General features: G+C 33.7%; 8 protein-coding genes, 1 long non-coding RNA gene, 1 other non-coding gene and 4 pseudogenes across 11 annotated transcripts; 8 read left to right on the top strand and 6 right to left on the bottom strand.

Annotated features, from left to right (window-relative positions):
* Window positions 1-1,125: 1,125 nt before the first annotated feature.
* On the bottom strand, window positions 1,126-5,717 carry LOC120126652 (rhamnogalacturonate lyase-like). Its single transcript, XM_039144784.1, has 15 exons — window positions 5,605-5,717; window positions 4,942-5,002; window positions 4,623-4,744; window positions 4,489-4,527; window positions 4,278-4,400; window positions 4,077-4,196; window positions 3,836-3,977; window positions 2,969-3,139; window positions 2,619-2,890; window positions 2,452-2,542; window positions 2,244-2,385; window positions 2,003-2,159; window positions 1,813-1,929; window positions 1,526-1,652; window positions 1,126-1,438 (listed from the first exon to the last, which is right to left on the bottom strand). Exons 1-15 carry the CDS (start codon window positions 5,715-5,717, stop codon window positions 1,211-1,213), a joined length of 2,025 nt encoding a protein of 674 aa, XP_039000715.1. The 3' UTR covers window positions 1,126-1,210.
* An 18,334-nt stretch (window positions 5,718-24,051) lies between these two features.
* Window positions 24,052-26,001, bottom strand: LOC120126653 (L-type lectin-domain containing receptor kinase IX.1-like). Its single transcript, XM_039144786.1, has one exon. It carries the CDS (start codon window positions 25,984-25,986, stop codon window positions 24,052-24,054), a length of 1,935 nt encoding a protein of 644 aa, XP_039000717.1. The 5' UTR covers window positions 25,987-26,001.
* Window positions 26,002-32,651: 6,650 nt separating this feature from the next.
* LOC120126681 lies at window positions 32,652-34,035 on the top strand. Its single transcript, XM_039144800.1, has 3 exons — window positions 32,652-32,787; window positions 32,926-33,014; window positions 33,647-34,035. Exons 1-3 carry the CDS (start codon window positions 32,761-32,763, stop codon window positions 33,792-33,794), a joined length of 264 nt encoding a protein of 87 aa, XP_039000731.1. The 5' UTR covers window positions 32,652-32,760; the 3' UTR covers window positions 33,795-34,035.
* A 2,164-nt stretch (window positions 34,036-36,199) lies between these two features.
* Window positions 36,200-36,273, top strand: TRNAN-GUU. The gene has a single exon. It is a non-coding gene; the product is annotated as a tRNA-Asn (tRNA).
* A 4,408-nt stretch (window positions 36,274-40,681) lies between these two features.
* LOC120126654 lies at window positions 40,682-46,619 on the top strand (annotated as a pseudogene).
* Window positions 46,620-52,151: 5,532 nt separating this feature from the next.
* Window positions 52,152-76,666, bottom strand: LOC120126711. The gene is made up of 3 exons (XR_005516481.1): window positions 76,656-76,666; window positions 61,169-61,336; window positions 52,152-52,165 (listed from the first exon to the last, which is right to left on the bottom strand). It is a non-coding gene; the product is annotated as an uncharacterized LOC120126711 (long non-coding RNA).
* LOC120126710 lies at window positions 61,379-62,005 on the bottom strand (annotated as a pseudogene).
* Window positions 76,667-78,903: 2,237 nt separating the features above from the next.
* Window positions 78,904-82,523, top strand: LOC120126715 (auxin-responsive protein IAA9-like). Its single transcript, XM_039144822.1, has 6 exons — window positions 78,904-79,081; window positions 80,062-80,730; window positions 80,831-81,054; window positions 81,178-81,319; window positions 81,871-81,932; window positions 82,259-82,523. Exons 2-6 carry the CDS (start codon window positions 80,096-80,098, stop codon window positions 82,294-82,296), a joined length of 1,101 nt encoding a protein of 366 aa, XP_039000753.1. The 5' UTR covers window positions 78,904-79,081; window positions 80,062-80,095; the 3' UTR covers window positions 82,297-82,523.
* Window positions 82,524-83,732: 1,209 nt separating this feature from the next.
* LOC120126716 (tRNA-dihydrouridine(20) synthase [NAD(P)+]-like) lies at window positions 83,733-88,773 on the bottom strand. The gene is made up of 9 exons (XM_039144823.1): window positions 88,642-88,773; window positions 88,425-88,530; window positions 86,716-86,854; window positions 86,269-86,377; window positions 86,049-86,185; window positions 85,273-85,409; window positions 84,892-84,998; window positions 84,378-84,505; window positions 83,733-84,132 (listed from the first exon to the last, which is right to left on the bottom strand). The coding sequence occupies exons 1-9, from the start codon at window positions 88,684-88,686 to the stop codon at window positions 84,018-84,020; spliced, it is 1,023 nt and encodes a 340-aa protein (XP_039000754.1). The 5' UTR covers window positions 88,687-88,773; the 3' UTR covers window positions 83,733-84,017.
* A 3,572-nt stretch (window positions 88,774-92,345) lies between these two features.
* Window positions 92,346-98,876, top strand: LOC120126713 (phosphoenolpyruvate carboxykinase (ATP) 1-like). Of its 2 annotated transcripts, XM_039144820.1 has the most exons (13): window positions 92,346-92,443; window positions 92,525-92,778; window positions 93,203-93,384; window positions 93,479-93,632; window positions 93,714-93,798; window positions 96,435-96,535; window positions 96,769-97,067; window positions 97,244-97,417; window positions 97,510-97,575; window positions 97,770-97,948; window positions 98,038-98,207; window positions 98,299-98,467; window positions 98,580-98,723. In XM_039144820.1, the coding sequence occupies exons 2-13, from the start codon at window positions 92,534-92,536 to the stop codon at window positions 98,721-98,723; spliced, it is 1,968 nt and encodes a 655-aa protein (XP_039000751.1). In that variant the 5' UTR covers window positions 92,346-92,443; window positions 92,525-92,533. The 2 variants fall into 2 exon arrangements, with proteins under 2 accessions (XP_039000751.1, XP_039000752.1); XM_039144821.1 differs by lacking the exon at window positions 92,346-92,443 and having other exon boundaries at window positions 92,534-92,778; window positions 98,580-98,876.
* Window positions 98,877-99,636: 760 nt separating this feature from the next.
* Window positions 99,637-105,130, top strand: LOC120126655 (annotated as a pseudogene).
* Window positions 105,131-107,053: 1,923 nt separating this feature from the next.
* LOC120126717 (transcription factor bHLH19-like) lies at window positions 107,054-108,475 on the top strand. Its single transcript, XM_039144824.1, has 4 exons — window positions 107,054-107,089; window positions 107,172-107,696; window positions 107,778-108,152; window positions 108,356-108,475. Exons 1-4 carry the CDS (start codon window positions 107,054-107,056, stop codon window positions 108,431-108,433), a joined length of 1,014 nt encoding a protein of 337 aa, XP_039000755.1. The 3' UTR covers window positions 108,434-108,475.
* Window positions 108,476-126,520: 18,045 nt separating this feature from the next.
* On the top strand, window positions 126,521-130,090 carry LOC120126712 (leucine-rich repeat receptor-like serine/threonine-protein kinase BAM1). Its single transcript, XM_039144819.1, has 2 exons — window positions 126,521-129,209; window positions 129,478-130,090. Exons 1-2 carry the CDS (start codon window positions 126,614-126,616, stop codon window positions 129,924-129,926), a joined length of 3,045 nt encoding a protein of 1,014 aa, XP_039000750.1. The 5' UTR covers window positions 126,521-126,613; the 3' UTR covers window positions 129,927-130,090.
* A 3,704-nt stretch (window positions 130,091-133,794) lies between these two features.
* LOC120126680 lies at window positions 133,795-137,102 on the bottom strand (annotated as a pseudogene).
* Window positions 137,103-144,179: the final 7,077 nt, after the last annotated feature.

Consider the following 144,179-nt stretch of genomic DNA (forward strand, 5'->3'; position numbering starts at 1 on the left):
TCTAAAGAGATAGACGTCTAGATTAACTGGAAAATAGTTTAAGCACTTGTTTAGAAAAAAAAGATATAATTTAGAAACTTTATTTTTATATTAGGCCTTCTGTTAATAAGGATATAAGTAGTCAACCTTTAAAATGTGTAGAATCAATGACAACATAATTTTATATTAAATGGATGAATTTATGAAATTTTAATTGGAGATGAACTTATAAAATTTTTGGAACAAAAATAGACTTTTAATAGAAAATATATCTAAAATTTATAGAAATATAAAATTTTTAAAGGGCGACTTCCCTCATCTGTCATCCTTTATAAAATATATACAAAAAATTACAGTGTGAAATTCTGAAAAATTTAAAAATCTAAAAATTCATAGAATTAATATATATATATATATAAACTAATGTATATTAAACATACGATCAATTAAGGTTTACATATAACCAACTGTAAGACTATTACAAAGATGTTAAATTAGTAAATAAAAGAAAAGACATCAAATAAATTTTAATCTCTCGTATCTTTTTCATAATTATCTAACTCTCTTACTCATTTTTTTTGAAATTGTTGAATTGTTTTTTTATAGTTAACATTTATTTTTTTAAACATATGTAATCAAACAATCATTCATATATGTCAATCTCTACAGTAGATAATTAAAAGCTCCCGTTGACATCTTCCATCTCTCCTTGATTGCAGGTTTATTATCTATTAGGAATAAAATTCTTATTCCCTCCCTTTTTATTAGGAATTGTTAAAAAAAACTAATAATTCATATATTAATTTTCAATTTGTTATATAAACAAATCAATTTATAGTTTAAAAATATAACTGACTGTATAATAGATTAAGATATAGGTTTAAAAATATAATCGGATTGGATTTGAACGACAAAATAGATTTTATAATATATATATATATATATATATATATATATATATATATAAGTTTATGGTATCAACTCACTATAATATATAATTTTTATATAAAATAAACTTAATAATTTTTAAGTTTATTGCATTGCATGTGAAGTTCCAAATCCATCTTGCAATTGAGAGACGATTGGGGGATTGCAAAATCAAATAATTCAAAGCAAGCCGATGAGCAAATATAATTAATAACTATTTTATTCTCTCGTTTTATCGAAAGCCTATGAATATGAATTACTACTACCAGAGAGAACATGGACCAACTTCCTATTTCTTGATTCATTAAACTGCAGGTCCTTCTAATCTAATATAATCATACATAACAGCTTCGAACGGATTTTGGCTTCTTTTCTGTGTAAGAAAGACGGTGTTTTCCCCTCTCTGAAATCTATTTCCAGGCACGTTTATACTATAAAATCTGTACAATCCATGAATTCCGTGTCTCGGTACCGCATTGTCGCACCCGATTCTCGACGTCGTAAAATAAGGTTTCGGATCGTTGAATCGAACCTATGAGAAGATTCATATTAGAGTGAAAGATGCATTGGTAAATGATGGGTGAGGATGTTAGTTTGAGTTTTTTTTTAATAGTTATACCTGAACTTCAGCGTATGAAGCTGCTGCCAATGCCAATTGGAGAGTGTAATTTCCTGCCTCGTTTACTTCCTGGAGACTGTATCTGATCTGCCATGTGGTTGCCCGCTCGGTATTGTTTCCTACGTTCCTGTGATTGAAATTATTGGCACCAACAAAAAATTTAATATTGGATACAAATGAGTCAATTTGAACGAGTCAATTCAAGTTTAAAGTAATCGAATTGAATTTTTGGATTGAGTTTAGAATTGACATTGATCTTGAGGAATTTCGTGAGTCGAAAATGGTACCTGGGAACGTGAGCAAAGAACCAATCCTTTGAATAATCACTAACACCCACATTATAGACAAGATCACCGTGACGATAAATATCCGAGTAACGATCCCACAATCCGTATTGTCGAAATCTGTTTCGTCACAAAAACATGTTTTGAAGTTAATGAAAATGTCAGGCAGGTTAGTGTGGGCAAAGAGCTTTACCTGTCGACGCTATGGTCGAGGATTGAGTTAACAAACGATGGGTTCGGTTCCGGTACGAAGAATTCAGCAGCTGTTCTGTCGGGAATCCCGATTTCCCACAAAGTCGGGCCATTTCTTGGAGGATCATATATAAGTGTACCCACGTTGATCTTGTTTCCTGCATATGAATATCTCTAAATGATCTTAACTTGTTTGAAACCCAAGGATCAAATAATTGCGTTAATTAGGAGATTGACTTTACCTGGTTGGATAGTAATGTTTTGATCTAATTTGTAGTTTCCAATGAAACCATAGACCCATGCATACAAATTATACACTCCTGGTCGGACATTTTTTATACTGAATCGGCCATTGTTGGTGGTTTCAGTCCAGAACTGATAGCCCTAGAATTAAAAAAGGAAGATGAAGAAATGGAAAGTAAGTAGAATAGAAACCAGCTGGATACCAACCTTTCCTTCCGTCTGCCATGATCCTGCAAATCCAGGCGCAGCCAACCCCAAAAAGGCAGATTTCGCCTGCATCAATTTCTTGTCCATGTATCTGAATCGAGAACAAAAGGCAAAGATAAGCTTATACTAGTAGGATGAAGAGATAAGGAAAAAGAAAAGACACTTACTGGTCTCGTACTAGTAATTGACCATTAACTTCTCCTCGTCGTTCAGCGTGAGGGAAATCTTTAGAAGCAACGAAATCGTAAGGCCAACTTTGGAGTTCTTCACTCAGCTGCCTTTTAGCATCACCCCAGAGTGTCTTACGGTAACCATGTTTAGGATCGGAAGCAGCGGAGTTGAGATAGATGAAAACAGGGCCGAAAACCTTTTTCCAGGGCTCTCCATTCTTATACAACACGTTCATGTCGGTGCCCGTGTAATGAGTACTCGTAAACATCTACATCAACAAAACAACCGAATATCATTGATTCAAAGCTTAAATGAAAGCTATATAAGATTGTGTTGGGTTACTTACGGAGAGAGCAGTGGGGCCGACATGAGAAGTGAGGTCCTGCTTAAGCGGGCCGCCGCTTCGGAACTCATTGCTGGGGCTGATTACCCAGAAACCGACGGCGTCGTCATCTGATATCCAACCATGAAGCTTGTTATCTTTGTTCTCTGCGGAATATTGGTACTTGTCGTCAACCTGCGCCCCACAGTTATCAGATTAGTGTTGTCGGAAAAAGAAAAACAGATACATACGGATAGCAATCGGTGATAAAAATATAACTTTACTATGAAATTATAAAATTTTAGAATAAAAAATAAATTATTAATATAAAAATATTTAAATTAGATGAAAATTTGAAATTTTCACCTCGATCCATCCTTAAAATCCGTCAATGTATTTGATTAGGTGTTAAATGAGTTGATGTGAGTAACAATAGTTATAAGTTTGATCTTGATACTAATTCAGTGATCATGATTTAATATACGATTCATTTTTAATTGGATCTAAGATATAATTAAATTATTCTATTTCGTTTTGATTAAGTTTATTTATTTTATCTATATGCTCCATCTTGAATCAAGTTTTTATATATATATATATATATATAGTTTTTTAATAAAAAAGTAAATATATATAATATTTTAAATGTTGAAAAAAATCATTATATTTGTAAGATCTTTGAATGATGTATTTAAATGCTCACTTGTTCAATAGTTGGAATTCAGTTAGATATTTATTAAATTTGAATTAAAAAGAACGCTTGGTATGTCAGGAAAATTAAATGTTAAATATGAATATTCTATTTGATAACTATAAATGTTGCATTTTGAAAGGAAAAAAAATTATATTTACACGCTTAACCTTAGTTTTATCAAAGAAAGAAGAAAATACCTGTCCTCTAAGTCGTGGATTGGTTGGATTGGTCAAGAGAACAGCTTCTTTAAAAGCAAGAACTTGACAGTGGCCAGGTTCTCGATCTTCTGCTGTAGGCATTATGCTTTGTCTGTTGTCTGATATTGCCATGAAATGGAACCTGAATTACATTGCATCAAACATCAACACTTTCCTCAATGCTTTTTAACCATTAAAAAAAACACAGATCTTCCATTGTTCATTTGTATTTTTTTTTTACTTGTCTTCCTTGAGCTTGAAAGCAATCCTTATTTGATACATGTGAGCATCTGGAAAATCTGCTTCTCGCTCGAATATACTATACATATACAGTCCCGGAACGCCTCTCCGTACTATATACCTGCAAAAGCCTTAAACCATTAAAGCACAAAGACCATGAAAAAAAAGTTGTCCTTTTCAACCTCGGAGAATGTTTGCAAACCTTTTGTCTATGTTCAAAGGAACTGAGTTGCGGTTATCTGTTGTAGATTTCCATGTTTTGGTAAAGGAAATCTCAACTACCTCCTCAGTCTGTGTAATGATCTCCATATCTTGTGCAGGTAATCTGCAGTAGCATACAAATAAATAAAACCAGTGTAAATTAAACAAACAACAGGATATTACCATTAGTGTAAAATTGACTAAGAACTTACTTGTCGTAGGCTTGATTATCCCAGACAATGTCCCAGTACCTAAGGAGTCAATGAAATTTGAGTCGAACCGAATCATAACCAGAAAGGGGAAGGTTGAAGAAAAGGGAAAACGGGATATAAAAAAGTGAATATACCCTTTATTGTCGTGGTGGTTTCTGGTTTCGAGCACATTAGGTATTTTCTTATATCTAATTCCTGACAAATAACCCGAAGGATATTCGATGGTGACTTCAACAAGTCCATTATCAATAAAAACCTGAAAAAAGTTTCATTTGGTATTTAATAATACTACAAGACCTATGCATTAAGGGACGAAAACATAGTTTTATGTTAAGATGAAATTATAAAATTTTAAGAGGCTAACATAAATTATTATTAATAAAATAAAAAAATATCTAGTTCCATGCGTACATTTTTATTGAATTATATACTATGATACGCATGTATTCTTACTCTCTCATCATTTCTATGCAACTTGACTTCACGAACCATCCTAATTCCAGCCTTGCTTTTTCTACAATTCAAACATGGATACGTAAAAGATTAGATGTGTTAATCTGGGAATTAGAACAGACCTAGTATTTTTTGTTTAATGTGTTATAATATATTTGTAAACTTTATCATGCTCTAAGCAAGGAGTAGGCAAAAAGATTATGAACTTGGGAATTAGAACAGACCTAATATCCTGGGAATTTTAACTAAAGACAATAGAAAAAAAAGGTAAAAAAAATCCATGCATTCACATGTTGAAGTAAACAAAAAAATGTTGCTTAAAGAGAAAATTTTTGCCACCCAAAAAGCATTGCCATAGAGAAAGACGAGTAAATATTACCGACTCTTACAAGAAGTTACTGTCGGGTTTCACAATTTGAGGCCTGTGCCATGTGCAGTAGGTTAAGTCTAAAAAAAGCCATGGTGCCAAAGCCAGTAGGCCGGGAGAGATAATTGGAAGAGATGAAGGGAATGGCATACAACAAAGAATAATAAAGTCATAGAGTCGAATCGAACCGATACTAATATAGCAGAGGTTTCTTTCAAGTTTCATCACATAAAACAAAGCAAAACAGGCCAAAAACACGGGACGATTAGTATGAAGAAGAAGAAGAAAGAAATAACCTGGCTGGGATTTCAGCAGAGAAAGCTGAGAAAAAGAGTAATGAGAACTCAGAGACGATTACTAGCCATAAAACAAGGTGAGTGGAGTGAGTCCTGGTTACCACCTTCTCCATTTTTTTCTCACTGGACTGATGCAGTAACATTTTGAGGGTCATATACTCATGGTTTTTAGCTGTTGTTCCTCACAGCATTCAAATGGGAGAAGCCCATCAATAAGGTAAGAGATCAAGGAGAGATTTTTAGGCTCACCATAAATGGAAACAAACCCAAAATGGCAATGTTCAATGGTTTCAAAGCAAAAGGAGAAAAGAAGAAGAAGAAATCAATTTATCTTCTGGTTAGGCAAAGGGTTTTTTCGTTACAGAAAATATGGCAAAAGAGTTATTAATGGCTTTCTAAAACGTGCACCAACTTATATGGGTACTATATATACATAGATAGCAATAAGGTTGTTATATGTAATTTTCATAAAATTTATATAAAATCCGTTTTAAAATTTGAGTTTGTTGATTATCCGTAATATATTTTACTGTTATTCAATTTAGATTCCGAATCACTTATTATATTTTTATATTCGTTTTTGTTAAAAAAATCGTATCTGTCAATTAAGTAAAAAGTTAAAATAACAATTTTAAGAAGAAATAGAGTAGACGTTGAAGTTGCAAATAATTTTTATTAGGGAAATTTATCTTAATAAAGAAACTTGTTCAAACCATTTATGTATTTAACACTGATCCCAAGCCATATCATTGTGTTTTTGTTATTCAAAATCACAATAAATCAAGTCTTAAATATATATTTAGTTGCTTGAATTAGACATCGGTATCTAAAATTTTTTACTCTTTAGTTGATACATCAATTAAACATCTTCTTCTAAATTGATACTTCAAATTTTTTTTTCTTTTGAGTTAGTACGTTAGCTTTGATTTTGTTTAAGAAATATTTATTTTTTGAGTTAAAAAATTGGCAAGTTGTACGGTCCTTGTTAACCAAACTTGGCTAGCTGTCTCGTAGGTTCTACAACGCCTTGCGCCGCACTTGTAACATCTCAAACTACGGGTTAGTGGTCAAATTGTAAAATTTTAGAATTTAGTGATTAAAGTAGAATAATTGAATAGTTCAATGATTTATGTGGAGATATTTCCTTAAAGTTGTTAGTAATTATTAAAAGAATTAAAGGGCAAAATGGTCATTTGACTTGAAAATGATAATAAAATGATATATAGGCTTGTGGGGATAAGGATGAGGATATATTTTCTCCACTTCATCTTCTTCTTCTTCATGTACGAGAGAAAGAGAGAGCCAAGCTTGCAAAGGTAAGTTTTCGAATTTGTTGATCATTTGTTGATTTAAAGATTGGGTTTTCATCATTAGATGATAACTAAGCTTAAGGAAAGCTTAAGTTATCTTAAAATCAAAAGATAAATGAGTTATGACATATTAAAAAAAAATGGGTTTTTAAGTGAAATTTTGAATAAGAAGTTTTAAATGAATTTGGAGGATGAATTTGACTTGTCATCTGTGAGAATAAGAAGTTATAAGTGTTAGAATTAAGTTTGGATAACATGGAAATTTTGGTATGATTCTTAGCCTTAAGAATTTGGATGAAATATGGAAGATTATAAGGTGTTGGAATGATAGGAATTAGTTAAAGTTGTTATAGATGAATTTAGTAGCATAATAAGGATTTTATACATGAATATATGGGTGATGTGTTGATGATTTTCGGATGAAATAGCCTATTCTGGGCAAGTGCATCGATGCACTATGAGTGTGTACCGATGCACTAAGATAAATTTTGAAGGTGCATCGATGCATTAAGGGGTGCATCGATGCATTAAGGGGTGCATCGATGTATGGAAATTTCAAAGCTATTTTGTGTACTGATGCACCCATAATGCATCGATACACCCCTAAAGGAAAAATGGAATTTTGGTTCATTAAACTAGCTTGAGTTATTAACATCAAGTTATAAGGTTAAGGCTTCTAATAATCGTCTTGGAAATTATGTTTATGTAGAGATTGAGCCTAAACAAGTTTCAGAACAAGCAAAGAATTATGATCGAATCAAAGCAAGGCTAAGGTGAGTGCAAATTTTAATTGTACTTATGGTATTGAACGAACATTGGCTTGCGATGAGCCAGTGATGGATTTGCTATGATAAGAAGTGACTCCTAAAATGTTATTTGATTTGTTATTTTTATATGTGCATGAATACATGAAATAAGTATAGGTTATTATATATGTTACATGATCTGCATAAACATAAGAGCATAAAACATAAGATATATGATATATGATATGATATACATGATTATATGCATATGTGATATATGCTATGAGACATGATGTAACACCCCTAACCCGTATCCGACCCGAATATGAGTCCGAGGTGTCACATTGACTTTTCAACCTTTGACACTTAAAGAAAAACAGGGAAATTTTAAACTTTCATTAAAACAAAATACGTTAATTTACATAAAAGAGATTACGAAATACAAAATCGACCAGAGCATTCATAATTAACGACTGATTACATGCCAACGTTCTATACACAACCCAAAATACCTACTTTTCCAATTACTTCTGATCTGATCTTTTAGTAGTGATGCTATTCTTGCCACTTCTAGTATTGTTCTTCTTGTTTCCTGGTACCTACGTGTAAATCACTTACACGCTAAGTCATAGACTTAGTGAGGCAATAAATAAACATGTAGCTATAGATTCATGAATATGCATTCTTACCATGTGATCATAACATTTCAATATGCATATATATATTTCACTGTAACCGATACAATCATGTCATGCACATATGAAACGTATTTTCTTGTATCACTTTCACCTTACTTTATCTTTCAATTGCCCATGTACATTATTGAGAACAGAGGTATTTGAGTACATTGAGGTTGTGCACTAATGCTGTCACCACAGCTCAATAAATTCCCTTATGGGGCACCGAACATTTGTTCAGTATTTGCCCTGAAGGACCACTGGATACGTCCCGAAGGACCACTATGTCCCGAATGACTAATATACCCTCGACTCTTGGCATGACAACTATACCTATAACTCTCGTATCATATAACATGGGCTTTAATATGAATACGTTTCTCATTTCATATCTCTTTCATCACTTTTCATGTAAACACATAATCTTTTCCAGTATTTCACATACTTGGATTATATTTTCTGGCAATGATATTCGTTCATTCAATGTCATATGAACATATAATGAATTATGCATGCAATCACTATTACAATAATATATGTATGCATATACATGGGTATGAAATCATTAATTCAACTATCAGAGATAGACTTATCACAAGTCTTGTCTCTATACACTTTAACTATAAAATACACTCACCTTAGCCTTGCTTGATTCGATTCTAATCCTTCGATTGTTCTGGAACAAGATTACGCTCTAAATCTATATAGTAATACATTGATACTTATCAGCATATGAATTGATATATTTCAAACTATTAATTCTTAGGCTAAAAGAAATCTATTTTCATCTCTTATTGAAGGTATGCATCGATGCACTACATCATGTATCGATGCATCCCTTGACGGGTGCATCGATGCACTACTCATTCATCGGTGCATAAATCCTATTCGATGTTTATATTTTAAGCAGGTGCATTGATGCACTTCTTATGCATCGATGCATTAATGGCATTCGATGTTCATTAATTTAAATGAGTGCATCGATGCACTCCTTATGCATCGATGCACCTTCAACAGATTCTGGGATTTTCTCTTGATGCATCGGTACACTTTGAATGTGCACCGATGCACTCTGCCCAGAATTCATATATTGAACCCGAAAACTCATCCATTTTAGCTTAAATCTTTCATGTTTCATCCCCTTTTATATTCTTAACTTCAGTACACATACTTAAACCAATCTATACTCATTTATTTCATCTTAAACCTCAGAATCCTATCCTCCTTGTGAATTCCAAGAATTATACCAACTTTGCAACATGATTTAATTCAACTTCTAACCCTTAATATATCTTAACTAGATTGATGACAAGTCAAATATAACTTCCAATTCTATATATGAACACTATTCCAAAATTTCATTCAAGAACCTCTAATCTTTAATCTCTTCTAACTCCATCATCCTTTGATTTTAAGATAACCTAAGCTTTCCTTAAGCTTAGTTGTCATCTAATAATCAAAACACAATCTTAAATTTAACAAGAAACTCATTAATCAGAAAACTCACCTTTGTTTTGCTTTACACGTACAAGGAAGAAAGAAGAACAAGAGAACTCTGGAAGCCTTTGGTGTTCTCTCCTTTTCACCCCACGTGGATACATATATAACCCTTCTTTTCTTATTCCATTATAAATGACCTATTTTCCTTTCTATTCCTTCTTCCTTTCAATTCAAATCCATACAATAATTTACAAATAAATCTTTATACTATTCAATCATTCTATTTTAATTACCAAAATCTGAAACTTTCTAATTTAGTCACTAACCCGGTATTGAGGATGTTACAACTCTTCCCCCCTAAAAAAATTCATCCTCGAATTTTCATTATACAAAGAGGTAGGGGTACTTCATCCTCATGTCCTCTTCACGTTCCCATGTTGCTTCTTCTACTTTGTGATTTCTCCATAAGACTTTAACCAATAGAATAGTCTTGTTCCTTAGTTGTTTGACTTCGTGAGCTAATATTTGAACAAGTTCTTCCTCATAAGTCAAATCTGGTCGAACCTCGATCTCTTAGGTAGTCACAATATGGGATGCATCATATCAGTATTTCCTAAGCATTGAGACATGAAATACATTGTGTATCATTTCCATTTCAGATAGCAGGGCTAGTTGATATGCTACTGGTCCTACCCTCTTAGTAATCTCGTAAGGTCCAATGAACCGGGGACTCAACTTTCCTTTACGTCCAAACCTCAATACTTTCTTCCACGGAGACACTTTGAAGAACACTTTATCTCCGACTTAAAATTCAATCTCTTTCCTTTTTAAATCAGCATACGATTTCTGTCTATCAGCTGCAGCTTTCAAATTATTTTGAATTACTTGAACTTTTTCTTCCGTATCCTGAATCAATTCAGGACCTATAACTTTTCGATCCTTAAGTTCATACCAGTTCAAGGGCGTATAACATCTTCTCCCGTAACGAGCTTCATAGGGAGCCATTTTGATGCTTGACTGATAACTATTGTTGTATGCAAATTCAACAAGTGATAAATACTTTTCCCACGATCCTTTGAATTCGATTACGCAAGCTCTAAGTATATCCTCTAGAATTTGGATAGTTCGCTCAGATTGTTCATCGGTCTGAGGATGAAATGTTGTACTAAAGTTCAACCGAGTTCCCAATTCTCCATGTAATGACTTCCAAAACCGCGATGTGAATCTAGGATCCCGATCAGAAACTATGGAAATAGGTACACCATGCAAACGTATAATCTCTCTGATATACATCTCAGCATACTTATCCATGGAGAAATCAGTTTGCACCGGAATAAAATGAGCTGACTTAGTCAATCTATCTACAATCACCCAAATTGAATCCTTTTTGTTCGGAGTTAAAGGTAACCCCGACACAAAATCCATTGTTACGTTCTCCCATTTCCACTGAGGAATCGAAATTGTTTGTAATAGTCCTGAAGGAACCTGATGCTCTGCTTTGACTTGTTGACAAGTCAAACACTTTGATACAAACTCCGTAATGTCTTTCTTCATTCCCGGCCACCAATATCGACTCTTGAGATCCATATACATTTTGTTCCCTCCCGGATGCATTGTCAATGGACTACAATGAGCTTCCATTACCAAATCATTCTTTAATTCATCATCATCTGGAATTACTAATCTCTCTCGATAATACAAGTTCTCATCAGACTTGATCTCAAAATCTGTACACTCTACATTCTTTATTTGTTGTATCTTCTTTGAACATTTTTCATCTTTAGCTTGCAATTCTTTAATTCGATCTAGCCATGATGGTTTGATAGTCAGTTCTGCACATATTGCACCATCTCCACTTAATGATAATCTAGCATCAAGAGCTCGCAAAGTTGCAAACATCTTTCAACTCAAAGCATCCGCTACCACATTTGCCTTTCCGGGATGGAAATCGATCACTACATCATAATCCTTGAGAAATTCCACCCATCTTCTTTGTCTTAAATTCAACTCTTTCTGAGTCATCAAATACTTTAAACTCTTATGATCCATATACAAGTAGCACTTTTCACCATACAAGTAGTGACACCAGATCTTAAGAGCGAACACTACTGCAGCCATCTCCAGATCGTGTGTAGGATAACGGCTTTAATTATCTTGAAGCATAGGCCACCACCTTGCCTTCTTGCATCAACACGCATCCCAAGCCATTATGAGACACATCACTATACACTACAAAGTTCTTGTCAGACTCGGGTTGAACTAATACTGGAGCTTCTGTCAAAATATTCTTTAACTTTTCAAAGCTCTCCTGGCATTCCTGAGTCCAAGCAAAATTTACTTCCTTTCTCAACAGTTTAGTTAGGGGCAATGCTATGATCTAAAAGTTTTTGACGAACCTTCGATAATAACCAACTAACCCCAGAAAACTTCTAACTTCCGATACATTTTTTGGAACCTTCCACTCCAGGATAGCTTTAATCTTTTGGGAATCCACTCGGACTCATTCTGCAGAAATTACATGTCAAAGGAACGTTACTTCACTCAACCAGAATTCACATTTTGAAAATTTTGCATAAAGCTTCTTATCTCGTAAAATTTGCAAGACAATTTTCAAATGCGAACTATGCTCCTCTTCTGACTTTGAATATATTAAAATATCATCAATAAACACCACCACAAACTGATCCAAATAAGGTTGAAATATTCTATTCATTAGATCCATGAAAGCAGCTGGTGCATTCGTAACACCAAACGGCATCACGATAAACTCATAGTGACCATATCTTGTTCTAAATGTCGTTTTTGAAATATCTTTCTCTTGAATCTTTAATTGATGAAAACTCGAACATAGATCAATTTTTAGAACACTGAAGCTTCCTTTAATTGATCAAATAAATCATCGATTCGGGGGAGAGGATACTTGTTCTTGATGGTTATTTTATTGAGCTGTTTGTAGTCGATGAAAAGACGCATTGATCCATCTTTCTTTTTAACAAATAGAACTGGAGCTCCCCATGGTGAGACACTCGGTCTGATAAAACCTGTAACATCCCAAAATACGGGTTAGTGACTAAATTGTAAAAATTTCAGAATATGGTGATTAAAGTAGAATAGTTGAATAGTTTAATGATTTATGTAGAGATATTTCCTGAAAGTTTTTAGTAATTATCCAAAGAATTAAAGGGCAAAATGGTCATTTAACCATTAAATGATTAATTTGTGTTATGTTGAGGATATATACGGGGGAAAGGGATAAGAAGAATATATCTTATTCTCCTCTTTGTTCTTCCATACGTGAGAAAGCCATAGCAAAGGTAAGGGTTTTCTGATTTGTTGGTTATTTGTTAAATTAAAGGTTAGGTTTTGATCATTAGATGATAACTAAGCTTAAGGAAAGCTTAAGTTGTCTTATAATCAAAAGATGAAGAAGTTATAAGAGATTTAAGAAAACGAGTTTTTATATGAAATCTTGAAATAGAGTTGATAAGTTGAATTTGAAGTTAAATTTGACTTGTCATCATGCTAATTAAGGAATATGAAGTGTTAGAATTGTATTTAGAACATATTGAAATTTGAGTATGATTCTTGAATTTCATATGAAGAATAGGATTTGAAGTTATAGATGATTTTCATGGATATAAGTTGGTTTAAGTAATGGTAGTTGAGTTTAATGACATGATAGGGGTTTAAAATAGAAGAATTAAGTGAAAATTGATGATTTTCGGGCTTAAAATACAATTTCTGGGCATAGGGAATCGATACCCTATGAAGGGGAATCGATCGATTCCCCTTCTAGAACGAGAAAATTTCCAGTATGTCCAGGGGGTATCGATTCCCCCATGGGGGGTATCGATTCCCCCTAAAGGAAAATTGAAATTGGGTTCAATAATCTGGCTTAAGTTGTTAACATCAAGTTTAAGGTTTAGGCTTCTGATAGTTGTTTTGAAATGTTATATTTATGTAGATATTGAGCCTAAACAAGTTCTGGAATAATCAAAGGATTATAATCGAATCAAAGCAAGTCTAAGGTGAGTGTAATTTTAATTGTACTTATATTATTAAACGAACATTAGCTTGCGATGAGCCAATGATAGAGTTACTATGGTAAGAAGTGACTCCTAAAATGTTATTTGATATGTGATTCTTATATGTACAAGAATACATGATATGCATAAACATAAGAGCATGAAACATAAGATACATGATATGATATATATGATTATATGCATATGTGATATATGCTATGAAATATGACCAATGTGAAATGAAATAAGCTATGTGAATATATGAAATGACATATGAATATGCAATATGTGATATGATATGAAATATATGGTTACACATACATGTGGTATGTGACAGAAGAGAAAGAACAAGTGATGAGAAATGTATTCATAATAAATGCCCATAGTATATGATACGAGAGTTATAGGTATAGTTGGCATGCCAAGAGTCGAGGGTTACATATGTCCTGTAAGACATATGATAGGTCCTACGGGACACATATTACATCCTTCGGGATGACAGGTCCTTCGGGACACAGATGACATCCTTCGGGATGATAGGTCATTCGGGACATTTATACGAGCTGTGGTGACAGCATATGTGTGCACAACCTCAGTGTACTCGCATACCTCTATTCTCAATAATATACATGGGCAATACAATTGAAAGATAAATTAAAGTGAAAGTGGCACAAGAAGGTAAGTTTTACATGTGCATGATATGCTTATATATGTTATCGTGTAATAGATACATGCATGTTGAAATGTCATGATCAAATGATAAGAATACATATTCATGAATTGGTTGTTAAATGTTTATTTATTGACTCACTAAGTCTATGACTTAGCGTGTAAGTGATTTACACGTAGGTACCAAGAAACGAGAAGAGCAAGAATAGAAGTGGCAAGGACAGTATTATTACTAGAAGATCAGATCAGAAGTAATCGACAAAGTATGTATTTTGGTGTGTATAGAGTGTTGGCATGTAATAAGTCGTTAATTACGAGTACTCTGATGGAGTTTATATTTTGTGGTCATTTTTATGTAAATTAACGTATTTTGCTTTAAACAAAGTTTTAAATTCCTCTGTTTTTCAAAAGAGTCAAAGTTTGAAAAGTCAATGTGACACCTCGGACTTGTATTCGAGACGGGTACGGGTTGGGTGTTACAAAACCTTTATCCAGCAATTCTTGTAATTGAATTTTTTAATTCTTGCAACTCTTTTGGAGCCATTCTGTATGGTTTCATTGTAATAGGTGAAGTTCCAGACATTATTTCAATATGGAATTCCACTTCTCTATTTGGAGGCAAACCCCGGTAACTCTGCAGGAAAAACGTCCGAAAACTCTCTGACTATAGGAATTTCGTCAATCCCTTTCTCATTGGTTCTAACATCCAATACATTAACAATGAACTCTTGACATCCCTGTAACATTAACTTCTTCGCCGACATTACTGAAATTACATTTGCCAATGGATTTCATCCTTCACTAAATACCACCACATCTACCCCTTCTGGACTTCTCAGCGTTAATCTTTTCAATCTACAATCGACATTAGCATAATAACGATATAACCAATCCATTCCCAGTATCACTTCAAATTCGTCGAAAGGTAATTCCATCAGATTAGCAGGGAATTCAATTCCCTGAATCCGTATGGGACACCCTCGGCTCACCAAATTTATCTGAGCACTGTGCCCTAATGGATTCGTCACTATCACCTCATTGCTAGTAGTTTCTAACAGAATGTTCAATTATTTCACTACCTTACTAGTAATGTATGAATATGTAGACCCGGTATCAATTAATACCATAACATGTTTATCAAATAATAGAAAGGTACATATTACAATCTCTGGGTCATCCCAATCCTCTTTGGTCTTTAGATTATACACTCGAATCGTGGAGTGTATCTCTTGTTGAGCAGAGGACTCTGACTGATTTCTTCCTTTGCCTCTACCTCTTCCCCTTTGGCTTGCCGAAAAAGACCTCTCTAGTGGTGCAGAATCATCGGTTACCCTGGGACAATCCCGAACAAAATGTCTAATCTCCCCACATTTAAAACAAGCTCCAGAAATTCTCCTACATATCCCTGAATGATTCTTTCCACAATGTGGGCATTATCTGACTTGACTCTGATTAGCTCTTCTAGCTCTAGATCCCACTGACTGAGTTTGTCTACCTCTCATCCGATTCGATCCTCTAGCGGAGGATGCCACTGACTCTGATCTCCCTTGGGGTCAAGAACCAGCATCTTTGCCCCTTTTTGATGGTGCAGAACTTGAAGAAGCACCCGTTCTTTTGACTGTCTGAGCTCTTGAATTTTCAAATCTCTCATTCTGAGCTCTTTCCAAAGCTTTGGCACGATTGACTACCTCTTGAAACGAGGATAGATTCAATACAATCAGTATTTCCTTCAATCGAGGACGTAACCCCTCTACGAACCATTCACAAGCATCCTTCTCTGTAGGAACAAGCTCGGCAGCAAAGCGGCTCAACTTATTGAATTCACACTCGTACTCATATACAGTGTGATTCCATTGCTTCAAATTCATGAACTCCTGTTTCATCTGTCAAACAAATTTATCTCCGATGTACTTATGCTTTAATTCTTCTAAAAACAATTACCAAGTTACTTGATTACTAGACATCCTCAAGGTAACATTGGTCCACCAAATCCTTGCTAGCCCTCTTAACAAGGAAATTACTCCATCCATTTTCTCAGCATCTAAACAATGAAGTCCCTCAAGCATGACTTTCACGTCATTAAGTCAAAGGTCCGCAGTAACAGGACCTTTCTCAGCTTCCCCTCTAAACTCTGGAGATCCTAAACCCTTCAACTCTTTCGCAACATTCACTTTCGGAGTTGAAGTAGTAGGAGGTTAAAAACACGTCAATACCGCGTCTAACGTTCTAAAGAATACATCTTGTTCATTCACAGGCACTCCAGAGGGTGTCTGTTCTTCACTCTGCCTGGCCAGGGCAGGTGAATTGCTACTTTCAACAGGTCTATCATCTCCCGCTTCATTTCTAGAACTACCATGTCCAGACATCTATTAAGACACAATAATATCATTCTATTAGCAAAACACAATACCTACTATTCTATCAGATCAGAAGTTTTCACTAATTTATTGGCATGTATACATCATAAGACACTCTAGACTACAGTTTATGCCGAGAATCGACTAAACTGTAGCTCTGATACCATTAAATATAACACCCCTAACATGTATCCGACCCAAATATAAGTCTGAGGTGTCACATTGACTTTTCAACCTTTGACACTTAAAGAAAAACAGAGAAATTTTAAACTTTCATTAAAACAAAATACGTTAATTTATATAAAAGAGATTACGAAATACAAAATCGACCAGAGCATTCGTAATTAAAGACTTATTACATGCCAACGTTCTATACACAACCCCAAAATACCTACTTTGTCAATTACTTCTTATCTGATCTTTTAGTTGTGATGCTATTCTTGCCACTTCTAGTACTGCTCTTCTTGTTTCCTGGTACCTACGTGTAAATCACTTACACGCTAAGTCATAGACTTAGTGAGGCAATAAATAAACATGTAGCTATAGATTCATGAATATGCATTCTTACCATGTGATCATAACATTTCAATATGCATATATATATTTCACTGTAACCGATACAATCATGTCATGCACATATGAAACTTATTTTCCTGTATCACTTTCACCTTACTTTATCTTTCAATTGCCCATGTACATTATTGAGAAGAGAGGTATTTGAGTACATTGAGGTTGTGCACTAATGTTGTCACCACAGCTCAATAAATTCCCTCATGGGGCACCGAACATTTGTTCAGTATTTGTCCCAAAGGACCACTATGTCCCGAATGACCACTAGATACGTCCCGAAGAACCACTGGATACGTCTCGAAGGACCACTGGATACGTCCCGAAGGATCACTATGTCCCGAATGACCACTATGTCCTGAAGGACTAATATACCCTCGACTCTTGGTATGCCAACTATACCTATAGCTCTCGTATCATGTAACATGGGATTTAATATGGATACGTTTCTCATTTCATATCTCTTTCATCACTTTTCATGTAAACACATAATCTTTTCCAGTATTTCACATACCTGGATTATATTTTCTGGCAATGATATTCGTTCATTCAATGTCATATGAACATATAATGAATTATGCATGCAATCACTATTACAATAGTATATGTATGCATATACATGGGTATGAAATCATTAATTCAACTATCAGAGATAGACTTATCACAAGTCTTGTCTCTATACACTTTAACTATAAAATGCACTCACCTTAGCCTTGCTTGATTCGATTCTAATCCTTCGATTGTTCTGGAACAAGATTACGCTCTAAAACTACATAGTAATACATTGATACTTATCAACATACGCATTGATATATTTCAAACTATTAATTCTTAGGCTAAAAGAAAACTATTTTCATCTCTTATTGAAGGTATGCATCGATACAATACACCATGTATCGATGCATCCCTTGACGAGTGCATCGATGCACTACCCATGCATCGGTGCATAAATCCTATTCGATGTTTGTATTTTAAGCAGGTGCATCGATACACTCCTTATGCATCGATGCATTAATGACATTCGATGTTCATTAATTTAAATGAGTACATCGATGCACTCCTTATGCATCGATGCACCTTCAACAAATTCTGGGATTTTCTCTTGATGCATCGGTACACTTTGAATGTGCACCGATGCACTCTGCCTAGAATTCATATCTTGAACCCGAAAACTCATCCATTTCAGCTTAAATATTTCATGTTTCATCCCCTTTTATATTCTTAACTCCAGTACACATACCTAAACCAATCTATACTCATTTATTTCATCTTAAACCTCAGAATCTTATCCTCCTTGTGAATTCCAAGAATTATACCAACTTTGCAACATGATTTAATTCAACTTCTAACCCTTAATATGTCTTAACTAGATTGATGACAAGTCAAATATAACTTCCAATTCTATATATGAACTCTATTCCAAAATTTCATTCAATAACCTCTAATATTTAATCTCTTCTAACTCCATCATCCTTTGATTTTAAGATAACCTAAGCTTTCCTTAAGCTTAGTTATCATCTAATAATCAAAACCCAATCTTAAATTTAACAAGAAACTCATTAATCAGAAAACTCACCTTTGTTTTGCTTTACACGTACAAGGAAGAAAGAAGAATAAGAGAACTCTGGAAGCCTTTGGTGTTCTCTCCTTTTCACCCCACGTGGATACATATATAACCCTTCTTTTCTTATTCCCTTAGAAATGAACTTTTTGCCCTTCCATTCCTTCTTCCTTTCAATTCAAATCCATACAATAATTTACAAATAAATCTTGATACTATTCAATCATTCTATTTTAATTACCAAAATCTGAAACTTTCTAATTTAGTCACTAACCCGGTATTGAGGATGTAACCTCCTAGACCCGGTCTATGCCTTTCGACTAAGTCTAGTGAATCACATTCATGATTCTTAAAGATATTGTTCCGAAACCATTATTCAATCATGGTAAAATCACATTAAAAATGACGTTTATGAAATTATAATAATTTATATTATAAAAATACAACTCATAAATATAATGAAAAATAAATAAATAAATTTAAACATGTCTTAAAAAACCAAATTTACGATAAACCAAATATAAATAGCAAAGGAGTAATCATTATAAAATCCAATACTTTAAAATAAGGCCCATGTTACCAAAATAGTGTCAACTTAAAAGATAAAACATTACAATACAATATACTTCAAGAGATATGTTGATCCTCCAAGTGGTCAATCATGTGAATCTAACCAACAGTATCCGAAGGGGAAAAACATTTTCGAAAAGTGAGCTAGGATCAGTGTGTCCCAACATTACTATAAAATCATGATAGGTATACTAAATAAATCATAGTCCAGTAAATCTCATAAAATTATACTGCAGTAAATCTCATAAAAGAGTTATCATAAGGGAACATCTTAGGGCCTGAGAGCCTACCCAAGATAGATTTTGGGGCCATGGGGCCTACCTAAGAACACATCTTAGGGTCGCAGGGCCTACCCCGAGAATGATCTCAGGGCCGCAGAGCCTACCTAAGAGTCACATTTGGTCCGTAAAATTTTCCAGCTTGATCAGAGTTGTACTTTATAACTTCGTATTCCAAAAATTCAATTACACCGTGACATAAATTCTATAAATCCATAAACATGGTAATCATATACCATTTCAAAACAAAAATCAGATAGCAGTCACTATCACATTAAATCGGTGCATCAGTAAAATAGTAACCAAAGAATTCAGTGTACCACATATTAAAACAAATAAATCAGTTCAGTAATAAATAGGGAACACACCTCGATAATAGGTTCAAGTAGTAGATCTACTGATTACTGGTCTCACCACGCTCTGCTACAGTTTTCGAACCTAATTTATAATAACACTATATATTACTAATGGGTAACATAATTAATCTTTAAAATCATAAAATTTACGGGTCTTACGGGTGAATACTAGCACACGTGGTTTAACTGATCTAGAAGAGCTGGGTCGAGCTGTCAAACGATCCGGAGAGTCTCTTGTACCTTTAAACAATAATAATTTATCAACCCCAAGTCTTACTTAATTAATCAAAGCTAAAATTCTTAAGTATATAAGCATTTTTCGGGTTTGACTATAATTTTGGAGGATTTCGAGTCTGAATTTGACCAGACGGATTACGGAATCGAGATCAGGATGTCGAAAAACATAAACTATGACTTTTCGAAAATTCAAATTCTTGGTCAAAACCAAAGTCAACGGGTTTGACTGATGATTTGAAGGCCTTCGGGTTCGAATTTGGAGAAACGGACTTCAGAAACGGATTCGAAACGTCGAAAAATATTAGAATAGGTATACTCGAACAAAATCAAAGGTAGTTTAATGGCCGTTTAAAGCCGGTCAAAGTTATGGTAAGAGGGTTCAATAGTCCACATTCAAAAATTCCCAAAATGTCACCTTTTTCAAAATAATTCTTATAATGTCACCTTTTTCAAAATAATTCCCAAAATGTCACATTTTTCAAAATAATTCCCAAAATGACACATTTTTCAAAATAATTCCCAAAATATCACATGTTTCAAAATAATTTCCAAAATATCACCGGGTCGGGTCGGGTCAACGGGTCGGGTCAGACCGGTCAACCCGGTTCAAACCGATTTGGAACGGTTAAGGCGGTCAACAAATTAACACCCCAGTTCGAATCTTCCCCGCGCGCAGGGGCGGCGCAAGAGATCGCCTTCGGCTTCCAAAAATTCTTTTAAGCGATTTTGAGTCACTTACCAACTTCGGTTCAAATTTTTGAACGGTGGAGAGCTCGATTTCACTTCGATCGGAACTTTGGCCGCTCCACCTCCCTCACACGCCGCTGCCTGCGGAGACAAGGAGGACACCGTCGGACTCGGAACAAAACAAGGAACACGATGGCGCGGGAGGTGTCGAAAACCGATCAACAATCGAAAATGAATTTAAGATTTTCTCGGCGGTGGTGCTAGAAAAACGTCGAGACTTTGACTCAAAATTCACGTCGTTTGACAGTGTTTCGCTAGAATTGGTTTACTGGGTTTTGTTCACGGGTCGAAGATGAACACGACAGTGGTTTTAATTTTACGATCGAAAGTCGGACGGCGTCGAAATCGGGTTTGAAAGTAAGTGCACGGGAGGAGGAAATTTGAGAAATTGCCTATGTTTTCTGATTTCAAAAATCAGAAAACACGTTTATAAAACCCAAGCTGCTGACATTCTTTGGGTAAATTCAGGGTTTGGTCCCTAAATTTCCTTTTCTTCTAAAATGACTTACAAGTTTTGAAAACTTTTAATTTAGTCACCAAATTTCACCAATTTAAATATATATATATATATATATTCGGGTTGTTACAGAGGATGTTACACATGACCAATGTGAGATGAGATAAGCTATGTGACTATATGAAAATATTACATGATCTACATGCTTACATGAATATGCAATATGTATTACATGTTATATGAAATATGTATTACATGTTATATGAAATGATATAGATGTTTACACATACATGTGGTATGTGACAGAAGAAAAGGTATATGTGATCACAAGAGAAATGCCATGAGTACATGAACATATGAAAAACAAGAATAATGCCCATGGTATATGATACGAGAGCTATAGGTATAGTTGGCATGCCAAGAGTCGAAGGTTCTACGTGGTCCTTCGGGATGTATATGTATCATTTGGAACATTTATAGGGTCTTTTGAGACACATTTGATCCATTGGAATATATATATGGTTCTTAAGGAATGGTCCTTCGGGGCAAATACAATATATAAGTCATTCGGGACAAAATTTCATAGCCCCTAGTGGGACCCCATACGAGTTGTAGTGACAGCAATAGTGCACAACCTCAATGTACTCGAATACCTTGAGTTCTCAGTAATGTACATGGGCTTACAAAAATGTATAAAAGTGTTTGCATTATTACATGTTATCATGCTATTATTATTTACATAGAATCATATGTGACATGATTGAATGAGTAGATGATATGTTCATATAGATATGAAATGTATTATTTTTATTATATGATTTATATGTCTCACTAAGTCAACGACTTAGCGTGTGATTGTTTCACGCGTAGGTTCCGAGAAGAGGAAGATTGGTAAAAGTTATGCAAGACATGTCAGCTTCTTCTTTCCAACGATGAGATCAGAAAAAAAAATGTATAATATGTATTTTGTAATAAGGATAGTGGTTGGCATGTAAATAAATATTTGAATTCGATATGTTTTAATCAGTTTTGTAATGTTTTAAATGTGTATATGTACATGGTAATTTTATACAAACGAAAACTTGGATTTTTATGAATTTATACATATTTTGCCGAAGTTACTGTAGCAGTGCATCGATACACAATTTATATTCGAATTTTTTCACTGTTCATGGTACTGTTTATACCATATAGTACTGTTCATAAATACATATTTTTTCAAATTTTATAATAAAGCATATTATAATGGTATATTATTTTATTTTCTTAAAATAAGTCCAAATATTCTGTATTTTGTAAGAATATTGTTTCAAAAAGTTAATGTGACATTTCAGACTCGTATTCAGGTCGGATACGGGTTGGGGTGTTACATCACTCAAGACTCAAAAAATATTAAAGTCTATAAACAATAGTCCCAAGTAATTTGAAATCCGTAAATGTATTTTTTTTGAATTCGTATAAATGAATTTATGTGTACGTGTCCGTAATAGGTAAATATCGAACGCATGTTTTTAGAAGGAATAAAGGCAATATTGTTTGTCATTTTACCCATGACGGTAGTTCCTCTGATAGGACCACTAACCAGCAGGAACAAGTGGAGTGAACATGAAGACATATGTTTATTATTTAACTGAAAAGTAAATTATTGTAAAGTTTTGAGTGATTTATACTAATGAAAATTGAGGATAATGAACCGTGTATATTAGGGTTACAAATTGAGGATGCAATTAGAATCAAATATTTATCTGGATTAGTATAAGATAATATTTATTCAAAGATATTTCTCCACCATTAAATAATAAATGCTCACATTCTTAATGTTTGAACTTAGGACCTCAAAGAACAATAAAAAAAATCACCATCAAGATCACTTGATTTATGCAAGTTTTGATTTGAATAATGAGTATTATACTTATTTAGGGTTAGGCTTTAAAGAGTGGGCTTGAGCTTTAGATAGTATGTTGGGATCGGGGTTGGTGTATTGATATTTTTAACATACACAAATTTAATAGGATAACATGTTTTAAGTGGTGACTTCAACTGGTCCAAGACTAATCCAATTTAACCAAGTTAATTCGACTGACTGGGCTGAATTCATCCAATTTAACCATCTGAACCTGTTTTCATACTATGAAATTCAGGGCTCAGGGATTGCATTGGCGCTCCAATGTGCACACAGGAACTAATCTTTTTTAAAACTTGAATTCTAATATAGTCTCCTTATATAGCAGTAAGTTCGCTTTCAAGACTACAAGAAGAGGACACTGAACTCGTTCATTTTCAAGCATTAGAACCAAATTCTGAGCTAACTATATACGCTTGGCAAGACATCCATTTCTCAAAATTTTCATAAAATACATGGACCAAAACACAAAGTCACATGTTCAAGCTATATTTCATATACCTCTTTACTTATTTGCATGTAATGGAGAGTTGCAGGGGATATATTACTACCTAGGGTTATGAGAACTTAAAGGAGCTTTTCCAGAACCTGCTGCTGCTGTTGAATTTGTTTGAGTGGAGCAGCTACTGCATGAACATTGAGTTTGATATTTCTCTGAATCCGTGACACCTGTTGATGATGATGTGTAGGTGAACTTGCAGAGACTCATCGGAGGCGCGTAGTACATTGGTACTGGCAACTTCGATGGCAAGCTAGGCAATGGAGCTTCAAAGTTCAGGACGTTTATCACTTGTCTTATAGAAGGGCGGTGAGTGTAATCGGGATGGCAACACCATAACCCAGTTATCATCAAACATTCGATTTGCTGCTCATCGAAGACTTTGCCTAGTCTCTTGTCAACAGCTTCGAGTAGTTGGCCTTTTCCATAGAGGTCAAAGACCCATTCTAGCAGCCTTACCTTGCTTGGTTCCGCCCTTGGTTCAACCGGCTTTCTTCCGCATGCGATTTCGAGGGCCACAATGCCGAAGCTATAGACATCGGATTCCTTGCTAGCCTTTCCGGTTGTGACACATTCAGGGGCTAGGTAGCCTATGGTGCCGGCCAAAACAGTTGTCTGCGAACCCATGTCATGGTCTACAAGTCTTGCAAGACCAAAATCTCCAAGCTTTGCGTTGAAGTTTGAATCCAACATTACATTGCTGGACTTTATGTCTCTATGAACCACACATTGTTCCCATTCTTCATGAAGATACAACAAGGCCGAGGCCAAACCCAGTGCGATTTTGTATCTTACGATCCAAGTTAACATGATTTTACCACCGAAAAGGTGAGAATCAAGGCTTCCATTAGGCAGGAACTCGTAGACAAGGAGGAGTTCACCTTTCTCATGGCACCAACCAAGAAGTTGAACCAAATTCCTATGTCTCAAACGGCTAATAATCTTCACCTCTGATATATACTCCTTTTTCCCCTGCTTTGATCCCCTCGAAACCCTCTTTACCGCCACTTCAGTGTTGGAATCACTTAATAACCCTTTGTAGACTCCTCCGAATCCTCCTTCTCCGAGCTTCCCTTCCTCGGCAAAACTATTCGTTGCACGACACAGTTCATTATAGGTGAACCCCTTTGGCCCCGTCCCTTTCTCAAACTCATCATCAATGGTGACATCAAAGGCCTCACTATCCTTCGACTGCGCCCTTACTCTACAAATAATGATCATAAACAAACCTAACACACAAGCCACTATACCAAAACCAACACCCAAGCCAACAATCAATCCCAAGTTCTTCCTTTTCCTACTTGTTCCCAAGGTTGACTCGAAACTCCAAGAAAGAATGTTATGAATTTCAACTTGACGCCCAGTAGATGCTGAGAAACCTATTCTAACCCATTCTGGCAAAACATCCCTCAAATCAACAGTGTATGAAAGACTTGAATTCCCACTGTAGATTGGATCAGCAGCATAGGTTAGAAAAACACTGAGATTTTTTGTGGTGGAGTTGTAACTCACCCATGCATTTGCTACTCTTCCATCCTTGATGCTACTGTTCCATGTCACGGTTTTCACTGAGTCGATGGAGTTGATGTTGATGCCAACATGATTATCATCCGGATCCCATTTGTTTTGGAAACTATCAAACTCTACTGCAACAACATTATTGCCGGAGGAGTTAGAGTTTTCGTTAGGATCGAACAAGGCGAGGTATCCGTCACTGGAGTCGGGAGGGATTTCGGAGTCGAAAGGTGCGATGAAGAAGGATATCCCATCACCATAGAAACTAAGATTGATAGCTTGTAATACGAAGGAGAAACGGGTGGTGAAATCAGTTAGCTTCCCATTACTAGCATCCCAAAGGCGCACCGGTTGATTATACGAGGCACGTCCAACGCTACCGGTGAGATTGTTAATAGCATCATTCTTGGTGAGTTGTAGAACATCTTGCGATGAGAAAGCATCGCCTTCAAAGTGAATGCTTCCCATGTTCGGACTAAAATCGGTGAAGTTAAACGAAAGTGGCTCGACATGAGCGATTAACAAAAGAAAAGAAACTAGGAACTTCATAATAGGAGACTGGTTTTGTTTTGCAGGAAGATGGGATGAAACTGAGATGGAGAAAGCCATTGTAGTTTGTAGATAGGCATGGAAGAGATCAATGAAAGTGACAATGGTTTTCGAGGTCTATATGAGAGTAGTTCAAATATTTTATTACATCAACTTTAATTTGATAGGTTTGATTAATTAATTAACAAGGTCAGCTAAACAAACAATGCCTCTGCTGAACCGCTTCTGGTTCAAACTTTGGCATATATTATTAAATTTTTAAGATGCTTATATCACCAAAAGGGGTCACTTTTGCCTAAACAGGTGCTCGTGTTTACAAACGCACGGTTCACTAAACTGCACCAATTGGCCTGCATCCTGAGCAAGAGATCAAATGCCACCCTATTTCGAAATAAATAAAAAAAACCTTCAATTTTTAAGGGTTCTGGGATTTTTTTAAATTTGAGAGATTTTGGCTGTTCGTTTGAAATTTCGAATGGAGAGAAGCATTATTTCGAGAAGGCAAACTATATACCTCAAAATTAGCCACATTGGAAGAGATTGAAATATTAGTACGTTGAACATTTAAATGGATTATTATCGATTTTGAATGGATTTTCGTGAAAAACAACCACAGGAGAAGAAATACGAGTAAAATATGAATGTTTTGATATCAATTTTGTCGCAAAAAATGAGCGGTGATTGACTGCCGACGACGACCGGAAAAGTACAGTGACAAAAAGTAAACTATTTAAAAGTTTAATGACAAAATTGATACACCCCAACATGTTAAGTGCCTAAAACGATGTCAATTAAGACATTGATAATCACCGTCAAAACGACATTGTTTTGTCCACGTCATCACAGTGATAAAATGATCTATCAACGTCATTATGCCATAAAATTTTGATGATCTAATGGTATAATTGAAGTCAAAACCAAAGTTCAACGTTATGGTTGAATAAATTAAAAATTCAATAATATAAACGATTCACCGCCTAAAGTTCACTAGTATTTTATATAATTTATTCTTAAAACAATTTTCAATTAATAAATAGTAATTTGGACATACTGCTCTAAAGACTAAAGTTAAACGTTTCCTATCCAAACCCGACTCAACCTATCATTTCTAAAGTTTTATCTCATACGTGGTCGTATCTATTCCAACCCGGGAATTGAAAATGTTATTATAATTCTTTTCTGCATGTTTGGTGATGAATTTTGTTCAGACTTAGGTTTGGTTTCTTATGTTTGGACATTGTTACGACGCAGATTGGGATGCAAGCATTAAAGAATACAATGGAAAGCTAATGAAGCTCCAAGGGAAATGACATGGACAAAGAATATAAATAAGGTTTGATGTTATTATTAGTGCCCCACTTCAGGATTAAATAAAGTCTGATATTGCCGTCTTGCTCTGGATCTTCAATTGTTGGACGCTAACATTTTATAAAATGCAGGCCAACTAAATTTCTGACCCTGAAAACCTGACGAATCTTGAGATGCTTATCATTCGGCTTTTTGTCATCTGTGTTGGTTTCGGTGTGGTCGATGTTTATGCACCAAAGGATTAATGCAGCAAGTTAAGATCACTGGTACAGTGCTGCTGTGCTGGTGATATTATATTTATATATTCTGTTAATATATGGAGTTCAGTACATCGGGTAATTTAGTTGAGTCAAAGGTCAGCGTGCTCCCAATATATTTGGAACTTTAATTAAACAATTTTAATTTGGTCTGGAAATTTAATACACTATGCAAGTTTGGCCTGAATCCAACTCAACGTTATCTATTAACACCTCCAATTTTAATGTATTGACACACTTCAAGCTAGTATCACGAACAACAAGTTGGGGCTCGAGACTCATGCGAACATAGTTGTCTTAAAGGTTTTTTTCAACAGATTGAGCTTGATTACTGCTAGTAATAATGTTATAGGTCTATTATATGGACATGCTATTTTAATTATTGAATTATTATTATCATAATTTGCATCCTTTTGTATATTAATATTATTGAATATTATTATTAATTATTCTAGATATCTCTAATCGATTATTATTGTAGGAATAATAATAGAATACGATTAGTATGAAGTTTGATAGAACAAATTTTATGATGGAATATCTTATAGATCTATTATTATTTCCTTATTTAATTCTGAAATAATATTGAATAGAAAATGATATTATATAATTCTTTAATTATGATTTAATTGAATTTAAATTACTTATGAGATAAGGAATATGATTTAAATTATTATTTATTTTAAAAGAGTTTTAAATAAACGATAATTAAGTTCATTCTAATTTAAATTATTATTTATTTTAAAAGAAGTTTTAAATAAATGATATTTACGTTAATTCTAATTAAGTTATATTTGTGGTCATGTTTCGAAAAGGTAGCACCTTTGGAGTTCAAAGATTAATCAGAGTTCAGAGACAACACAAAAGGTTGTTGATTCAACGTAATTAAGGAAATCTTACTATTGTCTTCACCGTTACGAGATCCTAAAAATTATTAAGGATATTTTTAAATTTACTTATGTGTATTGATCCAATAATGATCGAATCTTTATCCCCATTTTTAGTTGTTATATCATTAGATTTAATTCGATTCATGAAGAATATTAAAAGATTCGTCTAAAAGAGTCTTGATCGACTTAGTAAATGACTCAGTAACTTTGTAGTTACCAATATTATTTAGACTACAAGAATAAGAGATAATGTAAAGTTTGAGATTCCTTAAAATTATATCTTGTAAATAATCTTTAATCTAGGTTGTTGATGTAATTCAATATGAACCTTTAGATGTAAGAAATCTCAATTATAGATAGAGTTTTTCTGTCTCGTATGCCTCATCAATTCCTTGATAAATCAATGTTTTTCCTCTAAAAGTTCTCTTGTTATCCTTTCTCTAGTTATCTTTGTCTTTCTCTTGAATTTTTGCTTCCTCTCTTTTTAAGCTTTTTATCTTTTTAATGCCTTTGAGAATATTTCAATTTTCAATCTTGTTTTATAGGTTGAATTAGATGTTTGAGTCGAGCTTCATCGTATAAGATCTTGTCAATCTTGAGGTTAAATTCTAATCTGTAATAGTTGATATATGAACTAAAAGTTATGAGTAAGATGTTGATATGAGATGTCACTCTAAGAAAGAAATATTCCCCATGGAAGGATGGAGACTTGTCTTGAGAAACACAAGAGGGCGAATTTGAGGGACGTCGTGTTTTTATTAGAAAGAAAGATGGTTTGATTTGAGGGATTCATAAAAAAGACCCTTAATGTGGTAGAGATACGCACCGAAGAGTTAGACTGTTTTTATTGGTTTAACTATATTTTAGGACCTTGGTTTTAAAAAGGAAATTTTAACTTCTAATTTTTTGGTTTAATTACTCTTTAAGATCCTTCCATCCTAAAATTAGTGAAATTATATCATATCTCCTTTAATTTTTATGGTTTGTTCAATTTTAGAGTTCCTATTTATTTCAAAGTTAAATAATTTACCCATCACGTAGTTCAATCTTGACTCCATCCCTGAGTGTGCGAACCATTTTACAAATTTAGAGTCTCCTACTCCTTTTACAGGTTGATGTTTGTGGACAATGGGTAGTGAGAATTCAGTTTTTCTTCTTCTTTTGCCTCACCTATGTTACAAAAAGTATATATATTATTAAAAGATCGAATTAAAAACACAAGTAAAATATTGTTAAGAAATACGAAACAAGGACTTAATCATAAAATAATAAAAATCAAAGTAATTTAACGCAAATAAACTCAAGATAAAAGAGGAACGCCGAGTTCCTAAAAACTCGAACCAAATAAATATTTTAAAAGAATTATCGTTTCTGTTTACTGAAATTAAAAAAGTGAATGTTTTAGAAAATAGCCATACGCAGATACGGTGGCCCATATCTACGTCTGAAAAGCCAACAAATAATGACGACAGAAAAGGAGCGGCGAAACTCCCTAGAAATTCAGCACCTATCCCATTACGTCAAAAATCATATAAAACAAGAGAAAAATAATTTTAGTGACCAAAAATATCTTATAATATATGATTTTAATTATTTTTTTTTAGATTTGTCAAAATGACCAACTAAATCGCAATGCGATCGATAATTCGCAACGCGATCTCCGGTATCGCAAATCAGTTTCCAGATTCGCAACGCGAACTTGGACTATCGCAATGCGATTTACATATTCGCATTGCGATTGTCCAAGTTCGCGTTGCGATTTTTCAAATTCGTTGCGATAGTCGAAGTTCGCATTGCGATTTTCTAAATTCGTTGCGATAGTCGAAGTTCGTGTTGCGATTTTCCAAATTCGTTACGATAGTCGAAGTTCGCGTTGCGATTTATTCAAAATTCGTTGCGATAGTCCAAGTTCGCGTTGCGATTTATTCCAAATTCATTGCGATAGTCCAAAATCGCAACGACTGGTGGTATTGCATTTGTTTCTTAAGAATTTTCTCTAAAAAGATAGTATTCGGACGTGTCGAAGACAAGTATTACCACGACCACGACCACGACCACGACCACGAGACGAGACGAGACGGATGGCGGCGGCGGCGGCGCGCGAGAGTCCCCTTTGTTCTCTATCACTCAACAAGGAAGTGAGAAAGCCAAGCCTTAAATACAATTCTCAATAGTGTTTCCAATACTATGTGGGATTGAGCATTACCAACACTTGTTTCCAATATAATGTGATTATTCAGGAAACAATTAACAATCATGCACCTTAAAACAACTGAATCAGTAACCAATTGCATTAGTATTATACGATTAAATATGTCATAATTAAAAGTCAATCTACAATCAATCGCGATTATTGCAATTTTAAGCAAAACATTCAAAAATAATATCACTGTTTAAGGCTCAATCCCATATAGTATTGAGAACAAGTATTGGTAATGCTCAATCTCACATAGTATTGGAAACACTATTGGGAATGGTATTTAAGGTTTGGTTTTCTCACTTCCTTGTTGAGTGATAGAGAACAAGGGGAACTCTCGCGCGTCGCCGCCGCCGTCGTCTCGTCTCGTCTCGGGTCGTGGTCGTCTCGGGTCGTGGTCGTGGTCGTCTCGGGTCATGGTCGTGGTAATACGTGTCTTCGACACGTCCGCGCGAATACTATATTTTTAGAGAAAATTCTTAAGAAACAAATGCAATACCATCAGTCGTTGCGATTTTGGACTATCGCAACGAATTTGGAATAAATCGCAACGCGAACTTCGACTATCGCAACGAATTTGGAATAAATCGCGCAACGCGAACTTGGACTATCGCAACGAATTTAGAATAAATCGCAAAGCGAACTTCGACTATCGTAACGAATTTGGAAAATCGCAACGCGAACTTCGACTATCTCAATGCGAATATGTAAATCGCAATGCGATAGTCGAAGTTCGCGTTGCGAATCTGGAAACTGATTTGCGATATCGGAGATCACGTTGCTAATTATCGATCGCATTGCGATTTAGTTGGTCATTTTGGCAAATCCAAAAAAAGTTGGTTAAAATCGTATATTATAAGACATTTTTTGTCACTGAAGTTATTTTTTCATAAAACAATCCAGTTAAATTATTAAATTATTTTTTATTTCTTATTAAAATAATATTTTAAAATTTATTTTTGAAAATAACATTTACTTTTGTGTTATAAGATGAAGACATGCCTATATGATAACGTCTCCTGAAAGGTTCTTCATTAAGGAAGATATTTTACTTAAATGACGATAGTATTGGAGATACAACCTAGATGACCTATCATGTAAATAAAGATATTTTTAAGAAAAAGAATATTTCAAAAGATGTTGCACGTAGGGACACATTCATCTTATGTGTTGGAAATAGATATCAATTTGAGAATTAATTTTCTATATTATTTTAAATATATTATATTAGTAATATAGTTTAATAACCCAGTGTTTAAGAAACTAATCAAATTTATAAATACATTATTTACAGTTTTATACAGCTAAGAAAACTGTCAATAAACTTTATATAAGTGATTCTTTTAATTAAAAACAATTTCACTCATCACAAATTATTTAAATATCAAATTGTATACAAATATAAAATCCAGTTATAAATTAGTAGTCAGATATTCATCTATCTTCCCAAATTTTTTAGTATAAAAAATTATACAAATACAAAGAATCTTTCAATATACAATTGTAATTAGAAAGAAAGAAAAAAACAGAATGATATTTATTTTATCATCTCCGTCTAGGCTTCAAGAATCAAGAATGTCCCAAGCCTACAATGGTTAGATTTTTTATTTATTTATTTCAATTAGTCATTAAATTTGATAATTTCTTTTAGTTTTTCAGTCTGCGACGTTATGAAATTATATTATATAAATTTGAAATTGAAGAGTTAATATAAATAAAAAAAATTAGAAATGTCAAATTTAATAAATAAATGTTATTTTTTATTTTATCCGAAGAATGTTACTTTATCAAAGAAAACTACTGGGCTATCTCCATTTTTTATGGTTCAGATCAAAAATTTAAAACCTATACTTTATCCAATTGCTTAGATTTCATGGGCCTTATCCAACTGCTCAGGTTTCATGGAGCCTTTCCATAGAATTTTTTTTTTAAAAAAAAGGTCAATTCTTCTCATTTTCCTTCCATTCCATAGCGCTTTCTCTCCCTCAGTCTTCTCTTCGGCTTATCCATCGCTTTGATTTTGCTACCTGCTGTGCGCTCAATGGCGAACCGATGGTTGAGGCCTGAGGTAAGCTCAAATCCATAGCGTTGATATCAGTCGCTATTTTTCTCCTTTTTCTTTTTTTAGATTGTAGTAAATTTCCAGATCTGATGAATTAACGAGAAGAAAAGGCTAAATAAACGGTGGTTTGGGGGTTCTTTGCAGGTGTATCCGCTGTTCGCGGCCGTTGGTGTTGCTGTGGGGATCTGCGGTTTTCAGTTGGTGCGTAATATCTGCATCAACCCTGAAGTCAGGTCTCTCTCCCTCTTTCTCTTCATATTTTGAAATATTTATGATTATATATATATATATATATATATGCTAGCCTTCTCTTTTTAATTTTTATAGGGATTTGCTTTTATTTTTCAGAACTATATATTTGTCATTCTTTTTATATATATGAATATTTGTTAGATACTTATCTAGTCGTGAATTTGAGATTTATGTTTTTATGCCTTCGAATTATATAATTTCATGGAGTCTCAATTAATTTATAAACAATATTATGCATTCCGTTCTGATACTTGTAACATATGAAATCCAAATCTAAATATTCGAATTCGTGTTCTCAAGAATACTAATAAAAATTTTGAAATGCTGGAAAAATATGTAACATTCAACTGGTCAATCTGGTTATCTGGAATTTGCAAGTTAGCAGGCAAATCCGAGCCATAAACTAATATAGTGCACGTCCAGGTCGCCCTTGCTACTGTTCCATGTCTGGGTCAACCCAAATGAGTAGAAAAATAGATGTTGTTTGCCCTTTTATTTTTTTAATAATTGAATAAATAACAGAAAGTTACATAGACAAATCATCAAGTCTTATTTGGTACTTAATGAAGATTGTAAGAATCAATTGAAGAGTTGAAAATATGTTCTTTTTCAGGGTAACCAAGGAGAACAGGGCTGCTGGGGTTTTGGAGAACTTTGCTGAGGGAGAAAAATATACTGAACATTTCTTAAGGAAATACGTCCGCAACAAGGCACCTGAAATCATGCCCGCAATCAACAGCTTCTTCACCGACCCAAAGTGAGGCTTCACTTGGTTCATGCTGAAACTAAAAACAAAGGGTGAAAAATTAAGTAATATTCAACCAATAATAAATGGACCCCTTTTCATGTGCCGACTGTAATGCAAGTTTGTGTTGGTTTTACATTTAGTTAAGGCGTGTTTTTAAAGACAATAAAAGATCTTGTGGATTTGTCAAACTTATACTGTTTTAGCCTATATGAATGACTTTTATTTGCAATAATGTAATTTTTTTATTGGAAATATTCTGATTAGCTATGCTTTGCATTGAGTTATTGTTATATGAACTGTTACTTGGATGGTGTAAGTGGCCAATTGGATATAATGTTAAAACAGTTGGATTTTGAAGAGGTAAAAATGTTTAAATGTTCAGACATGTTCTGATAATCGAATCTGGTTATTGGTTTGTTTTTGTATGTTATTGTAATTGAATTTAAGATTTTTTGTACATTGGTAATTAATTCTTATTGTAAAAATTTCAAAATAATTGAAAATTATTATTTTGATTATGTTCAATATTGCCCAAGCATGTCGTAATCTAGCATTAGTCGAGTAGAACTGAAAAGGAACATCAGATGTGGTTAAATTGATGGTAGTTCGGCCGGTAATGGCGTAGAGTTAGGTTCACTCTTAAACAGTGGTTGTGTATATATTTGTACCTTCTTTGATAGTGGAGGGATGATAGAAGTAACAGAAAGCTGGAAAAGCCAAATAATCATGTCCTTTTAACTGAGTGTGTTGAGATCTCTAACAGTCTCCTAACAATCTCAACTGATTACTAATTCTCTAACTAACTATACCAGTGTAGCACACAGCAGCCTAACTGCACTTGGTGACTACCATACTCATAACACTAACAAACAGGACAAAAGAATGAGGTTTCACGAATTGATTATAGTGAATTACACAACAGTGCAGATGCAGTAATTAACAACGACCGCAACAATGAAACTACCAACTCAGATAACACTGGAGTTTCATATAAGAATGTTGTCTCCTTAAATGAATTTGAACATGTTGTCCACGCTGATGCATCTCTAACTAAATAGGACAAATGAAAATGAAATTTCCAGCTTACCAGATTTAGCCGAAAATGAATCTTCAAACAGGCTATTTGATGTGCCATTTGTTGGAGAAGATAAGCCATATGCAGGTATTTTGGATTAAACATTTATAAACTGTAGCATTTCTTGTTACAACTACATCTTTCTTGTGCGCATTCATACTCTTTTGTTTTTGTATAATTTCAGCTTATGTGTAATCTAGATTGTTGTTTATTGTATTGTTACTTTTCACTATTTTCATCATATGTTTACATAATGCTGGTCGTGTCGGGCTTCACGGATGGACAGAAGATCTTATGATAAAAGGGTAAACTTTTAAAATTTTAAGGAGACAAGTTTTTAAAATTATAAGAGACAAAAACAAATTATCAATAAAATATTTGAAAATTTTAGTCGCAATTATTCTAGTTGTCACCTTGGGCTCATTTTTATCTGGCTCTATCATTTTATTTTATTTTTTGTAGAAAAAAGGACGTATTATTCATTCAAAACAACCATCTCTGTATAAACAAATACAATTAACAGAACCCCAACAACCCGACAGTAAACATCACCCTCCCATTATTAGAAGAAAGCAAGCAAACAATCTATAATAAACCCCACTCTGCAGTAAAAGCAAAGGAGACAGCGACCTTAGGACACCCTCTTAATTTCAGTTTAACATCAATGTGAACTATATAGATAATTTTGAGAGTTTGTATGTGATAGGATTGAAAGTAAAACACATTGATGTTTATACCCTCACTCTATCAAAAGGCTGAACTCAAACTTGTATTGACAATAAGGGAATAAGAGAAAAAAAAAACTAATATTTTCCTTGATTTTATTAGAGCAATTTAAATATAAGATTTGATGAAATTATAATAAGTTTCTTGTCTAATTTGACGATTAAATGCTAGAACTCAGGGGTTTCAAATTTGATTCACCATTCAATTGGTCGAATAAAATTATAAAAAATTAATACTTATTTTACTAACACGAAAAGAGAAAACGATATAGAAATATAAAAAAAAATTATGTTATCGCTAACTTTTTAACGACGGGTAATTAGAATAGAAGAGTGACAATTTTGTTAAACAATGACTGGATGGCCTAAATAAAAAATGATTTGGACATTATTGATGTAGTTTATCTTAAAATAAATTATTAAAAACAAATTTAAAATATTTCATATATGGAAATAATTCGCAATAGTAATGGACAAATTGTATGATTTTTCAGAACTAAAAAAATGATGGTGAGTCATACACAACTTGAGAAAGATGATGGCTTTCCTAAAAAATGGACGACCTTACCAGGTTATTTTTATGAAACTATATATATTTAAATCTTGACTGAAAATATGGCTGGAATAGCTCAGTTGGTTAGAGCGTGTGGCTGTTAACCACAAGGTCGGAGGTTCAAGCCCTCCTTCTAGCGTATTTTTTTTTTCTATTTTATTGTTTTTTCACACAACTCCACAGCCCAACCCAACAATCCAACGGGGTGCCTGATTTCTAGATTGGAGCCTAAACCATCCCTAAAACAAGGAAACCGTATTTTATTATTTACTTTACATTTGAAAATTTTACTATTACATTTCATTATCAATTATTTCTTAATCAAAAAGAATATTTATATTTTTATAAAAAAATATTTTTTATTTTTAAAAAAAAATTATTTTATGTTATATATCATTTACTATTGTTTTATCTATAATATTTGTACTCATATTATAAATTATTTGGTTAAAATTCAATACAAGTCTCTATATTAGATAAAAAGTTTATTTTAATCCCTATACATTTAAAAAAATATAAATTCTTCTGTCCAAAATATTAATGTTATTGTGGATTGACTTAAATATTTTTATTTAAACATATTTTAAGACGTTGTCAGTTTTGAAATTGAACAAATTGGACCCTCTTGAAAAAAATAATTTAATTCATGCAAAATTTTAAATATTATACAAGGACTTGTAATAGACTTCAACCTAAATTATTTAGAAATCTGGAACACCATTCGGCTTAACCCATACGTTGGATATTGGGTTGGGCTGTGGAGTTGTGTGAAGGGAAACAATAAAAACAAATTGAACCAAACGCTAGAACCGACCTTGTGGTTAACAGCCACACGCTCTAACCAACTGAGCTATTCCAGCTCTCTGTGCAAGTTGAAGATAGAGATTTTTAAAATAATTACACAACTAGTGCTTAAACTCCTTAGAATCTACAATATAGATTTCAACTTTTATCATTTGTTCAATATAGTCTCTACCTTCCCCAATATTTAAAATGTAAAAAAATAAATAAAAGGAAAATGACAACCGGGTAAACGAGCTTGTTCATGAAATAAATGGACGAATTGATAAACAAGCTCATAAATGAGTTTGTTCGTGAACATGAATGAATTTAACACACCTTTGTTATACGAATGAACATAAAAAAATTATTCACACTCGTTTATTTAGCTTAAAGAACAAACATAAACGAATGTTATATGAATAGTTCATCGAACGCTTTGTTCATATACACTCCTAATTTTGCATATTTCTAAGAGATAAAGCGAGAAAATTGATATATTTCAAAGAGAAAATTAGAGATCCATTAATTGATCGAGTGATCAAATTATTTTATCTTATATAAATTTAAATATTGACATCTATCTTGAAAATATAATATCTCTCTACTCAATATATATATATCATGTATTAGACCGTAAAAAGAAACTAACATCCCACAAATATTAAAAGAAAGCCAATCCTATTATGAAAGTAAATCTATAAATCAAAGTATTGATTTTCTTTACATCTTTTACCCATAATTCAAAGAATGCATCAATAAATTGTAATTTCGCTATTAACTTTCTATACACACCGACGTTGCCTAATTAACAATTCACCAAAGCAAAACATCATTAATAACATATTACACCCATAAATTTTCTTTGTATTTGGATTCAAATTGACTACATTTGCAAACTCAATAAACCTAATATTTATCTCTACCGATTTGGTATTAATTTAATTATCATAGATTATAATATATTTTTAAAATTTAGATGCATGATGTATTTATACTTCTTAGACAAGTTATAATTGATTAGACATTTTTTTAAAAAGATTTTGATGAAATTTTTATCTTTAATTTTTATTAAAAAATAATTTTAACCTTTAAATTATATTTTTACCTCTTTTATTCTTTTAACGTTTTATTTTTATTAAATCAACTTAATTAAAGAAAACTAATATATTGTATTTATATTTTTTCAAATTTTTTATTTTGATTTATAATTTTCCATTATTAATAATTAAATATTTTTATATTTTATTGTTTTTAATTTTTTTATAAATTGACAAAATAACTAACATTGATATTGAGAAAAAAAAACAAAAATGAGTTTATGTAAACAATACTAATCCATAAACATAAAGGCCCACTAAATTACTGCAAAACCCTTACAAATAGACACAACACCCCCTTCTCTCACCCATACTAATCCATATTTTAAAAAAGTTTATCGTCCCACCTAATTTTAACAATTATCATTGTTTATGCAAAAGGAAATGTAGTTTCATATGCCATGAGAGACTAAGATGATGTTAGAGTTGCATTTAGAACTTGTAGTTCCGATGAGGTTTATTCTTCTAAGGAAATTATTGGGTTGAACCAAATAAGATCCAAAACCAACCTAGTTTAATACATGCATTCGTTCTCATTTTTTATTTATATTTTATCGTATAAAATATGTTTAAGATTCAACAAGTTATTTTGTTATAAAACAAGACTTAAAAATAAAAATAATTCTCAACTCAATAAACTCAAAAATGATAGAGAGAACAAGCGGCATATATATATATATATATATATATATATATATATATATATATATATATATATATAGAATGAAAAAGAAACATGGAATTTATATAAGAATGGGCATGGGACTTGAACCAGACCCGACCCGGTCGAGTCGGGTTTTTAAAAAAATCGAGTTCGGGTTAGGTCTTTTTAAAGGTGGTGTTCGGGTAAGTTTTAGGGTGAAAAATACCCGACATGACCCGAAAAAATATAATTTTACCTTATATATTTATGAATAATTACAATAATACCCCTCTATATAGTATTTTTTTTCAATTAAATCATTGTTTTTATTAAATAAAAATAATTTGTTTATTATTTCGGGTTGGGTTGAGTCGGGTCGGGTTCGGATTTTATTTCAAAAAGTCAGGTCGGTCGAGTTCGGGTCGGGTGGAGGGTATATATTATGTTGGTCGGGCCAGATTTCGAGTGGAGGAGTCATTGTTCTCGGTTTGGGTCGAGTGGACCAAAAATCTGACCCGACCCGACCCGACCCATGCCCATCCCTAAATTTATAAGAGTATGGTTGACTAAAAATAGAAAAAAAATAATTAATAAAATCAAGGTAGATATTATTATTTTCAATTAAATAATTTAAAATATTTTTGAAACTTGAAACAAGTTAAAAGTTAAATTTTAGTCATTACTATATTTTTACCTTAGTTGAATATAAAAATTATGAATTAAACCATTTCATATTCTTAGACTATTAAAAGTTGAATAAAATAAAAGTATTATATAGAGGCTGAGCTCAGTTATTATGTATGCGAGTCTAACACCTTTACTTAGTTCTTACAAGCCAATAAATATTTAATTATTTTGAAATATTTTATTTTTAGTAATTACTTTTTATAAATGATTAGTATTGTATGAACTTCTAAAATTTTAGGGATGAAGATAAAGTATAAATAAAAAATATATAAAAAACAATAATTTTAAATTTTCAGAGATAATTATACTACTCGTTCCTGAGTCCATCCCGGGAGGATGCGCGCTGAATATGGATACCAGTGCAGCTTCGCTTGTCAAAAGGAGGTCAGTAAAAAATGGAAAGGCGCAAATGGAGCCCTGCAAATTTGGTGGCAATCGTCTAGGGGTGAAACCGTGTAAGATCCGTAAATGTTCGTCTATCAGAGAGTAAAGGAAACGATGGTAACATATTGTCATTCCTTTTACAACACTTCAACAGTTTTTATATTAATGTAATTTAAATCCAAAATCTTAAGAAAAAACAACACTTCCTTTAATCATTAAATTCGTTCAAAATCAACGTAATTTGTAAACTTTAGCTGTGAATGGATATGAACTCTTAGTGCAAGTGTATACAAGCGTGTATTCAATACTGATACGCTCCTCTTTCTTTGTTTTTCATAGAACTTTGAGGATGATATTTCTATATACATGTCTGAACTATTTGCCGATATATGCTAAGTTCTTTGGGTTCTGGTTGTCATGCTTTTTTCTGTTGGTTATTCTTACGTCTGAACTAACCCATGCATACTTGACACCTTAAAAAAACATTTTTAAAAAATCATATAAATATATATTAAAAATAATGAAACATATAGTTTGTTATTATCCACATGAAAAAAAATATTTTACATAATTTTAAATTTTAATACTATGCATGTGTCAGCATCTGCATTTATTATTATTTTTTTCGGATTGTGGAGGCGATAAAAGTTTACTTGCTGTGGTTTGGATTTTTCACTAAATGGATTGAGTTCCGAAGCACTGCCTCATCTGAATAGGAAAATCTCTTTAACCTTGATGTTCATCCCAATAACGAATTGTTAGAAAACTGAATGAAAACACAGCTACAATGGAGTCAAAAACAGGAAAGAATCCAAATTTAGAAGTTGCAATAGAAAGGTTTGAACTTTACACCACTTGAGCTCACTCGAATATCGGGTTTGACAAAAAGATGGGAAAAAATTCCGAATTGAAAGAAAATAGTACCAACACTAGTCAACTCAATAACATCATTAATGGCATCATGTTTTACGTTCAAGCACGCGGCAAACAAAACAAAATGTCATCCTACAAGGAAAAAGATATCGATTTCCCTTTATCCAAGCAAAGCAAAAGAAGAAGAAAAAGTTAGAATTATACGCCACCGACCAAAGAGAGACTTGTTCAACACCATCTTTGTAATATTCAAAAATGCAAATGTCCTCAGCATTCCCTTCTCTCACTCCTGCTCACTGCTCGGTTCATCCAATCATAATTGTCCCCGTTTTGCCCCCAAGGTGTTGCTTAAATCCCACCCTTCTCCTCTCTGGTCTTCTTCCTTTTCCTTCTGCCTCCACACGTTTCATCGCTCAACTTCTCCTTACCTCTCTTCCTCTTTGTCTTCTTCTTGTTCTTCTCTCTCCCTTCCTTCAGTGGCTTCTTCAGTTCCCGTTGATGATAATATTGAGTCCAATCCTCTCTTGCAAGATTTTGACTTTCTACCTTTTGATGTTATTGAAGCCAAACATGTTAGGCCCGGCATCGTGCATTGTTGAAGAAGCTCGTATGACGTTTTGAACTTTTGGGGCGTTTTCACTCCTTTAAATTTTAATTTTTACCTTGCTCTAGGGTCCAATATTGTTTTTCTTTTCAGGATCATTCACTGGTTTCAGTCCTGGTTTGAGAATTCAAAATTTTTGTTGACTTGATATATATATATATATATATATATATATATGAGTTTTAAAATTTGAAACTTGTGATGTTCTGGTATCTGGATTTCAGTTTTTTTTTTTGGTATTTTGGTTTTGATATATTTGTGTTGGCTGAATAGGAGAGTGATTTGCATGAATTGGACAAGACAGCAGAGCCCTCATGGCCAAAGCTGGTGGAGCCACTGGAAAAGATTGTTGATCAGCTGTATGTTTTGTGGGGAATGGTTAAGCATCTTAAAGCTGTTAAGGACACAGACAATCAAATATGTAACATAACATGTAGTGTGTATATAAAAATGTTTATGCTTGAAGTGCCATGCCATCTTCAATGCTTCAGTCTTTTAGACATCTAATAACTATTTCGTTTTTATCTTAGATTAAGCCATGAATTTTAGTTATACAATGATCAATTTGATCATAGTATTTTGCAGAGCTCAATCGAATATGCATTGGTGCATTGCTCTAAACTATGTTTAGCTTTTCCTTACAGCCTGAAAAAGTTAAGTTTCAACTAAGATTGGGACAAAGAAAACCCATCTATAATGCCTTCAAGGCCATTAAAGAATCTTCTGATTGGCAATTTCTAAGTGAAGCTCACCAACGTATTGTACATGGTAAGTATATGTAATTATTTTATCTTTATATCTAATAGAGAGTTATTGCTTTCAATTTGGTTCCATAATTCAATGTTAGAACCACTACCTTAATTTGGTTGTTTGATATTGGCCAATTACTAATTGCAAAGTCTAATAGTTAACATGCTCTAATAGATATTAAGATGAACATTCCGAAGGGGAAAAAAGGAAAAGTATTAAAATTCTAGTGATGCTGCATCTAGATATAGCATATTTAAAACTGCTACCGTTACTACGTGCTTCTTCCATTCCTATTAGTTTCTATGAGTGTTTGAACAGATAACTTTTTTATAATGTTTTCAGCCCAGATAACGGAAGCTGTTCTTAATGGCGTTTCACTTGAAGATGATGAAAGAGAACAGTTCAACAAAATTGAACAGGTACAATACTACAAGTTTTGAAGTTTAAGTAACACTATTAACAAATGCATTATACTACTTGACAATTTATCTTTTAAATTCAACTTCTCTAGCAAGTAAAACAAGGAGAAAGTAGAAGTTTCTTTTGAAGTTCTCGACATCTTGTCTTCTACAAAATTCCCTCTTCTAACCATATAAAAATCTATGCTTAATTGTGTCATGTTCATTCTTTTGGCTATTCTTTTCTATTTACTATCAGCTGATTTGTAGGAACTGAAGAGTTGTCTCAGAAATTTAGTGAGAATAGTTTGGGTGCCACAAAGAAGTTTAAAAAGCATATAACTGATAAGAAAGAAATTGATGGTTTGCCTGCTACTACTCTTGGGTTAGCTGCACAACCAGCAGTGTCTCAGGTTATCTTTTCCAAAATTAATCATATGCTCGCATTTATTAGTGGTCTTTCATTGTCAAGTTTCGTGCAGTTTCTGTTTTTCTGTCATATAATATTTTTTATCTTTTGGTTCTCACCTAGGGTCATGAAAATGCAACTGCTGATAATGGGCCATGGATGATCACTTTAGATGCTCTGAGTGCTTTTTCAGTTGTGCAACATGCTTGTAACCGTGCTTATTAGTGGTCTACCATGCTTATACAACACGGGCATCAAGTGGTGATTTGGATGATGATACACCAATCATCAATCAGATATTGAAACTTCGTTTGGAAAAGGCTAAGCTTCTCAATTACAATAATTATGCTGAGGCATGACTCCAGAGTATCTTTAAGACTACATCCTTGTCATAGGCTGACTGAAGCATACTTGATCAGGTAAGCATGGCAACAAAAATGGCTACTGTTGATAAAGCTGTGGAACAATTAGAAAAGCTGAGGAGTGCTTAGTGGAATGCTGCTGTCCTGGGTATTATGCAATGGATATGGTTTCTTTTTGGTTTGAGAAGATTGCCAATGTTTCGATCTTTTGATTTATCGTGTGACTTTTTAATCTATTTTCATCAACAAGACTAATTTATGTCTGACACTTTTTGTTCTTTTTTATTAGTTACATTTTAAAGTTCAAAATTTGCAGATACTGTCACTGATGGTGCAAGCTTTTCTATATACACGATACATGGAAAGAAATTTAAAGCATATGATCCTTTCTGGTCCTTGCAGATGTTGAAGACTTAAAAAGTTACTCCAAAAGTCAAGGTGCTCCGGAAGCTGATAATTTGAGCCATTGGGACATGAACCTCTGGAGTGAAAGGCTTCGTGAGTCAAAATACAACATCAACGAGGTTGACTCTCTCACCCTTCTCTATTTTCTAATTAAACCACACATTCAAGACCTCAGTTATGTGAATAAAACTCGTGTCTTTCCTGGTGAAAAAAAATTATAAAGGAAAAACTTCGGCCATATTTCTCATTATCAAAGGTTATGGATGGCCTTTTCCACCTTGCTAAGATATTTTTCAGGATTTATATTGAGCCAGCTGATGGTCTAGCTCCTGTACGTTTTTCTTGGTTTCCCTATACTTTTCTTCACTGCTTATTACACAGAATATTAATTTTACATCCAACTGACTTTTATTATTATGATTATTATTATTTTTAAAGGTTTGGAACAAAGACGTGCTGTTCTACTGCGCCAAAGATTCTTCAGGTTGTCCAATTGCCTACTTTTATTTTGATCCATACTCTCGTCCATCAGAGAAAAGGGAAGGTTCATGGATGAATGAGGTCGTTTCTCGGAGTCGAGTATTGTCATGTAATGGGACCACCTCAAGGTTACCTATAGCCCACATGGTGTGCAATCAAACACCACCATTTGGGGACAAGCCAAGCCTCATGACATTCCGTGAAGTAAGTTGAAGATATTGGTTTTAAGTATGATTCTAGTGCTGATAAATTCCTGTATTCTTTCTGAATGATTATAAATGGAAACTGAGTTTGAGGTCCAGAAGCCTAGAGCTTTCCCCATATGCAGCCTCCCAATTCCTTTCCTCCTGTAGTAGTGCTTCTGATCTTATCCTAGAAACCAGGATTTTAACCACCTAAGCACTGTGCTTTTATCATTAATATACCAGTTAAAGCAGTCCCACGTAAAGTTTACGTTAAGGTGATAATCCTTGATCAACTATGATAGTAGCTCATGCTTTTTCTACTTCAGAACATTTTAGATTAAAAGGCATTGTTGTAGTACACTCTTATTAATAAATACCAATTATAGACATGCATTTCTGTGCTAGACCATCTGGTTCTAAGCCAACCTAATCTCCAATAATATTATTGTTTAAACTAAGGCTGACACGGACATGGTCTGATAGGATAGCATTTGTATGTTTAGCTGACATCTAATCTTACTTCTAGAGATTTTGGCTTTATTCTATCTTCAGTGCTTGCAGGTGTGGTTTTATGGAATAACAAAGGATATACGTTCATTCTAACATATTTTAATGATTATTGTAGCAATAATGACTTTTGGATCTTCAAAGTGGCTGCTACAATTAGCCCCCGTGGGATGATGGGATTTCTTATTTTCATAGGTACAAACTGTCTTCCATGAATTTGGCCATGCACTTCAGCATATCCTGACTAAGCAAGATGAGGGTCTAGTAGCTGGCCTTCAGGGGATTGAGTGGGATGCTGTTGATTTGCCCTCCAGATTCTTGGAAAATTGGTGTTACCACAGGGTAACATTCCCAACAACCAAAGTCTATATCTCTGGGACTGCTTTAAAGCTCAGACTCCGTTTCCTTTTTGTTGGTAAAGGAAATAGATCTTCTTGCATGTAGAAAATTTGCAAACTAGGGCCTATGCATTAGCTTTCGATCCTATTTATTCTTGGTAAAGCAGCCGTATACTTGTGATGGTTTCTTGTTTGTGGTTTCTGGCTTTATGTAACCCTTCACTGTTTTTACTACACTGTATGTGGTTTATCCTCATTGCATTTGATCATAATATTATGATATGAAGATGCATTCGAAGAAGATATGTCTATTTGACCCTGGGGATGTTAACCTTGAGCATGTTTGATATTTTTATTCCCCATTATGTTCTTGCCAGGGCATGGACTAAAATCTAAATTTTATTCATTCTCTAATTATTTTTCTGAGTACATCTCCCATATCCACATGTTTGGAATTTGATTAATATCATGCGTAGTTCATGTTTCAAATCAATTATGACTTTCATAAGTTGATTTCTATTTAAATATTCTTTTGTTTGCTTCAGAGATACATTGATGAGCATTGCAAAACATTATCAAAACAGGGGAGAGCCATGGTGAAGAGGTATATTTGAAGCTCCTTGCTGCAAAGACTTTCTGTGCTGGTTCTCAAAGTCTTCGTCAGGTCAGTTGAACTTGTTCTGCCCTTATGTCATTTTTGGTGTATATTTTTTGCAGAAACAATGTGTTTCTTGAGGATGTCTTGTGGAACAGAAGCCTGGCCCTTAATAGATGTAGGGTACCTTGTGAGAGTTCATTATCTCCATTTGCCCCCCATCTATCATCCTGTCTCTCTTTTTCTCTGGTGCTTACCTATCTTCCCTCTATGTCCTTGAAAATTAATTAAAAGTGCTACAAAAATGTGTAGTATAAGATGATTTTTCTAAACTCCATGACTCTGTATGTTGTTGTTGTCCTGTTCTAATGAAAGGAGATTGTAATATTTGGTGAAGTGGATCAATGACTATTTTTTTGTCAGATTAAACTTGCTAGCCTGGATTTGGAGCTGTATACAAAATATATATCAGATGGGTCAGAATCTGTTTATGATGTTGATCAGAGAGTTTCTAGAAAAACAGAAGTAATCCCCCCATTGCCGGAAGATAGAGTCCTTTGTGCTTTCAGCCATATATTTGCAGGTTTGCTTCTACTTCTTCCAGCCCCACCCCTCTCCCCCTTATGTACTTTTTATGACTACTATTTCGACCAGATTTCACATTGGAGATTTTTTAATTGATTGACTTTTGTGAACGTCAGCTGGATATGGAGCTGGATACTACAGTTACAAGGTATATTTTTATCATTTTTTAGTCTCTTCTTATAGAACTACTGTGGAAACATGTTTTGAACTTTAGTGGTTGGAACCAATCAGAGAAAGACTATATAACTTATTAATCCTCCTCCCTCTTCTCCTTATCTATCTTTAGCCTGCTTTTGCATTCTAGCATGTATAAAGTATTTGTCTGCTAAAGTCTTCTGAGCATTTTTATGAACTGTGGGCATGATTTCGATCCTTGTTTACATTTTTTTCCTTTTCCTATATCCTTGATATTTTGAAAAACCAAAGTCTGCTACTTCAGCACACATGCTATCGTCCAAAATTATGTTGCTTGATTTTACATCCCTGTGTATAACACTACGCCGGCCATAGTTATGAAGATACATCAAACCTAATTCTCATTAGACACTAAATTGGATCAATGTTCTTATTTTGTTGTAGAGAAATCAGAAATGTCATATAAAGAATCAATAGATGAGCACGTACAGCTTGAGTTTATTACCTCGAGCAGCACTGGGAGCAATGGAAAGCCTGGTTGCCCAGTCCAAAATTTTCCGTTTTGCTGCTTCCCCTGTTAAAAACATCTGATGAACAGAAATTGATGAACAACACAAGAAGTGAGTACAAGGGTTTATGGTGAAAAAGTACCACAGAGTCGGTCTTGCAAAGAGCCATTGGACATGAAAGGATAAACAAGGATTTGTTGATCGTTTTCGCAAGAATAACCAAGAAGAGGAACCAGGTTCTCATGCCGAATAGCTGAAAGAAGGTTTAGCTATGGATATATATATCAAACATAGTTAGCAAGTCAACCATAGATGGAGGATTCTAAGCTGATGATTTATGCATATAGATTGTTTAACTCGTTCTCGAATTCTCGAGTTCCTTGAGTCGAGGTCGATGATGGGGCCAATGTTTTGTACTTTTGGGTGGCGATCTCAATGTATTCTGAAGTATATTCTGTATAGATATTGGCCCCATTATCGTAGTCAACCTCTTTATCCCTTGGGCGCACCTGCAAGATCTCAAAGGTATTGCAAGTGGGGGCAAGTTCAGGTCCATTTGATCCCTCAACCAAGGTCACATTCAGATACCCTTCGGCTGTCGCGTTGTAAACAACCTATCTATAGTATGATCCTGTTGCCGATATTTCAAAAATCTCCTCTTTCTTCTCATCGTTGATGTAAATATCAAACACCCTTTCCAATTCTAACAGTGTCATTTAGCACAAGAAACTAGAGGATCACAGTGTAGTTATAGTCCACATTATCAAGGTCATTTTTTATGTAATTTTTAATATTATCCAGGTTATTTTGAAGGAGCTCCATTCACAAACATAGAATTTAAATATCTGACGTTACTTAAAGGATTTAATGTATCATCCCAACTAGTTGTACTTGTTAGTAATAATTTCTTTATATTATAAAATAATTCTATTATAGTTTTATAGTTTTTAAAATAATTATGTAGTATTTTAGAATTTAATAAAAATATATTTCTACACTTTTAATAATATTTAAACTTTTATATTTTAGCCGATAAAAAATAAATTTTAGAACTTTCGAAAAAAACAATTTAGTATTTTTATAGCTTTTAAAATATTTTTAGATTTTTTTCGTTTTAAAATAATTTTTAAAATAAAATTTAAAAATACTGTATGATAGTACTAAAGTACGCCATATGATAAATAATCTAAAGTGATTAAGATTTAACTGTTAAAATTGATTAAAAATTTAATTTATATGAAAACTGATCATGAGACTTTTAGTATAACAGTTTAAATACTTGATTAAATTCTTTAGTATAACAATTTAATTGAATATAAAAAAATTAAAAGAATAAATTATTTAAATAATAATAATTTAAATTTTTACTAGTTGTGATTGGTAGGGGTTAGTTAAACTTGATTCGACTCGAAAAATAGATTTTTTTATACGACTCGAATTTACTTTGAGTTGTAATTTCATAAACTTGACTCAACTAAAAAAATCAAGTTCAAATCAAGTTGCATTTTGCAACTCGAATAACTTGAAAATTTTAGTAATTAGTTTATTGATTTTCAAGTTTGAATCAGTTTTTTACTATGTATGATATATGAATATCACATATAAAAAAATGAATAAATATATATGTATTATATATAGTTATAAAAAATAATTAAAATTAAAATAAAATAATATCATAATATTATAAATATTTATAATTAAATTTAAACAAAAACCTAAAAAATTGATTCAACTTGAAAAAAAATTCAAATAAACTTTCAGTTATAAAATAAAACTCGCTATTTCGAACCACTTAAAATTTTTAACTCTCCTTCCTAGTGATTGGGTGACCACTTAAAAAGCCCACCCTTGCATCACGGCGTCAGAATAATTAAAATCATGGACCTAATGGTCACTATAATGTATAATTAGTTTATCCTCCTCCAGGCTGACATGGTAAAGCAATTTTCGTACAATTTTAGCTGAACCGAAACCCTTTGTTTTAGCTAATCCACCTGTCTATATCATGATACTTGAAGGAACGTGAAGAATAAGAGGAAACAATAAAAAAAAGATTAATGACCGAAAATATTTTATAATATATAATTTTAATTAATTTTTTTTAATTTACGATAATGACTAATAAATTCACATCGCGAACTTTAATTTCAAAACACAGTTTTTAAATTCGCAACACGAATATATAAATCGTAACGCGAATTTGTAATTCGCAACACAAAAGTCAAATTCACAAAGTGTGTTTATTTTCGCAACGTGAATTTTATTTTCGAATTCGAAACACAATATTAATTTCGCAACACAAATGTAAACAATATAATCGCAACTCATAACCTAAACTCAAAATCACAACTCAGTCTCATCTCCATCTCTCACTCTCTACGGCGATATCCGTCCCCATCTCTAGTGAAATTCGTCCCCATCTCCGGCGAAATTCGTCTATCTCCATCTCTTAGAGCCACACTCACAACCATTCACGGCCACAAATGGGAAATCAACCACTGAAGTTAGTTTTTTTTAATTATTTTTATTTTAAAATTTTTGTATTATTATTAGATTTTTTATATTTAAATTGATGATAAATTTACTGGTAATTTCAATATATAGATTAACCATTTCACTTAGATTGCTTAGTAAATTCATTTGGTTGCTGCCAATACTGCTAAACTGTTTAGTCTTTAACCCTGTGAAGTTAGTATTTGTCTTTGTTTTGTCTTTTGGTTGAAGTAATGCAATTCATTCAAGTTTCAATTTGCAGAAGAATAGTTTTTGAAACTTAAATTCGCAACACGAAAATGAAATTTGCAACACGAAAATCGCAACGCGATTTCATTTTCGCGTTGCGATTTTCAGAAACTACTCTTCTTCTGCAAATTGAAACTTGAATGAATTGCATTATTTTAACCAAAAAACTATGATAGAATAATGACTTGGGTGAATACTGTGCTAGTTTGAAACATATTTGGCTTTGTTTTCACTGTTTAATATCATGTCTGTTTATAGTGTATTATTTATAGTTTTTGGTATATCTAACTTGGTATGTTTATTGTTTTTGTTGTAAATTTTTTTTCGGCTTCATTGATTCTAAGGAATAAATTAAGCCTAGTCACTACAATAGCGTCGATACTTACACCTGTACAAAGAAAATTGTTTGAGGATACTGACTTCGGGCCATGGCTGAAAGTACAACATCCAGGTGGAGATGCTATGTTAACCCATTTGTTTCTTCAGACCATGACTAACGATCTACCCGAGAGGATACAACGTGGTGATGAAGAGATATGATTTCATTTTCCACCGGCGTATATTTGTTTTGGGCGGGAGGAGTTTTGCTTAATCACTGGTCTACGTTTAGGACACGATGAAGTAGGTCGGTACATTAGTTATATCGCCCGCCCATCATGGTTATCTCAGGTTTTTCCTGAGCTGGCAAAGGCGAAGCCCAGTTTACACGTCGACGACTTGAAAAGATTACTTCTTAAAGATGGTTTTACTCGGATGGATGGCCTTGATGTTGTCCGAGTATGCCTTTTATTACTTTTGAATGCCGGCTTTTTAGGCAAAGAGGTCAGACAACCTATTTCTGATGACCTAATATTATTGGTAGAGGACCTAAATGCATGAAACGTGTTTCCCTGGGGTTCATATCTATGGAAAGCTACTTGGAAAAAGTTGTCGTATGCCTTTAAGGACCGTCGTAGTTTGCGTGGCGATGGGTCCAAATACACTTTGGTAAGCTTTATTTGGGCCTTTAAGGTAAGAATTTCTATATAATGTTTCCAAAATTATAATTAATTATTTAACAATTACTAATGTTTGTGTATTATATTGTTTGTAGATTTGGATATTTGAGGCTTTTCCCAGTATGCGGACATATGTAAGAAAAAATTCAAATGATATTCCTAAGGCTATTACTTGGAGGAGGATCCTACTGTTGGATTGGGAAGATTTACTACCATATACGACGATGAATGATGTAAGTTAACACAAATACTACCATATATAAACAAGTTATTACTAGTAGACATTTAACTTTGTTTGAGCTTTTATATTATTAGGAGGCCAACTATTCATTACAGAGGCTGACACCCACAGAGGCTGAGCTTGCCACTGATTGGTGGCAAGCTAGTAAGCATTTTTTTATGGGATGGATGATAAGCACCCCCCACTTCGAGAGCCATCACCTGATCGAGCCGATTCTACAGCTCAACACCCAGAGCCATCACCTGATCGAGCCGATTATACACCTCCACAACGAGAGCCATCACCTATTCCATCACATCATCGAGCCTCTTCTCCACCATCACCTCATGATAGGCGACCGACAAAGATGCCACGACATTTATCTCCCTGTACTCCACCTCCACGGGATGAGTTTGGGGAGTTACATGATGAGGTCAGTGCTTTGCGTGATGGGGTCAGTACTTTACGTGACGACAATGGTGCATGGCTAGGGATGTCAAAAAAACCCGAACCCGATGGGGAAAACCAAAAACTGAATTAAACGGGGATGGGGAAAAACCGTTTATGCTAAACGGGGATGGGGACGGGGACGGGGATGGGTTTAGTAATCCCCGCCCCGATTACCCGATTGCCCGGCCCGATACCCAGCCCAATAAATATTAAAAACAATTATTATTATATATATATATATATATATATATATATATATTAATAAATTTAAATTAAATTAAAATATATATATATATATAATATTTATATATTTAATTTAAATATATATACCCGACCCGATACCCTTTTAAATAACCGTTTATGCTAAACGGGGATACCCGTTTTCCCGCGGTTTTTCCCGATTACCCGATGGGGATCCCCATTTAAATCCCTGTGGTTTTTTAAGCGGGGATGGGTATAGGTTTTTTAAACAGGTATTGGGGGCCCGAACCCGGCCCGTTGCCATCCCTATGCATGGCGTGATGAGGTACGGTCTTTACGTGGTGAGGTAGATGTTTTACGCAATGACAATGGTGCTTTATGCGGTGAGGTATCTACTTTACGTGTTGAGGTAGCCACTCTACGTGAGATTGTTTCATCGTTGCAGAATAAGGTTCATACTCTACGCAATGAGGTAAGTTTGTTTAATACTATACTAAAAATGCAAATAACCTTTTTTTGTTATTTATTTATTTATTTACTGATTTATGTATTAATTTATTTTTAGCGGCCCGATAAGGTAGATGTTTTATGTCAGGTTTTTCTTGTACGATGGGGTTCACGCATCAAACGTCGTACACGTGTCATTATATCTCCTTTCACCCCAATAGTGCCAAGACTCCGTAAGAAGAAGCTTGATTCACCTATTATCATTCAAGAGGCCCCTACCACCGTTCAAGAGGCCCCTGTCATCGTTCAAGAGGTTTCTCCCACCATTCAAGAGCCCGATTCGCATGGCATACTATGTCGACATATTGATAAACCCCCTCACGTGCCCGATATGATGGATGAGAGTTGGCTTTCGTATGAGTTACCGGCCAGTATCATTCCTCAGCAGGAGAGGAGAACACTATCAGACACAATTATGGATAATACCCTTTGGGCTAAGACCACAGTTGATTTTTATCTACATGAGCAGAGCCAAGGGTGTTATGCCGACATATACAAAATCGACGATAGTATGCATTTGTTTCTTGATCGGTCTTGGTAGGGTGTTTTATTAGAGGTTTAAGAGAATGGTTATTTCGAATGAGGGGTAAGTCTTATATTCTTCTTATATTGCATTTTGATTATTTTTTTAAAAATTTATTAAATTCATTAATATATGTATTTTTTTATCCACAACATATTGATGCATATGTGTCACGTCTTCTGATTATAAGGAAATTGAAGAAAATAAAAAAGACGCGATGGACTGTTATGCCTTCGTTTTTTCACGTAGCTCACTTGAATGATCAGAGAGACGCTTCATATGCGTTGGGTAATGGAAAAGCTAAGCTTTATCCTGCATGGTAAGATGTCGATAAGGTTAGTATTTATTTTTGAATATTTTAAAGGTGTTCATAAATTTTATTTGATATGCGTAATTGAATTATTATTTATGATTGCAGGTGTTTATCCCTGTTATAGAACGTCGTCATTGGCTTCTTGTCGAGCTTCAGCTCCCATCCCTGAAGACGATAGTATATGACAGCATGTTGAATTACATATTATTGTCTGATTTGAAAGATATTATTTGCAAGTGATGTAGCGCTCATTTGGCTAAATACTTGGACGCAATTAATTATTGGACTAATTCTGGAAACAAAAAGTCAAAAAAGTTCAAAGTTACAATGATGAGAGACGAGACAATGCCACAACAAATGGCGGGAGCCAGAGGGGATTATGGTCCTCTTGTATGCATGTGCTTGGAACGTTTGACGACAGAAGGTAAATAGTTTCTACCTCCCACAGATAGAGATAGAGGTGCAGTAGGGTTGTGGTTTCATCATTTTATGGCTAGAGCGATATATTCGAGACATTGCCTACCTGTATCCGCGTGCTGAAAGTGTGCATAAACAACCATTTGTTATTGGTAAGTTTAAGCAAGCGTTGTTAACATATATACTCTTTGTTGGTTTGAAAATGTTTGGTTAAGTACCTAGAATTCAATAATTTGTTGTTTGTTGGTTTTAGATGTGTAGAAAGTGTTGTTTAAGCAAATGTTTGGTTTCTGCAGGTTAATCCTGAAGTGAGATGAGTGAATGTATTTGGATGTAAGCTCCCTATTGTTATGAGCATTTGGATGTACTGTTTGGGGTTAATTATATCAATGTGTTGTTGATTTGTTTTTTTAGATGTGTAAATAAGAATTGTTTTTTTCTTGTTTAAAGATTTGTAAAATTTGATTTGTTGTTTAAGAAAGAAGAAAATTTCAATCTGCATTATATTGAAGGCAAAAAAGACATGTTGAATGTACACTTTCGCAACGCGAAAGTAAAATTCGCGTTGGGATTTTCGCGTTGCGAATTTGATTTTTGTGTTGCGAATTTTACATTCATGTTTCAAATTTGACTTTCGCAACGCGAATTTGACTTTCGCAACAAAAAATTGCAACGTGAATTTGACTTTCGCGTTGCGAATTCAAGGAAACCACCTTAAAAAAGATAACAGACAACAATCTGATAAGTGATAACTACTGAACAGATCATAGAAATGTTCAAACCCAAGTTACTAATGTATGTCTAACTGAAAATGTATGCATTCACATATAAAATACACATAATACAACGTTTGCATTTAAAAATCACCTAAGTTAATAAGTCCCAAAAGGTGAAGCCGGTTGTGATTGGGATTTTTTTATTGCGATTTTGATTTCCTTTTGCTTTGCATCATATGAGATTTGGATTTTGATGAGGATCCATATTTTGGTAGAGGAAAAGATGATTTTGATGGCAATGGTGATCCACAGGTCAACCTTGTATGACCACTTTCCTTGCACCGACTACATGTCGATATCCTCTTCTCTTTACCCTAAGACGGTATACGATCGTGATTTTTTGGTCGGCCAGGTAGCCTGTTGTCCATGACTGGTGGCAAAACTGTTTGTAAGTCATCTGGTACGTCCCACTCAGAATGATGTGAAATAGGGTAGACAATCTCCATATAAGTCTGTCGATATACTTCTGTAGTGTAGCAATCCATAGCGTATGCGCTTGAATCATCTTGGTTTAGATGAAGAGCAACTTTTATAACATGGCCACATGGATAACCAGATGTTTGCCATTTCATACAACTACACGTCTTTAAATTTAGATCGTCAAGCCCATTTAAGTTATTATCCAATACTTCAAACAAAGTGTTTGAACATGGTTCAACTCTCCATGACGTTGTCTCTACAACACGTTTCGTTATCTTTTTTCAGTTCATGGTGTAACAAGACGTTCCAATGTTCCTGTAAATTTAAATAAATAATACTTAGTAAAATATATAAATATGATAAGTTACGAATTTAAATAAATAATACATGCATGGTTTCTTTTCTTGTAGTACCACTGTTGAATAGAGGCTCGAAAAAACTCCATTAACATAGTAATGGGTAATTTTCAGGAATGACGTCATGAAACCATATCTTGCTCCGAGTTGATGTACTCTTGACTATCTTTCAAACCCGACATCTTCTAGTGTTTGAGCATATTGAGGCAAAACACATCTTAAACAATTTATATGCTTATTAAAATCCACTTCCCGATATGCTTTTACAGCCTTCCAGTATGTCCATTTGTGATTTTTTATACCAACAGACATTGATTTTAGATTTCTGTACAAATGAACACCACAAAGTCCATGAAAAGCATCTGGGAAACACGTTATAACAACGTTGTCAATTGAGTTTGCCCTATCGGATATGATTGTCAGATTGCTAATAGGACCAATGCAATCCCTAAGATGTCCCATAAACCATGTCCATGAATCAGAGGTTTCAGATTTGCCAACCTCGTAAGCTATTAGCAATATCCCATTGTTAGCATCCATGACTACTGCTAATAAGTTTACTCCAAGGTATCGACCTTTCAAATGTGCTCCATCAACTATAATAACTTGGCGCAGGCAAGTAATAAACGAACGAATCTACAAAATAATATACACAAGAAATATAATCATTTATATGTGAAATGCATGTAACTAACAAAATTGAGTTAACAAAATTATATTGATTTACTAACCGCAGCACCAATGGCGATAAACAACAACTCAAAGTGTCCACCTCTATCTGTTTTGATATGAGTTATTGACCCAAGATTTTTCAGCTTTAAATTGTGACAATAAGCCGGCAGTTGGGCAAACGATGCTTCTGCAGACCCCCTCAACAATTCCAAGGCATAACATTTGGCTCTCTAAGCTTGAGAATATGATATACTAATCTTGAACCGAGCATTCATGTCAGCCATAATTTCATGCCCCCGATATACCCTGTCATTCAAAAACATTAACTCAGCCAGAAAACCACCCAACACCTTTTTGTTTGCCTGTCTATGGTGAGGAAAAACTTGGGTTCTTGAACATGTATGTTTATCAATAAAAGTTCTAACTTGAAACATTTCGCAATCTTTTATCCTCTTTGCAATCATATGCCACGTACAGTTTTTGTCAATCATACACTTTGTTTCTAAACGATCTTTGCTTGATTTGTTAACTTTTAGTTGATAGCCATCTTCCACACATTTCGTATACAAAGCTATCTTCAAGTCTTCCTTTGTATCAAAACAATCATATTTATTGATACGAATAACTTTTGTGTAACAATCAACTGCTATCTTTACCAACTCTTCTTCCGGTATCTGAAGTAATTCTCGCATATTTCAGTTATACTCCCGTGGCATTTTCTTCTTTTTCTTTTCTTCGGGGGCTTCTTCTTTTTTTCCTTTTTCAGGGTTATATGAATTACAGAATGGATGTTAAATGTGTTCATTCACAGTCGTAACTTCCTCCTCATTATTATCAACAACATCTTCCTCGGCAGCGACTGTTTCATCATCAAAATTCGGGTATTGACCAATATCAAAATCATTACACGCAGGGTTTGTTTCTTCTTCTGAAACATCATCAAAATCCGAGTATTGACCAAGATCAAAGTTCGAGTATTGACCAAGATCAAATTTCGAGTATTGACCAAGATCAAATTTCGAATACTGACTAGTACTCACAATTTTTTCTGTTGGCTCATAATCGTCTAACTGATCAATACGAAAACCAAAATTTGGTGTTGAAAGTTGATTGGGATTTGGATTAGAAAAAGGTTGTGGGTTTTGAAATTGTGTTTGGTATTGGAAATGTGGTGAAACAAAATTTTCTTGGTGATGAAATTGTGGTGGAACCATTAAATTTTGAGGTTGATAACAACGTTGTACATTGTGAGCACCATAAACAGGGGTTGAAGAACTTAGTTGATTACTACCCGCTACTGACCCAACTTCACTACTTCTAGGTTCAACAACATACAATGTAACACCATCTTCTTGCGAAACACTAATGTAAGCAATGAATCGTTCAACATCTTCATTGTCGGTTAACAAATAAACTTTACATTTTCTCTGATAAAATAGCCTAAATCCACTTAGAGGCTCTAAATTCAATTTCTTTGCAACACGTAACATTAGAGTTTCATAAGTTATCTTTTTTAATGACAGTTTTAGTTGAAGATTCATGGGTAAATGCATATTTTGTAAAACACCATGAACATTCTCCCATGACCCTCCAAAACACAAATCTATCCAAACATGATCAACATTAGATGATTTCATTATATAAATTGTAAATTAATTTACTAAACAAACGAGTTATAAACTATATATCATCACTAACTTAGAGAAAAACATACCTTTATTAAGTTGATAGTTGATAATTTGAGAGAGAAATCATTGAAAAATTATATAGAAATAAAATTATGTAAAAAAATTAGAGATGGGGAAAGATGTTGTTGGATATAGAAACGGATGTCGTCGGAGAGAGTGAGAGATGGAGATGGAATGAGTTGCGATTTAGGGATTTAGGTTATGAGTTGCTGCTGCTACGTAGTTTATATACCCAAAATATTTGTGTTGCAAAAATAAAACCTATTGCGAAATTAAAATTTGTGTTTGTGAATTCGAAAATCGAGTTGCGAAAACAAAATTAGTGTTGCGAATTCAGAAATCGAGTTGCAAATTTGAAATTCAGTGTTGCGAATTTGGAAAATCGCGTTGTAAAATTAGAGTTCGCGTTGCGCATTTGTTGGTCAATTTTCACAAATCTAAAAAAAATTAATTAAAATCATATATTATAAGACATTTTCTGTCACTGAAATTATTTTCTCTAAAAAAAAAATTTCATACATCTTAGTGATTTTGGATTGGGTGATATATAGCATATATGTGTGTATATGTGTACCTAACTTTTCATGTACTCAGATAGGTGTGGATGATTGATTGATTGATACTGTGGTTTTAGAACCCCACTCTCAACGTCGCCTTCATGTATTTGCAATCAAAATCGTTTCTTGATTTTGGGCATTGCTTGTCCTTTCCCATTTCACACTGTGGATAATATTTATATTATTTTATTTATTTAAGTATTATTATTATAATAATTTTTCTTTTTATTTATGTAAATAGTATATAATTTTTTAAAAATATATTATTATTTAACTTTCATATAAATTGTGCTTTTTTATAAAAAAAAATACCTATGTGAATATGACTTGTCTTTATTGATATGATAAATACAACATCCTGATTTTATATTGACCAATATTAAAATAAAAAGTAAACTATAATTATGAAAAAAACATACAATATCAATTAATATCTTTAATAGTTGATTAAATAATAATTTTAATGAATTTATTAAGTGATTTCGGTGGTTAAAGGGATAATTATTCTCTTTAGAAGCCTTAGGTTTGAGTAGTTGCGTTTGTAAAATGTATATGCGTTGTCAATGACTAACAAAGATTATGAACATATATTATCTTATAATCACCTCGGACTATTTCAAAATATATATATTAGAGACATTTTTTGTCATTCTACTTATAAAAAATAATAATAATATTATTTAAAAAAAATATTAAAAATCAATTAAAAGGATGGTATCAAAATTAATTTATGGAGGATTACGAATAACTATAAGCAAATGATATTAAAAAAAAAATAAAATAATAGTTGATGATAAATTATTAAAACACGAGTAGTGGAGAAATTGTTCATTATAGTTGACGACAAATTATACGAAAAATATATGAAAGTATAACAAACCTTAATGATAAATATATATAGATGTAAGAATATAATAATACTAGTTGAATAAAGTTATATTTATGTTCTCTCTCAATTTATATAATTTATTAAATAAGTTACGTCATAATTTTTTAAATAAAATAAAACAAAATTTAAATTACAAACTCGAGAGATAAATTCATATTTATTAAATATATTATATTGATGTGAAAATAGTTTTTTTAACAAGACTAAGAGACAACTATGGATGCTATCCGTCCTTGTAATATAAACAAAGATACAGAAATAAGAAAAGGTTAAGAACAAATATGGTTTCTTTAGTTTAGTGATTAGTTGAAGACTTTAAGATTTTCCCTTTTATACTTAATCAAAAAGTGCACTTGAATCCTACTTGAAAGGGCATTCTAAAATTCAAATTCCTCCATTATGCCATATGCTTTCACTCACTCCAATTCCATGTTTTTCAATTTTTTTTTTATTTATTAAAAAAATAATCAACCCACTTAATCCATGGACTATAGATATAAGGGGGATGAGGGAAATACAGATTAATCCATTTATTAAACGTATAATTAAAGATTATGAAATTTTATACAAATATTGTTTTTAAAAATTATAAAAAGCAATTTTAATAACTGAATTTTTTTTAATAAAAGAAAAGTTGCATCGTCATCGTCCAAGTGCTGGGATAAGGGCACTTAAAGTCCACTAAGGATTGTCTAAAGACGAAAGGACGTGAAAATGGTCTTGGTGAGGAGGAATGCACGACACAAAAGGGTCTCATTTCATAGGGTTTGCTTTGCTTTTCATCCGTACGTTTTTACAAATCCAAATTTTCACTCATTCTTTCTTTGTACTATTTAAGGAACTCGATGGCCTAAGTTGCTTTCATCACTGCCCCGGCCTTCTACCTTTTTCAATTTTTTTTTAATTCTAAGTAGTTGAAGATGACGAGGAAAGGGAATGAGATTGAACGAAGCCATCGCGCAAACTTGCAATTCGGCAGTTGAGGTTTTATACATCACTTCATTTATTAATGCTTGTAAGTTAATGGAGTTGGTCAAGACTTCTTTTTGTTGATTAAAATACAGTTAATGGTGATCTCAGTTTTATTAAAAATATAGCATGTTTTGAATTTTAATTATTGAAATTATGAATCTTTCAATTTAATAATGCGAGTATAAATGATTACACGTATGAATTAAATAGTAAAATTAGGTCACCGCTAAAACTAAACAGAGATAGAGGTCCCCTCGGACTAAGATATTCAACATTCCCCTATTAAATTTAATAATTATAGTTATTTAAAATTAATAAAAAATATGAATCAAACGATCTAAGTGATTAATGAATTGTTATTATTCCTCGAGCTCCCGGGTTTAAGCACCTCGTATGTAGGGTATGACCGTTCAATGTCAAATAATTGAGAATCTTTTGAACATATAATATCTTATATTCACCTCAGACAAATAAAAAAAAAGTCAATTGAAATTTTAATTAATTAAATTAGACTTAATGCAAAAATAAGTGTCAAATTTAAAATTTTATTATTTGACCTATGTCACTCAACAGTCAAATTTAACGGTGTTAACGGTCTAGACACCTAAAAGTACAACGTTAGAAACATTAAACACCTATTTTTAACGAATTTTTTTTTAAATACAAAAATAAACTTTAGATATAATTTTAACACTTATTTTTATATTAACTCGCTAAATTATTACAACAATATTAAAAGTATTGAGTTAAATGCACAACTTCATTCTATGAAGATTTAAGTACAAACATTAGATTTAATCAAATAATTTCCACATGACTGGACATAGAATGACGAAATTATTAACATGAACTGTAATATGGAATGCAAAGACGTGCAACGATGACGACAAAGCTGAAATTGGGCATATCTTCAACATTCCATGCTTCACATTTGATTTACTTTCTCGTTTTCTGGTTTAAGCTGACACCTGGCATGGTATCCCCATGTCTCTTGTATGTTATATCTTCGTTTCGTAAGCCATGTGAGAAGGACAAAAACAGAAACATGAAGTTGGTTGCGTTAGTTTAAATGCATTTTGTTCGGTTACTGAACTAACTACTAACTTGGCTCATTTGTTCAGCTTACATGTAAAGATACGCAATCTATATGAAATAATGTTTCTCAACAAACATATATGTAAACTAACAAACTGAAAAACATAAGATTTCTTGTAGGCTTAAAATACAGTTTCATGGGTTCTATACTTATTATTTGCTCAAAATTTGGGCATTTCAATCCACTGCTTTTACTTGACTTACAAGTTTTCCTGAAATGAGAGGAAAAATAACCCCAATGTAATGTAATCATTTTGACAGAGACCTCCACTTATTATTCTTCACGAAGAAGCTTACAAACTAAGTCGTCATTTTTTTCTGGGACAAAATAACCCTCTGTTACACCAGAAAAAAAATGTACTTAAATTGTAAACTTAAGTAAAGAGAAAAGAAAAAAGATTGGAATAGTTACAAACAAAATATTACATTACATTGGGGATTAAGGTTGGATCTTTAATATAAATGAATGATCGTACACAGTCTATAAACTTAAGCAGAGAGATCTGAACCAGAGAATTGGAATTTGGATCTTTGCTTTTGTGGATAACAAGCTCATTGAGCCATCTCATTTTCCAACCGGCGCAACAGTTGGAATCTTCTTCCTTGTGGGGAATAATGGCTGAAACTGTTATGAGCATTGAAAAGGCTATACAAATTTACCTATAACTTTTTTTATCCTGGGGAATAATCCAAAGGTGGTAAATTTTCCTAACCATCCCTTTCCTTTTTTCTTTCACTGATGAAAAACTCGGAGGGAAAATTAATCTAAATGGTCCAATATGTACAATCAATCGTCAAGTTGCCAATCCGAAAGGTACAGGGAAATGCGGCGGCTTGGGTGGCTTCTCCACTTTTACTTCGACCTTGTCTTGCCGTGGAGGTTGACATGGACATGGTAATGCTATGAACTTCGGGATCTGGTCTCCCGGCATTAATACAGGCAAGCTTTGGCTTTGGTTTTGCTTCAAATCCTGAAATACAGTAACACAACCTAACCTTAAGGCTGAATTCTCATCTCAGTTTTTTGTTTTTGTTTTTTTGAAATATTGTGAGACACAGAGAGAGATTTAACCGTGAAATCAGGCATTGGTTTGGAGGGAGAAGCTTCAGTGTCGGCGTCGGGATGGGAACCGTCGGCGAAAGGTCGGCGGAGTGATCTGAGCTTGTCCAGTGGTAGCAGCAGGAGAAGATGCCACTCAAGCTGAAAATGATGATCAAGAGGAGAGCTGTGCCAAGAGGGAACCCGAGGGACTGTCGAGATGCATCCACATGGGGCGGTGAAACAACCTGATTCTCCATCGCATAGACTCCTCTTGTCCGATAATGAATTAGCGCCTGTCTGATGCTCCTTCTCTCATAAGTAGGGGGGGTGAAACAGAAAGAAAACGGTGGTAAAGACCCTGCAAAATTGGGGTATATGAGAGTATATTTAGTGTAGATGTTAATAGGCTGAAGGAAATTTGAGGAGGCGAATGGGAAGGGAGGGATTTTATAAAATGAAGGGAAGGTGTTTACAGTGTACATGACCAATAATAGTACAATGTGGAAAGGTGCACCGGCAAATGTCCTTGCTGTCCGGGCCATAGTACGGATTTTAGTGGGTCCAAATGTTTCGTTTTAGCCATGATCCAAGGAGTGGTATTTTTTTTAAGAGAAAATAATTTCAGTGAAAAAAATGTCTTATAATATATGATTTTAATTAATTTTTTTTGGATTCGTCAAAATGACCAACTAAATCGTAATGCGATCGATAATTCGCAACACGATCTCCGGTATCGCAAATCAGTTTCCAGATTCGCAACGCGATTCTGACTATCGCATTGCGATTTCCCAAATTCGCGTTGCGATTTTCCTAATTTGCAATGCGAATACGTAAATCGCAACGCGATTACGTAAATCGCAATACGAATTAGGAAAATCGCAATGCGAATACGTAAATCGCAATGCGAATCTGATTATCGCAATGCGATTTACATAGCGCCATTCGTATTAACGCGTATTTTTTTCAAATTTCAAACACGAATTTCTTAATATATCGGAAACTGAACCGTCCACAGTATATTCCGTAATCGCAACTCATAACCTAAAACCTAAAATCACAACTCAGTCCCATCTCCATCTCTCACTCTCTACGGCGAAATCCGTCCCCATCGCCGGCGAAATCCCTCACAACCATTCACGGTCAGAAATCCCTCACAATCATTCAGAAATGGAAAATCAACCTCCGATGGTTAGTTTTTTTAATTATTTTTATTTTGAAATTTTTGCATTATTTTAGGTTTTTCATATTGAAATTGATGATAAGTTTACTGGTAATTTCAATAATAGATTAACCATTTCACTTAGATTTCTTATTAAATTCATTCGATTACTGCCAATACTGCTAAACTGTTTAGTCTTTAACCCTGTGAAGTTAGTATTTGTCTTTGTTTTGTCTTTTGGTTGAAGTAATGCAGAAGAAGAATAGTTTCTAAACTTAAAATCGTAACATGAAAATGAAAATCGCAACGAGAGAAATGAAAATCTCAACGAGAGAATCGCAACGCGAAATGAAAATCGCAACGCGAAACCAAAATCGTATTGCGATTTTCATTTCGCGTTGTGATTTTAATTTCGTGTTGCGATTCTCTCGTTGCGATTTTCATTTCGCGTTGCGATAGTCATTTCCGCGTTGCGATTTTCATTCTCTCGTTGCGATTTTCATTTCAACCAAAAGACAAAACAGTATTACAAATCTTAGTTTCAAGAATAAACTACTATTTATGTTTATTGTTTTTGGTATATCTTCACAGTGTAGTTTTTGGTATATCTAACTTGGTATGTTTATTGTTTTTGTAGAAATTTTTTTCGCCTTCATTGACATTAAGGAATAAAGTTAGCCTAGCCACTACAATTGCTTCGAAGCTTTCACCTGCACAAAGAAAATTGTTTGAGGAAACCTGCTTCGGGCCATAGCTGAGAGTACAGCATCCGGGTGGAGATGCTAATTTGACCCATTTGTGGCTTCAGACCATGACTAGCGATCTACCCGACAGTATACAACGTGGTGAGGAAGAGATATGGTTTCATTTTCCACCGGCGTATACTTGTTTTGGGCGGAAGGAGTTCTGCTTAATCACTGGTCTACGATTCGGACACGATGATGTAGGCCGGTACACTCGTCATATCACCCGCCCATCATGGTTATCCAGGGTTTTTCCTAATGAGTCAATAGAGAAGCCGAACTTACACGTCGACGACCTGAAGAAATTGTTTAATAAGAAAGATGGTTTTACTCAGATGAATGACGTCGATGTTGTCCGAGTATGCCTTCTACTACTTTTGTATGCTGGCTTTATAGGCAGAGAGGCCATACAACCTATTCCTCATGAGCTAATATTATTGGTAGAGGACCTAAATGCATGAAATCTGTTTCCGTGGGGTTCGTATATATGGAAAGCTACCTGGACTAAGTTGTCGTCTGCCTTTGATGACCGCAAAAGTTTGCATGGCGATGGGTCGAAATACACTTTGTCAGGCTTTGTTTGGGCCTTTAAGGTAAGAATTTCTATATAATGTTTTCAAAATTATAATTAATTATTTAACAATTACTAATGTTTGTTATTATATTGTTTGTAGATTTGGATATTCGAGGCTTTCCCCAGCATGCGGACATATGCATTAAAAACTTCAAATGATATTCCTAGGGCTATTTCCTGGAAGAGGAAACGTCTGTTGGATTGGGAAGACTTAATACCATATGCGACAATAAATAATGTAAGTTAACACAAATACTATCATATATAAACAAGTTATTAATAGTAGACGTTTAACTTTGTTTGAGTTTTTATATTTTTAGGAGGCTAACACTCCATTAATGAGACTGACACCCACGGAGGCTGAGCTTGCCACTGATTGGTGGCAAGCTAGTCAGCGTTTTCTTGATGGCACGAATGATGAGCAACCTCCACTTCCTCCACTTCGAGAGCCATCACCTCACCCAGAGCCATCACCTGATCGACCCGACTATACACCTCTATAACGAGAGCCATCACCTATCCCGTCACATCATCGAGCCTCTTCTCCACTATCACCTCATGATAGGCGACCGACAAAGATGCCACGACTTCTATCTCCCTGTTCTCCACCTCCACCTCCATGGGATGAGTCAAGGGAGTTACGTGATGAGGTCAATGCCTTGCGTGAGGAGATTGGTACTCTACGCGATAACGATGGTGCATGGCGTGTGGAGGTGTCTACTTTACGTGGTGAGGTTGCCACTCTACGTGAGATGGTAGTATCGTTGCAGAATGAGGTTCATACTCTACGCAACGAGGTAAGTGTTTTAGGTTTTAGTGTTTAGGGTTAAGTACCTAGAATTCAATAATTTGATGTTTGTAGGTTTTAGATGTGTAGAAAGTGTTGTTTGAGCAAATGTTTGGTTTCTGCAGGTTAATCTCAGAAGTGAGCTGCGTGAAAATGATGTATGGCTGCAAAAGTTGATTCAATAGTATATGAGGAAATAAGAATTATTGCTTATTTTTTAATTGTTTAATTGATTTGTAAAATATGATTTGTAAAAGTTGATTTGTTTAATTGATGTGAACATAATTCTTATGTGTGCTTGTTTAATTGATTGAAATGTAATGGTTGATTTTGTTGATTTCAATCTGCATTATGTTGAAGGCAAAAATGACTATCGCAATGCGAAATGAAAATCGCAACGAGAGAATCGCAACGACAAAATCGCAACGCGAAACTAAATTCACGTTGCGATTTTCATTTCGCTTTGCGATTCCCTCGTTGCGATTTTCATTTCGCATTGCGATTCTCTCGTTGCGATTTTCATTTCGCATTACGATAGTCATTTCCGCGTTGCGATAGACATTAAGATGATTGCGAACGTCATTTCCGTGTTGCGATAGTCAAATGAATGCCTAATAAGTGATAACAACTGAAAAGATCATAGCAATTTTCAAACTCAAGTTACTAATACATGCCTAACTGAAAATGTCAAAAGTTCACACATAAAATCCACATAATACAACGTTTGCATTTAAAAATCACCTAAGTTAACAGTCCCAAAAGGTGAAGCCGGTTGTGATTGGGATTTTAAAGATGATTGCGATTTTGATTGCCTTTTTCTTGACACCATATGAGCTTTGGATTTTGATGAGGATCCATATTTTGGTAGAGGAAAAGATGATTGTGATGGCACTGGTGATCCATATGTCAACCTTGTATGACCACTTTCCTTGCATCGACTACATGTCGATCTCTTCTTCTCTTCACCCTTAGACGGTATACGATCGTGACTTTTTGGTCGGCCAGGTAGCCTTCTGTCCATGGCTGGTGGCAAAACTGTTATTAAGTCATCTGGTATGTCCCACTCAGAAGGATGTGGAATAAGGTAGACAATCTCGCCATAAGTCTGTCGATATACTTCTGTAGTGTAGCAATCCATAGCGTATGCGCTTGAATCATCTTGGTTTAGATGAAGAGAAACTTTTATAACATGGCCACACGGATAACCAGATGTTTGCCATTTCATACAACTACACGTCTTTGCATTTAGATCGACAAGCCCATTTAAGTTATTATCCAGTACTTCAAACAAAGTGTTTGAACATGGTTCAACTCTCCATGACGTTGACTTCACAACACGTTTCGTTATCTTTTTTTCTGTCCATGGTGTAACACGATGTTCCAATGTTCCTGTAAATTTAAATAAATAATACTTAGTAAAATATATGATAAGTTACGAATTTAAAGAATAATACCTGCATGGTTTCTTTTCTTGTAGTACCACTGTTGAATAGAGGCTCGAAAAAACTCCATTAACATAGTAATGGGTAATTTCCGGGAATGACGACTTAGAGCGTTGATTGATTCTGCACTATTAGACGTCATGAAACTATATCTTGCTCCAAGTTGATGTATTCTTGACCATCTTTCAAACCCGACATCTTCTAGTGTTTGAGCACACTGAGGCAAAACACGTCTTAAACAGTTTATATGCTTATTAAAATCCACTTCCCGATAAGCTTTTACAGCCTTCTAGTATGTCCATTTGTGATTTTTTATACCAGCAGACATTGATTTTAGATTTCTATACAAATGAACACCATAAAGTCCATGAAAAGCATCTAGGAAACACGTTCTAACAGCGTTGTCAATTGAGTTTTCCCTATCGGATATGATTGTCAGATTCCTAATAGGACCTATGCAATCCCTAAGATGCCCCATAAACCATGTCCATGAATCAGAGGTTTCAGATTTGTCAACCCCGTAAGCTATTGACAGTATCCCATTGTTAGCATCCATGGCTACTGCTAATAAGTTTACTCCAAGGTATCGACCTTTTAAATGTGCTCTATCAACTATAATAACTAGGCGCATGCAATTAATAAACGAACGAATCTACAAAATCATATACACAAGAAATATAATCATTTAAATGTGAAATGCATGTAACTAACAAAAACGAGTCAACAAAATTATATTGATTTACTAACCGCAGCACCAATGGAGATAAACAGCAACTCAAAGCGTCCATCTCTATCTGTTTTGATATGAGTTACCGACCCAGGATTTTTCAGCTTTAAATTGTGACAATAAGCCGACAGTTGGGCAAACGATGCTTCTGAACAATTCCAAGGCATAACATTTGGCTCTCCAAGCTTGAGAATATGAGATACTAATCTTGAACCGAGCATTCATGTTAGTCATAATTTCATGTCCCCGATATACCCTACCATTCAAAAACATTAACTCAGCCAGAAAACCACCCAACACCTTTTTGTTTGCCTGTCTATGGTGAGGAAAAACTTGGGTTCTTGAACATGTATGTTTATCAATAAAAGTCCTAACTTGAAACATTTCACAATCTTTTATCCTCTTTGCAATCATACGCCACATACAGTTTTTGTCAATCATACACCTTGTTTCGAAACGATCTTTGCTTTATTTGTTAACTTTTAGTTGATAGCCATCTTCCACACATTTCGTATACAAAGCTATCTTCAAGTCTTCCTTTGTATCAAAACAATCATCTTTCTTGATACGAATAATTTTTGTGTGATAATCAACTGCTATCTTTACCAACTCTTCTTCCGGTATCTGAAGTAATTATGGCATATTCCAGTTATACTCCCGTGGCATTTTCTTCGGGGACTTTTCTTTGGGGATTTCTTCTTCTTCTTTTTCTTCTTCAGTGTTATATGAATTACAGAATGGATGTTCAACATGTTCATTTACAGTCGTAACTTCCTCCTCATTACCATCAACAACATCTTCCTCGGCAACGGTTGTTTCATCATCAAAATTCGGGTATTGACCAATATCAAAATCATTACATGCAGGGTCTGTTTCTTCTTCTGAAAAATCATCAAAATCCGAGTATTGACCAAGATTAAAGTCCGGGTATTGACCAAGATCAAATTTCGAATACTGACTAGTACTCATTTTTTTTTGTTGGCTCATCATCGTCTAACTGGTCAATACGAAAACTGTAATTTGGTGCTGAAAGTTGATTGGGATTTGGATTAGGGAAAGGTTGTGGGTTTTGAGATTGTGTTTGGTATTGGAAATGTGGTGAAATAATATTTTCTTGGTGATGAAATTGTAGTGGAACCATTAAATTTTGAGCACCATAAACTGGGGTTGAAAAACTTAGTTGATTACTACCCGCTACTGACCCAACTTCACTACTTCTAGGTTCAACAACATACAATGTAACATCATCACTTGAAACACTAATGTAAGCAATGAATCGTTCAACATCTTCATTGTCGGTTAACAAATAAACTTTACCATTTCTCTGATAAGATAGCCTAAATCCACTTAGGGGCTCTAAATTCAATTTATTTGCAACACGTAACATTAGAGTTTCATAAGTTAACTTTTTAATGACAGTTTTAGTTGAAGATTCATGGTTAAAGGCATATATTGTAAAACACCATGAACATTCTCCCATGACCCTCCAAAACACAAATCTATCCAAACATGATCAACATTAGATGATTTCATTATTGTAAATTAATTTACTAAACAAACGAGCTGCGAAACTAAAACCTGTTGCCGGATGGGGAAGGATGTCGTTGGATATAGGAACGGATGTCGCCGGAGAGAGTGATAGATGGAGATGGAATGAGTTGCGATTTAGGGATTTAGGTTATGAGTTGATGCTGCTGCGTAGTTATATACCCAAAACATTTGTGTTGCGAAATTAAAACCTGTTGCGAATTCAGAAATCGAGTTGCGAATTTGAAATTCAATATTGCGATTTACGTATTCGCATTGCGAATTAGGAAAATCGCAACGCGAATTTGGGAAATCGCAATGTGATAGTCAGAATCGCGTTGCGAATCTGGAAACTGATTTGAGATACCGGAGATCGCGTTGCGAATTATCGATCGCATTGCGATTTAGTTGGTCATTTTGGCAAATCCAAAAAAAATGGTTAAAATCGTATATTATAAGGCATTTTTGGTCACTGAGGTTATTTTCTCTTTTTTTAAACATTGATATAATATCGGTTAAAAATCTTTTAATAATATATTTATATTTTATACAAGTAATTGCTTAAATTAAAAAAATTTAACAAAAATAATATCCATTTTAATTGTTAAGATCGTTGAACGAATTCTGACAATTTTAATTTATTGTAGTGCTCGGGTCAGGTCTTGGTTTCCCTCTTTTAGTACTTTCGCGTTTTTGGCAAGGGAAACCGCTTACAACTGACCATATTCTACGGACGACAGCCACCCACTTGTGTCTCAAGCATATGTCGCAAGAATTGGTTCCAACCTTTGCAACTGCTATCATGACTTAACTCTCAGCTAATTCCCTATACCTTCACAAAAAATGTGAAATATGCTTACACGAAGAATTGTACTTTATCGCTATACCCTCGTGTAAATCAAAGGTCGAAAAGGGAACTGGGGTCCTACAACAACAACCTGTGGGTATTTGATATTTGGCCTTTTGAAGTTGTTAAAGGGCAAAATCATAAACAAACCAAAAAAAGCAAGGATAATCAGGCAGAACAATTAATTGGGGTCATATCACACAAAACAAATCCCCATTCTTTTTGTGATTTTACAGTAAAAAGTGGAACTTGGAAGAAATTGCAAGATGTTTCTGCAATACAAGAAAGTTCCATGAAAATAAATGTCAGACAATAAAATAATAGCAATAACCAATTGTTTAGGACTTAAGAGGCATGCATAATTCTTTTCGTGTGAACCACGATTCATAGCAATATCACGGTGGCTATGAAATCTTTATAAAGAAGAAATGTCGTGTAGAATCCAAATTCGAATGATTAAGAGAGATTTTTTTAACTCTCTTTTGACTTCCCTGCCCACCAAAATATACAGAAACTCTCGTTTTTCTCTACAATGTGGACCGTTTCCTAAAAGTTGGGTTATTAGTATGAAACTCACTTGTTTGCATCATCCTATAACTCCTAAATATTTGAATAATTCTAGTGTCGTGTGTTACACCAAGAAACAGATAAGTTGTAGGTGGAAAAAGGTGAGTACCCATAATAGGAAATGTTGATAGTTATCTCTACCTATTGTGAAAATGGGACCATCGGTGTTCTTGTCAATTTCGATCATAAATTACATTCAGGCAATCAAGACTTTCTTAAATCTGATATTTTCAATTATGGTTTTCCATCTATGAATGTTGTGTCGTGTGTGCATCTTTTCTCACTCTTCACCAAAACTAGCCCATGATAAAAGGTTGTCAAAATGGGATAACTAGATTCAATAGGTTGATATGGTAATTCAGTCGTATTAAATAGGGATATTTAAAAAAAAACTAAATTAGTATAAATCATCTCAACTAAAGAATCAGGAAAATATGCTTTTCAATGATAAAAATATAAGATTGAATTAGATTTGTTTGTTGGAGTAATGTTAATGTCGGTGAATGGGGGATAGCTCCGGTGCGGTAGACTAAAAAACGGTTAAAATAAGGTGTTACTGGTTTTTTTATTGTGTTAAATAATAAAACCGGTAAAAATTACCGGAAACATTATTAGGCGCTACCTGTTTTGTTATTATTAGGTGTTTTTTATCGGATTTTTGAAAAAAAAAACTGGAAACATTATTAGGCTTAAACAATGACCGGATTAACATAATATTTTAGGTAATTACCGGAAAAATTTAGGTAATTTTGACCGGTTTTATTATTTAAACGATAACAAAATCAGTAACGCTTTATTTTAGTCGTTTTTAAGCCTGCCTGTAGAACTTCCCCGATGAATGACATTTCAACATTCTCAAGTATTAATGAGAGAAAAAAATTATATTAAAAATACTATCATTTGTTCATACATACCTTAACAAATTCTATTACCTGTTCAATTATAGTGTAAATTATTTTATACTTCCAAAGTCATCGTCATATCTTCCACACAAGTGTCCTCTACCCTAGTGAACTTCTATTGGAGTAAATACTGAAGTTCCCCAACTCTTATCCTCCAAATTTTTCTTGAAACTTCTGAGAAATTTTATATTCTCTAAATGATTTTTTGTTTATATATGCAGAATAATTTCTATTGGATTATTATATTATTTCTAAAAATAATATCACATCGTGCATGGTATCCCTTATCAATCTAGTAAACTGCCTTCCTAATAGTGGGCCTATGTTAGATTTCATAATTTGGACATGTTTGTTTGTATAGTGAGTTTTTTTAACTATTAAATATGTCGGTCTAATTTTTTTTTAAATGATGTTCAAATGTTTGAATTAATAGAAGCATTATATTATTTTATCGTTAAAAGATGACAAAATTATCTATTTCTGTTTTAAATGTTTTCATTGAGCCTTCGTACATTAGTAGGTTCAAGTGGAGACGAAGTGAACCCAGGACAAAGTACAAACGCACCATAACAATCAAAATAATGAAATATTATATATATATCTCAAATGATTATAAATTGACAAGGCGAGATGGCGGCCAAGTGAAGTGGCAAAGATATTACCCACTTGGATTCGAGATAACAATGAGTTTAATTTTTTTCCCGCTAGAATTTAATAATGAAAATGGGTTTAGATAGATTTTTTAATTGAAAAATATATTCCTTCATTTACTTTTTCAATGTAGTCATAACCATCTACTAAACTGTAACACTTTTACTACACATTCACCCCTTCCTAATCCACAATACACTATTACTTTATATGGATTGTCATTCAATGTGTGTGTGTGGGGACTTAAGAAATGGAATCGTATTCTTACCTTACGTTTTAAATTATATTAAATGAATACATTTTTAGAAAAAAAATATGAATAATGTTATTGAAATTTGAATCACCTAAATATAATATCGCTTTTTAACTCTTAAATCATTCTTTAAATTACACACGAAATTATTTTAAAATTGAAAAATTGCACGTAGTAATTATAATTTATTTTTAATTCAAGTTATTGTTAGATTGAATAATCTTAATGATTAAAGAGAATGTTTTTTTTAGATTTTAGATTCGAACAGTTACTTTTAGAAAGTGTGTATGCATTATCAATAACTAAGTAAAATTATGAATATATACTATCTTATAATCATTTCATATAATTCAAAAGAAAAAAAAAGTCACTCTTTAACATTTTAGGGGCTCGTCAAGTTGATAGAGTTATTGAGGTCGAGACGGGCCAGTGAAACTGGATGCTACATTTTACGAGTTCACCCATTCAACCATACAAAAATGCAGGTCTGGGCCTAAGTTATCATAACTAACTAACTTATAATTGTATCCAGATAATGTATAAGAGTTTGATTTGAAACAAAACTAATTAGTTTTTAACTGTGATTTAATTATGATATTCGTTGCCATATATATTATTATACATTCAACACTTTACTTTTTATTTATTTTAATTTTTTATGTTCTTTTCTAATGTTTCAATTCCTGAATTTGATATTTTAGAAGTATAAGTTTGAATTGTATTTTTTTAAAGAGAAAAAAAAGATATTTTTTAAACAAAGTACAATTTTGAAAATTACCTTTTTTTTAATATTGTTAGTAAAAAGGCCGTGGGCTTTGTACGGACAACGGCGGTAAACGAAATGCACTCTCGCTCAAAGAGGAAAACCCATAAATATTTTATGGGTTACACCAATATAAATATGATAAAAAAAATTCATCTAGCATAATTTATATATATTTTAATTTTTATATAAAATATATATTTTTAATTTAAAAATATAATAATATATTTGAATTAAATCTAATAAAATATTAATTGGAGCAATATAATTTTCTTAACATAATTCGTACATATTTTTATTTAGGATAAACTACTTAACACTTACTACTTAATTTATATTTTGGTCACTCAACTATTGTTTTTCTTTTAAAATCATATTCAACGTTACGTTTTTGTTATGTTTTAATTACCTACCGTTAAAAATTAACAGTGATGTTAACGTCATAATTTTTTGGATTATTTTTCAATCTTGATATGATATTATTTAATGATGACACATTAACATTACTATTATTTTTTTAAAAAGATAAGTGACTAAAACATAATCAAAATGTAACATAAAATATGATTTAAATTAAATAATAGTTGGATGACCAAAATAAAAATTAAATAATAACTAAGTGACTAAATAAGTAATTTACAATTTTTTTAGCATGGGGTGGCAGGCCTAGGCTTAGATACTCCCTAGCTGGCTCTGTAAGCCCCAACTCTAGAAGCAACATGTTTCGATCTTAACACAAACGTTATTCCAACTATTACCGTTAATTTTTTAACTATTAATGATAAAAATAAAATTAAAACATAATTTTATATATAATTTTTAAAAAATAATTATGTGATCAAAATAAAAATTAAATAATAAGTGAGTGATCAAATAGAACATTTACCCATTTTTTCTTAATTAACTTAATATTCTGATCTTAAAATAATTATAAACTAAAGTAAAGTAAATTGTACGTTTAATACCCAACTATTATTTTTGTTTGTTTTAGTATCCTAACAATATTTTATTTCAAAATCATATTTAAAATATTATCTTATGATGACACATCAACATTATTATTAATATTTTAATTGTGAGAGACTAAAACGTAGCATTGGGGAAAATGTTTAAGTGACTAAAACGGAACATAAGTGATGATTGATACTAAACACGTAGTTTACCCAATAAAAAATAACTATTTTTATTTAAAAACTGATATGTTTTAAAATAGTTTAAATACTTATTTTATAATAAAAAAAATTGATTTAAAGTAAAAAGAGGAGGGTAATGATGGAAAACAGGAAAGAAAGTAAAAGAAAAGAAAGAAGTGTAGTTATAGGTTGTCAGCAACCAGCAAACCAGACTTCAAAATGCCGCTTTCTTGTCCCCTCTACCCAATCACATTTCTTCACCCTGTTTTCTTCTGTCTCCTCCACTTTCCCCTCTTTCCATTCTCTCTTTTTCTTTTCCACTTTTACACGTTCTTGCTATTCTTTTTATCTCATTTTTTATTTTATTATTATTTCACAAAACAATTTTTTTTTACATTCTCGATTTTAAGGTTTTCCTTTGATTAATCTTAATCGACTCATTTTGCACGCCTATTTTCGTAGTTGAATCTTCTAACAAAAATTTTCTAAATGTACAATAACTCAAACTCGATAATTTATTTAAATAATATTAATATGTTTATCACTTGAAACAACCATTCTAATTACATAACAATATTTTTTAATATTCAGCGGAGGACAAGACGATAAGTAAACCTATTTTGGGATAAAGGCATTAACTAATAAAGTAATAATATCTTGGTTAAAATACATCATTTTATTATATGACACTTTTAAAGTCTTAATTAAAATAAATAAAATTATTTTCATTGAAAATTTATCAAAAAACAATATAATGATTAATAAAATTGATGTAATAAAATTTAAAATTTATATTAATCTAATCCTTCTTCTAACTCATTTTCATCATTATTCCCTTCACTATCATCTCTAAAACCATGCTAGTTATTGTTCGTTTCTTTTACCGTCATCGTTGTTTAGTTCATAAAACAACAATGTTAAGTTCGCACTCGTCGAGCATAAAAAATGATCCGCTTCTTCCTTTGTCAACACTGGTCTCGCAGGTGCCGTTGCAGTCGAGTTTTGCATACCTATAATTAAGAAATTCAATAAAAAAATCTTCCATAATCAGAAATTTATTTGAATGTTTTATTCTAATATTTATTTTAAGAAGTTTTTTTACATATAATATATTATTTTTAATGAATTCAAAAATATGTTAATCATACTTTATTAGTTTGCTTTGAATGCTTTTCAGATGGGTTAGCCACTTTTTGACCTATAATTAAACAAATGGGATAAGCAAACGGGCAGGCCGAAGGCAATGGGATATACCAAAATGGCAAAACGTATTAAGCTAAACTTTGTATTTTTTGATTTGTTGTAATCTCAATTATTGAATTTTTTTTATAGGAATTGAAGGCCTCGTTAAAAAACCTCCTTCATGATTAAAGGAATTTGTAGAAAAACTCCTTAATAAGCAGAATGAGGAAAAGAATGCCTTAAGATTTCATTAACCATAAGAAACATAAGATACAACCAGAATCGTCTCCCACAACATAAACAAACAACCCAAAACAGCCGGAAAAACCCTATACAACAACACTAACATAGCGAAATCCATCTAAGCTATAACAACAGTCACAAAAATGAATGACCAGAATTAACACTTGAACTAAGCCCGAAAACCAACACAAAACCAACACATAAACAAAACAACTAAAGCATAAGCCGAATATCACAGCTGAACCAAACCATAAAATCCAAAATCAAAAACAAAAAGCCCTGAACTTCTACACAAAGAGTACAAGAATCTTCTTCCGCCTAACTGCCTCTTCTAGCTCGACTTGTCGACATAGACCATCCGAACCTCCAACTTTAGAGCCTTCAAGATAAAAAAAAAAACTTCCTCTCGAAGCACCTTCCTCTGAGAATTCTTGCTTTGTCTTTAACGAGGCTTCCTTTGGTGGGATGAGAATTTTTCTTGAAAATTTCGGAGAGAACTAAATATAGTATTTCTCTCATCCAAAGCTCTTTGTTTCTGACGCCCATCCACTTTCTCATATCTCGATAGCCTCATCCCCTGACCAGCAAGCACTTCCTCGTGTACCACCAATACCTTAAAACCATCAGTAGGCATGGTTGAGGACGTCACAATTGGCAACTGCACATTATCTTTACTTATATCCTTAGACCCACTATGCTAAAACTCTCCAAGGCATGCAAAGTGCCACCAGTTTGACAGTTATAATCCTGCACAGTTGTCCCACTATCAGAACTAACATTCGTGATCTCCAAGAACCTATTACTATTTAATGATACCTTGGTCTGCCGTGAACCAACATTTCTAATTAGAGCCAAACGCCTACCACTAACATCAAGAAACATGTGGTGCACATCTTTCGTATTTGCACTATCAACTCTAGCATCACACACATCCAAACCTGAGCCCGCGTGTAACCCACTAGCTTCCTCCAAAATATTAAGATATGCACTCATCTGGCCAACTGAACCAAGCGTAGATGCCCTATTACAATTTGTCGGGTTATCACAAAAATGCAACTTATGCCCATGCACATTATACCCCACTTGCGCCCCCTAGCTACCTCCAAAGAATTAAAAGTGTCGTTCATCTTGTAATCAGACCCATGCGCAGCTATCCCGTAATAGACTGTCGGGGACACAACTTCCACAACCCATACCTTATCGGAACAAGGACCATTTCCTACGTCCTCGGCACATGAACCACACGTTCCACCACCAGTATGCATGCCTTCAAAACACGCTCGAGTTTCTAGCTGAGCTTCCTTAATATTATTGGAATCAAGATTAACTCGAGAAAACGTTCCAACATCTACCACCAACTAGGAAGGCTTAACTGGCGAGACACCAATAAGCTCCCCCTCCGTAGGCAACGGGGAGGCAACTAACGTTTCCAACACAAACGAATCAACCCAGACAAAATCTGGGCTAAAGCAAGGTTCAAACTCAGAAACAAATACTGTAAAAGACTGTTCCCCGACTTTCAAAACACATGATTCTTCCACTCGATCTTTGCGGTTCGTAATGATATGAAAACAGGCCCTATCAAACGAGCCAGGATTAAAGGTTCATACATCAATGGAGATAAGAGCTCCCCATTTTTCTACAATGTTTCTGAAAGTTGAATGGCACCACACAAACGGTGGGATCCCTCTACACGATAACCATGCCCGTCGGCTGCTATACTAAAAGTTTTTCGACCAGAAATCCAATTTGTCAAAGCATTTATTCAACGCTCCAATCTGATTTTTTAGAGTATAGTCCCTACTCTCTTCATCTTCAAATATGATCAAAATAGCTAAACCACTTAACCTCATAATTTTCGGGCCTAATATGCATTCCTTGTGCATAATAACAACTAGCTCTTTCATTTTCATACATTTTTTGCACCAACCAACCAAACTATCTCTAAGAGTAATTAGCTTTTCTTATCTCTAAGAGTAATTAGCTTATCCTCATCAACTACACCAATAATGGGCGCCTCTTTGACATCCGCCTCACTACTCTTGAGCACAGTTGAATTTGAATCAGAAAACTTTTTCCTCCAGAAAACATCACGAGGTTGAAATCTCGCCATGAAAACTCTAACCTTTTTATCTTGAATCCAAGATCTATCGGCACAGATGATAGCCCTCCTCGCGTCCTCCACTCTAGAAAATCGGACAAAACCGAACCTACTACCTCCCTTGCTTCTTTTTCTAGGGATGAAAGAATCGACCACCTCGCCATATTTATCGAACAATAACCTAAGACCTTGATAATGAAGACAATTTGAAATATTGAAAATAATAACTGTAACGCAATTCTTCCCACCAGATCTTCTCAACTGACTCGCCATCTAAAGCTGCACAATAATGATCAAAACTTGGTTTAAATTGTCAATTTAATCGATTGAACCCCTACTTGTGTTGTTTTAAACTAACCCAAAATTTAAAATAGATCACATTTTCTTAAAACAAAAAATTCAAGATTGGCAACAACAAACAATATTGATAGTATTCAAAACCAAATTAAATCGAGTATATATAAATTTTAGAGTCAAATATATAAATGATCTTCAACTATAGGGCGATGTTTTATTGAATCTATTGACTATTGACAGTTACAAAATGATTCTCCGACTATAAGATGTTTTGTTGAGTATCTTGACTATTAAAAGTTAACAAATGGTGACCCGACTATTTATATGTTTCAAACTTTTTTTTCCGTTAAAAAATTGGTAATCGTCTGAGCTAAGATGTAAACATGTTGACTAAGATATGATAAAATATTATTCTAAATCCGTTTGAGTTGTATTTTATGGATCAACTATATATGTAAATTATGTCGTCGAGTCGATGCTTGAAATATTATTGCATCAAGCCAGTATTTGAAAGCAACAAAGGTTCCAGTATACATCATTCAAATATGATTTTTGTCATATCCGAGTCAGCAGGTTAACGTTAAGTTTAGACGGTCGTCAAATTTTTAAAGAAAATGTATGAGTTTAGAATATATGAATAGTCGGTTGATTATTTTGTAATTTTTAATAGCCGAGAGACTCAATGAACCGATTTTATACAGTCAAATAATCATTTTATAACTTTTAATAGTCAAATAACTCAACAAAACTATAGCATATGGACAGAGATCATTTATATACTTTTTCCTAATTTTTTATTAAAGTTATATCATAGAATAATTAATTAATTTTTACTTAAAAACTTAATTACATAACAAAATTGAATTAAAATAATATTGTTTTTCTATCTATAAAATTTAAACTTTGAGACATTAAACTCCTTTTACTCAGTAGGCATTAATTACATGGCTAAATTAATCATTCTTGAAATACATATACTCTAGAGTTAAATTAATACAAAATATTTTGTACTTTCATTAGAAAAAAGGTACAATAATTAAATGCTATAAGGGTAGATGTAATATTTCACATATTCACAGTCCACTGAACCAGAATGAAGGCACATCAAAACCCATCTTTCCTAAAGTATACCACCTGTAATTACGACAGATAGAGTACTTATATTGAAAAATCTCAAGGTCCCGATTCCCCAACTTGTAAAGAATCTCAACCGTTAGATCAGATACCCTCCTTTAATAGCGCAGTATAAAACGACCTTGTCTTGTTAGTGAAAATTTGCACTGTTTTTTTGTGTTTATTTTCGGTTTTACCCTTTTTGAGTTCCCCGCTGAAATAGCTTTTGTTTTTGTTTTTTTGCTTATTGAAAGGATCTTAAGCTCTATGTGTTTCCCTGCTTTTCATTTAATATTCGTTTTCTTTGGCAGTTTTCGAAAGCAGCAATCGATCTTCTTCTCTTCGTTGCCTTTTCTAGTTTTCTCGCCGGTAAGGTTTCTTTTTCTGTTTTCCCCCCTTTTTTTTACTCTGTTTTTGTTTTGCAGCCCTTCTTTTCAACGGTGATAATTTTTTATTGGATTCTGGTTTTGTCCACGTGTTTCTGTTTGGTTGCCGTGAAATCAGAAGAAAAAGGAAGAAGAAAAGTTTGCCTTTTCCCCCTTTTTCCTTTTATATTTTGTTTGATATCTTTATAATTTTCCCGGTTCAGCTTATTACTCAGGAAAATGTAAATTTCAACACTCTTGAAAATATTAAATGCATAAGAGAGTTAAACTTTAGTTGACCATTCCTTTTTCCCCTTTTCTTATTTTTTTAGGAACTAAAAAAAAGTTCACGCTCAACATTTTTCATATTTTGAAAAAAGTTAAAGCTTTATCTTTCTGGGAAACCTAGTGGAAAATAACGCTAAGAAGAGTTCATTTTTCCAATAATGTTCTTTGTGAAGTTTGGACTCGTGTTTTTGCCTTGCTGTTTTTTCTTAAATCACGGGGTGGTATTTAATTTCCACATTTTAAGAGTTTTTTTTAAGCTGGTAATCTACTTGGGGTCTTTTTTTCCATTGACATGTATTAGTTTGTAGATTGGTCGAATGTAGATTAGCTGGTTTACACCTTTTTTTGAGATTGAACAAGTGAAAACTTTAATTATCTTTGACTATTAACTTTAATTATCTTTGACTATTAGCTTTAAAAATGACACAAATTAACCAATTCTGGAAGCTGGAATTGATTAAGAAAATGGATTTGAGTTGGTTTCATAGATGCTGTTATTGGTTTAGAAACTGGTGATGCATGTTGATTTTTCGCCAGACTGGTCTACTTGACATTTTAGTTTCTATATCTTTGTAAGTAGTTTCTGATCTGTTGTAAATTCATAGTGACTTCAAATCTCTTATTTATTTAATTCGGCTTAAAGGTGTTGTTATTGGATGAGCAGAAAACTTGATTTGCAATTCTTTCATAATGTAGTAAAAGAGGTTGTCTTGACAAGTTTTAAGTTCTGATGTCTCCACCGCTGCTGGGCGTGGAAGAGGGAGGGCAAATTAATGTTCCTTCTCCAGCTGTTGAGTGCATCTCCCAGAATGACTTGGGTTTAAAGGAGATAAATTATCTGGGATTGTCAGATTGCTCTTCAGTAAACATCTCTGGTGTCTCAAGCTTGCCAGAGGGTAGCAGCAATAATCTTAATTTGAAGGCGACAGAGCTTAGGCTTGGCCTTCCTGGATCTCAATCCCCAGAGAGAGATGTGGATCTTTGCTTGCTGAACTCGGTTAAACTTGATGAGAAGACACTTTTTCCTCTACTTCCTTCTAAAGATGGAATCGGCTCTTCATCACAGAAAAGTGCTGTTACTGGATACAAAAGGGGGTTCTATGACACCATGAATGGGTTCTCCCGGGTGAAAGGCTCTCTATACACTGAAAAAGATTGGATGTTTTGTGGAGCTGGTTCTGAATCTCAGCCCGTGGGACATGGTCAATGTCCTGCTAATTCAGGGGTTAATGTGATGTCAGCAAGATCTTCTGGAGTTCAAGCATCTGTAGAAAAAGATGGGCCTGCAAATGTGCAAAATACCAATGTAGCCAACCTTAAGCAAAGTGGCGTTTCTAATCACAACAGCAGTGCACCTGCTGCCAAGTAAGAATACTTGAGAAAGGACTCTTAATCTTTGGTTGGGATAAATGGAACTATGTAATGACCTTATTTGATTGTTATTGTGATGTACCATCCTTGGCAGGGCACAGGTTGTTGGCTGGCCACCAGTAAGATCATTTAGGACCAAAACTCTGGCCACTTCTAAGAACAGTGATGAAGTTGATGGAAAACCTGGTCCAGGTGCTCTTTTTGTCAAGGTCAGCATGAATGGGACTCCTTACTTGAGGAAGGTAGATTTGAGAACTTATTCAACTTATAGGGAGCTGTCTTCTGCACTTGAGAAGATGTTCAGTTGTTTTTCGCTTGGTAAGCTACTGCTGCACTCTTTGCCTTGTGGCAATATCATGTACTTATTGGTGCAACAAATGTGCTTACTGTATTGTTAATGTTTAGCATAGATCTGGTGACCGCATTTTGTTATGATTTTAGTTCCATGTGGGTCTCATGGAGCTCCTGGGAAGGAAATCTCCAGTGAAAGAAAGTGGAAGGATCTTTCACATGGATCAGAATATGTGCTAACATACGAAGATAAAGATCGTGACTGGATGCTTGTTGGTGACGTTCCATGGGAGTAAGTTTCATTTGCTGAAACTTACTGTTTGCCTTGATGTTTTCTTTTTGAAATCGTATATCACATGTTCAGAAGTTTTTGGAGTATCTTTTATAGATTGAATCTCTTTAATTTCAGTGATGGTTAACGTAGATACAAATGACAGTAAACATGTGATTACATTGTATGCATGTGTATACATTGTAATGGTTAACGTACATACAAATCTCTTTAGACAAGCACTTTTGCTCTTCGATTTCCTGTCAATGTGCATAGAAGTAACCTCGTAGTTAGGTCATAATATGGGGTTTAAGAAGTGGTCGGAACAATTTTTTCCTTTTCCACAAATGGTACAATGAGATTAAATTTTATAGCTAATAGTTTTGAGCCTTTCGTTCAATAAGAATAAAATTGAGCATGAGAATATATTGCTGTTTCAAAGGTTTTGATTCGTTCGTACTTGTTTCTTCTAAATTGAATTACTCAATAAAACTTTAACTGCTAATGGATTGAGATTCCTCACCGAGTTTGCCTTCACCCCCCTCCTGAACTGTGATTTGGTTTCGTCCCAGGATGTTCATTGAAACGTGCAAGAGGCTGAAAATTATGAAGAGTACTGATGCAATTGGATTAGGTAAGGTAAGTAACTTTTTATTATCTGAAAATGGATCAATTATTTTGCATTATATGTTTATTCACCACTTCATCGTGGGAACTGGGTGTATGCAAATGTGCTTTCAGTTTTTATTATAGTGTGCTTTCATGTAATATCTTTCTTTTCATCATATAGCCAAACCAGAGTCCGCTTGCCCTTGCTAGATTACTTATCATTTATTTTTCTTTGTATCGCCTCGTCTTCATTGGATACACGGAGTCTTTAGCTTGTCACAGTATAAATTTCTTCTTAATTGTAGATGGACAAAGTCTTAGGCTAATGTGAACTGTATTTTCTGTCTACAGCACCAAGAGCAACAGAGAAATGCAAGATTGATCAGTAACTAGAAAGAGATTCAATTGTTGATTTCCTTACCAAAGCAAAAGTGACGAAGTATGAAGGTTGTGATAATCAAAAGCTGAAAGCTACAGGGTAAAAGATCATATGATATAAAACCATCTCATCTATGTGATTCCACCAAGAATCAGTTTACTTTTTATGTTTTTATCGCAAATTTACGATGATTGTTAAAAATGTTTTAAGAACATTACTGATTATGGATAATGTGTGCCCGATTTTATTCTTTAATCACTTTGCCTTCATCAATGAGTTATTTTTGAATCATGTGCAGACACTGGGATCCAGTGCAACTCATATTCTAATGTAAATTTCTTTTTCCCAATTTTGTTAAGCATTGGGATAAAAATGAGAACCCCAAACCCTCTTGAAGACACAACGGACAACCTGTGATTAAATGAACAAATCCTGTAAGAGAAAACGACATGTCAAAAACGTACAAGCAAAGGGACCTAATTAATAGTGCTTGTCGTTGCTAATGGAGACAGGAATTCAACCAATCCAAGAAAAACGTGAATAATAATAATTAGCATTGTAGCAGCAAGTTTCAATTCAAAGGGATTTGCGTTGAACCGCTAAAACAAGATCACTTCATTGCGGAGGGGAAGACCGATTGGTTCTTCAGTTTGTCGCTCTGTTTTAGGTAAAAGAGCAGGGCATTTAAAGAAGTCTGCAGGGAAGGCTAAGGCTACATAGTTTCATAGGATAGCGTCGCCTAAGCTGGGCTGCGGTCAGCTATTCCTACGAGTCCGATCTTATTAATGTTGCTGTTGAAAGCAGCAGCTTATTAAATAAATGAGGCAACCTTCCATTAGTTTACAGGTGATAAGTTGTGCTGTAAACATAACTAGGAGGTAGCAATCTCATAACCTTTGCTGGTTTTGGAATAATCATGGGTTGAGTATTGCTGTAAATGAGGAACGCTCAACCATCATTCTGGATTAATCATGGGAAAGTTTGATGTGGACTTTTCGTTTGGGAGTGAAGAGAGATTCAATGGAACAGAACAGAACAGAACGCTTTTAAGTTGAAGATGTGAATTAGGGAGGGTCATGGGTTGGGTCCATCGGTTTGAACTTTGTCTATTAACTCTGTTCAAATTTAAAAGGAATTTATTCGACATAAAATCAGTCTTTGATTTTTGTCCATTTAGAAAATGTGCTTTATTGACTGAGATGCCTCGTTGGTGGAAAGGATTTCCATTAGGATGTATTTTTTATCATGCATGGCCGATATGAGGTTGATTTAGAAAATAATTTTCAGTAGATGTCCGATCGAGAATTAAATCTTTATTTGGTAAAACGACCAAATTGTTTAGATTAAATTAGAAGAATTGAAAAATCGCTTTCGATATCATCGATTACAGAATATATTGTGAACTTGAGTCCGTTGATAGCGTATTAGACTATTAATTTTCGTGATTAAAAATATAAAATTATATCGATTCCAACAGCTCGAAAAAGACCAAATATTTGCCACGTCCAATGAGAAGTTAGTAATGCACAAAAATCAGGCTAAAGAATACTGTGGAAGTAATCTTCACCATTCCCTCACACAAATTTTACTTTCAGAAATCAAAATGCTCCACTAAAACAATCAATGTTACATATTATATTCACTAAAGATACAAGGGGGGGGGGGGCTGGTAGCCCTTAGATTCCTGGGTCTGGCACCACCTTTGTGCTAGCTCATCTATCTGTATTTAGTTTACGGTTCGGCCTGCCGGAGCTTCTTCACGCAGTGGTCTCTGTCCAATTGTCCACTGAGTGAGAACCTGTTATCATTAACCGACTGGTAATACTCTTCCACCCCGTAAACTTTCCTGAACAATCAGAGAAAGAATACATGTCAGACACACGAAGCAAAATTAAAAGAGTCATAGCAACATAGATTTCTACTCGGTAGTATAACATTGGGTGTTTAATTGCATATTCTGTTTTGTAGTAGTTGAAGTTTAGGCAGGAGAGGATCTGAATATGACACCACACGGACAAGAGAAGTTGACATGAAGGCAAACCAAAAGCAAATTGCTTAGGCTGCAAGAGGTGAAACTAAAGTCGGGCTTACGCTAGATCTGCCAAATTTTCCGACTTGATCACAGCTTTTCCTTCTGGGAGTTCAAGGCAGGAGTAATGCACTATCATCTCCTTTAGCGTGTGCTTCGTGCTTTTAACATCATTATCCCATAATATGCTCTGAAATAACAAGTCCAAGAAACTTGTAAACTTGGTAACTCGGGAAAGTCTGATCCAATACCAGGATATGAAACTTAATCAGCACGCCAGAAACCACAGATACAATATAAATTGACAAAATCTTCAGTGGTGACCAGAATTGAAGAAATTACTCAAGTTATAACCATCACTCTCAATCTCAAAAGCATGTGCTTTTTTTATTTTATTTCATATAGTGTTTCTTTTAACTAAGACGTATATGTAAACATTAATAAATAAAGCTAATAAAAATGCATTCCTGTTCACATAGGCGTAGCTTCAAGAACAAATATTATCATTCTTTCGAAGAGGAACCACAGAGCACAATTTTAAGCTGTCTTGCAGTTTGCAAGTTAAGAGAAACCTACCTTCCTAACATACTCTCTTTTCACATCTTCCCAATCTGCTTTACCTTTAGGAGAGAAAATTGAAGCATTCCAGAGAGCACCTCTAGCAGCCATGACCGATGAAGCACCTTAAAGAAAAATATTATGAAATTACACATATCAGGACACAGTACGAAAGCAAAATAAGAAAGATTATGGCATTGCGCAACCGCCTAAAAGTTCAAACAGTCTGGAATCCAGTAGGAAATTATACATTTGCAGATCTTTAAATAACAGGGTGAAATAATTTGGCAGTGGTTCAGGCAAGGAGGATATCAACTTACATCCATTCTAAAAGAAATAAAATAGCAGAAATATATATTTAAAGATATCATTAGAAGTTGGAGAGTATTTTATGGCCACCTGTTGCAACTTTAATACGTTCAAAATCATCATATTCGAAAACATCACCATTTGCAATAACTGGAATAGATAATGCTGATACAACATCTGCAATCTCATTCCACTTGGCTGGATCCCTTGGCCTATCTGGAACTTTTCTGCAAATTATCCAAGAAAAATATAATAAAGCGTTAAGAAAACTAAATAAAATAAAACAAAAGAACTTCCTAATCTTAAATGGGTAAAACTACAAACATAAATAATGGCAGCACTGAAGCGTGATCCCTGTGGTGTCCTTAATGCCTAGTTAATGTCATAACAATGTTTTATGTTCAACTATTTTATCCCTGAATCCTCTTGGGCTATACAACTCTATGCTAGCCATTGAAGTAAAACAATAGCCGGATGTCAAAATATTTTGATTTACTATCACAACTACTGTTTATCAAAATACGAAATCAAGTAAAACATCGTTTTCTTTCTTATAAAAAAATTATGATTATTCAAAACAAACAAACACAATTCTGGTATATTTGAATGGAAGTCCAGAGCTGATCAACCAAATTTTACAAGAAACTATTAGCACAGACCACAGATATTCCAGCAACTCAAGTACATCATATACTTGTGGGTCTTGGCCGAAGGAAAAAAGATTACAGTACATACTTGAGCCCTTTTAAACAGATGAAACAATTACCTTTTTAAACAGTAACCATGTTCCCAATGATTAACAAATTGCAGTCATGCAAATAATCATAAGGGTCTCAAAAAAATGAAACGTCTACATCTAAAGTTACCTTCCATGGACGGCAAGAGCGGAAACACCTGTTTTCTCAATTCTTCTAGCAAGTTCTACTGTATCCTGAGATGCTTTTAAAAGTCGAATCTTGCATGTTACTTGTGTATCTATATTCCTCCTTAAAGTTGTTAAAATCTGAATTAGCAAAGGATAATGTAAAGGGTTGCTGTTTAATCATAGATATCCACAAGGATTTTGGCAGCAATAGCAGCACATACATCATGTATGAGATCAGGCTTTGTCAACAAAGCAGCACCCATGCCCCCACTCACAGAAAATGACTTGGGGCAACCCATATTGATATCCACAGCAGCGACATCTTTACACCTACCAAAAGATTAAAAATTTATAAGAGTTTTCATCATCAGCATGAAGAATGATAATTTCGTTTATAATAAATTGAGATACAAATGTGGATGGATTCCAACTTCAACCCTTATATGTAGTTATACATTAATGAGAGCTAAATCCATCCCAATTAACCTACAATTCTAGACAACTTGCACGCGGAGAAAACTCTTAGTGGGAGAATTGCAAAGGTATAAATGAAAGTAATTTGATCATAACAGACGAGTGCGAACAGAAGATGCAAACAAACAGAAGTTTAGGGGCATCATTACAGCTTCATGACAATGAGGAAAAAGAATGCAACCGGAATAAATTACACTATTTTAGCAGCCTTCAGAGCTCTCACAGCATCCGAAGTGCCCATTTGAAATACCACCTGGTCCCTTTCTTGGTTGCAGGTTCTGAAGACAACATTGTTAGTTCCCTTCTCAACAAAATCAGTTGAGCCAATATATTCTACAAGGAAAAAATGGGGCAAAAATAAACAGACATGAGTTCTCATTATCAGCCAACATCAATCATGACAAATACACTGCACACAACGGCAAGGCCCTATTCTGAAGGCTTCACAATAAACACGTGCAAAACATTAAAACAAATACGATTCTCTTTTCATTCCTCTATTCCATTTTTATTTCATTGACCCTGTTTGAATTTCACAGAATTTAAGAGAAAAAGTTGGGATAAGGTGCAAATTTACCACTATACTTATGACCGTGGTTCAAATTTATAACCACTCTTTCAATTGCTGCAATTTTACCACCATAACTACATTATAATTCAAAAAATAATTTTGAAAATGATATAACAGGGAAAGAAGCATAAAGCTAAATTCAATATTTTATTTTCATTTATTTGTTTTTTTTATCATTGATATTTTGTATTAAACATAATGTAGCTTTATCCAAATTTATTTTAACTTTATTTCCTTTCATCTTGACATTATTTACTAAAACAAGACAAGTTAGCATTTTTTTTCCTACCATGTTCTTTCTTTTGGAAATTTTAAAAGTTACAAATATTTTTTTTTTATTGATGGTACTTTTATTTATTTATTTATTTATTTTGGGGGGAGGTGAGTTGCTCTAAATTTTGAAGTATAACAGTAAATTTGCTCCAAAATAAATGGTAATAACATTGCATCTGTTGAAAAAATGATGGTAAACTTGGATCATTCACATAAGTAGAGTGCTAAATTATACCTTATAATAAGAAGATTTGATCTTAGTGTTTGTGGGTGTGAATATATATCAACCTTATTAAACATTCTCTGATGGCTTGGTTGGTAATTCAAAATCGTTTGCCTTTCAAGGACAGACTTATTAACTATGGTCCGAGTATACAAGAAAATTGCATTTTTTGTGCAGCTGACATGGAAACAACGTATCAATTGTATACTGAGTGCAGCTACTCGAGAGCAGTATGAGAAGGTGTGCTACAACTTTGCCAGCTACAAAGATTAGTCATGAGTTGGCAACAGGAAATGCAATTGGCAACTACTAAGTTGAAAGGGAAGTCTCTTCTCGTTATTTTGAGAATTGCTTTGGAATGCACATGCTTAGTTGATATGAAGGGAACGGAAGGAAAGGCAATTTGGAGGGGTACAGACATCAGAGCAAGCTAAAAGATATAGTGAGATGGAGTTTATCTGATATGAATATTTGTACAGCTGATTTAGCGAATATTAGATTGCATAGTATGGAGTTTTCAACTAATGGGTAAAAATTGTAAATAGATACAAATAGCATAGAAAGAGTTTGAACATGTAGCAATTCTACTGATATTGTTTAAGGAAAATCATGTGTGTGTGATGTTGAAAAAAACAAGAGTATATATCAACGTTTTTTGTGTGTGAAGTTGATGTTGCAATTATTTCAAAAAAATTAAAATCATGTGAATGGGCATGAAAATAAAGCTAAATTTAACGCAAAAGAACAGAAAATCCCATAATTTCTAGCACCAACAGAGCTATCCAGCATAATTTTCAAAAATGAAATGAAATTGAAGCAATAATGCGTTATCGTACCATTTACTTTACGCTCACATCTTATCATTTTATGATCAATAATTTCCTCGGAATAAGTGATATCTGCACCGTAATCAGCAGCTAGCAATCTAAACGGCAGCGTTCCCTGATTCAACCCCAAAAGAGTACAATTATAGATGAAAAATTCATATAAAAGAAGAAGAGAGTAACTGAGCGAGAAAAGGATGATTTGCGATTGGGAGTTGAATTTACTTACGACTCGAACCATGGGAGCGAGGACAAGTTTGTTCTCGTACTCCATTGTTACCGCTTCAGTGTTCGACTCCAAGGAAAGCCGCCAAGCGCGGGTCAAAATGCAGTGAAACAGTTTTAATTGCGGAAAGGGAAAAAATAGTCGGTATTCAAGGTTTCAAACCTTTTCGATGGTTGAAAAATGGCAACTTCATACACGAAAATCGGCCCACTTTAAAAACCCGTTATATCAGAATGCTTGAAGAATTGGGTTGGCCCATATGTCAGCCCTATACAGTAGTTCTCTACTAAAACAAATTGGCATATTCACACAATTCTTTAACCACTAACATGGCTTACTTCGTGTAACTCACTAAAATTTTAACAAAGATAATCATATTTGCGCTCTATAATCTTTAAAATTTTACACATTCAGCATGAACCAACTTATTTTAGTGTTTAAAATAACTATTGTTATTCTTAGAGGTCACGGGTTCGAACACTAGTGATTGAACGTTCATTGTCAAATGGTTGAGAGTACATAAAAAATATCACATAAATTATTAAAACATTTCAAAATAATTTTTTTAAATGATGAAAGTAGGGACCAATACACGTTGCTCTAAAATTAATATCACCAACTTGAGATTGCAATTTAAGTTGTCAAATATCCTTGACCTTTTTTCCTTTAATATAATTTTGGTCACTTATCATTTTAAATGCTATGAAATAAATGTTACCTACTCGAGATTGCAATTTAAGTCCATCTCAAATACTTTTTTTTAACAGAACACCTTCACAAATAAGACAGAAATAATTTAAAATTTTGAATGGTTAGGACAAAAAGAAGTTCTAAACCTAAAGTTAAAGTGGGTCAGTTTTAGTACTTTTTAAGGGAAAAAAAGATTAATATATATGTTTGTATATGCACATATGCAAAATTTTATGTTGTGGGGTAGAAATAGATTTTTAATTAAAAATACAATAAAAAATTAAAATATATATGAATTTAAATTTTTTAGGAGGATGACTACTTACACCCATTTCTCTCGGTCTATCCTTATATCTGTATGTACGTGTGTGTATATATATCTTCTCCGAGTTCGGAACAACTGGTCCATCCATCGTTTGCATTTTATTCCCCCACAAGTTGCAGAAACAACCTTCCTCTCAAGCTGACAAATCTCGACCAAACTCGTTTATTTCATTTCCGTAAATCTAACAGTATAGGAATAAGCTTTATATGAATATAAAAATATTTTTTTCATCATTAAAATAAAAAGTAAATTTAAACTGACAAATCTAATAAAACCAAATCTGATATCATAAATAAATCAACAAAATGATCCACCATTCTCAACAAAAAGGAGTGGCAATGCGTGCTTTTAAGTCTCTACCACATATCCCCTCCCCTGGTTTCAATCTCCTCTCGATGAACCCATTATTCCAATCAATATATGCGCCTCGTGTATTGTTTTTGGATTTTTTTTTCATTCATCATGTAAAATATGTATGTATAATATAAATTAATTGATGAATCCAAATCTCTGAATAGAATACCATACGTGTACGCAATTATTGTATTAAACATTTAACATGTCATATGATAAACACTGATTTATATCGAGTCCAAATTATTATATCTATCTACAAACTTGAATTATTTATTAATATCTCAGTTTAAATACTCCTCTGATACGTGAATTATACCTAACTTTTCAATGTTATACAAATTTATTTTTCATTCGCAGTTTTATATGTAAAATTCTTCGAAATAATCACAAGAGCGTTTAAACCAAAAGACTATTTATGATGATAATCATTTGAATAATATATATATATATATATATATATATAAACTTATATTTGGATATATTGGATAAGTGTATTGACTATGTATACACAAATGTATGAATGATAAATTTTTATTATATGCTGATCGGTGATGTGCACGAAGATTTTGGCCATGGAATCGGATTTTTTGGAATATATATCATTCTCATTGTGGTCACCAAATGGGGTGATATAGATTCCCTCATTACATAGTGAGATAAATTCTTATGGACACCGGAAAGAAGTTCCTGCACTAATAAAAAAACAAATCAATTAGACCCTAGTTTTGAATAAAGTATTGAGTAAGTGGTATTCGATTCTGTCTAAGTTTCATTTTTTTTAATTATTTTGATTTTGAAAAGAGCATAATTTATCATATTTATTTGGTAATTTGAAATTTTGATTCTTATGCCTTTTCACCTAAGAATCTTACTTAACAAAAATAAATAACATTGATAGGATTAACAAAGAAAATTTTCGACGGCAAAAAAAGCTTGATGATGATGGTTATGGACAATAGCATATCTGAACAAAACATTTTAAAGATCTACGTAAAAAATTAGAAGTTTTTTTTTTGAAAATTTTAAAATTTAATGAGAAATTAAAAAAACTTAATTAAAAGTAGTCATAGAAATTAAAACTTAGTTTCAATGTAAATGCATGCCTCTGATTCCAATGTGTGCCTTGTCCAGTACTACAAATCCTATTTACTTGTTTTTCTCTCGCACTTAGGAGAGGTTTGATTCAAAAGGCTTGAATTCGATATTTTAGTTTGGCAGATATATTCAACCTGTTATTAATGGAAAATGACGTGGACCCAAGTGACCATTTTCCCCCCAGGAATATTATATATCAATATTGAAAAATAAAATCAGATAGAAAAACTACTTCTTTTAACAAATTTTCCATTCCCATTTTTTAATCGGTAATGAAGATAAATTTTGAATCGGACGAACATGAGAGAAGGCAAATTAATTCCACAAATTTTAATTACAGTATGTTATTAAAGAAATAATTATAAAATTTATAATTAGAATATATATACTAGTTGCCTACTTCTTTTAGATCCACCGATTTTTGGAACGGTATTTTAATTTAACGATGCCGACCGTCGCCACTGTATACAACTGGGTAAAAGTATGAACCGCAGATGGGGGCATTGATTTGGACCATGTTAATTAATCACTATTAAAGAATTAATTTCTCTCCAAAAAAGTCAATCAAAAATTTTCTTTTTGCTGAAAAAAATGACAAATAAAATAATGTCTGACTTCAGCATATGGTTAAACATCGGATAGTTTCCGAGAAAAGACTGCTGATGTGGCGACATCTTTGGTGGCTGTACTTTGATCGATGTCCAAATAATAACGGCTGACACGGACGTGATGACAGAAAGCTGCTTTGAATCTTGACACGTAGGAGATCTGTTCTTTGTATTGCTGATCCTTGGAATATGATTGTAAAAACAACGGCGCTGATTGCAAGGCAGGTTTTGGGTTAACAAACGTTCTTATGACACTACTTGATATTACGTATTATCAACGATGGTGTTTTACCAAGTACAATTGATAACTAAAATTTTCTTATAAACATGAAATCGATTAACATACTGGAAATTAAGCTTACGATTCACGAAGATTTTTCTCTAATTTGTAACGTATTTTCTTTTTCCAAACCCAGTCACGGGTCTCTCTCCGTGTGTGGAAATGAACCAGCTGAATTCCCTGGTTTTACCCATCTTTAACCCTGTTTGAAATAGAGTCTCGGAGAATTTCAACTTTTAGAGCCTTGCCCTTGAACCAGAGATAGGATTTAACCATGGTTAACTCTAACTCTGTCTTCTAGTAAAACCCCACCTCCACTGAACCCTTTAAATTGGACTGCTCCCCCTCCTCATTTCTCATCGACCTTTCCGCATCAACTTTGAATGCTCCAATTCACTTCTCATTAGCCCCTTTTTCTTTTTCTTTCACTGCCAGCTCTCAAAATCTCTGGTATAGTTTTGTTTATTTTGATTTTTCTTTTTCTTTTGGTTATAGAAGGCTTACTCTATTTTTAATATTGTCGATTTTCAGAGAGAAGATATGGCGGCAAATGGAACCGGAGTGCCGATGCCAAAGAGTCCGTTGGTGAGGATTCTAACGGACAAGAAGGGAGACGGGATCTGTCACGATGACAGTGGGAAAGCCGTTAAGGCTCAGACGATCGACGAGCTTCACTCTTTGCAGAAGAAGAGATCGGCGCCAACTACGCCTATCGAAGGGACCCAAGGTGCCTTCGCTACCTTGTCCGAGGACGAACGCCAGAGGCAGCAATTACAGTCCATCAGGTACACATGCAAGTGCAGCACATATAATTAAATAATAAACAAATTTTTTTTATCATAATCGTCCAAAAGGTAATAAATGACGATGATCATAATAATCAATTAATAGTCGATGCGGGGTGATCAGAAGGTGAAATTCCAAATGAAATTCATCAATCTTGTTGGATTTTGATGTGGGACCCGCTGTTCGGGTGTCGTAAAACGGATGTGGTATGTGCAAAAGCTTTTTTTGTGCTTCCTCCCTCCGTTGATCTGCCTCCAGAATCCGATGATCCAAATACGAAACTATCCTTGAAATTTGTAAAATCATAATTTCAACAAGGGCTTATCTGTCAGTTCATATGACAAAAATCGTAGGGAGGTTTTTTGTCGGCCATATAGTGATTAGTATTATTTTTGTTTGTTTTCTTAATTAATTTTTAAATAGTGCATCTTTGGCCTCGCTGACGAGAGGGACGGGGCCAAAGGTGGTAAGAGGAGATCCAGCAGCGAAGAGCGCTCAAGCAGTTTCGCATGTGGCGCACCACCACCATGTGGAGGCGCCTCCCATCAGCGTTAGTGACAGCTCATTGAAATTCACCCATGTCCTCTACAACCTCTCCCCTGCAGGTAATAGTCTTTAACGTCAAGTAACACAATTCATAATTAATGTAAAATTTATGAAATTATATTATATGAATATCTGGGTATTGAATGGGTGCAGAGTTGTACGAGCAGGCTATAAAGTATGAGAAAGGGTCTTTCATTACATCGTCTGGTGCATTAGCCACACTGTCAGGAGCCAAGACCGGGCGGTCTCCCAGAGATAAGAGGGTTGTTATCGATGAAACCACCCAAGATGAGCTTTGGTGGGGAAAGTAAGTGTATATAATAATAGTAATTTATTTTTTGAATTATAGTGGGAAATTAAATTAACAATTGGGGGAATTGCTTGACAGGGGCTCACCCAACATTGAAATTGACGAGCACACCTTCATGGTGAACAGGGAAAGAGCTGTTGATTACTTGAATTCCCTAGACAAGGTGAATTTCCTTTAAGACGTTACTTTCACGACAGCCCCTTAAGTTTTTTTTCGTCTTCATAATTTTAAAAACTAATAATAAAGAGATCCAATATTATTTTTATCAATAAAAATTTTATATAATGATAAACATATATTCTATTAATTTAAAGGCTTAATATAAAAATAAATCTTCAAATTATATCGTTTTTCTTATTTAGGTACTTAAACTATTTTTTTTGTCAATTTAGATGTCTAACGTTACAAATATTACCACTTTAAGTATTTCGACCGTAACGACCGTTAAAAATTTTCGTTAAGTGACACATGTATTCTGATAATTTTGAAGAATTTATTTTTTAAAATTAAAAATAAATTATTATATTTAAAAAATATTATTTTTAACGACCATTATGTGTCACTTAAAATGATAACTTTTGTAACGTTAAACAACTAAATTAATAAAAAAAATAGTTTAAACACCTAAATAGAAAAAACAATACAATTTGGATATTTATTTTTATATTAAATCTAATTTAAAATTTAAATTTAAATACAATAATATTAAAAAATACAATAAACTCTAAACATAAATCACAAAACATACCTTGTGTTCCGGTTGAGAAACATCTACATGTATAGTGTCTCTCTCTCAACTTTTTTTTAGTTAATTTAGGGTTGATATGAGATAATATCTATTTAAAAATAACTCTCAGTCATTTGATGTCAAAAGCTCACACCTATAATATTCATAATGTTCAAATCTGAGACCTCAAGAAATAATAATAATTACTTTATCATCGAAGTCGTTTAAGGTCCGTTTGTTTCACTAAAAACATTTTCTGGAGAATGTTTTCCGTAAAATAAGTTACATTTTTTAAAAAACATTTTCTGGAAAGCATTTTACGGTGTTTGAAAGATTTTGTGTAAACCATTTTCCACTAGTTGATAAATTTTGTAGAAATTATTTATTGCAAATATGAAATATAATAAATAATTTTATTTATTATAAAAACTTAATATTATTATTTTAAAAATATTAAAATAATTTATTTAATATTATTTATGTTAATATTATTATTAAAATATTAATTTTAAATTTTATAAATAAAAATGTTAAGATTAATATATTCTATTAAAATAAAAATATTGTAAATTATATTAAAGATTGATTAAAATAAGAATAGTATATTATATTTTTAAAATTATTAATAAATATATTTTAAGTGTTTTTATTAAAATATTATTAGATTATTATATTAATATAAAATACATAAATATTATTATTTATTATTAATATTTTAATAATATTGTTTAAGAAATTAATAAATAATATAAATTTTATTAATAATTTATTATATATTATTAAAATAAAAATATAATAATATCATATATTATTATAATATAATTAACTATATAATAATATGATTATAATATATTATATTGTTAAAATATTAATAAATATATTTTAAATATGTTAGTAATTAATATTTTTATTAAAATGATACTAAAATATTATATTAATATTAAATATAAAAAAATTATTTTCAGTATTTATATTTTGAAGTAAAAAGTTCAGAAAATGAATTACAGAAAATCAAATCGTAAGTCATTTTCTAAATAATGCAAAGGAAATTCTCTTGATCATGAAAATGTGTTACATTAATCAACCTATTTTCCTCCAACCAAACACTGAAAATGAGGAAAACGTATTTCGAAAAATATTTTAGATGAAATAAACATACCCTTAGTTCGTGCTCTCTCTATATTATATATATTATATATATGAAATTGTCCTAAGGGCAGAACAGTAAATTAGCCCAATACCAACTTCGTGTTCTAGTCCAAGATGTCCTAAAGGCACCGGAATCCTAGCAAACATAACAACCTTTGACTTTGCGTACGTAAATGTTTGTTTGTCCTCAAGTTAGGTGAGTGGAAATGAGGCTCAGGCAGAGCCATTTAAGGATCACGCAATCCTCAAGTCTTTTGTTTTTCCTATAAAAAAACTCTTTTTTGAGCAATTTTTTTTTAAAAAAAAACTTGAACTACGTAGATTTCATCCTGTGTCTTACAGACACCGTTATTCAAACTCACGTCCCAAATGAAATAAATCATTTTAAATCTGATATCACTTAATGAGTTTTAATTTTTTATATTTAAGAATGAAGAGATTTTGAATAAATATTTTATATTCAAAAAGAATTTTAAATAAAAATAAGTTGAGTTTCATTTTTATCGATTAATTTTTCAATCCTATACTATTTTATATTAGTTTATATTATATTTAAACGATTTCATATAATATATATATCGCCTAGATTCTTCCCTTGCTTTGTTTTTGAGGCAGACAGAGCAAGGGAGAGAATGGAATAATATCTTTGTTTGATAGTTTTGCAGTTAATTATTATACACATAATAATGATGTGTGAATCCTAGTTGTAATACTGTAACATATTCCTTCTAATATTATATTATTTAATCCGGATTAATTGGTCAAGGACTGAGATAACTATAATTATAAAAAAATTAAAATCATGAACTATTTAAGACTACTTGACCTATAAACAATAGCCAACATATGCACTATGCGGTTATTTATTGATCATTTTTTGACGAATTTGGATTAATAGTGATTGGATGTAAATGATTTTCCAGGTTTTTGTGAATGATCAATTCTTGAACTGGGATCCACAGAACAGAATTAAAGTCCGGATTGTCTCTGCTAGAGCTTATCATTCATTGTTTATGCACAACATGTAAGTAAAAGCTAAGCAATCTTAAAAACGTCCTATATCTGCCGGTCTTGTTTTTGGTTTCACTGGTCTTAGCCTAACCCAGATAAGTTTCTTTATCGTTGTCAAGATGTTAATAATTATATGCATAATTTGTTGAGCTTTATTATCCCCATAGAATTCCATGGAGGAAGATTAAAAAAGACTGGTTAAAAAGCTTAAGTGTACAAAATGGATGAATTGTGGGTGGGTGGCAGGTGTATCCGACCCACTCTTGAAGAGCTGGAGAATTTCGGTACTCCGGACTTCACTATATACAATGCTGGACAGTTCCCTTGTAATCGTTATACACACTACATGACATCCTCCACTAGCATAGACCTTAATCTTGCTAGGAGGGAAATGGTCATCCTCGGCACTCAATACGCCGGGGAAATGAAGAAGGGTCTTTTCGGTGTTATGCATTATCTCATGCCTAAGCGTCAAATCCTCTCCTTGCATTCTGGCTGCAATATGGGAAAAGATGGAGATGTTGCCCTCTTCTTTGGACTGTCAGGTATAGTATTGTCGGATCGAGGCCATCGATGTGGTGTTAGTCCCCAAAACGATATGTGTCCTCTTACTTTGTTCTTGGAGCCTTAATAAAATTGTTTGGAAAAGGATTTATGTCCTGTTTATTACCTTGGTTTTGCATTGTTTCTAATGCATTTACTTCAATAACTTTATTAATAGGTACCGGCAAGACTACTCTGTCTACCGATCACAATAGGTATCTGATTGGAGATGATGAGCACTGTTGGAGTGACAATTGTGTGTCAAACATTGAAGGTGGTTGCTATGCTAAGTGCATTGATCTTTCAAGGGAGAAGGAGCCTGATATCTGGAATGCCATTAAGTTTGGCACAGGTGAAAATTCCACTCTCTTTTTTTATATAGATTTTTACGTGGAATCCAATCGTAATGCTTGGTCTAATTTCTTAATCTTTCTGGTTCTGCAGTGTTGGAAAACGTAGTATTTGATGAGTTTACAAGAGAGGTTGATTATGGGGAAAAATCAGTTACAGGTATAATTTATCGACACAAATTAGAAGAAAAATAGGTCATAAATAAGGTTTCAGTGATAAATCGATGACGTCAACAATTTGGTAGAGATGAATAGCCGTGAAGTCAGGATGGAGTGGGGAGATAGAACAATATGCAGAACATTCGGCAGTTAATCGTTTGTACACATGATATTTACCATGATCTTTGCTTGCAGAAAACACTCGAGCAGCCTACCCTATCGAATACATTCCCAATGCCAAGATACCATGCGTTGCACCACACCCTAAGAATGTCATCCTTTTGGCATGCGATGCCTTCGGTGTCCTTCCGCCTGTGAGCAAGCTAAGCCTGGCACAAACCATGTACCATTTCATTAGTGGTTACACTGCGCTGGTATGTTCCTATGTCCAATTAAAAAATAGTTTTCGATGCCTTTTTCATGACTTAATTGCTCATACAAGGTTTGGGATTCTTGCATATAGGTGGCTGGCACAGAAGATGGCATTAAAGAGCCAACAGCAACATTCTCAGCTTGCTTTGGGGCAGCATTTATCATGTTGCATCCTACAAAATATGCAGCAATGCTTGCCGACAAAATGCAGAAGCATGGGGCAACCGGATGGCTTGTCAACACTGGCTGGTCTGGTGGAAGGTAACAGCTTGTTATTGCAAGCTCCTTTTTGGAATAACATTCAACACATTTCCTGGAAATATTGAATCAACTGCTAGCGGGTTTTCTGCAGCTATGGCACCGGAAACCGTATCAAATTAGCATACACCCGGAAAATAATCGATGCCATCCACTCTGGTAGCCTCTTGAATGCAACTTACGAGAAGACCGAGGTGTTTGGGCTAGAGATCCCCACTGAGATCGAGGGAGTGCCTTCAGAAATCCTGCGTCCAGAGAACACTGTAAGTGATCCATTCTTCAACTTTTCAGACCTTAATGTTATCCATCCTGATTCTTTATCAGTGTTGCTTGAATTATCGCCCGATGTTAACGTAATAGACTCTTGGATTGCAGTGGGATAACAAACATGCATACAAGAACACACTGTTGAAACTGGCTGGTCTGTTTAAGAACAACTTTGAGACCTTCACTAATTACAAGATCGGCAAGGACAGCAAGCTGACTGAAGAGATCCTAGCAGCCGGTCCAAACTTTTAATTCGGGAACCAATGACGTTGCGAATAAACCGATGGAACGTGAGAGAAATAAGGGTTGTGTTTGTAACGTAGATGTAGTCCATTGCTGAGTTAAATTCATATTATAAAATGGTTTCTTATTATGTAACTCAATATTCAGCCTTTGATGCTGAAACATTAGTGTGTTATTTGCTCTAAAATAAAAATGTTTCATAGTTTCAATGTGAAAAATTACGAAAATTCATTTTAAGATATAAAAGATAAGAAAGCGTTTAAAAAGAAAAGCAGAAAAGAAAACGTTGCGTTGTGGTTAAGAAATGATTGCGGAACCTACGAACGAAAAGATAAACATAAAATTTTTATTTTAATGTTTTATAATGGCGTTGAGTTAACAGGCTCCAGAGAAGAAAGTTCTGTTGCTCAACCAGAAGAAATGGCACCTTCTTCCTTCACCGCCAAGGATGCTCCTCCTCCTTGGTTCACTCCCAAACGGTAGTTTTTATTTTTTTTAAAATCATATCTTTATTCAAATGTTTTATCCTGAAAATATGCTTTTTTTTTTTTAAATTTTGCTGAATTTGAATTGCTTGATAGATTGATTCTAACCGCAATTAGGTTTAATGGAAGAAAATTGAGGTGTAGATTATTGATTATATATATATTGGTTTTTCTTTGTGTAGGATTTTGATTATATTTTGTGTGATTAACATGATAAATTGTGGATCGGGGATTAATAGCGAGTGATGGCGTGAATGGGAGTATTAGGACTTGTGATGACAAGGGAATTTGCACATCCGGTAGTGGAATTCAGTAAGATTTTACTCAAATTTGTTTGTTTGTTATTTTGCTGCTTCAATTTGGTTTTCATAAAAATGCTTCTCTGATTTTTGCTTTCAGGGGGGGAGTTTGACTTGTCTAATTTTCAAGACGGTCTCTTATCGTCCGCATTTATGGTCGGACTTCTTGTGGTGTCCCCAGTATTTGCTTCACTAGCAAAGAGGTGAATTACATTTCATGGTTCCTTTCCTTTGTACTTCTCAAAAGTTTCAGACTGTTTTTTGTTTGTAGCACTGCCATGTTAATACTAAGTAAATCATATTATTTTGATTTTTTTAGCTACTGTTATATGTTTGGCTGTTAATTTACATTTCAAATTGGTTTTTATTGTTAGTTGATTTCTATGACTGCAGCCACAATCATTTTAGGCTTATTGGAGTTGGATTATCCGTTTGGATCTTTGCCACAGCTAGATGTGGTAGTGCATTTTCTTTTTGGTTTATCGCAATATGCCGCATGTAGGTGTAGCATTGTCAGTCAGTACACTCTGGGATTGGATTTTAGTTCAATCTCACTAAACTGGTTTCTTGTGCGACATTGTTTTTATTTTTGTGTGTGTGTTTGTTTGTTTACTATGGCTGTATCTTTGATGTTTTAGGCTGGTTGGTGTTGGGGAAACTTCTTTCATGAGTCTTGCATCTCCATTTATTGACGATAATGCTCCCGTTTCTCAGGTTCATTTGTTTTATTTATTCTTTAACTTGAGGACTTACATTGTAATTTTTATGCTAATTCACTGTAATATTCCAGAAAACAGCCTGGCTTGCTATGTTTTATATGTGCATACCTACTGGAATTGCTCTTGGATATGTTTATGGTGGATTTGTAAGTTTGTAATCCCTTTCTTTCTTTCTTTCTCACTGTAAATCGCGTGGTGAATTTCTCTGTATTGTCTAGATATGTCTTCAGGGATGCTTGATGAATTCATAAACTATGTTTGCTTATCATACAGGTCGGGGGCCATTTTCATTGGCTCTATGCTTTCTGGGGAGAGGCATTGTTTATGCTTCCATTCGCTGCTTTTGGCTTTGTGATGAAACCTTTGCAGTTGAAAGGTTATTGTTTTTATTGTCATCTTCACTCAAAGTTTTCTGTCTTATTATCACACAGCTTATTACTGAACTTTAAACACTAGGGTTTTCTCCTGTTGGATCAAAGAAAGCATTGACATCTGTTGACAGTTTCTTCTGTAATTGACGGTACATGTTCCTTATCATTCTTCTTGTATTAATTTGTCGCTGGTTCCACTATCTAGTGCGAAGTTGTGGGTGAGAAACACGTGCTATGTATGTATGCATGTCACAAGTAAAAGATTTTGAATGAGAACTAAAGGACTAGAAAGAAAGTGTTAGGTTATCCCTTTAATTAGTAAATGAACTAGTTTTTAGCAAATGGACAAACTGCAAGGGGAAAAAAAGAGAAGATAAACCCTTTTAGCCTAAATTAGATTATTTTTATTAACCTTGTGCATCTCACCCTGTTTTTATTTTGAATGTTGTACGTAAGTGATTCAATGGGTATCTAGGGATGCATTCAAATAGATGTAATTCCTGGTCCATGCTGTAAGACAAATTTCATTCCCCCCCCCCCACAACCACACATTCCATAATTAATCTCTGGGTATGCTGTAGAAGTTCTGTGACTGTTTAATCCCTCAAGTTCTTTTCTTTTGCATAATCTTTTTTATTCCTATAGTCCAAAGATATTTAAGTTTTTTTTTCATACTCCTGTTCTTACACCCCTAGTTTGTTCCCAATGAGCCTGTGACTAAATTTATAAACCAGTGTTCAGCCTGTATAATTTCTACTGCAAATGTGGTGATTCTTAGGGATTCAAATGTGTTTGATTGGTTCAGCTTCTTGCCAACTGAAATCAAACAGGATGTAGTCAATTTTGAATGAAAATTAGATAAAATAGTGGGTTTCTAAATCCAAACAGAACTCAACTAAAACTTCTGGTTTCTTGGTTTGAGACAAAACTGGACCAGGATATTTCAAATGCACTACAAGCATAGAATTTAACCAAAAAAAAGGTTCGCAAGTTTGTTTCTTGTACTAAGCTGGCCTGCCAGCTGGTAAAGTGCCCTTTTTCTCCCTCTAAAGATTTCTTGATTTTTTAAGTCTAACTTATCTTAGTTGCAGATTCAGAGGCATCAAAACTAGATGATCCTATATTGGTTGGGGCTGACGGTATCAGTGTGGATGAATTGAAGAAAACTTCCAAGTGAGTGGTTAATTCATGACTTTTATGGCAGCAGTGTTCCTTATGGTGGGGAAAACTGCTTAAAAACATTGTTTACTCTTCACTCACAGACCTTAATGGCGATTAGATATTTTACAGAAGAAAATAGGGGAGAGTAATCTAATGAGAAAGATTAAAAGGAATGATAATTAGTTGGACACTAGGACTCCGGTTGAATTAAGAATGTTAAACACATTTAGGTCACCACTCTTCTCTATAATGTACCCAACAGTCTTATTAACAATAGGCCCCTAGTCAGAAAGTGGGAAAAGTAGGAATGACTGCTATGACTTGGGAGATAATTACGATTGGCACATGTAAAATGCACAAAACAAGGAAAAGTTAAAGATAATTGGGTAATAACCTATCTTTGATTGAGGAGTTCTTAATCTATGATATCCTATCACTTGGCTATAGGGAATAGACTGGTGTTTGGTTTGTGTCCTTGGTTGAAACAACTATATTGCACCCTGTTTTGGGCCTTTGGCTATGTAAAAACTTTTTCTTTCTAATTTTAATATTTATGATTCATTTCATTCCATATCCTGATTTAGGACTGAAACGTTCTCTTTGCAGGTCAGATAACATTCACAATATTTTGAATCAGGTTTCTCTATTTGCTGAAGATATGAAAGCGCTTTTGGTGGGGCAGTTCTGCAATGCGGCGCCTTAGTATATAGTTAAAATAAGGCGTTACCGATTTTGTTATTATTTTAAATAACAAAATTGGTAAAAAATGATCGAAAACATCATTATTTTGACCGGTTATAATTACCTATATAGGTGAACGCGGTAATGCCGAAAACATCATTATTTTGACCAGATTTTTTCTACCGTGTTTATCTATATAGATAATTATAACCAGTCAAAATAATGATGTTTTCGGTCATTTTTTACCGATTTTATTATTTAAAATAATAACAAAACCGGTAACGTCTTATTTTAACCGTATACTAAGGCGCCGCACGTGAGCGTTTCTCCTTTTGGTGGGCAAAGTTTATGTCATAAAATATTTTTAGGTATTTTCTCTACACTCTTCTCGTCCAATTCAGAAAATGCTCTGAGAGAAACAAATGTCAATAAAATGCTACATAAGTTTTTATTTCTATTTTTTTCTTCTCAGAATTGCATATCAAATTTTCTTACATTTTGTCTGGCAGGTTACATTGCATAAACTGTCAGTGGAGCATACTCATTGGGGGCCGAAGGCTGGTTCTAATATTTATCATATGGTACAATTTCTGACAAATTACTTGCATTTTGTTTTCTATCAGAAACTTTTCCTTTTAGCATTTTCTTTCTAACACCATAAAGAATCACATGATTGCTTCTTGTTTTGGTGTTGTACTTTGCAGAAGAATGCAGATATGGTGTTTGGAGGGATTACGATTGCTTGTGGGATTTTAGGAACATTATCCGGTGGCTTTATACTAGATCGCATGAGTGCTACTATATCTAATGCTTTTTATTGTGAGTTTTGTTTCTCTTTGATGATGTTTTATGTGATTATTTTTTCTAACATGCTTATTGGGAACAAAAAAACATTCCATTTGGTTAGGACAAAATAAGTTGATAAAAAGTGTAAGTTTCTTAGAGAAATTAAACTAAAAGTGGTATTCACTGTTATTTATCCTAATGCAGCCTCTGAGTCAATAAACAACGGATGGATATAGGAATCTGTTAAACTACCTTCCACCCTATTTCTTTCTTTAAATCCAAACAGCTGAAGAAAAGTTACAACCAGATAATAAAAGAAAAAATGATGCACTTAACGGGAAAACAAAGATAAACAGATGTTTTGTGATTTCCATATATTGAATACTTTACTCTTTTTCCAGTTGAAACTACCAATTAGCTATGAATTTTAGTCTGAAGTTATCTTCTATGACAGCTTCTTTCAGGGGCTACGTTTCTGGGTGCAATATTCTGCTTTATTGCTTTTTGTCTCTGGAGCTTGTATGGTTTCATAGTTCTTTTTGCAGTGGATGAATTACTTGTTTTTGCGACACAGGTAAAATAGAAAAAGAGAGTGCTAGATTTATGATCTTGTAATTTACCCCCCAAAATTATTATGTACTTGTATTTTATAGATGTGTAGGAACTCTCTCCTTTTTTCAATTATATTCATATGGTAAAAGGTACAGAGGAAGATTTAATTTGAAGTTATGCCATGTGTTTTATCAACTTTCTTCACATAAACTGTAGCATGTTATTTTGTATAAATTAAACCATATTTTTCATTTGATAATGGAAAATGCGTTTCTGGTTCACATCTGACTTTGTAGTGAATACATAGGCTCGAGTGATATTTTACGATTTTAGACTAATATTATGTTATACTATTTTAATAGTGTTACATATTTCATCATATATTGATTTGCAGGCTCCAGTCAATTATGTAAGTCTCCATTGTGTCAAACCAAGTTTGCGACCATTATCTATGGCTATCTCTACTGTTTCAATTCACATATTTGGCGATGTGCCTTCCTCACCACTTGTTGGGGTCCTTCAGGTGTGTTTTTTTTTTCTGGTAGATTTTTTTCATTGAATGCTGTTTCATGGTTTCCTTTTGTTCTGAAAAAAAATTCCTGCCAATTTTGAACACAATATTCCAAAATCCTTCAGCTTTTAAAGTGTTCTTAATTGTGGACACAAAATTTTCAATTGATTACAATGGATGCATTCGTTTCATTACCTAGCTTCTATCTCTAATCCAGCATGTTATGGAATCATTTCTTTCAATTTCAAACGAGTCTCTTATGGATTATGAAATGCCTTATAAACCATAACATATCTATTTTGTCATTTAATCTTTTTAAAGCAGCACTTGTGACTGGTTATGCTTTGGAGCAGGATAACATCAACAACTGGAGGGAAAGTGCACTTATTCTGACTTCTATTCTCTTACTTGCTGCTGGAATGTAGTTTATAGGTGAGTAATTATTGTAAGTTGTTGATAATATTTCCGGAAAAAAATATCTAATATATTCTTTTCTTTTTCAATTAGTGAAAGCCTCCTTTAAGCCCCCAACAGTGCATCGATCGAGTATTCGAATTAGTCAAATGTTTCCGTTTGTTACTGGATTAAGAGTTATATGATCTGTGTACCATAGAGTTAAAGCATGAAGCAACTATATTTCATGTACTGAATCCTGATGTAGCATGATGATAGCCTGATCAAAATCCGGAACTTCCGACAGTGTGAGTTTATCATGGGTGTTCTTTGGCAGGTGTTACCGTACACAGGGTCGATAAATATGTGAAAGTGAAAGTGAAGTCTCAAGGATCGCAACAGACAGTCAAATGCCACTGCTTAATGGAAATGGGGATGAAAGTTGTTGCGAAACATAAGCTCAGACCTCGATGCTGAAAAGAAATTGTAAGCTACCAAATGCAAAAGAAAAAAAATGTTTCCTTTTTCCTAGTAGAAGTTTGCGACTTTATTTAGTATAGTTTTGTTGATGCAGTCTCAGGCGGCAAAAGGGCAGAAATTTGGTGGCATTCTTTCAACCTTCGCTCACCAATGTTGGGATTGTTTGTAAAGAATGATGTGAAGATAAGTTTGCAACATAAATGTTTTAATTTCATAAACACTTCGTTATTTAGACCGGGTCATTCAGGGCCGGAACTACATTGGAGGTGGGAGAGGCAATTACCCATCCCCCAAACTTGGATGGTTTAATTGGTTTTAGGTCACTAAAACTTTTAAAATCATTACAATTAAGTCATTGCCTTTTCTAAATTTATAGGTTTAATTATATTTTAGGACCCTTATAGTTTTAAAAATGAAACTTCGACTTCTAGTTTTTTTGGTTTTATTACTCTTTAAGATCCTTGAATTTTAAAATTAGTGGAATTAAATCATAACTCCTTTAATTTTTATGGTTTATTCAATTTTAGAGATCTTATTTATTTCAAAGTTAAATAATTTATCTCTTCGTAGTTCAACCACGGTTCCATCTATGGGGTCATTAGATGTGTTATTATTATCATTCCGCAATTCCCTTAAATCTTGACTTTTTTTATTATATAATAAAATAAAATGAATAATTTAATGATTGAAATTTGAAGCACGATGAAAGTACGGAAGAGGTTGGTGTATTAAACAAGGATTATATAATTAGTTTACTTAAATAAACATTTCATATAAAGACAAAATCCTACGTGGAAATCTTAAGTTAAATGAAGATTTTTTAAATTAATATAGCGATTTCCATATTAAACTTGTACCGAATACATTATTTGGTAGATTAGTAGTGTCAACTTTTTATTTTTTACAATCCATCTTAATCCATCGTTGTCTGTCTTATTTATTGGAAGTAATAATTAAAATTTAAAAGCAGTTATAAAAAAACTAAAAATATATTCTATCACAACCGTAAATATTTAAATAAGGGTGAAATGATAATATAAGGAAAAGTATGAAATCTAGAAATCTAAAGCCAAGACTCTCGAAACAACATTGGAATTTATCAAGAAATAACTAATAAATTATTATCTTCAAAATTACTTGCTAATTAACATAAAATATTTCTGTATATTTTTTTATACAGAAAAGGAAAAGGTGGCAACATAAATATAAGAAAAAAAATATGAATATTGAAACTCAAATCTCCAACAAAAAATTAAAAAGATCCATAGAAGTAGATCAAATTAGAAAAGCTAAACAACATACTATCAAACCCTTAAATAAAAATAAATTTAAATTTAAAAGGTACTGATAAATTAAAATTTAATTAATAAACTTCATATAATATTTAAAATATTTATTGGTACAACTCGTCTAATGAATTATGAAACCCCACGTAGAAGATGGAAAGAAGATGACGCGATGAAATAATAATGTTTCGGTACATTTTGATGATCGGATACTTTTATTATTAAATTTATACATGAGAGGAAGGCAAAGAAACAGAGCGTTCAGATGAACAGTGAAAGAAGATATAAAAGACGGAAGCATCTTTCACACTTGTTTTATTAAATATAGGTATAGATTTATTGACTATTGATTTCCCCAGGCGATTTGGAAGCGAATAATCTGAACGCTGCCTAAGTTAAAGCTTTCATTTTCAACTCCTAACTCAAACTAACAGACTTTATAAGGACAGAGTCTCTCCAGGTATAGATTGATAGATTGTTTGTTTTAGCTTCTGGGTTTTTCTTGGATTCTTTCTTCTTTGTAAGATGTTCTTTCTTTTCTCTCTGAAGCAAAAATGAATATTATGTTTGGATTTTCTTATGATGTTTAATCTTTAATCCAGGTTGACCTTTTTAATGGAAATTTCTTCAGGCAAATGGTTATCTGAACTGGTACGTTTACAGATTGTTCCCACAATATCATCTGGAAAAGAAAGATAGAAATTGTTTTTCTTACATGAAAGTTGATTTGCAGGAAATGGAAGATCCCACGCTATTCCCACACCAATACCAGATGATGAACCCTATTGACTATTCATTCCATGATATAAATTTCAACTCTCTCTCTTCTGAAAACTATGCATGCAATCCATGTATCGATGGTGATTCATTCGTTGAAGCTTCTCATGAGATTGACGACTTTAAAAGGCCAATGAAACAACTCAAAGCCAACAGTTGGAACTCTAGCATTACAGAAAATCACATCCCACCACAACCAAAGGCGGCATCGTCGTCGTCGTCTTCCCATATAATCTCCTTCAGCAACTCGAATTCATCGCCTGCGACATTCTATGACGTGAAACCCAAAACTGAGGTGGGTAATTATTGGGATGGAAATATGGGATTCAGGGAGCAGTATTGTTCAAATAAATCTGGGCAGGTTTCGAGGTCAAGGAGTCCGGTACATGCTCAAGATCATGTAATTGCAGAACGAAAACGCCGTGAAAAGCTTAGCCAGAGTTTCATTTCTCTTTCAGCACTTATTCCTGGCCTCAAAAAGGTATATTATATACCATTTCTATAATCAAAGATTTCTGTTTTCAAATTTGATAAACATGTTTCGACGATGTTTTTTATGCAGACAGACAAGGATTCAGTTCTTGGAGACGCTATCAAGTACTTGAAACAACTTCAAGATCGAGTTAATGTGCTTGAGAAACAAGTTGCTAACAAAACAACGGAATCAGTGATCTTTGTAAGGAAAACCCAGATTTATGCAGATGATGAGACGATATCTTCGTCCAATGAGAATTCCGATGGCCGATCTAACGATGCCTTCCCTGAAATCGAAGCGAGAGTTTCCGATAAGGACGTGCTGATTAGGATTCAATGCAAGAACAACAAAGGGTGCATAACAAACATAATAAACGAGGTCGAAAAGCTTCATCTCTTTGTACTCAATACCAGTGTCTTGCCCTTTGGACAAGCCACTCATGACATAACCATTGCTGCACAGGTAATTTTATTTTGCTCATAACAATGATAAGTATTATTTCCTAAAAAATAATTATGTTCCTATACTTGCGGATATTGTTACAATGTCACGGTGACTTTGAAAAACAGTACGATATGATCATTACACTACGTTCCAGTCACAATTTAATACTATGTTCACAACCCTCAGTGAATTGAGTCTTAATTCCATGGTTATTTTTGCAGATGGAAGCAGAGTTTTCAATGACAGTGAAGGATCTTGTGAAAAGCCTTCGAGTAGCTTTGCTCAAGTTCATCAAGTGATGAAATTGCAACACTATGTTCACATTAAGAGAAGAAATTTGGAAGAGTAACTCAATTTTACTACGTAAAATATTTCAAAATTGGAGGTTAAAACTTATTTAGAGAGCTTGAAAGAGTAACTCAATTTTGATATATGTTAAGCATGTCTAACGTATCTAAATAAATTTTTTATATTCAAATTCTATTGCTTTTCTTCACTGTTTTTTTTAGAAAGAATGATATTATTTTTTATTTTAATACATGCTTAAATGAAGGGTTTAAAAATCCAATCAAAATAAGACCTCTAATCAATATGATTCAATATCACCTACAATTTCACTTTATATATATACACTACAATATGCTCTCGTTATGTTCTATAAAATCAATTTAAATTTATAAATATCCGAATTATGTTGATTTATGTAATAAATTTATGAACTTAATTTTTGAATAAATATATTTTATTTATTTTTATCATAGTATGATAATCAAGTTTTGCCACAACTGACAATAACAATATTGTTTTTTTTTCCAACTCACGAAAAATCCATAAGTAAAATAGTCATGAAATTTTTAGCTTTAACATGTTCATTATCGAATCAAAATTAAGTAAATTTAAATAGCTTATGGTAGCTTCATTGTCATAAGTTTATATGTGAAATTCTTGTATAAAAAATAAAACTCAAACACGAATAAAATTATATTATCTCAATTAAATATGTTTAACTAATTTACATTATGAATTAAATATGTAGATGATATTTTAAAAAAAATAAAATTTGAAATATCCTAAATACAATATTCATACAAATAAAGAATTATTTAAAGAGGTGTGATACTATTTAAATAAAAGAAAAAGAAAATTCATAGTGTTAAGGCACTTTTGTCTAAAACAATATGATTTAACAAATACTTAAGGAATGAGCAGGAATAAGATTCTCGAAAACTTAATAAAAAAATGCTATTGTTCAAAATATTATTTTTCTCTTATGAAAATATGGTAAGTCAAACGTGTATATGTGTGGGAGTTGGCTAGGATTGCTAGTTTACTTAGCTAATTAGTTACTTTGTTATTGATGTAAATTAAATATGAGGTGTGAAATAATATTCGAGGCATTATTTTACAATTGCAGTACAATTTACTTTCTTTTACAATATGTGATTTCTGAAGGAAAAAGAATATTATCTCTGATTTTTACGTGAATCAAACATATCATAAAATTTATTTGTGGGGTGAAATGGTTTTTAAGAACCCTAATTATAACTTTGAGTACAAGACTAGACAGCTCGGTAATCAATTAACCAGCATTGTAGGCCACATTTAGTAATTAATGGATTAAAGAGGTAGATGAAACTAACCAAACCTGAAACCGACCTAGGAGACAGCATTCGGAAAGGCCTCGCGTCCCAAAACATTGCAATGAAAAGGAAAGTTTGGCGTTTTTGTTCGAAAACTTCTAGGATCCTTCGCAACAGAAAACAGTATAGTCAAAGTCTGGAAAGAACGTGTAGCAAGCAAAACATGTATAATCGCCACGACTTTTGGCCCAAAATCATTGTCGGTGGTGCAATTATTGTGTACATATGAGCCGAAGAATAGTTGAGGAATAAATGCTACTATAATTAAACAATGCACTAATTCTATATTCCCTTTCAACCCTTTTTCACACTCCCATACCACAATGCTTTTCTGTGTCCAATAAATCTGGAGTTTCTCCACCTAAACGTAAGCTGCGCATTTATTCCACTCACTATGTTTTCGATAATTGTATTCAAGTTTTAAATTTCATGCATTGTATTAACATAATAATATATAATAATTATATTAATTGATTTCCGTAATTAAACGAAGTATTGATTTTTTTTAGGTTTCAGATTTAAGTAGATGTATCCGTAATAAATATAGATTTTTAAAGATAAAGTACATAAATGATTCTCGAATATAGTATATTATTTTGTTGAGTCCACTGATTATTAAAATTTACAAAATGATCTTTCGATTATAAGATGATATTTTGTTCGGTCTTCTGACTATTAAAAATTACAAAATGATAAACCGACCATTCATATTTCCAAAATCGCCCTTTTCTATTAAAAAAATGGCATTTGTCTGAGCAAAGACATTAACATGTTAACTAAGATATGATAAAATTATATTTTAATGATGTATACTGGCACTGTCGTTTCTTTCAAGCATTGGCTCGATAATATAATGTTTCAAGCACAAGCTCGACGACATAATGTAAACGGATATTCGGTCCACAAAATATAGCTAAAACAATGATGGGATCGGACTTTACCGTATCACATTCAACAAGTTACTGCCTATCTCAAATGGCTGCCAATTTTTTAACCAAAAAGAACGAGTTTTGAACATATGAATAATGAAATGACCATTTATAACTTTTAATATTTGGAGGACTCGACAAAACAACACCTTATAGTCAAGAGATCATTTTGTAACTTTTAATAATCAAGTGACTCAACAAATCAACACCCTATCGTCGAGGAACTATTTGTATACTTTATCCTATTTTTTGACATAAAAATTTAATGAGCAGTAATTTTAGTTTATAAAATCAAATGATATTTTGAAATTTATTGTTATTATAATAAAATACTGATTCTATATAATATATATATATATATATATATATATATAAAAGATATAATAGTAGACTTAGATTAACGAGAAACAATTAAAGCCTACTAATTTTCTTTGTAAAATCTTATTTTTATTATACAACTAGTAGTTTTTATTTAGAAAATGGACTGAATTTTAACAAAAAAACTATTAGCCTGCCCGTGATTATGGAAAAGGAAATAAAAACAATAGAAAGATGCAGATGATCTGAATAGGGGCATCGTACAATAAAAAGTAAATAAAGCTTTTGGCGTTTTTCTTTTGGGGGGAGTTGGTTGTTGCTAATGCCTAAATTTTCAAAAATTGCGATTTCTTTTTACTTTTTTTTGCTCAATTTTTTCTAATCATATCGATGTGTAATAATTCATGCCCTACATTTTCAATGATTTTCTACGGGTGTACCTTTATTTCTAAATCACTTTATTACCAAGAATGAGTTAAAAAAAATTATCTTACATATAATATTTTGTGTCTCTATACTGATAGTGGGGTCCTTTTAGACTTTAATAAGTACGTTTATGGGATTATCATAAAGTTATAACAATTTCAACAGGGGATTAGTATAATTAGTAAAGACATTAGCTTTATTCCTTCCAGAAGAAAATATCTATAAAAGTTTTAGGAAATGGCTAAATAACCGTTATACATATTACGGATGGGTGAATTATTTAAAATATATGGATGCTCGTAGTAAAACGGCATACTTGTGTTAAATACTTGCTTTGTTTTATTCGTTATAAATTTTAAATTTATTTTTTGTAATACTCTATGTATCTTGTTTATATTTTTATTATAATATATATGTGATATTTACTTTTTATATATATTATATTTTATATATACCAATAATATACATCAAAATTATGTTTATAAATTTTATGATATGTCATATCTAAAGATTAACGTAACAAAATGCAAGCTATTTGCGTGTGGCATTTTAGGTTGTGAGTTGCGTCGTATTAAGGAGATTGTAGGATTTAAGATGTTACCGGTTCATTACCTTGACATCCCACTGGTGACTCGGAAACTTTCCGAAAAAGAATGTCAAAGTTTAGTGACTTCCATTGGGGCTAAGTCGGGGCATTGGGAGAATATGAAGTTAAGCTATGCGAGGAGGCTGCAATTGATTTCATATGTTTTGTTCAGTATTACGAACTTTTGGTATAGACAATTTGCTTACCCCAAGCGGTGGCGAAGAGGATTGAACAATTATGCATGAGGTTCTTTTGGAAGGGTGCGGATACCCCTGCAGCCGGTGCAAAGGTGAGTTGGAGCAGAGTTTGTTCTCTCAAAGCTGAGGACGGCCTTAGGCTCAAAGAACTGACATGTTGAAATAAAGCATGTTTCATTCACCTATTAAGGAAACTTCTAGCAAATAAGGGGTCGTCGTGGGTGGCTTCGGTTAGAGCTTAAGTTGTTAAAGGAATGAACATTTGGAAGTTTGAACCGCAAGGACTGCCTTAGTTGGAGCTTGAGGAAAATTTTCTCGCTTCGTGGGGCTATAATGGAGATAAGGAGGACTACTGAGATTGGTTGGCATCGGTTAAAAGCAAGGAAAATCTGGTATGAGATCATAACAAAAAGAGACTAAGTTCCATGGCAAAGGGCAGTATGGTTTCCATTGCATGAGCCGCATCATGCTATTATTTCATGGCTGGTTGCTCTTGATCAGTTGGCAACCAAGGACAGGCTATTGCGAATGGATGTGGTCGTTGATGGCGCGAGTGTGTTATGTGGTGCTGAGCTGGAATCTACAAGTCATCTCTTCTTCGGCTGCAGCTTGGAAGATGGCTCTCGCTCAGAGTGGTATATGGCGGAGAGTGCATTGTTGGGAGAGGGAGATTAATTGGGTAAATTTGCCCTCGCTCTTCTTCTCAGGTTAACTTGGAACGCTTGCATTCATTTCATATGGAAGGAACGAAATAGACGTTATTTTAGTAGGTTGGGTGTTAGATCGATTGATGAGCTTTTTGGGTTGATTCATGAGGTTGTATAGGCGAACTTTTTAAAAACTAATACAGGAAACCTTGATCTCCAAATTTGTATAGAGTGAGGATAGGTGATTGATTTATCTATGCAGAGATTGTTTGTATAAACTGTTTTGTTGTTTTGCTTTTGGATATAATTAATACACATTTTATTTTTAAAACAAATTATGTTTATGAATAAAGTATAATATTTTGCATTATCAGAATAATAAAAAATACTAGTAAAAGAAGTAAGATAGAACTGTGTGGAAGGATGTAAATATAATCGATATCCATGGAGTGGATGCTTTTAACATTAATTTTACAAATGAAATGTGAATGTGAATAAATTTACGTCATCGCTAGTTTCATTGGCATCCCTAGATAAATTTATTTTGAAAATAAAATTCTTGGTCCATCCTTTGAAGGTAAAGGACATGCCTCATGTAGCAAAAGCGGCATGCAAAAAATGTTGAATCTTAGATTTAACTTTAAATTTTAGATAAAATACTAATATAGTTTTTGAATTTTAAAAAATATTAATTTCACCCTTAAATTCAGAGAAAATTCTCGTCATTAGTCGCTACTCATCACTGTCGTCAATTACCATCAATTGTCATCACTATCGACCGCCTTCACTAATGATTGTCAGACCTCAAAATTTACAATTTACTCATTTTTTTAATCTCATAAATGTGAAGTTAGTGTTTGTTTCACCGAAAAATATCACAAACTCCACAAACCTGGTCCAAAACCCTTCAAATTTCTTTAGAAATAAATTGTAATAATAAATTTATTATTTTATTAATTTAAAATTAAAGATATAAAAATCTAAATATATATCATAATACATTCATATTGTAATGATGGTAATTTAATTTATATAAATTTTGATAAATAGTATATTATGTATAATTTATCTTATTTTTTCCAATATTTAATATACTGTGTAAAATAGTTTAGATACAAATTTTGTCTTCAAATATAAACTATATAATTAAATAAACTTTTTAAGAGATGTTTAATTGATAATTTATTAAATAGATAAAATATAAAATCTCCCTTTATTATATCTATGGAACCCAATATTTATCAAAGCCCAAAGGAAGGGCTCATATTGAGCGGTTTAAAGCTTCGAATGTTGCATATCTTTGGGCTTGAAACCCTGGACCTTTTATGCCATCTCTCCTCAAGCATGCCGAAAAAAGAACAGATCCACAAGGTGTCTTTAATCATCCTTTTGGCTCTTGTCACGTCCTCAAGGTACAACTGTTTACATATGAAGTGACATCCATTACCAAGTGCAGAACATCTGTGTAACTAGATGTCGGTTGAAAAACACAGATTCTCAGCTGATTTAAGCTTAAAATGAAAATCTGAAACGTATGGCAGCAACCTTGAAAGATTTTGGGTTCTGGGGATCTTGAATGCTAAAAGATGAGTTCGTGAGTGATTTTTGCCCCTTTCATATGGAAAGGACAGGCGTGCCTTTTTGTTACAGGGGCATGTTTTGATATATCATTATCTGTTGAAAGAGAAGTTGTCCGAATGTGTGTTAAAAAACTATTCCAAACAATGTCGAGGTAAATCTATTAAGAAATCAGACAAAGGGGTATTCAAGTTAACCCGTAAGACTTTTCATTATCTTACTTAATTCACTAAAGGGAGCAAAACGTAACAAAACAAGGACTGGTGCAGATATGACCGAAATGCTGTACATGTTAAGCTTGACAAACTGAAAATGACTGGAGCAGTAAGTAAAAGACAAGTCTGCGGAAACAGTATTGTCTTTTTCATTGTCGATTTCCCACCATTTGCCTAAGTTTCAGATAGAATTCAGTGAAGTCTTCCCTTCACGGTTCACATATGTATATAGAGGCATTTTTTGAATAAAGAATAGTGACTGCAAAAACTCTTTTAAGGCTGTGAAGAATAGTTTGACGCAGGTTATGAATACTACTCGATGGAGATGCAGCTTTTGAGTTTGAATTCATTGGAACCCTACTCATAATAAATGGTAATAATTAAGGATTCAAATCACGATCCGAAAAACATGATTTTGTCCGCAAAATAATAGTTTTGACGCCGTCCGAGTTACCCGCTACACCTGTAATAGCGCCCGTGACGACCACAACCACGATAAATTCGAAATGACCGAAAACACGATCGCGACCGTAATTTGAAACCCCGATAATAATACCTTTGTAAACTTGGATTAAAGCCACCTGTTTTCAAATCAAATCCAACCAAAAGCTAACATGTGGATTTTCAATTGAATGTTAGATAAAAATATATGCATCTAACTTTTTAAAATTTATATGATATATGAATCGATTAAGTGACCTTAGTAGTAAAAGAAATATTATTTTTTTAGTGGTCTTATGTTCAAGTAGTTGCATCTGCTTAGTTTTGAAAACTTTGAACATATATTATCTTGTAATTATTCTAAATTATTCACTATATAATCTCACTCAAAATTGATACTTGAGGGAGTATGTTATCTAAATAAAAGCTTTGAAAACACGATTATTAACAATTTTTTTTGTCATTTCGGTTTTCAAGGTTTCACCTTGACTAATATGGATCGATTCAGGTTGCATATTTGACTTTGGTGGGTGAGTCTCTCAGCAGAGATTTTATGCATATACAATGACTTAAACTCGAGACCTACTAAAGCGATATCAAGCTGCTTACCACTTGAACCAACCCTGTTATTAACACTTTTAATGAACATGAATGATTATGCAATACATGATGTTAAACTATGGATCAAATTGAATAAATTAATAAACTTGTGCCAAGTTTGCTAAACAGTTTCATAATGTGGATTAACTTAAATTAATCAAGAAATTTATAGTTAAGTTTATTAACTAATTCCAAGTTATGGACCTAATTGAATTAATCAATTTAAGACTAAACTTATTGACCACTCTCAAATCGGGAACCAAATTAAACTTCGTTAATAAATAAGGCCAATTTTAATCAACTGTCGATTCTCTTTTTTGTGCACATATTAATAAAATAGAAGATTCTCCGTGAACAAAGAGTTAATTAGAGGAAGTGAAATTAAGTCTAAAGACCATTCTCTTACTCAGGTATCTATGTACAATTGCAATGGATTTTAAAAAACACATAATACAACTTATGGTTCGCGGTAATGAAATAAGGTGTAATGAAGCTCAAATAATTCTTTAAGAGTGTTCAAATAAAGGATCAATTTTTTTATAAGATCTACGTTCTCATATTATTCGGATGAAATTTATTTTCACATATTTTTACTATTCTAAATCTCTTTAAAATGTCTATTTTTCGAGTTTTCACTCTAAAAATTCTTTCTTTCTTTCATTGAGGATGGTCTTTTCATAAATGTCGCGTGTGGGACACGACGATTTGATGCTCTAGATTATATATATAACCAAAACAACATTATCCATGCTTTCCTATGTTCGTATACATACAAATGCATATTAAAAAAAAAGGGAAAATGTAGAATGCATAGGGATTAAGAAAAAATAGTAGCCTTAAATAATAATACTAAGTTATAGATTATTAATACCATCCATGCCGTGTCGTTTACACTACTCACATTCCTTAAAAAATAGTGGTAAAAGAAAGAAAGAACTGAACCAGACAAAACAGTCACGAGATAATTTGGATTATTATTTGGGGGAATCAGTACAAGGTAAAGATATCATGTTGTTGAAAATTTTGTTAAATTAATATTATTGATGGAAAAAAAAGAACATCACGTTTTAAAACAAAAAAATTGTCTAGGGCAAAAAGGAATGTTAAATTAATATTATTTAATAATGCAAATTAAGTAATTATTTTATGTATATAATTTAGACCTAACCAATGCATTACCAAGTGTAATGGTAATGGAGCCAAACCCAATAATGTTATTTCCAAGGGAAGAAGTTTGGGAAGGGTAAGGGCAGAGGGGGACAAAAGGAACGCAATCACATATAACATGTTTTATCCGAATAAGTACGGGGTATAATAGTAATATGTATTACGTTTTAAAATAATAATTATTTTATTTTAAAATTATAAAACAAGCATAAAAGAAAAGAAAAAACTTAATTCTTTTATCAAATAAACTTCTAGTTTTTTTAATCTAAAAGTATGTGTTGATAATGAGGCATTTCAAACGGGCAATGAATGAAGCTATTTTCGAAGAAGATTCGTTTTCACGGTCCAAAAGTGTTTATTTAAGTAATTACTATTAGACATTTAATTAATTTAAACTGCAGGGCTTCAGATTACTAGAAAGTAGAAGCTGCAGCACCGGCAGTCTTTCGTTTTGAATTTTTCATTCTCTTGAATCTCTTGAATCAATTAAGATAACACTTGCTAGTCTAGCTGTGTTTGTGAAATACTAAAATGCCCTTTGGATCACGTGGCTGTTGGGTACCCTGAAAGGAACACCTGGTTTTTAAAGTCACTGAGATCCACCGAGAGAAAAATAAGGGGCCACCGCCTGTTTCCCCCACCGTATTATAATGTCCCTTTCCCTTGGCGTGTAAGGATTGTTCGGTCATTTTGGCACCACACAAAGCGAGCCCGCTTTCGTTTCATCTTTTCCTCTCACGCTCATGGACCATATTCCGGGCCCTAATATGTTTCCCTTTCATACCTGGGTTCCATGCCTTACCGAAAGGGTGGTGGTTGGGGATAAAATAGGAAAATTAAAATAGATAAATAATAAATTTCTATATATAATTTGATAGACAAATTTTAATTTAAAATTATTAAATGTATAAAATTCTAATTCTAATTTAAATATACATAATATTGATTTTAATTTAATTGTATAAATAATTAAATGTATATATTTTAAGATATGTTTGCATAAGTTTATATAAAATATATTGTTATATTTTCGGAGATCATTTCTCTAAAAATTAAATATATTCTTCAGTTAAAATCACCAACCATTTCTCAAATTAACTACAATATAGGAAGAGAAATTAACTACAATTTAGAAACAAGACTATAAAACAAATCACTGACAGATATGAACAACATACAGGCTTAAAATCTAACGATCTAATCACATCATTAGACAGAACTATTATAAATCCTCCTCAATAATAAGAGAGAAATAGAGATTTCATTTTCTTTTTCTGTTTTCTATTTTATTTATTATGTACAAAGAAACACATCTGTTCCGATCGTATTATTACTAATCATATAAAAAATATATCACTCACAGTTGACGAAATTATTTTATTCTTATCAGTACATATTAATAATGTAAATCCAAAATTTCTAATCTAAGAAAATATTTGGGATAATAAAGCTAACACAAGAAATGGGGTTTCTTTTTCTTGTTACTATTTTAAAGAACATCAATTTTTCTTCTCTCTCCATTGATGGATGTTGTGGGTCAAAATTAGACAAAACTTTAATTACCTTTACCACTTCCCACGGCAAAATTATTACGATTGAACTAGAATCATTTCCCGTATTCGATGGGTTATAAAATTAGTTAACTAATTATTTATTTAATATTTTAAAGTTATAATAATTTTAATATTTATTTTATAGATATAATAATATTAATGTTTAGTATAATTATGATAAGAAATTTATAATAATCCTCCATGATTAAATAAAAATTGTTTTATGTTCAAAGATCAAATAAAAAAATAAAATTTAATTAGTTGTTTTACTTTGAAATAAATAAAATCATTAAAATTGAACCATAGAATTTAAAGGAGTTATAATTAGTTATAATTTAATTTCATTAATTTTAAAAATCAAAGGACTTAAAGAGTGATTAAACAAAAAAATAGAAGTCAAAAATTATTTTTAAAATTGAAAGGATCCTAAAATATAATTAAATCAATAAATTTTGAGAGAAACAATAATCTAATTGTAATGATTTAAAAAACATTAATGGCTTATAACTAATTAAACCATCAAGATTGGGGGGCAATTGCCTCTCCCACTTCTAAGGTAGATTCGTCTCTTATTGCATGTAATGTAAGATACTTAATAACAAGTAAACAATCATTCTCCATTTCGACTCGCATGACTTGTTATTTCAGGAGTTATTTGGTATTTGACACCTTAAAGACCATAATAGTTTCCTTAAGCAGGTTGTATGATCAAACATATTACATATTGAAGTCCCCATATAGTAGGATTTTATTGCTTGTATGCGATAAATAATGAGCTATTTAAGAGAAGTGATCTTCATCAAACTATAATTTTATTCAATGATAATCACGAGATAAATACAAATATATTGTGGAGTGCTATATCGTTGGAAAATAATCTTCAAAAATTATTAGTTCTGTACAAATTAAAAGTACTAAATAAAGTTTTTAGAGATTCTGATTCCTTCAAATAAAAGTTTTTGAATCAATCACAACGTACAAATAACATTTTTAGACAATATCTCTATTAGATCCACGTGATTTATCTTAAAAAAATTCAATATCTCATTAATAGTTTTTCTTAATTTATCGATTTAATAATAACCATCATAACCTTACAACAAACACATGCATTAAATACTATTATAAATGCTCATTAACATAATCGAAACGAGGAATAACTCTTTTAACGATCCTTATTCCTACTCTTTCTTATGATTGGCTCTCTACAATATAAAAATATTAATCAACAATCGTTTATTCACCAACTGTAATTCTTTGTTCAAATTATAAACTATGAATAATATATAATGAAATCCTTTATTTTCATCGACATAAAAAAATATGATCAAAATTAAATTAACAAAAATTCAAACATTTTAGAATATATATATTACTATAGTAATAAATAAATACCGCCGTATAACATATGAGGTGAGGAGACTAAAGTTTACTAGTTGATGAAATTGAATGGAACTATAAATGCCTTGAATAAAAAACGTCAACACCCGTTAGCTAAAATGTTGGCCTGCCCGGTTGCCTCTGCTAAAAGTACAAAAACTGGTCTACAAGTAATGCCAACTTCTTTATACTCTACATTAATGCTACAACTACAAAATCATTATGTTGATTCACAATACCAATTCATTTATCCAAACTTGGGTATATTCACTTTTTAAAAAACTTTTATATTATTGTGTTAATTACTTATTATGTATTTAGATAAATTAAGACATTAATAGTTTCTTTTGTACGAATTTCAACATATTCAGCTCTTTTATTACATTTGGTATTGATTCATGTTTTGTTTCTTTTTCATATTTTCAAAACTATTAAATTTACTACCATTTAAATATGGCAATTTTTCCAATAAATCACCGGTAATCGGTATATTTACCGATCTAATACCGGTCAGATTATATTTTTCGATTTAACACCCGTAGTAGTAAAGCGTGCCCCCTGAACCGCGCTATACGCTAATTTGGCGCCACGTGGGTATAGCGTGCCCCCTGTCCCGCGATATACGGTGATCTGGAGCCACGCGGGTATAACACGCCCCCTGATCCGCGCTATACCTGGGTATCTGACACGTGTGGTATAGCGCGGTGCAGGGGGCACGCTATACCCCTAAATACCCAACCTTACACGTCCCCATCCTCCCTATAAATACCTCAATCATCAATCACTTTTATCACACCAAATTCTCTCAAATTCTCTAAATTTCTCTCAAATACTCTATCTTTTTAAGGTATATTTTATAATATTTTTACTATTATGTATTTACTTTATTTAATATTTTACTAATATAATTCTTTTGCAGATATATAATGGAAGGCAGTCTACTTCGCTCGGATGAAAATCATATATCTCTACACTTTGCTGATACGATAACATTTTAACGTTTTAATTTAAATTATTAGTAATATTTAGTTGATTTATTTAATGTATCATTATTAGATTAATAATTAAATATCTCGACACTTTGTTGATACGGTAACATTTCAACGTTTTAATTTAATTTAAATTATTAGTAATAATTAGTTGATTTATTTAATGCATGATTATTAGATTAAGAATTAATTTTTGTAATTATTTCTTTTTAGGAGAAGGACAGTGTATTAGATCCTTTTATTAGGAATCTTAAGTCAGTGATACTCAGCCGTGTCTTGCCGTATTTAGTAGAGGCTAGATTCAGTTATATAGGTAGATATCAGGGTCACTGTAAGATAGAGTCATACCTGATTTCTGCTTTAGTAGAACTGTGGAGGCCGGAGACCCACACATTCCATCTTCCGTGCGGAGAGTGCACGATCACTCTTGAGGATATTTCTATGCACCTGGGGCTTTCAATGGATGGAGATGTGATATCGGGGATAGCTTCCGGTTCTTGGACTACTTTGTGTCGGGATAGTCTAGGACGTGTCCCGGAAAATTTTATCGGAGGTAGGATACCGTTAAATTAGTTAGATGCTAATTTTCGGGAGTTGAGCGCAGAAGCCTCTGAGGATGAGGTTAAGATGTATGCACGGGCATGCATACTACAGCTGATAGGAGGGTTGTTGATGCCGGACAAATCGCGTAACCTAGTTCACTGCATGTGGTTGCGACTTTCGTCTCGCAGGATCATTCAGTTGGGGCTCGGCAATTTTGACTTTGCTGTACAGGGAGATGTGTGGAGCCACTGACTACAGACGTAATGCTATCGGCGGATGTCTCCTGCTGCTGCAGTCTTGGGCATGGTATCGATTGCCCTTTTTATGTCCCGTTGTGAAGAACTCATTCGTATTTCCACTACTTCTGAGGTAATTATAAAACTGATTTTGTATATTAATAATTTTATACAGCGTATAATAATTTTTTTTTCTTGAATAGGTGGTCTACTGATAGGAAAAATCATCAGGAGCTACCTGATGATTTAGAAAAAATTAGGGTGCTAATCGATCAGAAGGCTGGCACAGGTATGAATTTTAATGTTTAAAAATCGATTTTAGATTATAGTTATATAATTAGATTATTATTTTGATAAAAAATATATATTATTTGTTTTAGTTTGAATAGGTGGCATATTCTACTGATGATGTGAGGGCGGTGATCCCACCTGAGTTGAGGGGTCCATCAGATGTTTGGATGGCGATGATCCCTCTGATCTGTTATGCAACCGTCGAGTGGCACTCCACTGATCGTGTGCTCCGGTAGTTTGGTTGTTTTCAACCAATTTCGGAAGCACCTCGCAATATGGATGAGTTTGTAAGTTATTGTAATTTGGTTATCATTTACCATTTAATTCTTATTGTAAGTTTGTTGTATTTAAATACCAAATTGTTATTAGTTTGATAAAATTTAATGATTGTGTTCGTTTTTTTAATCTTCATCAACGATTATCGAATGACATTAACTTGAAGTAAATGCAAATTAAAATACAAGAATTATTATTTGATAAACAAATACATCATTTCCTCATCAATTGTTACTTGATGACAACAGAAGTGAACATGTTTTTATAGTGTGTCCTGGGTGTCTACAATGGCTACATCTTCTGTCTTGTCTAGATCTTTCTCGAATATCCATATCGCAATGAATTCAATTGGATTTTGGACGACCACACTCCCTCAATAAACTCGGATTTGGTACAATCAGAAGCCAATCTTGAACCTCATCATGGTCTTTTTCATTACCTATGGGGGGAAACTCAAATTCGTATACCTTAAAAATTCATATAGTAGGTATACGTGATCCACAAAATGGTTATAGTCTTGACGTGTATGCAAGCAAGCTGCTATCACATGAGAGCATGGATACTTCAGAGCTTGAAAAAACCCGCAGTCGCACGTTCTGTCCCTTAGATTTACTCTTAACGACACAGTTTCAATCCCCTGAAGAGGTCGCGGTAACTCTGTGACATGAAACATTTCATGCCTTCTAGAGAAGCTTGTTACAGACATTCAATTTGATGCAGTAATTTTTTTCTGTAGATATACAACTAATCTAGGGTGATAGACATGACCGCCTTGCATCCAGGTTTGAGCTTGTCCCCCGAGCTTCGCAAAAAGCGCCCCCAAACAAAAATATGTAGTTTTTACCAAAACCGCTACAGGTAAGTGCGTGCACCCTTTAAGGTTGAATTGATTGTCTCAGCCAAGTTGGTCGTCATGTGTCCATATCGATATCTACCATCATATGCGTTCGTCCACATTTCTTTATCGATGAGGCTGATGTAATCGTATCATTCCTCGTTCTTCGCCCACAAATCTTGAAGCATTGATTCAAACGTTTGAGGAAGTAGTTCGTAACCTGATCAAAAAATGTATAACTTACTAACTTGTTTTCTTTGCAAAATTAAAATGATAAAAAAATGTATAACTTACTAACTTGCTTTCACTTACCCATGCACACAATTAATTGACGCTCATCATTCTTCTTGTACCTTCCATGATAGTTCGCAGCAAAGTGTCGTAGACAATACCTATGTTGAACAAAGAGTGGTTGCCACATTGGACCCAAATACTCCATTGCTGCTTTGATCCCAGTTCCGTGATCTGAAATGACACAGATTTTTTCCCTCGTGATAACATGTGCACGTAAATTTCGGAGGAAAAAAGCCCAAGAATCTGTATCTTCTCCTTCGACAAGAGCAAAAGCAACTGGAAGAATGTTGCGATTGCCATCTTGGACAACTGCCAATAATAAAACTTGCTTGTATTTTCCATACAAGAAAGTCTCGTCGATCTGGACCACAGGCTTGCAGTATTTGGCAACATTAACGCACTGTGGGTAACTCCAAAAAACCCGGTAGAATTAACATCGATCGCGAAGAACTCAATCATTATGGTATGCATAGGAGGTTTCGAAGTCCACAATTGTCCCAAGATTCAACGTCCACACCGGCCTAAACCAACCTGGAAGTTCGTTGTACGATGCATCTCATTCGCCATGAAGTTTGACAATGGCATTTTATTTTGCCAACCAAGCTTTTTTATAGGAGACGATGTACCCATACTTCGATTGTATAGCTGAAATCAACACTGCAACAGCTATATGAGAGCTTGCTTTTACCATGAGAATGATGGCTTGGCATATCACTTCAGAGTCCAAGTTGGGATGATCTTGGTTGACACCTCCAGCACAACATGTATGAGGACCGTTGTATACTGTTAGTTCTCATATGTTGTTTTTCCTCTTCATTTTCGATACGCGAACCATCCAATTGCATCCGTTTTCGCGTCGGGCACAGTAACATACATATTTTTCGGGAGTCGATCGGTTGACTCTGGACTGAACATAATTTCAGATATTGTATTTTTTTTATAGCCATCATCGCTTATTCTTTGCTTGAAAACTCCATGCCTAAAACTCACCATTATTTATTGATGAGTAATATCCATAGTCACCGAGATGAGGCATATCCGCAAATTCTGGCCCGTACATTGCACCATAATTAGCTTCATACATATGTGCAGGAGGGTCAGTTTGTGCCACATTTCCTGGAACTTCATCATCATCAGAGTTGAATTACGGTGATTCTGGGTGAATGAATAGTCCATTCTTAGCACCATCTGCACCAGGCTCACAAAGCGGTTCTTCTAGTGGAGATGATGGTTCCTCCATGCTCTCCACATTTAGGTCAAATACCTACTACTTGCACGTCTTCCCCTTAAACTGGAAGGCATATCAACATTGAGATTGAAAAAGCTCGCAGTCGAATGCCTCCCCCTAGAGCTTGAAGCCATCGTTTCAAATGGAAATTGCACAGATGGTTGCGTCGATGACATCTCCATATGGTCAAAGAAATTTGCAGATGAATGCCTTCCCCTTGAACTGGACGCGGTGTTGCCATACGGATTGTTCGTGGACCCACCTCGGTACATATCGTAAGGAGTTGCGGATGAATGTCTCCCCATTATGGCATTAAAATCATTATATATTACTGTAGTCGGGCTGTCAACTTGATCAACTTGTTCAGCCAGCCCATAGTGTGAGCTTAAAGATTGACCCCGAACAGCACACACTTGAACAAAATATGCATACATCTCAATAGCAGCGTTTGAATAATTACTTTGAGCTTCAAGCATCATTTGAACATCATCATTGTTCGAAAGTTCGAACGCTGTATAAGTTAATGGCAACAATGATGTTGGAAATCTGTACTGCAACGATGACATTCTTCTGTTACTTACAACATGAATCTTCCTCGAAATCTTCGTTATCAGCTCCTCAAGAGTTATGTTTCTCTTGAATGATATTTTAACACGCTCATTTGATACGAAAACAACGCCGGTTTCATCTTCTCAAATTTCACCATCATAATAAACAATAGCTGAAAGTCGCGTCATTCTTTGAGTTTAAACGTGCGGCAATATTATATCTGCAAAAAAATAACTTAAACAAACCTGATTAAATAAATTATATATGAACGAAAATATAACACAAAATTTTTTTTACACATCAACGTAAATAATTTAAATAATATAATTTTATATTCTTACCTGCACCGCAAAACTATTTCGACATATGCTTCTGCTTTTCAATTTTACAAACATAAAAATTAATTAAAAATAATTAGTATAATATTTTTTCAAATAATGATAATAAACAATAAGTATAATTAAAAAATTATAACAAAATTACCTTATAACGAAAAATCACACGAACTTCTAAATCAAATATAATAAGATTGTCAGAATTATTACTCGTTAACAGAATTGTTGTATTAATTTATAAGAGATGAGAGATGCGAGGAGATGTGAGGAGAGATGCGAGAACCAGAGGTATTTATAAACATATAAGGTGCGGTACCTGCATCGCGTTATATGTAATTATTATATAGCGCGGATCAGAGACCGCGTTAAATATAATTTTGGTACGGCGTATAGCGTGGCCCCTGATCCGCGCTATACCCCTACGTGGCGTATAGCGCGGAGAAGGGGGCGCGCTATACCCCACGTGTAACCCAGTCAACGTATAACGCGGTACATGGGGCGCACTATACTCCACATGGCGCCAAATCAGCATATAACGCGATTCATGGCGCGAGCTTTACTGCTACAAGTTTTAGATCGAGAAATATAATTTAACTGGTGTTAGATCAGTATATATACCGATCACTGGTGATTTTTAGGGGAAATCGCCTTTAAATATATGTATACGAATTATGTATATATATATATATATATATATATATATATATATATATATATATATTGAAACTATAGCTTTATTAGCTTGGTTGATTAAAATATAAAAAATCATTATATGATGTTCTCTTACCATATTAATATTATTAGTATTTTTTATATATAGTTTTGGTCAAATGATTGGAATTATTACAACTATTTTGGAATAAAATCAAAGCAGTTGACTTAGAATAGATTTTAGTAGGATGGGATCACTTAATTTTCGACCACTGATAGAATTAAAGTAACTTCTCCCAGCTCTAATTTTCTCTTTTAATCAATGTTTTAATTTTGTCCCTAATAAGGTAATTATTTAAAAGAAGAGATCAATAAAAGGGATAATCCCTACAACAAAAATCCAAATTTATAAAAAATGGAAACCTTTTTGCCATTATGAAAATTCTTTTTTTCCGAAAGAAATCAGCATTGCCCGTAACCAAACAAATAAAATCACACTTCTGATCTTCTTCTTCACCCGTCTTCCCTCCATTCCATCCCCAATCCATTTCGAGGAGAGAAGAAAAGAAGAAACAATGAGGTGGCTCCTCCTCCTTCTCCTCTTCTTTTTACTCCGCCACATTTCACATTCCTCCGCCGCAAGAGCCGTCTCGGAGTTTCAGGCTCTTCTGGCCGTTAAATCCTCCATTACCGACGACCCTCAATCTTATCTCTCAAACTGGAATGAAACTACACCTCTTTGTTCATTTGCCGGGGTCACGTGCGATTTCGTCGGTCATCACGTGATAGCTATCGACCTAAGTTACTTCAACCTGTCCGGAACTCTTTCTCCGTCGTTTTCCAACTTACGCTTCATCCAAAACTTTTCCGTCGCGGCCAACCAACTTTTCGGTTCGATTCCGACGGAACTGGCGGCCCTCTCTTCTCTCCGTTACCTCAACCTTTCCAACAATATTTTCAATGGTTCTTTCCCGACACAACTTTCCCAACTCAAAAGTCTCCAAGTCCTCGATTTGTACAACAACAACATGACCGGAGACTTGCCGATTTCCGTCACGGGGCTTCCTAATTTGCGCCACTTGCATTTGGGGGGAAACTTTTTCAGCGGTCAGATACCGTCTAGTTACGGTCGCTGGGAGCATCTTGAATATTTAGCTGTTTCAGGTAACGAACTCGGCGGTAGAATACCACCGGAAATTGGTAACTTAACAAAGTTGCAGCAGTTGTACATTGGTTACTACAACGCTTTTGAAGGTGGTTTGCCGCCGGAGATCGGGAACCTGTCGGAACTCGTTCGATTCGACGCCGCTAATTGCATGTTATCTGGCGAAATGCCACCGGAAATTGGCAAGTTACAGAAGCTCGATACGTTGTTTCTCCAAGTCAATGCTCTCTCTGGTTCTTTGACTCCCGAGCTGGGAACCTTGAAAAGCTTGAAATCCATGGATTTATCGAACAATATGCTGTCTGGTGAGATTCCAGAGAGCTTCGCAGACCTCAAAAACTTAACTCTTCTTAATCTTTTCAGAAACAAGCTTCATGGACAGATTCCGGAGTTCATTGGTGAGTTGCCCGAGTTGGAGGTTTTACAGTTATGGGAAAATAACTTCACGGGAAGTATCCCTCAGAAGCTGGGAAGTAATCGAAAGCTTCAGCTTCTTGACCTTTCGTCGAATAAGTTAACAGGGACTTTGCCACCGGATATGTGTTCCGGCAACACTTTGCATACTTTGATCACTCGGGCGAATTTCTTGTTCGGTTCAATCCCAGGATCGTTGGGAAAATGTGAGTCGCTCAGTCGGATTCGAATGGGGGAAAATTTTCTCAACGGATCAATTCCTAAAGGCCTTTTCGGTTTACCCAAGCTTACTCAAGTCGAGCTGCAAGATAACTATTTAACTGGGGGGTTTCCAGCTACTGATTCTTCCATTTCAGCGAATCTTGGGCAAATTAGTTTATCGAACAATCAGCTTTTCGGGCCATTACCTGCTAGTGTCGGTAACTTTTCGGGCGTTCAAAAGCTTCTTCTTGATGGAAACAAGTTTTCGGGTCAAATACCACCTGAGATTGGCAACTTACAGCAACTTTCAAAGATGGATTTTAGTCATAACAAGTTCTCAGGCTCGGTTGCTCCGGAAATTAGTAAATGCAAGCTGTTAACGTTTGTTGATCTTAGTCGAAACGAGTTTTCCGGTGAGATTCCAACTGAGATTACGGGTATGAGGATATTAAACTACCTGAATCTGTCAAGAAATCATCTTATTGGTAGCATTCCTTCATCAATATCCACCATGCAAAGTTTAACTTCAGTTGATTTCTCATATAACAATCTTTCTGGTTTGGTTCCGAGCACCGGTCAGTTTAGCTACTTCAACTACACTTCATTTTTGGGGAATCCTGAACTTTGTGGCCCTTATTTTGGGCCTTGTAAAGCTGGGGTTGCTAAAGGAACTCATCAAGGTCATGTTAAGGGTGGACTCTCTGCTTCCTTGAAGCTTTTGCTTGTCATCGGGTTACTTGTTTGTTCGATCTTGTTTGCAGTCGCTGCTATAATCAAAGCAAGATCCTTGAAAAAGGCAAGCGACTCTAGGGCTTGGAAGTTAACTGCTTTCCAGCGCTTGGATTTTACTTGTGATGATGTTTTGGACTGTCTGAAAGAGGATAACATTATTGGCAAAGGAGGTGCTGGGGTTGTTTACAAGGGAGTTATGCCTAATGGTAATCAGGTTGCTGTTAAAAGGCTACCAGCAATGAGCCGAGGGTCTTCTTATGATCATGGATTCAATGCTGAAATACAGACACTGGGCAAGATCAGACACAGGCATATTGTGAGATTGCTGGGTTTTTGCTCAAATCACGAGACAAATCTTTTGGTCTATGAGTATATGCCCAATGGAAGTTTGGGAGAGGTTCTTCATGGGAAGAAAGGGGACCATTTGCACTGGGATACGAGATACAAGATCGCTGTTGAAGCTGCTAAGGGGCTTTGCTACCTTCATCATGATTGTTCCCCTTTGATAGTCCATCGAGATGTGAAATCAAACAACATCTTACTTGACTCAGATTATGAAGCACATGTTGCTGATTTTGGCCTTGCCAAATTTCTGCAAGATTCGGGCACATCTGAATGCATGTCTGCTATTGCTGGATCATACGGATACATTGCTCCAGGTATAATCAAACTCTATACTTAATGAAATAAGATTTCTGCTAGAATCTGATGTTTTTTCAAGCGAACATCTTTTACTCTTGCTATGATCCGGTTAATATCATGCATTGATACAGCTACCTACAAATTTCCTGTGTAATTAGATCTGTATTAGATCTGTCTTGGTGAATCTTGTTAGTTAAAAGCTTTCTTTATTTAAATCATTATAGGTAGCGCTTTGAAAGTTCATATAATTTTGACTGAGAATTTCATTGTCATTTTTTTTTGCAGAGTATGCCTACACGCTGAAGGTGGATGAGAAGAGTGATGTGTATAGCTTTGGTGTAGTCCTTTTAGAACTTATTAGTGGCAAGAAACCAGTTGGTGAATTCGGAGACGGTGTGGACATTGTTCAATGGGTTCAAAAAACGACAGATTCAAACAAGGAAGGAGCTCTCAAGATCCTTGACCCTAGACTCCCCTCAGTTCCGCTCCATGAGGTGATGCACATATTCTACGTTGCGATGCTCTGCGTTGAAGAACAGGCCATAGAGAGACCAACAATGCGGGAAGTGGTTCAGATTCTAACAGAAGTTCCAAAACCACCAAACTCAAAGCAAGGGGACTCCATGATAACAGAGTCCTCACATTCACCAGCCTCAACTTTAGAGTCTCCTAACAATGCCACAGCAAAGAACCCAAGACCTCAATCACCAACGCCTGGTTTTCTTAGCATCTAAAGCCCCATTTTTATGTTTTAGATAGATTGGCTTGTGCTCTAAATTTCACGGATTATGCTAGTTTACTACTTTGTGTTCTTTTATTTATCTTTTGTGTGGGGGGGGGGGGGTTTGCTCTAACTTTAAGGTGTTTGCTTTATTATTTATCTAAAACTCTTTCATCAAGATGTTCTACTGCTTATCTGTTTATTATTGCAGAGTTGCTTGTGTAAACATCAAAGGAAATATTGAAAGGGTTCATAAATAGTAATCATAATTGGATTAGAGAAGAAGTGGTAGGCACGCAAGCACAGATGAAGATGTGGCTCTCAAATACAGAGGCACTGGTGGAGAGAGAGGTCACTGAATCACTGGGTTGGTTTACTGAGTCAAACTCTGGCCATTAATAGGGTTTTTGTGTTGTAGCGGGGACCGGGACCATGAGGTTTTACATTGTTTTTTGGGGTCATCGGTTTTGGGGGCAAAAGCAAAAGGTGGCCTTTCGAGTTGGATCCCATTAGTGGCTTCTGCCACAAACCATGCAACTTGAATTAACATGCAACCCCAGTTGTTTATTGTTATGTAATTAGCCAGATTTGAATTTCATCATTTTTCTAAAATAATGAGATGCCCTTGATCCCTATAGAAGTTTAGTGCATCCGCCACTGTATAAGATCATAATGCCTATTTTCAAGAGTGTATTAGATAATTTCTTAAAATACTTTTATCTGAAATGTTGGATTAAAGTTAAACTCTGCCCCTGATCTTCTTTATCCTTTTTCCTTTTGTTTCTTTCGTGCTTTATTTTTTTATATATATATAGAATAGTTTTAGAAATTTAATCTTAATTTCTCCTCGTGGTTTTTAATATATTCATCAAACATCCACTACTCCATATCCTCAATACAATTCCTCACATCACATAGATTAAAAAAATCTTTCTCAATTCCGGATAATATGAGAAAGTAGCTATACATAGGCTGTAAATGTAGCCTCTTTGGATCAAATAGTCTTTCATGCCAACAAGGGTTATGGGGTATGATAAAATTATCTTTAAGCATCAAACAATTAATTACTTACTAACCCCTTTAGGTTATTCAAATAATAAAACTTAATCCAATACTTGTCTCCTATAGAAGTAGCTGGGTTGAGTAGGGCTATTTAAGTACATGACAACTACGAAGGTCAATTTGAAGTGTTTTTTTTGATTTTTTTTACTGATATAATTGAATGACTGCCTACAGAATGTGCCTTGTGATCACATTGGGAAGAACACGATATGTACCAACAAATCTTGTTGGTGGAGAGAAATATTATTGTTTTGAAGGACAATGACCGACGTCTCTGTTTGGTAGCTGTTGATGTATCCTCTTGCTTTTGGGTACAACTTGCAGTATTGGCTAAACAAATAATTTTTGTTTTAGTAACTTATACACACCAATTATTGATTGTACCTCTGTGTATTTGTTAGTGACATGAAACGTCTATCCAAAATTAAGCACGAAGAAGATGGGCTATTTGAATTGACACGAATTTAATGAATATTTAATTTTTTAATATCGTTTAATATATATTTTTTGAAGTGACATTTTTTTTGGTTGAGCTGGCGAAAGGCGCGTCTCCTGGGACGCGCTTTACCTGTATTTTCACTGAGTTGGATGTCACGTGTGGAAGGCACATCCCCGGGGACGCGCCTTCACTGACTCGACTGCCACGTGTGGAAAGCGTATCCCCGGGGACGCGCCTTCCATTAAATGCCATAAATACCCCCATCCATTTTCCCTAACTACCCCCTCCTCCCCTATATAAACCCCCTCAACCCTCCCTCATTCTTCACACCAAAATCATATTCTTCTCTCTTATATAACCCAAATTCTCCAACTATTTGAGTTTTAAATTTGTTATTAGTGGTAAGAAATTTATTTTTATGTTAGTATTATTTCATACATTTTTCCTATAACTACAATAAAATCAAAACTGATTTTCATATATTGTTATATCATATTAATGTAGATAATTCACTCCTCCTTTAACACACATTAACAAAATACATTTGATAATTCTTACATTATAATCGAAACACTTTACATAATATATTATTAATTTATAATAATAATAAAAATAAAATATTTATTATTAAATAAAATACGTGGCAGTCGAGCTGGCGAAAGGCGCGTTTCCAGGGATGCGCATTCCACACGTGGCATCCAACTTAGCAAAAACACGGATAAAGCGCGTCCCCGAGAACGCGTCTTTCGCCAACTCAGCCGAAAGGGTGCTACTTCGAGAAATATATATTAAACGATGTCAAAAAAATAAATATTCGTTAAAAACGTGTCAGTTTGATCAAATAACCAAGAAGATGAGGACTGCATTTTTCGCTTTCCTCCTGATTTTGATTGATGCGATTAATTTCATCTTCTTTTATTTTTAAAAATTATGATATTTAAAAATTATAATTTATATCTTAAAAATAAAAAGGGTAATTTTTTGGAAAAGAGAAGGATAAGGAGAGTTCAATCATTCTGGGTGGTTTCAGCATTTAAAGCAATGAATAAAATATGAATGTGAGAGAGGGCAGCACTTTCATTGAAAAAAACATATAAAATGGTAAAAAGAAAGGAAGAATATATAGCAAACTTTGCGTAGCTGAATGGAAAAAACGTCAAGCAGCCCAAAATAAAGCTTCGAAGAAAAAGAATAAAGGGTCGGAATCATTTTCAGAAAATGTCACATGACATTCACACTAATTTTCTTTTAGTCAGTGGCACGGCCACCGTTCGACGCCCGGTTTTCTCTCTTTGATATCGTCCGACGAGATCCACCTGCTTGGCGTCATTTCCAAGTTAATGACTTATATTCATACAAAGTATTCATTTAAGTATAATAAAATTATGAAAACTTACGAGTATTTTGAATAATAGGATATCGATGTTATTTTTAATGAGGGGAATATAATTTGAATGTTGAATAATAACATATGAATGTTATCTTAAATACGTGCGTTCACTTCTTGGGTTGATTCATAGGCAGGAAATGATCAGAACTGAAATGGCTAGCTATCTAGCTATAGAGCTATAGCTAGGGTGGCTACTCAATAGCAAAATAGTTGATTTTTTGAAGTCTCAAAACATAGAGATAGAGATAGAAGAAAATGCCCTGGATTGCTTGATTCCAAAACAATCATAGTCACCCCACAGAAATCAGTGCGTGCAACTTTTGATCAATCAACAAAATACTACTGTTTCGATGCAAATTTGTATACAGTTGAAGTTTGGGAGACATCTAGATTGCTGTAGCTAGGAAAAGGCAGAAAAGAAAAAGAAACTAGGCCATTCATGTTAATTACTTTTGAAATTTTCAACAAGAGAAAATTGCAGCCTTGTATGCAAAATATTATTTCCAGCAATTTTAGCAACAAAGTTGAACACGATTAATAATAAGTTCGGGGTGTCCAACATCATTTATATACGCCGATAAAGAAACCTTTACCCCGAAATCCACTCTACTGATCAAATTATTTATTACTACAAAAATTTCAAACCTGCTACCTCTGCAGTCTGCACTTTTCAAAAGTAGAAAAGAATTTCAAATGGAATTAAAAATGTTATGGAAAATACTTGTGGGGGTTATCTGAAACTTTAGACACGGTGGATGAATTTAATAATGTAGCAGTAGCAGGGAATTGATATCATGTGATCTTTATATGACATATATAGTCTATTCCCCGAAAGCCAGACCAATTTCTGCACACACACACACACGTTTGCTCTCATAATAATATTTCCTTCTTTATCCGAATTGATGGACAATCTGGCTTTTACATTATCAGTGATTGTGATACTGGTTAAAGTAATATTTTGAAAATGATGTTAAATATCAGAGAAATGGCTTTTACTTTCTTATTCCTGGAAACTTCAGTTTATCAGAGAAATGGAATATGATATAGTGTTTCTAAGGGGAAACCAAGTTAAGAGCTACTCCTCTTTATTTGTTGACAAATGAAATACCCTTTTGAATGCTAGCTGCAAGCTCCTTCTTTGCCTTCTCCAAGCCAACCCTGTTGATCAATCATTAGGATTTTCATGGTGAGATTTAAATAAAATATTGGGCAGTGATATATTTTATTTAAATCCAAAATATATCTAGCAAAGATGGTTACAGTTACAGACCTCTCATAGTCGTTGATAGGGCCGAGAGGGTGTATTTCCTCAACTCTTGAACGACCCATTCTTACCTTGGATGCGAAGAAGGATAATTCAGTTACCTACAAAAGGAAATGTATTAGTTGTTAAAAACTAGAACCAGAAAATTGGGAAAAGGACGGGTGGGAGAGACAGAGAGAGATATTCATGCGTAGGTGGACCCATATAACATTCATGAGACGCCACATATGCACATTCGACAATTCTGGCATCTCCTCTTAAGCCTCGGAGACATGCATCAGCGAATTTAACAGCAGCGTATGCCTGCACTTTCATTTATGTTTTGTGATATACATTAAGCTCCAGCTAAAATCATGTCCAACACAGAAAACAACAAAGTATATGTGCGTAGTGGCCGAGGGAGAGAGTGATATATTAGGGAATACACACATATTACTAACCATTGATAGTGTTGCAGATCCAGCACCGGCCTTTGCCTGCAAGAAATTGCACATAATGGGTCACTCACCAGACTTCAAGTATGTATACATCATGACGGGAACAGAACACCGGCATACATAAGTTTCCAGAACCCAGACAATGATAACACATGCTAACATGAAGTAACTTGAGTGGAAAACTTCAGCAAAACTGACAGAATGAGTGGCACATGAAGTACAAATGTGGTGTGCTCAACTTTTTGTCTTACCATTAAATCCATTGATGTACTGAAGAATATAATCACTTCTAGTAGTAAGTTACAAGTCCATAAAGAAAAATAGAAATGCAAAGCTCTTTATTCATCCTTGTTGTTAAAACCTCAGCCGTGGGTTAGATGACATGGGTAGGTTTATTTGTAGGACTACCTGAAATTTTTAAAGGAAGCTAGCTGCATTATATAAAATAACAATTAAGCCCCCTGCATCATTTTTTTACCAGTTAATTTCAAAACAATTATTCTTTAATCACTGAATCATGCCATAATTAGCAAATCATGTATGGTTACTTTCTCAGAGCATTTTGTTTCAATTGATCCATGTTATAGCAAAGAAAAGTCTCTTCTACCCCATAACATGTCTTTTTCTCAATCCCACGATGCAACCGGTACTGTTTCTATATACATCAAGTTACTGGATAACAAGATGGAAAATGCAGAGTCCAACACGAATGGTGTATGGGATGCTAACTAGTAGGTGTGTTATATACTTGGACTTAAAAATTTTTAGATCACCAAGGCATTTCAAGCCATTCGAGTTTTCAGCCAAGTAAAAAGTATGCTTTACCTCAACGACCTCCGTACCACCATTCTGAATATGATCTGTCAGATAATCAATTTCTTTTGGGGGTGAAAGAGCATGGGGGGTTTAACCTGTATAAAGGGATTGTTACATAGAATGTCATTTTATTTCAAATTAGTGAGCAAGTAAATGTTTGGAAACAAGTTCTTTGAACCTGAGATAGAAGAGGTAAAATAGTAACACTGCATGTCCCTCAACAACTGGAACATCAACCTCTCGTGGATCCAGACTCAAAACTTCCGTCTATAAAGAAACCAAAAATAATGGGGGCAATAGTTATTAGTGAATATTGGTACACAACATCAAAGATAGCGTTGCAAACTTTTAGCTTCATCATACATAGATTATATTTTCAGCTATATGCCTATGCCATATGAAAATGATTATGAAAGAAGGCTATCCAACATTGTCTAACAAAACCAGCATCGAGTAATCAACAAAGGAAAAATCTGTAGTTACCATGAAAGAAATGGCAGTAACAATCTAGAGTTGGCTAATCAACAATGAAGAAGGACAAATCAATATGACAAGGTTCATATTTACCACAAAAGTATTTGCTCTAACAACATTAAGCATTGTGACTCCCAGAAGTCGCTTCGGATCAAAGGTGCCAGCTTTCTTAAAAACCCCGGCAGCAATGGGCACTGTGGAATTAACAGGATTACTAATAAAATTGACAATAGCTTTGGGACAAACTTTGCAATTCCTTCACAAAGTCTTAACAATTCCAGCATTGATGTTGAAAAGATCATCTCTTGTCATTCCAGGTTTCCTAGGAACTCCAGCTGGAATAATTACAAGGTCCATTCCTGTTAGAGCCTCCTCCAATTACTGTTGCCCCAGAAATCCACGTACCTAAAGATTCAACAAAAATTGCTAAAATTCTTAGCAAATATCTCAAACGAAACTCGAACAGTCTCATCCTTGGTATATGGGAAAAGAAGCACTTTGTCAAATCAAGTTCGGTCAGTATACAGCAAAGCAAAAATCAAGTATAAAACTTGCGGCGATTTTCTATTGATTTCAAGCATTGATTTTATTCTTCTTTATCTTAAATTGTTAACAACATTGATCACACTTATCTCCTAATTCCAATCGAAACAACGAATTCAATGTCCAACGCCAATAAAAAACAACATTTATCGATTTCAAAAGCCAAAAGAAGAAGGATATTCTTATGTAAGGGAAACATAAAACGTACCACAGCTCCAGTGTCCATGTGGCTAATATCAGCAGTAACACCAGGGGTATTAACCACATCGTAAAGACGAGGAACAGAGACCAAAGGGTTCATCTTCATCAACATTGCTAACGGCTGTCCAATTCCTCCGGCAGCTCCCAAAATCGCCACCTTGAACCCAACTGACCCACCTTTGGCTCGGCAGTTGTATCTCTCCAAACCCAAACGGCCCTCCGACTGAGAATTATAGGAAGGGTTGAGATGGGCTGCGATTGTTGCAATAAGTTGGTTGACTGGAGAATTGTTAGCCTCCATATCTCAACAGGATATGCTACCGATTACTTGGAAATTTCTGTTAAAAGCCTCTGCCTCTTACTATCTCTCCACAGCCCAAAATTCCAACTAGATTCATATTTGCAATTTTGACGCAGAGGTGACCATTAAAGGCTCTTTTAAGAAAATAATCCAATTAACGGAAGTATTACGAGGCAAATAAAAATTAAAAGAATAAAAAAAATCACCTGTAAAACAGTCTACAGTCACTTCTTCTTCTTCTTCGACAAATCCAGCCTTTCTGTAAATCGATAAAACCACTTTAAAAGTGAAATAATTCGGAGTGGAAAAAATCCAATTAAGCCCACCTTTGCAGATTTCTTCAAGGCCCATAATCAAATAAGCTATTCCTTTTGATTTAACATCTTCAAAACCACCCCCATTGGATTACAAAATAAAACGATATTTTAAGGGTAAAAATACACAGATGGTCCCAGACTAAAGGAAATTATTTTGTTCACCTATTAAAAGATATAAAAGGGTCTCCCGCATATAAGACGATGTTTTGTTCAGTCTTATGATTATTAAAAATTATAAAGTGGTCATCCGACCATTCATATATTCCAAAATCATCATTTTTCGTTAATAAATTGACGCCCTCTAAGTGGAGCATTAAACTACTGACCGAGATATTTTAATAATGTCTACTAGCATCGTCGTCACTTTCAAGTAGTATCTCGCTAGCATAATATTTCAAGCATTAGCTCGATAACATAATTCAAATGGACATTTGATCCACAAAATATAGTTAAAATGATTCTATGATCAGATTTTATCGTATCTCAATCAATATATTAATGTCCATCTAAGACGGATGCCAATTTTTTAACGAAAAAAGATGTGTTTAGAACATATGAATAGTTGGATGACCACTTTGTAGCTTTTATGGTCGAAGGACTCAACAAAACATCGCCCTATAATTGGGGATCATTTTGTAACTTTTAATAGTCAAATGACTCAACAAAGCAATCTAATATAGTGAGAGGACCATTTTATACTTTACCCTATGTTTAAGTGATTTGATATGTTATTTAAATTATTGTAATTTTAGAAACTCGAATAGTTATATTAAATTTACCTGATTTCAAATTTTAATTGTAATTTGAATAATTATATGAAAAGAGGGCTTCTAAAAAAGGTAATATCATTTTCATGTTGCAATTAATAAATTTAATATTATATATTATAAAATTTCATGAAATATTTTGAAAACGATGATGGTTTCCTTTGAATAAAGAGAAACATTGACGTCTAAGGCACAAAACTTGAATATCCATGTCATTGTCATTGTTATTGTTAATTAGGAAAAGGTTGGTTGTCTTCGTGTAGCGGAATTTTTATTTTAACTATATGGTAATAATAAGAGTTGGCTTTTTCTAAACTATCATTATTAAAAATATATAATTTTATTTGTAAGTATATATATATTTATAAATAAAATAGTTTTTCAAATATTAATATTTTAAGTAACATATATAATTATTATGATTAGATTAAATAGAAATGCAATTCTCATGAAGTGAACTTCTTTCAACCATATAATATTATATGCACTCTCTGGGCGTACGTTAGCTGGACTAACGGAACGGAGACTTCGTGGTGCTCCTCCGGGGAGTTCTATTTTTATTCTCAGTCTGATCTTTCTGGTTGTCTTCTCCGTTCCCCTCAGCATGGATTGGAGGAAGCTTTTCTCATGTCAATCTGGGCATGAGCTTAAGTGGGCAAAGCTGGAATCCTCGTTGGTGGGGCAATTTCTCGGGGCTGCTCCAAATTTTTCCACAATGCAGAAGATTGTTGAAAATCTGTGGAATAACTCTTCGAAAGAGACTCGAGTCCAGGTCAATTTTGATGGTAGTAATCTCTACTTATTCTCTTTCAATTCGGATTCAACTAGGGATTAGGTATTGGAAAATGGCCCTTGGCACATTCTTAACAAGCCATTAATCTTAAGGAAATGGGAGCCTAATCTTTCTAGGTTACACTTCGATCTGTCTAAAATCCCATTATGGGTGCATCTTTATAATGTGCCTCTCGAATTATTTTCGAGAGATGGATTAAGCTATTTAGCTAGTGTCATGGGTAATCCATTATCTATGGACTCCATTACTACCTCTAAAACTAGGTTAGAATTTGCTAAAGTTTGTGTTGAGGTAGGAGTTCAAGATGTTATTCCTCAAACTATAGAAGTAGTTCTGGCTAATGGACAGACTTCCACGATATTTGTGGAAGTTCCTTGGTTCCCAAAAAGTTGTAAGAGTTGTAATTCTTTTTGCCACAGTGAGAATAGTTGTTCAATCAAAAAGAGTGTTAAATCTGCTCCCCGTAGATTTGGAGGAAGAAGATTGATTCTGCTAGTGGTTTTGATATTATTCTCAATGAAACTTCTAATTATTCTATGAATATTGAGCCTTCTGTATCTCTTTCTCCAAAAGATAACCTTATTTGTGATTATGTTCCCTCCAAAGAACCTTCTTGTTCATCTCTCGGAATCAAAGGAACTGTTACTAATGGGGACTCTACTACCACTATCTCTAATCTGGAAGAAGTGAACAAAGAGCCTGTTATTTCAAATGTTGTCAGCAATGCCCCTTCTCATACCTTAAACCTTACTGATTTTTCTGCTAAAGCTTTTCCTAATTCCCCTTTTCAATCATAATCATCTGATAAAAGAAACATTGATCCATCTTTTCCAAAGAGAGGTAAATGAAGACCTGTAAAGGTTAAATCTAAGATTGCTCTTAAAGGTTCCTCAAATAGATTTGAAATGCTTAACTCTGTTGATGAGAATTCCCCTTCTTTAGAGGACCAAAGTAAGAAACCTAGGGCTGCTGCTTCGGGTGTGGCTTTACTTATCAAGGATCTAAAATCTAAAAAAAAAACAATTAAGCAAAGTTAAAAGTAACTCTGATAGAGTTAGTGGGGGTATCTCTGCTTTATCATCACAATGATAGTATGCTTTTGGAATGTTAGAGTATTAAATCATCCTAAAAAACAAAATAAAATCCTGCACAGAGCTAATCTGTGTAAGGTTGATGTTCTATATTTGATGAAGACTAGAGTGAAAGCTGAAAAAACTGATGATCTAATTAAAAATAAGTTCAACAATTGGAATTTTTGTTTTAACTATGAGTTTGCTTCAAATGGTAGTCTTTGGATCCTTTGGAAAAAAGAGTTGACTTTATCTTTTTGTCATGTCTCCACTGTTAAAGGGCATTTCAATGATATTCCTTTTGTCATCTCAGTTATTTATGGTAGTAATGATGGTATTCAAAGAAGAATTCTTTGGCAGCACCTTTGAGAACTTGACTGTACCTAGGCCTGTAAATGAACTGAACGTTCAGCGAACCGTTTATGAACCGTGCGGCGGGAAGTTCGTTTATGTGCGTTTATTTATTAAATGAACGAACATGAACAAGATTTTGTGTTCGTTTAGTTAAATGAACGAACATGAACATAGGCCTCGTTCGTTCATTTACGTTTGTGAACGTTCGTTTATGTTCGTTCGGTTATGTTCATTCATTTATGTTTAACCCAATCTTCTTAAATCAATTTTGGTGACCAATATGTAAGTATCTTAAAAATATTAATTAATATGATATTCTGATGATCAAGTCCATAATTAACCCAATTTTATTTGGAGATTAAATCCAATATGTTAACCCGTGAGGCACCTCGCACCTATATTCATTTCCCCCCTTTTTTTCCCAAACCCTAGTGTTCACTGGAGAGTGGAGACGATTGCTGAAAGCTTCAAAACAAGTTATATTATAGTGCAATCTGAAGTTTGACAGGTCTGTTTTAATCTCTTTCTCTGTTTTATTTGGCTTAATAGTTGATAAGTAAAGTTATTGCGGGTATCTTCATATCTAAAACTCAAGAAAACATTATACTTCTTTCTAGAAATAGATGGGAAGATAAAGGTAACAATCAAAAGTATATGAGCATCAGTAAAGAGAAAAATATATAGAAATTTTCAGAAAACAAAACAAAGGTTTCTATGCAATTTCTGAAAAAGAGTGTAATAGCGGAAGTAATGTGTTTTCCAGGAAGAACCCATTAATAAGTAGAAAATACACTTTGACAATGAACTTTTGTTTTCATAGTTCTTGACCTTTAGTTGTGGAGTAGACTTTATGTACGTTAAAATTTTGAATAGTGGTTTTATCAGTTACGATATGTAGCATCGAAGGGATTTCGGATCTATGTTATTGCCTTGTAGTCCAATTTGTACCATTCGAAATCTTCATGTTAAAATTTCTACTCTGCCAACGGAAAGGACCATTATTAACAAACCTCACTAAAGTCTGACATTGATGTCACAAAACTTTTAGCCGGCGAATTTATTAGAATAACGTAGTGGAAAATGATTGTTCATATGTAATCATGTGCCACTAAGATAAATATTATAGCGTTAAATTAAAGTCGTGTGAATAATTTAATATCTTTAAAAGATCGATCGAAATATTTGATATCTTCAAACATTTCATCACTGTTAATAAGCTCTTACGCTATTTATCACTGTAGATTTGGTTGATTTGCATTGTCGACTATTTTTCATGAAAGAACAATGGAAGGTAGGGTCTCCAACGTTTACGTTCGTTTATGTTCGTGTTCATTTATGTTCATGTTCGTTTATGTTCGTGTTCGTTTATGTTCGTTTATTTGTTAAATGAACGAACATGAACAAGTTATATTCCTTAATAAACGAACATGAACAAAAAAAATTTTGTTCGTTTATGTTCGTGTTCGTTTAAGTTCGTTTATTTATTAAATGAACGAACATGAACATACCTCCGTTCGTGTGCGTTCGGTTCATTTACAGGCCTAACTGTACCTATGGCTCCTACCCTTGGATTCTTAGTGGAGACTTCAATATTTTCCTCAATTCTAATGAAAGCTCTGATCATAAAATTCTAGGTCCTTATTCCTCTACTGCTATGATTGAATTCAAAGATACTCTCAATGACCTCTTTCTCCATGATCATCCATTTTTTGGCCCTACTTACACTTAGAGCAACAAACAGAAGAAGACTTTTCTTGCTAGAAAACTTGACAGAGTCCTTATTAATTCTTTTTGGGTTACTTCTTTTTTGAACTCTTCTGTTGAATTTCTGGCTCCTGGTCTTTCAGATCACTGCATGGACCTTACTTGGCTTAATAAAACTGTTCATCTAAATCACCCTAAGCCTTTTAAATTCTTCAATATCTGGACTACCTTTTCGAATTTCCTGGATGAATTGAAACGGTCTTGGCATATTCCTGTTCAAGGAAACCCTATGACTATTATTTTCCTAAAACTAAAATGGCTTAAGGTTTGTTAGAGGAATATCAACAAAGAACATTTCAGAAATATATCTTGTTGAGTTAATCGATCGATGAATATGGCCAAGAGGGGGGTGAATTGGCAATTAAAATTTTTGGTGGAAGCTTTTGCAGAAAATTGAAAGTAATTGCACATCGATTTAGAGTGGTTCGACTTTCTCAACCAAAGTCTACGTCCACTACCTTAGCTATCCACACTAAGGATTTTCCAAAAATTCACTAATTTGTGTTTCTTTTGAGGACAAAGAGTAACCTTACAAACTCTCAAGAATTATACCCCAAATTCTTGAGAACACTCTCTACCAAAGAGAACAATACAAATTTGCAAGCTTACAAGGAAATCCTCACAAGGTAGGTTGTTTGCACAATTCTAGAATAAAGAAAAGAACACTCAAGAATAATACAATTGAGCACAATAAGTGTTCTTGAAAGCAAAATGAATATTGAATGAAAAATAGACTTGAAATGCTCAAACTTGAGGTTTGATGCTTTCTCTTTGATTCTCTCTTGATTCTAGTTGCTTGTTGTTTCTTGTTGTTGATCAATGGCTTCTAAGCTTGCTTAAATACACCTTGAATCACTTCTGAATGTTGGGGATCATTAATGAAGTTATTGGAGCCGTTTAAGTGTGAAAACAATTAATATTTCTGCTTGGAGCGTGGGGGGAATCGGTTCCCTAAGTGTAAAATTCAAATATTTCGACCGTTGAACAGTGGGGGGAATCGATACCCCCTGGGGGGAATCGGTTCCCTCCGAGCATTCTATTTTTCTCGGAGCAAAACCATTCAGGGGGAATCGGTACCCCCTTGGGGGTGAATCGGTTCCCTCTGAGCAATCTGGAATTTTTGGCTTTGAAATGGTTCGAAATATTTTGTAAAATCGTTTTGAAATTATTTTAAGATTAAAACTTAATTTTACACTTGAGTAAGGATTTAAATGAACTTTGAAATATTTTGAGTAATATTTTGATATTCGATTTAATATATTGAATATGCTTAGAAAAACCTTTTTCAAAAATTAAAATTCTTTTAAATTAATTTGTTATATCGAAACATCAAAATGTTTTCAACATATCTGATAGGGTGAAGCAAAAGAAAGTTGAACTTGAACATTTCCAGCTTTTAACTCTTAAGGGGAATAATTCCATTGACAATGAACTGAAAATTCAAAATGAACTATCTTACCTTGAAGCAGCAAAATCCATGTTCCTAAAACAAAAATAAAAAATACAGTGGCTCAACGAGGGGGATAAATGTACAAAATTTTTCCACTCTATCATTGCTTCTAGACACAAAAAAGAAACCATTAGAGCTGTTATCAATGACCAAGGAAGCATATTAGAAACCTTTGATGGTATGGCTTCTGAACTTATTGATTTCTTCAAAAAATAGTTAGGAACTGTTGACAACAATGTTATCTTCATTGATCCTAATACCTTGAAAAATCTGCTCAATCTAAACTTGTCTAGAGATGCTCTCACAAATTTAGGGAAAGAAGTTACTATTGAGGAGATAAAGCAAGCTTTCTTCTCTCAAGGAAATGATAAAGCTCCAGGCCCAGATGACTATTCTCCTTTATTCTTTAAGAAGTCTTGGACTGTTATTGGAGAGGATGCTATCAAAGCTGTAAAATTCTTTTTCTACAATTCTTTCATCCATCCAGCTTTTAATTCCACTATTATAACCGTGGTTCCTAAGATCACTAATCCTAGCAAGGTTACTGATTATAGGCCAATTTCCTACTACTCAGTAGTCTATAAAGCTATCACTAAGATTATTGGTAAAAGACTTACTGATCTGCCACCTAATATCATTACCCCTAACCAATATGCTTTTGTCAAGAGTAGATCCATTATTAACAATTCTCTTCTTGCACAAGAACTTGTGAAAGGTTATGGGAGGAATTCTATTTCACCTAGGTGTGCTCTCAAGATTGATCTTCACAAAGCTTTTGATTCTCTCAATTGGGGATTCATTTCTTCTATTCTCAAAGCTAT

This window comes from Hibiscus syriacus, unplaced genomic scaffold (assembly GCF_006381635.1).
Source record: "Hibiscus syriacus cultivar Baekdansim isolate YM2019G1 unplaced genomic scaffold, ASM638163v2 tig00110461_pilon, whole genome shotgun sequence".
NCBI classification, from domain to species: domain Eukaryota; kingdom Viridiplantae; phylum Streptophyta; class Magnoliopsida; order Malvales; family Malvaceae; genus Hibiscus; species Hibiscus syriacus.

Bases quoted from the DNA above. Each gene is read 5' to 3' on its own strand.
- LOC120126653 (XM_039144786.1), bottom strand. From the start codon at position 25,986: ATGGGAAGCATTCACTTTGAAGGCGATGCTTTCTCATCGCAAGATGTT.
- LOC120126717 (XM_039144824.1), top strand. From the start codon at position 107,054: ATGGAAATTTCTTCAGGCAAATGGTTATCTGAACTG. The intron at 107,090-107,171 runs GTACGTTTACAG...GTTGATTTGCAG, and splicing joins GCAAATGGTTATCTGAACTG to GAAATGGAAGATCCCACGCT. The intron at 107,697-107,777 runs GTATATTATATA...TTTTTTATGCAG, and splicing joins TTATTCCTGGCCTCAAAAAG to ACAGACAAGGATTCAGTTCT.
- LOC120126715 (XM_039144822.1), top strand. From the start codon at position 80,096: ATGTCTCCACCGCTGCTGGGCGTGGAAGAGGGAGGGCAAATTAATGTT. The intron at 81,320-81,870 runs GTAAGTTTCATT...GTTTCGTCCCAG, and splicing joins GTTGGTGACGTTCCATGGGA to GATGTTCATTGAAACGTGCA. The intron at 81,933-82,258 runs GTAAGGTAAGTA...TTCTGTCTACAG, and splicing joins TACTGATGCAATTGGATTAG to CACCAAGAGCAACAGAGAAA.
- LOC120126712 (XM_039144819.1), top strand. From the start codon at position 126,614: ATGAGGTGGCTCCTCCTCCTTCTCCTCTTCTTTTTACTCCGCCACATT. The intron at 129,210-129,477 runs GTATAATCAAAC...TTTTTTTTGCAG, and splicing joins ATACGGATACATTGCTCCAG to AGTATGCCTACACGCTGAAG.
- LOC120126713 (XM_039144820.1), top strand. From the start codon at position 92,534: ATGGCGGCAAATGGAACCGGAGTGCCGATGCCAAAGAGTCCGTTGGTG. The intron at 92,779-93,202 runs GTACACATGCAA...ATTTTTAAATAG, and splicing joins CAGCAATTACAGTCCATCAG to TGCATCTTTGGCCTCGCTGA. The intron at 97,068-97,243 runs GTATAGTATTGT...CTTTATTAATAG, and splicing joins CCTCTTCTTTGGACTGTCAG to GTACCGGCAAGACTACTCTG.
- LOC120126681 (XM_039144800.1), top strand. From the start codon at position 32,761: ATGGCGAACCGATGGTTGAGGCCTGAG. The intron at 32,788-32,925 runs GTAAGCTCAAAT...GGTTCTTTGCAG, and splicing joins ACCGATGGTTGAGGCCTGAG to GTGTATCCGCTGTTCGCGGC. The intron at 33,015-33,646 runs GTCTCTCTCCCT...GTTCTTTTTCAG, and splicing joins TGCATCAACCCTGAAGTCAG to GGTAACCAAGGAGAACAGGG.
- LOC120126652 (XM_039144784.1), bottom strand. From the start codon at position 5,717: ATGGAGAAGGTGGTAACCAGGACTCACTCCACTCACCTTGTTTTATGG. The intron at 4,528-4,622 runs GTATATTCACTT...TTGACTCCTTAG, and splicing joins AACCACCACGACAATAAAGG to GTACTGGGACATTGTCTGGG. The intron at 2,891-2,968 runs GTAAGTAACCCA...TTGTTGATGTAG, and splicing joins TCGGCCCCACTGCTCTCTCC to ATGTTTACGAGTACTCATTA.
- LOC120126716 (XM_039144823.1), bottom strand. From the start codon at position 88,686: ATGGAGTACGAGAACAAACTTGTCCTCGCTCCCATGGTTCGAGTC. The intron at 88,531-88,641 runs GTAAGTAAATTC...GGGTTGAATCAG, and splicing joins TCGCTCCCATGGTTCGAGTC to GGAACGCTGCCGTTTAGATT. The intron at 84,133-84,377 runs GTAAGCCCGACT...CTGATTGTTCAG, and splicing joins GAAAATTTGGCAGATCTAGC to GAAAGTTTACGGGGTGGAAG.